The sequence below is a fragment of the Dasypus novemcinctus genome, chromosome 21 (genome assembly GCF_030445035.2).
Source record: "Dasypus novemcinctus isolate mDasNov1 chromosome 21, mDasNov1.1.hap2, whole genome shotgun sequence".
Classification (NCBI taxonomy): domain Eukaryota; kingdom Metazoa; phylum Chordata; class Mammalia; order Cingulata; family Dasypodidae; genus Dasypus; species Dasypus novemcinctus.
In genome coordinates this window covers 48,632,153-48,776,331 of record NC_080693.1, presented here as the reverse complement: position 1 = coordinate 48,776,331, position 144,179 = coordinate 48,632,153, and the positions used below count along the sequence as shown (strand labels likewise).

Sequence of the window (144,179 nt, the reverse complement as noted above, 5' to 3'; positions counted from 1 at the left end):
AAAGCTGGAATTATGCAGTGAACAGCACCACAACTGTTAAAAATTGGAGGAAAAGTAAAATTCAATCAATGAAAACAAAACAGTTGTCAAGAAATGGTGCTGCTGGCTGAAGGCTCTGTCTAGCCCCAGGGACTTGCTCACTCTTTGTTAGAAGGGGATATTAGTAAGAGTTAAAAATACCCCGAGATTTTCTCCTTTCCATAAACAGAAGGACTGAAACTATCACTCTATGATTTAATATTATTTAATGTCATAACTGTTTACTACCTAAAATCACCTCACACACCCCCAGTGGAGCACATCACAGGCTTTGGGAAAGACAGGATCCAAGAGATTGCATTTTAAAGATTCAAGAGCAAGGGCCAGGTTACACATTCAAACTCTCAGATCTTGGAGAGGCACCCCTTCAAAGCCAAAGCCCTCACTGCTAGTTAATACCAATCAGAGAGGCCAAGAGCTGAGAGAGGATCACCCGCTTTCTTTTTTTCCCAAATCCCCACCTTGCCCCATAGGCTGCCTAGAGAGTACCACAAAGAACAAAAGACAGAGAGATCCACCCAAGACAAGACAAGAGCAAGTGGAGAGAATTCCAGCATGGCCAAGAAAAACAGCACAAAGGTCCCATGACCTCTGGCCCCAGCAAGGTTTAGCCAGCTCCCCAAAACAGGCTACAGGCTACAGTGTGTGACTGAGTCTTCAAGGACCCACATCACTATTACTTCCTCCAAAGCTATAAAAGTGCAAAAATTGGTTTGCCACCCAAGATTGGTTACCCAGGCAAATGCCAAATCGTCCTGCAAGAGAGCCCAATCCCATTGCCTGTAGCCTTCCCTTACCCAAACCCTCCAATTCCATGAATGCCATTCCATTTCTCCATTCCAAGACTGTTCCCTCAGTTGGGCCACCACATGTATTCCAGGGCTTTAAATACCATATATGAGCCAATGACCCCAATCTATAATCCAGCTCAGCTGTCGGCTGTGTTCCAGACCTTACCCCATACCCCCACTTGGGCATCTTCAAGGACCTCATACTCAACGTGTCCAAAATTGAACATATGATCTACCCTGCCCCCAAACACCTTCTTCTTCCACCATCCACTGAAGCCCTCCAAACCTAGGAATCCTCTATGATTCCTCCTTCTCCTTTATCACCCGCATCCAATCCTATCAATATTATCACCTAAATGCTTGTAGAATTGATCCACATTCTTTGCCCCCACCATACCCACCCTACTCCAGGCCACCCTCACCTCTACCCTGAACTTTGAAAGGATCCTAAGTGGTCTCCCACAGCCACCCTTCCTTCTCTCTAATCATCTCTGATCTACTTCTCAGCTACAAGCAATTTTTTTTAATGTAAATATCCTTTCCTCGCTTTTCACTTAAAATCCTTTAAGTGTATTCTATTGCCCTTATAATAAATCCTCAAATCCTTAACATGGCTAGGAAGGCTCTGTGTAATACACCCCTTCCTACTTCTGCAGGTTCACCTCAACTCACTCTCCCCACGCTGCTGTTCTCTCCACCTAGCCTTACACGGCTTCCTCTGCTTCTCAACCCTCCCGGTTCCCCACAGTTTCAGGGTCTTGCACAAGCTTGGAACAGGCCAGCTCTTCTCTTTGCTTAGCTATTTCCTGCTCATTCTTCACAGCTCAATGTAAACAACACTCCTCTGAGAAATCTTCCCTGATCTCTCAGGCCAAGTTAGGGACCCCTTCCCCGCATATAAACTAGCATGACTATGACTATCCTTCATGACTATCAGTATACTAGTAATTCCTGTCCAATAGCTGTCCCCATTTGGCTGCCAACTCCACAGGGACAGAGACCCACCAACACACCGGACACCGAGCCCAGTGCCAGGAAATAGAAAGTGCTCCGTAACTATCTGTAGACTGAGAGATTCCTGTGAAGATTCCTCTCAAGCAGCCTGGATCCCCCACCCATGCAGAGCCACCTGTGCCTCCTCTCTGTCTGCCTTTTGAAGAAAACTCAATCGACCATTCTGGTCTTTGAGTCCGCAGTATCTGGTGACACCACTGGGAACACTGACAAAAATGTGGCTGTAGTGGGTTCACCCAGCTCTCAGGAAGGAATAAGTCTCGGGTCATACCGGAGCGTGCACAGGAAGAGCAGGAGCTGGAGCAGACAGTGCGGGGTGTCCCAAGCCTTGGGTCTTGGGTTTCTCTTCCTAGAGTATTTATATCCATCCGGAGAAGCTGGCTGGCCTCATGATGTGTGAGCCTATGTCCACCCAGAGCGGCCATACACTGAATGTATTGAATACCAGGCCTTATATGGGCATCTCTTGCTGATTTGTATGTTGTTAATAAGTGACATGAAGTGGATGGCTAAGGCAGAATGCTGAATATGTGCCTTCCCTTGTCCTCTCAAAGGCACAAGGTTGTTGGTTTGGTGCATGTGTTTGTTTTCAATGGAATGATTATTTTTAAAATGAAAAAGGGTAGTTATGGGGCCCAAGGACATTTGATAAACTGTATAGGGACAAATACACAGTTCAGAAGTAGAGCAAAGAATCCAGATTCTGTGTCCAGTCTCTCAACATACGAATCACTACCATTTGGTAGGTGTTCATGCCAAGCACACGCTAAAGCAAGGCCATTTACTCATTTAATCCCCACAACAGCCCTGTTGGGTGGATACTGTCATTATCCCCATTTTACGAATGAGGAAATTGAGGCCCAAGGAGATTATGTGGCTGGCCCAAGGCCACCTATTTATTAAGTGGCATGGCTGAAATTTGAACCAAGGTAGCATGGATCAAGAATCCAGAAAAAGAGTTGGGCCCCCTGGTGATGTATTCAGTCCAAACCAAAACCATACCCAAAGGACTCACGACATCCTCATTTGGTAAGGGCTGCAGCCTTGTGCTCAAAGTGCTTACACTTTAGCAGGGAGATCAAACGAGATCCCAGTGATCTACAATAATGCAAGTTAGAGGTGTGAAATGCCAGGCGAGGGGCACAGGGGCTGGGGAGAGGGCTGTACAAGGAGGGAGAGACCCTACCGCATGGGACCTCATGTCTGCCTCCCGCTTTGCCATTGCCCAGCTCTGTGACTGTGGACATTGAGTTAATCCATCCAACTCTGTAAAGTGGGAATGAAGATGATGATGATGCTAGCTCCTATCTCACAGGGATGAGTAGGGATTAAAATGAGAGAAGACATGCAAAGCATTCAGGACAGAGCATGAGATTAATAAATATTGGCCATTTTTATTTCTAACAGAGGAGTTGATGTTTTTACTAACTTGATGTATTTACAAATATACATCAAGCACCTACTAATAATGTACCAGGTACTGTGCCAGGTTCTAGAAATACAAAGAAGAAAGAGAGAGCAGCCAGGCCTTCCAAGAGTTCATTGATCAGAGAAAGACTTAAATATAGTCTACGTGGGGCAGAGGGGGCAAGGCGGGTGGGAGTCTTGTGTCCTTGCAAAAGGAATCAAAGGAGGTAAACTGAGGCAGGAGACCAGGGTGAGGGAAATGGGGTTTGGGTGTTTTCAGCATGTGCAAAAGCGCCAGCCAGGAGCCAACTTGAAGGCATCCAGTCTGCTGAGTGGTGGGTTTGAAGATGGGTGGTGGTGGTGGGTGCTGTGGTGAAGTCTGCCTCCCAATCGAGAAGTCTTCTTTATCTCAAGACTCAGTTTTCAAAACGAACTTTGAGGCAAAGGAAGAAATAAACATTTAAGCAGGCATCTAAGTGGGTTCCTTTTTCTTTTTTTCCTTTTTAGTTATTTGCCTGTTGGCCAGGCAGGAGATAAAACTGAATTTATGCCTCACCAAAGAGGCACCAGAAAAGGAAGGGAGAGAAGAGAGAGAGATTACGCAGGGTCTTTTTTCTTCCAAGAGTCTCCTCAGTAGAATCCTGCGGATCTGTCTCCGGGGGAGCAGTTCGCCCTCCAGAAAATATGACACTTTATTTCCTGCCCTTGTTTGTTAGCACACCCCATTACCATCCATCTCAGTTTCATGTAACTGCCAGGCGGCATTAACGCCCTCCTCCTCTCCCAGGCAGAAAATAGAAAAGGAAGAATTCAGCAGAATTTCCCCCGTGGCACCCTCGGCGGCACCAAGATAACCAGAGTAGAAACCACAATTGGATCCTTATTCCTTCAGCCCAGGAATGCAACGGACGGGACGGTTTAACCACCTTCCGCATTTTCCTGCGAAGAGAGTCGGCTTGTTATTTCGGTTGTCTGGGCTCCCTTCTCTGCAACGGAAAAAAGATACATTAATTAATTAATTTTTTTTTTAACGTTAGGCAGGAGATGTTGCAAACTGTCAGGAACTGTCAGTGGGCGTGTGCCTCAATCAGGTAAGCGGGCGGCGGGCGCCTGCGGCGGGGACACACTGCCCCCTAGTGGCCGCCCGGCCCGCGCAGCCCCGCCCCGCCCCCGAGCCCGTGCTCGGCAAAGTCCTTCCTGCCTCGCTGCAGCCCTGTGTGGGCTGCGTGTGGTGTGGCCGGTGCTACGTCTCCACCGCCCGCCCCAGAACACACACACAGTTCATTTTCTCTTCCAGCCTAGAAAAGCAATTTCATTTCTCCTCTTCTAGTTCCAAGGAGCCCACATTTCCTACGAACCTTCAGCGTTGCGGGCCCTGGGCTTGTCCGAGAAGGCGGTACCGGGATACGGCTGGTGCTTCAGGCCCGCCGAGTTGGCGCGAAAGGCAGGCAGGGTCCCAGCCTGACACGGCTGAGAGGGGGGCCGAGAGCTGGGGTTCGTGGAGAGGCTCCTGGCTGCCAGACGCTGTGCACACATTATCCCCCCGGAGCCTCAAGAGTCGCCATTTATAGAACTGGAAACAGGTTTCGACTATTAAATGACTCGCCCGGATCACAATATTTAATAAATATTTACACAGCATTTATCAGTCAGTTATAGGTACTGTATCTGGTACTTTATGTGTAACAACTTATTGAAGCATCATGGCAACCCTGTGAGGTAAGGGCTATTATGTCCATTTCACAGAGGAGGATACTAAGGTAAGCACTAGTAAGTGGTGAGTCTGGGGTTAAACCCAGAAGTCTGGTTTCAGTGCCCTCAGCCACTGCACTGGACTGAAGCATGTATGCCAGCAAGGAAGAGGCCAGCATTCCACCCCCCAGGTGACCCGCCTAATCCCAAGCTCTTCCCTGGGGTAGCCTGCTCCATCCTCTGAGCAGAAGCAGCAATGATTCTAATTCATCTTCTATCTTCGGCCTCATGCCTGGCACCCAGGGGACACGATATGTGTCCTACTCTGTGACTGAGCTCTTTTGAGCTTCATAGCAGCCCCATGAGGTAAGTATTACCAGTCTCACTTTAAACATGAGAAAACATGACTTTTTTCCAAAGGGGTTAAGAAACTTGTCTCAAGCTTCCTAACTAATGAGTGGAGACCTGGATACCCAGGCTTCCTGACTCTCAAGCTTAGGTCTTCTCGCTCTGTCACTGTCAGCCAGGGGTCCCACACAGAGAAAGCTCAGCCTCCCCCTCGCCCCCCACCCCAAGCAGCCCAGACCCACTCCTGCCTTAAGACCTTAGCTCTAGCAATTTCCTCAGCCTGGAATGCTCTTCCTGTAGATGGTTCTTCATGCAGTTGGCTCCTTCCTGTCATTCCAGTGTCAGCTCCAATGTCACCTCCTCTGAAAAGCCTTCCTTGTCCACCCAACCTAAAATAGCCTTCCAGGCACTCTCCATTGCATCACTGTTTTATATTCTTCCCAGCAGTTACTAATCTCTGACAAGTTCTTATTTAGTTACTATTGTTAGTCTCATCTTGCATCCACTAGGGACTATCAATTGCGTAGCACCTCCCATGTACCAAGCAAAGTTCCAAGTACTTTACACACAGTAGGCGATTTAGTCTCCACAACCACCCTATCCAGAAGGTTCTGTTCATATTCCCATTTTACAAAAGAGGAAACTGAGACAGGAGAGGTTTGGGAACGTGCCCAAGATTCCAGTTAGTAAGCTGTGCTCTTAGCCACCATAAAAGCATCAGCCTTAATGGTCTCGTTCATCTCTGCACCCCCAGGGCCTAGAACAGTGTGAGGCATACAGGAGGCGCTCAGAGAATATTTGCCAGATGAATGAGGAAAGTGGACCCCAACCCAGGCCTCCCAACACCCAGACTTGGCTTCTTTCTCCAGCATCACAGAGCTTCAGGAAGCTCTGAGCCAGTGGTTCTCAAGCCTTAGCTAGCAGCAGAATCTTCGGTGGGGCTTGTTAAAACACAGATTTTGGGCCTCAGCAGCCTGTGTTCTGATTCTGAAGGTCTGGGTAATTTGCATGTCTAACAAGTTCCCTTCTGGTCCCTGGCACCACACTTTGAGAACCACTGCTGTATGCTATCCATTAAACCACAAGAGAGCAAAGAACCTTGTCATGACCAGACAGAGGAAAGGCAGAGCCCGCATTTCATTTTAAATATGTACATTTGAGCCATCTGAAAAGTGCACCACACAAAAATGAGTCATCAGTTTTAATCAGTTAGTTGAGAAATATCCAAAGCAGAGGTTTGTTTTTTATCAGGCAAATTTACAGGCTTCGAGGGAAGGGAAGCTGGGCTCTATGAGACTCACTGACTACCTCTGTGGGGCTAGACCCCTGTTCTAATTTAAAATTATAGGTCCCAGCTGTGGCTTCCTGCCTCCACTCCCATCTATTTCCCTGTGTCTCAGGATAACGTCCAAATTCCTTACCGAGGTCTGCCAGGCACTGTGAGACCTGGCCATTGCCCATTTCCCAGCCTCCCACAGCAGGCACTCTCCTCTTAGGTGAGGCCTCATTGGCCTTCTCGAGCTCTGGAACACCAGCTTCTTCTCTACCTCAGGGCCTCTGTGCCTGCTAGACCCCCTGCCTGCAACACTCATACCATGATCCCCCTTCCTACCTCAACTCCAGTGTGCCCCTTCCCCTTGAAGCTGTCCCCAAACTGTCTCCACAGGAGAATTAGGTACTTCCTGTGCATTACCTGTGTACCTAGTTCACATTTCGGTGCTGGGTTGGGATGGTGCAGGACAAGGAGAGAATTCACCAACTCAACAAATAACATTTATCAACTGCCTCCTGGGTGCAGAGCATGAGCTGGACTCTGAAGGTACAGTACACAGGACAATAATAGTCCTGCCATCCCAGAGCAAGGCTTAGCCAACACTTCCCGTGGGCTAGCCTCTGAGATGGGGACTTTATGTGGACATTAGAGAAGAAGCAGGGCACAGGGTTAACATTGGTCAAGTCCTGCCTCTGTCACTTTCTAACGTTATGACTTCATGACCTGGGAGAAGTCACTGAGGCTCTCAGGGTCACATCTGTTAAATAGGTACAATAATTGTATCTACCTCTCAAGATTATTGTGAAGAATAAATAAATTAATACAGATAAGACATTTAGCACAGTGCCTGGTACATTTTAAATACTCCAAAAATATTAACAATTATCTCATTTAATGCTCTCAGCAATTTAGAAACCAATGATATTATCCAAATTAAAAAAGGGAAACTAACAGAATCAGAGAGGCTAAGTGACTCACCTAGTCACACAGCTCAGAAAGAGGTTAAAACCCAGCTCTACAAACAACTTTATGTCTCTATCTGAGAACTTAACTGAAATGATTGACTTTCTGGAAAAATATAAGTTGCTATAACTGAAGAAGAAATTGAAAGCCTAAATAGGTCTATAACCATTAAAGAGGTTGAATTAGTAAATAAATATTCACTCATCAAAACAAACACACAGCCCACAAAGTTTTTCAGGGGAGTTCTACCGAAACATCGAAGAACAGATAATCCTTATTTATGCAGTTTCAGAAAACAGAAAGAGAGGAATTTCTGTAAGTCATTTACTTTTTTTAAATGTCTTTATTTTGACTCACTCTTCCATCCCCCATCCCAAGATGGCCCCATCATCTGTTTGCTTGTTGTTTTTGCTTGCTGTCTGCTCGATGTCTGCTCATTGTTTGTTTGTCGTCTTTAGGAGCACCAGGAACCAAACCCAGGACCTCCCATGTGGGAGGCGGCACTCAACTGCTTGAGCCACATCCACTCTCTCTAAATAATTTATAAGGTTAGTGTAATAAAACAAGAGAGGAAAGCAGCTGTGGCTCAATCAGCTGGGCTCCCGTCTACCATATGGGAAGCCCTGAGTTCGCGTCGCAGGGCCTCCTTGGGAAGGCAGGCCCACCTGCACGCTGCAGAGCACTGCCTGGTCCGCAGGCGCCGTGGAGTGCCAACACAGCAAAGGCGACGCAACAAAAAAGGGAGACAAGGAAAAACACAGAAGAGTGCACAGCGAATGGACACGGAGAGCAGACAGCAACCAAGCCGCAAGGGGGAGGGGAAATAAAAATAAATACAGACACAGAAGAATACACAATGAATGGACACAGAGAGCAGACGGCAGGCAAAAGTCATGGGGAGGGATTTAAAAAAAAAACAATTTTACTGATACTAATAATAGCTAACATTTATTGAGCATTTCCAATGTGCCAGTAAATGTTCTAAGCACTTTACATATATTAACATATAAAATCCTCACTAATCCCATGATTTAGACTCTATTATTTACAGATGAGGAAACCAAGAAACAAATGTTGAAGCATTTTTCCAGAGGTCACACAGCTAATAAGTAGAAAAGCCTAGATTCAAATCCAAGGAGTCTAACTCCATAATCCATGCTTTAACCACTATACTGTACTGCTTCCCAAGCAAAACTCTCAAATAAAATATGAGTAAACCAAATCAACAGTGTATAAAAATAATAATACAGCATAAATAAATAGAATTTGTCTCAGGAATTTAAGGATGGTTTAACATTAAAAACTCTATCATATACCACATTAATATTATTACAAATACTATAATCATTTCAATAAATGCAAAAAAAAAATCTTTTAAAAATGAAGTATCCCTTTATAATTTTTTCAAACTAAGAATGGAAAGGAACTTCTCTAACCTTATAATAGCTATCTACGAAAATGCTACAGCAATCATTATATTTTTTCTCTTTAAAGACAGGGATGAGGCAAATATAGAAAGAAACTATTATGACATCTATTCAATACTGTTTGAGAAGTCCTAGCTACAGCAGTAAAATAAAAACTAATAAGAGGTAGAAGGATTATAAAGAAAGTAACATTATTGTCATGAACAATATGATTTTCTTAATAGAACAATCAATAAAATCTACAATTTTGGAAGGACATTTATCTCACATTTCTTTGGAAGATAACTTATCAGAGTAACATTCCTGGCCTCTCTGCTCCTTCACCCATTCCAAAAGAGTAGTTTATGGAGTTTGAAGAAGGAACTGGGCCTGCACAGCTCAATCCCTTCCTCTCCACTCTCTTGGGGAACCAGCCTACCCACAGAAGGCTCCCCTTCTCTGCTCCTCCATTCCATGATTTTTACAAGAAGAAGAGAGGCCTACAGTTTCCCAGATCTGTCTATGACTGGACACATTTCATAATGGGATGGAATATTAGAGACTTTTGTAGCCACAGATCTAATCCACATTTCCAAACAACCTTATTAGTAATAGGTGCTTACCTCTGTCTCTCCAACTCCTGAATCTACTTCTCAAGCTGTTCCAAACTTAGGAGAGGAACAAGGGTAGCATATAGTAAGCCTCTCAAAACCCAAACTATTCAAATTTATAAGAGAGGTCAGAGAGGTTCCTGGATAAGATCAACATACAAAAATCAGGGAAGCGGATGTGGCTCAACTGATAGAGCATCTATCCACCATATCGGAGGTCCAGGGTTCGAACCCAGGGCCTTCTGGCCCATGTGGTGAGCTGGCCATGTGCAGTACTGCTGTGCACAAGGAGTGCTATGCCACACAGGGGTGTCCCCCGGGTAGGGGAGTCCCATGCACAAGGACTGTGCCCTATAAGGAGAGCTGCCCAGCGCAAAAAAAATGCAACCTTCCCAGGAATGGCGTTGCACACATGGAGAGCTGGTACAGCAAGATGATGCAACAAAAAGAGACACAGATTCCCGGTGCAACCGAGAGTGCACGTGACACAGAAGAACATACAGCGAATGAACACAAGAGGGCAGACAATGGGGCAGAGGGGGAAAGGGAGAGAAATAAAATAAATCTTAAAAAAAAAAAACATTATTACTATATATACCAAAATAACCAACTAGAAAATGTGTTTTTAAGAAAATCCCATTTACAATTATTAAAGTCCTACAAAGTATCTAGAAATAATGCTAATGAAAGATACGCAGGACCTTTACAAATAAACTTATAAAACTTTAATGATGGATATAAAAGATGGCCTAAATAAATGGGAAATAGACAATGTTCATATACAGGAAGATTCAATATTGTAAAGATGGCAACTCTTTCTTAAGTAGGGAAGCACCCCCTCACTTACTCTTGGCCCCCCAAACACTCTTCACCTATTCCCTAAACAAAAAGTTAAAAAAAAAAAAGAGACCCTATCTTGATTATTAAAATAATGCCCAATAATCCTTTTTTAAAATAGTAATAGCTAGTTTTATGGAGTACTTACTCAATAAAGTAATCATCTCAATAGCATTTTTTATAGTCTTTCTTCGTGCACAACTCCTTTTTTTTTAATTTTTTTTTTAAAAGATGCTTAGATTACATAAATGTTACACAGAAAATATAGGGATTCCAATATGCCCCACTCCCCACACCTCCCACACCCTCCCACATAAACAACATCCTTTATTAGTGTGACACATTCATTGCAATTGATAAACGCATTCTGGGGCATTGCCATTGAGCACGGACCGTAGTTCACATTGTAGTTTTTACTCTCTCCCACACAATTCTGCATGTTATGGGAAGATAAAAAATGGCCTATAATCTGTTGTTGCAGTGTCATTCAGGACAATTCCCAAGTCCCAAAAGAGCCCCTGTATTACACCTGTTTTTCCCTTCCCTTGCCCCCAGAGCCTCCAGTGGCCATTGCCTCCACATCAATGTTGTAATTTCTTCCATTGCTAGAATCACAATAAGTCTTTAGTAGAGTACCTGTAAGTCCCCTCTAGTCCATAATTCATTCCCCGATACTGAAGATTCTGGGATGGTGATGTCTACTCTACCTCTAATTGAGAGGGAGCTTTGATCCCATAAAGGCAATGGATGGAACTCTCTTACTTGCAGTTGTAGGCTCTCTCATTTCCTTGATATGGTGGTTATAAATCCTCACCTCCTTGTTAGTTGTCCTGGGTGAGTACAATGAACTGGAGAGTAGGTATTGCAACTCCACTGAGGCTCAGGGCCTGGCTAGCACATGGACCACCCTAAGATTTAAGTCTCTTGGATGTACACCTACCAACTCCAGCACCAATTATAGGTTCAAATAGAAGGGACAGATGAGCCATGTGTAGGGAAGACATAACTGAGTCCAACTCTGTTGCTCTCAGGAGCACAAACTCCAAAGTAGGTCCCACTAGCAAAGCACCAAACTCCATAGCTATCTGCCCTGACCATAGGACCTGGGTGTCTCCAGAGCCCTCAGGAGCCCCACTATTTGTGGTAGTGCTCACTTTGGCAATCTATGAGATTCTGCTGAGATGTGCATAAGCATTACCTCTGGGATGACCTCCCAACTCACTTTGAAGTCTCTTAGCCATATAAACTCATTTGTCTTTACCTTTTTCCCCTCTTATTTGAGGTCTTTTTCCAGTTGCATTGCTAGTTTGGTGCTTGGTAGTAATCCCTTGGTGCCAGGGAGGCTCATCCCCAGGAGTCGCATCCCACACTGGGGGGAAGGGAGTGCATTTATATGCTGAGTTTGGCTTAGAGAGAGGCCACATTTGAGCAACAAGGAGGCTCTAAGAAGGCAACTCTTAGGCACCCCACAACACTAGGCTAAGTTTCTATTTCAACAGCAAAGGCTCACAGGCATAGTAGTCAATATCAAGAGCCCTTCAATGGACCATCCTCCCTCACCAGTCATTGCCCCTGAACTTGAAGAACTGTTACTTCTCCATTAGAGAATGTGGCAGAGCTCTCCAGGATGGGAATTTAGTATTCTCTCGGTTATCGTGTGAGTTTCCACCAACTGTGACAATGCCACAAGAACATTTGAACACATTTATGTACCTTATATATATGCCCAGGTGAACTTCCTCCCATGTATCCCCCATCACTGACACCCCACATCAGTGATCCTCCCCTGCCCCAGCTGTAACCCTTCTGTGGTCCAAAGCTTCTTCAAAGATGAAGCCAATAAAATAGCCAAATACAATTAATAGGAAAATAAAATAATGATGATAGGTTTAAATATAAGAAACAAAATACATTTCAAATTTTTTAAATAAAATTAAAAGATTGGGATATTAAAAAATAATGATAAATATTTTTTAAAAATTTTTTTGACATTTTGCCTTTCATCCCTGTAATATCTGTTGCTCTGTATGTAGAGTGACATTTTCTTCCATTTATTCCTCAGTGTCTTTCTTATTTTCATTTTGTTTTCAAAATAGTTTTATGTCACAGTAAAGTCACATACAGAATACAGGGGACTCCCATATACCCAACATCCTCTCCTTTTTCCCCCTTCCTATATTAATACCTTTTTATATGTGGATGGTACCTTTGTTACAACTGATACACAAATAGAGAAACATAGCTTCTAACCATGGTCAATGGTTTACATTGTGATTTACATTTTAGACCATACACTTTTATAAATTTTGTTGATATTTAACATGGCCTGTGTCCATCACTGCAAGGTCGTGTAGAACACTTCCACTGCCCACTAAATACCCACTGTTCCATCTATTCTATTCCTCCCTCCCCCTCCCCTTGAGGCCCATGTGACCCCCTGGCTTCACTCCTTGGATGCAACCCTTCAGTTTCACTCCTTGGATGACAAGATTACTTGCAACAACACTGAGGTCTTGACATGCTGGTTTGTTCTCCCCTATTAGGAACCGTCCATGTTCTCAAGAGACTCCTGCCCATTTGTGAACATATCGGGCCTCCCCAGGATGGGAGTCCAACTCCTTCCCATTCACTATGGGTCTCCACCCACTAATACAACACATAACAAAATGATCACTCGCATACTCCCTAAACGCCTGCTCCAGGTGCACCCTGTCCCGAATGCCCTCCTATCCAACACCCAAACCAGTAACCTTACCTTGTCATATTACCATAAGAGTGTTCCCATCTTTGTACTTTCAACCACATACCTGCCAATCCCCAGTGTTCACCTGGTCCTTCTCCCAACCCTCCCCCCAGTTCCATGGATCTTTCAACCCACCCTTCCCAATCTACCCACCTGTCAAACCTGTACTGCCCAACCAATAGTATCGCTACCATCCTGTCATATCCCTTCAGTGCCGAACTACACACTTTCACCTTATCATAGATTACATTCAAATGGACCTTGGCTCACAACCTTCTTCTCCCTTTCTATTTCATGTAAACCTATCTTTGAGACAATATCCCTCTGAGTCTGCTTGATTTCCTTAATTCACAGCAGTAAGGTCATGTACTATTTGTCATTTAATGCCTGGCTTGCTTCACTCAATGTAAGGAAGTACTGTTATTATCCCCATTTTACAGAGAAGGAAACTGAGGCCCAGAGAGGTGAATCAACTTGCCCAAGGGCACACAGCTAGTCAGCAGTAGAGCCTGGATTTGAACACAGGCAGTCTGGCTCCAAGGAGCCCCTCTCTTGTCTTTCTGGACCTGGGCCCTGGTTCCTGTGGGCCTGCTTTATCTTTAATTCTGCCTCTCTCCTTCTCTCGGTCTCATCCCCTTGTGTTCTGTCCGACACACATATTCAGCTCCTACTTCTTATAAACACTGCGAGAGGCAGATGGTATGGCTAACTGAGCAGGAGTCCTCTGTTCACCACTCCACATGCTGCCATGGCCCTGGACCATCTTATAGTATTAAATGGCAGAGCCCATGGAATGTGCCTGGCACTCGTTCCAGCTATCCTTCACCCTCCCTTCTGTCCCACCCTCTGGATAAGGGAAGTAGCAGTGTCACAATAAAGACACATCCTCATTAACAAAATGTGGTATATCCACACAATTAGAACGTTAGCTATCAAAAAGGAATGAAGGGAAGCGTACTTGGCCCAATGGATAGGGCGTCCGCCTACCACATGGGAGGTCCAAGGTTCAAACCCCGGGCCTCCTTGACCTGTGTGGAGCTGGCCCATGCACAGTGCTGATGCACATAAAGAGTGCCCTGCCATGCAGGGGTGCCCCCATGTAGGGGAACCCCACGCGCAAGGAGTGTACCCTGTAGGAAGAGTCGTCCAGTGTGAAAGAAAGTGCAGCCTGCCCAGGAATGGCGCCACACACACAGAGAGCTGACACAGCAAGATGACGCAACAAAAAGAAACACAGATTCCTGGTGCCGCTGATAAGGATAGAAGCGGTCAGAGAGAGCAGACAACCTGGCGGGGGGGGGGGGCGGGGGGGGGAAGAAAGAAATAAAAAATGAATCTTTTTTTTAAAAAAAAGGAATGAAGGAAGTGGATTTGGCTCACCTGATAGAGCATCTGCCTACCATATGGGAGGTCCAGGGTTCAAACTCAGGGCCTCCTGACCCATGTGGTGAACTGGCCTATGAGCAGTGCTGATGCGCGCAAGGAGTGCCATGCCATACAGGTGAGTCCCCCATGTAAGGAGTCCCACTAGCAAGGAGTGAGCCCTGCAAAGAGAGCCGCCCTGTGCGGAAAAAAAAGTGCAGCCTGCCTAGGAGTGGCGCCGCACACATGGAGAGCTGCTGCAGCAAGATGACGCGACAAAAGGAAACACAGATTCCCGGTGCTGCTGACAAGAATGCAAGCCAATACGGAAGAACACACAGCGAATGGACACAGAGAGCAGACAATGGGGGAGGGGGGCAGAGAAATAAATAAAAAATAAATATTTTATTAAAAAAAAGGAATGAAGAGCTGATACATACTACGACACGGGTGAACCTTGAAGACATTATGTTGTGTAAAATAAGCCAGAAACAGAAGTACAAATATTGAACTTCACATATGTGAAATATCTAAAATAAGCAAATTTAAAAAAACAAAATAGAGATTATCAGGGGTTGGGTAGGGGAAGTTATTGCTTAATGGGAACAGAGTTTGGGATGATGAAAAAGTTTCAGTAATGGAAGGAGGTGATGGTGACACACCATTGTAAATGTAACTCATATCACTGAATATAAGTGGTTAACATGGAACATTTTGAGTTGTATATATGTTACCATGATAAAAAAAATTTTAAAAGATACCACCTCAGCCCTCAAGAAGCTCATTTGAGAAAACCAGTTAACCCAAGGGAAAAGGATATCAGCTTTAAGGCACAAGTGCAAAGTGTTGCAAGGGGGAGAGGACAGAGTAAGGAGGAACCGCCTAGGTTCAAATCCCAGCTCCTCCACCCCCTGCCATGTGAACTTGAATGAACTACCTGTGGTTGGCAGAATACTGGCCCCTAAAGATGTCCCTCTCCTAATCCCTCAAACCTGTGAATGCATTACCCTACATAGCAACGGCAAATTAAGGTTGCTAACCAGGTGACTTCAAGATAAGGAGATGATCCTGGATTACCCAGATGGAACCAATGTAAACACAAAGGTCCTTAAAAGTGAAGAGGGAGGCGGAATAGGAAGTCAGTGATAAACGAGAAAGACTCCAACCGCAACTGCTAACTTTCAAAATGGAAGAAGGGGCCAAGGAATGCGGCAGCCTCTAGAAGTGGGAAAAGGCAAGGAAACAGATTCTCCCCTAGAGCCTCCAGAAAGGAATGCAGCCCTGCATTCTTGTGGTTTTAGTCTAGGGAAGACCTGCGTTGTACTTCTGACCTACAGAACTGCAAGATATTAAAGTTGTATTGTTTTAAGTCACCAGATTTGTGGTGATTTGTCATGTCTGTGATAGAAAATTAACACATTACCTAAGTTCTAAACCTCATCTGTATACTGGGGACAATAACCATATCTACCACAGAGAGAAGGTGCAACGATTAAATGAGGTAGTGAGTGTAAAAGGCCTAGCGCGTCCTCTAAGCTGTTGTGTAGAGGAGGCCAAGGTGCCACTTTCTGTGGTCATTCCACATCTGGGTTCATCCAACACCAGCCACCTCCACCATGCCATCCAAGTTCAACTCCAATGAAATAGAAGTCATGCACCTATGGTGGACCAGTGGAAGTCAGTGCTACTTCTGCCCTGGCTCCCAAGACTGGCTCCTGAGTCACCAACTGGTGACCGAAGGGTCCAAGGCTTATTGTGAAACTGACCTCTCAGAACAGAGAGACCCAGACTGCAGTGACACCTTCTGCCACTACTGACCATCAAAGCCCTTAAGGAACTATGCAGAGACAGAAAGAAGCAGAAAAACATCAAGCCTGGTGGAAATATCACTTTTGGTGAGACTGTCAACATGCCTAACAGATGCAGCACTGATTTTAGCTAAAGGACTCTCCAAAATCATTAAAGAGATTTTGCGGTTCCCCACTCTATGGGCTGTGATGTTGATAGCTGCCACCCTCATGACATCATAGATGACATCAACAGTGGTGCAGTGGAATGCCCAGCAAGTTAAGAACTACAAAGGAAAATATTTCAGTTAAGGGTCATTTGACAACCAGGGGGAAGGGGAGCCTAGTGCACAGTTTGGCCTACAGTGAGCATAAAATAAAGGTTGGTATCATTATTACCTGTAGGGTCAGGAACTCTCTTCCTAGACTAGCCCACCCTGGTCTCCCTGGGAATGTGTCTACCTCTCAAGTCCAGGGTGATACGGGCATCCCTCCTCACCTCCTTTCCCTGGAGCCGTGCAACCCCCTCCCTTGTCCTCTGAATTTCTGCTATTGCTGGTCTCTGATCGTCCAGTCTCTGATTTTGGGGTTGTGGGGTAGGGAGATGTGCTGGGATAAGGAGCCACCCAATTTCCATAGGGTATACTCCGGGTATTAAGTCATGGCTCCATTTCCAGAGCAAATAATGTCTTTCTGAGAAGAAAGGTTCTTGTGCAGAAGTGCTGGATGCTCACATTTTCATTCATTCATTTAATGAACAGTAAGTTTTCTGATTCTGAATTCATGAAGATAAACAAGGGAGGAAAATCTCTGCTCATCTTGTAGAGAAAGAAAATAAGGCACCACAGACAGAGATTTAACACTAATATTTATTCAGGCAGAAAAGGAGAAGGAAAAAAATAGGAGACAACAAAAAACACTCAGCAGTCCTAAGAATTGCACTCGGGTCCTCTGAACAAGGCTTCCCCCAAAGTCTTTAGGGCACCCAGTCCTGCCCCAGTTCCTGGGCTAGCATTCCTAGACCCACTGACTCCACATAAGATTCTGGTTCTGCCCACTCTTACAAACTGGGTAGCCAGGCCATTTGGGGTTCTACACTTTAAGCTATTTAAGTATTCTTTGCAGGTTGGTAAAATGAAGCAGCATATATATTTGCTATCAATCCCCCAAGCAACCTTTTGTATGCCCACACTTCATAGAGTCTGAAGAATCCATTTCCGGAGTTTGGAAGCAAATTAAAGGAGCCTCATCCTGTTTTGACAGTATCCAGGTCGTTGCCTATAAAAATGCTCGCTGGAAAAGAACAAAAAAATAATGTCAGGAAGAAGAGGAGGATACTAATAATGAAGAAGGAGGAGAGGAGAGAGGAAAAACAGGAGAAGCAGCAGAAGGCTCAGAAGTAGAAGCAGAAGAAGCAGTAGCAGAAGCCAGAGAAGAAGACATGGGCCCAAACTACCATTTCCCACACATTCGCTATGCACGGGTCAGGGCAGGTCTATTTTCCATTCATGACTGGGGCATGGAGAGGCCAACCCAGTTCTGCCTGACTCGAGTCTGGGTTCCTAAGTGTTTTCAGGCAGAAGCCAAGGCAGGGCTTTCAGAGAGGGCAGGCGAAGGTCCTCGATTCAGGGGACAGACAGCACGGAAGCCCAGGACTCAGGCGCCGTTCCAGGCACACTGGGCCGATGGCCTAGAGCTGGGCTCTACTGGAAGGACCAGAAGATGGCTGTCGGCCCAGCGCAGCCCCTGCCTCTTGAAAGCAGAACGTCCATTCCCTTCCTAGCTGGTGCTCCTCATTGTTTGTGACCATCCCTCAAAGGGGGTTCCGTGGCCTGCCCAGTAAGACTAGGCAGTGTGGTCCACGTGAAGTGCACAGGGCTTGGAGCTGTCGACAGACACACAGCGCCACCGCCACTGAGCACGGGTTAGCAGCTGCACCAGGCTGAGGGGTGTTAGGAAGTCCATGAGGAGTGTATGTGACAGCACCTGAGAATTATGAGCAACCATGTCTAAAAGGAGCTTTCCTGCTTCAGTTCACAGTAGCACAAACTAAACAACAGCAACAATACAAGATTTCTCTTAACCACAGGTGGTAAAGTGCCGGCTTTTATCAGGCCCTGCTTGGTCCATGAAATTCACAGAGGGGGAGTGAAATTCACAGGGTTTAACTTCTGAAGGAGGTTCTACTTCACCTGCCAGGATTTGGAAAGAGGGAGGGAGGAAGTGGAGACAGGCAGGCAATCAGGGAGGAGCAAAGAGAGGTAACAAAGGGCAGACCCAGGAAATGCTGCGTGCTGGGAACGCAGAGCCCAAAAGTCCAGGTGGACCAGAAAGTAAAGCCAGAGGAAGCGGGAAGGCAGAAGGGGTGGAGTGCGGCAGATGCCCGGCCTTGAGGAAGGTGCTGGGGCAGCGGCGAAGGAGTGTGAGACCCAGTAAGAAGGTGCTGGTCCTGGCCTCAACGGTGATGCCTGCAACGGGCACCACTGGCCACCCCCGCGGATGCTGACCCCACCTGGAGCAAGTCGGCCTGCACAAGCCACCCTTCCGCAGATGTGCGTTCCAGAGAGATCTTTCTCGATGGCAAATCTGGTCATGCCCCTCCCTATTTTGGATCGCTCAGGGCCTCAATGGGAATCAAGCTCCCACCCAGGGCTTCTCTCCACCCTGCTTGTCTCCCTCTCCTGCCTCCCTCCTGCCGTTCTCCAACCCATACCAGCTGGCCAGCAGGTTCCCCTAACACCATGCTCCTAGGAGGAGGGACTTACCAGAGGCAGGCCCTGAACCCCTTACACGGGGTGGACGACATTCCTGTCGCAGTGGGGCTTGCAGTGAGGATTCAGCCAGTGCTCCAGGAACTGCTCCTCGGCGCGGTGCTCCAGGCGGAGCAGGTGGTGCATGTACTCCTGCCGAGACAGACCCACGCTGAAGAGAGACGCTTACCCCCCGGACAGCCCGGCTGCAAACGTTCGTGGTGTGGCTGTGCCTCCTGAGCCACGGCGCAGCTGGGCTGAGAGGGAGGGTGGGAGACCACCCGGGAGGAGGAACCTCGCACCCACGCCTCTCTGGAGGGAAGACGAACCAGGCAGACCCCAGGATGGGCAAAATGAAGACGTCTGACAAAACCAAGTGCTAAAGGGTATGTATCCATGGGAACGCAGGTGCCCGGCTGAGGGGGTGTGACGTGGAGCAACCACTCTGGACACTGACTGGTATTAATTTGTAAAGCTGACCTCAGGTGCCTGAGAGCCACAAATTTCCCGCTTAGTTTACATCCTGGAGCATGCACCAGAATCACCTGGAGAGCTTGTTAAAACACAGATTCCTGGGCTCCACTGCCATTTCTGACTCAGTGGGCCTGGGGTGGGGCTGAGGAATCTGCATTTCTAACAAGTTCCCAGATGCTGCTGCTGTTCACTTTGAGAACAAAGGAAACTCTTGTCGCAGGAGACACATATGAGAATGTTCACAGCAGCAGTATTTGTAATAGCAAAACTGGAAGCAAGCCAAACATCTGTTACTAGGACAATGAAGCAATAAATTATGGCACAGCCACATGGTGGAATACTGTGCAGCGATGAACATAAATTAATTATAGCTACACACACCAACATAGATGAGTCTTCCAAATAGCATGCTGAGTGAAAAGAGCAAATCCAAGAAATCCACATTTATAGTGTGATGCCATTTTTATAAAGCTCAAACTTAAAAAACTAAGCAATGTGTTGTTTATGACTGCATGCATTTGTGATAAAAACCATTTTTTTAAGACAAGGGATAACCATAAGAAAGCTGGAGTGGCTATACTAAGATCAGGCAAAATGGACATTAAAACAAAAAAGGTTAGCAGAGATAAAGAAGGATATTTTGTAAAAACAGTTTGGTGGCTCCTCAAAATGTTAAACATGGAGTTATCATATGATCCAGAAATTGGGTATATACCCAAGAAGAATTAAAGCATATGTTCACACAAAAATGAGTACACAGATGTCCACAGCAGCATTATTCATCATAGCCAAAAAGTGGAAACAACACAATTGTCCATCAATGGATAATGGATAACCAAAATGTGTCATGACCATAAAATGCAATAGTATTTGGCCACAAAAAGGAATAAAGTACAGAAATATGCTACGACCTTGAAAACATCATGCTGAGTTAAAGAAGCCAATTGCAAAAGGATACATACTGTGTGACTCCCTTTACATGAAATGCATCCGACACTGCACATTGATGTCTCCACAACAGAAAACAATTCCTTGTCCTCTCCCGCCCATCTTTGTGACTGGCTCTCCATCCACTCAGGAACCCAAGCCAGAACACCAACTGTCATTGCCTCTCTCAGCCTCAAACCCATCCTGAGACTGAGCAGCAAGGTTTTGAGTCTATCTTCCAAATAGCTCTCAAATCTACTCCCTCCACCCCTGCCACCGCCCTCAGGCCTTCACCATTGTCCAAAGGCTGTCACAGCCTCCTCACCCATCCCATCTGACGTTCTGCCTCCCTGGCCCCACCTTCTCCACCACCTATGTTCCACCCCAACAGAGGGATCAGTCCAAAACACAGACCCAAACTGTAACTGCTCTCCTCAGAGCCTTCACTTGTACTGCCGGCCTAGAAGAATGAGGCCTGAAAGGGGAGGAGTGACCACTACCTCTGCCCCTTAGGTGTTGCCTAGGGCTCTGGAAAACCTCCTTGTAAGCCAGCAGTGAGGGTAGCTCCTTATAGGATCACCACGCTCCCCTGCTGGTCCATGGGCTGTCACTGTCCTTGACAAACTTAATCTTTAAGTTTTTCTAGAACCATCAGTTCTTCCTCAGAAGGTTCATATGAAAGGACCTGAATGAAGGGACTACTCACAGCAGGATTAAGCGGACAAACAAAGAATATCTAAGCACCCAGGAAGCCATGACCACACCAAGCGTGCAGGGCCAAGGGTAGGCAATGTGTTGGAGGAGCTCCTGAGAACTGGAGCCTTGAGGGAGGCACCCTGGAGAGCGGGGAGAACACGGAGGAAGCAGGAAGCAAAGACCCCACCCTCTCTCTCCAACTGCCCTCTGATCCCCTGCTGAACCCAACCAGAAGCCAGCCAGCCAGCCAGGGAAATGGTGAGGCAGTCCCTAGGGGTCAGACTCCTGGAGCACAGAGGGGAGCAAAGCAGGGTAGAGAATGACTTGGGGAAGGGTAGATGGAGAACAACCTGCAGCCATGGGAGTGAGGGGTGTGCAGTTGCCAAAAGAGCGGAGCAGGAAAGCAAGAATAACAGCTGTCCACGCATGACCACTTGGGTTCCTCTGCAAGCCATGGCTCAGAGGAGCCACTGAACACACTGATTCTGCCCGGGGAGGTTCTTTCTTGCTAAGCTCCTCTCACAGTTGAGCTCCATCCTGGCACTTTAACAACATGACGGTCACTGCCAGCCTATAGGGGAGTCCTTCTCTTGCCAACATGCCTTGGTCTTCAGCAAAGTCAGGTTAGGCTGAATTTTCTTTATATTATTTCTCATTGCATTTTATTTTACAAATAATACAAGAAACAGGAAAATGATAAATCAACAGGATGCTTTTTCATTAAAAGAATGAAGTGTTTTCTTCTCTTATCTTAATCAGTTACCAAAGTCTCCCCACCTTGTCTTTCACCTCCCAGTGCAATCTCTGGCCCAGGGGCACTGCGCAGACTACCAGAGATGGCTCCGCAGATCTCTGTTCACAAAACAACTTGGCTAGTTAAGACCCAGTGCCCAAGTTTCGGCATTCTCCTCCCTCCTTCCTCTTCCTCACTTCCACCCCCACCGTCCAAAGAGCCACTCAGTGTCATGGATGCTCCTGAACACTCTTGGTCATGCCTTTCTCCCCACCCCCACTGCCTCTGCCCTGGCTCAGCCACCAGCCTTCCCACTGGCTCCCCACCACCGCCTCCCTACCTCTCCTCTTACCTCCACCCTCTCCCTTCCACACCACAGACAGAAGTGGGTTTTTAAAATATGAAAAATGAAAATGCTGTGTTGGTTTTATATTTATTTCAACAGTGATACATACTTTTTTGAAGTTGTAAAAAAATAGAAAGCTATAAACAAGAGAGTAAAAAATCTCTCTCTTGGATTTTGTCTACCTCTTTCTTCTTTATCCAGTCTCAAAGTGATGCTTACAAACACACACACACAAAAAAAAAAAACTTACCCACACTGTTTTTTGTCTTGAAATACTTGTATGACTCCCATTGGGCTCACAAGAAAGTTCCAATTCTCTAAGGTGCCCATGATCTGGCCTCACCCACTTCCTGAGTCTCTTCTCTCACCATCAACCTACTTGAGTTTTGCTTTCCTTCTTTCTGTAAATGGGCGATGCTTGCTCTTTTCTCTGAGCCTTAACACATGCTATTCCCTCTGCCTGGGACCCCACTTCTCCCTGCCTCACTCCTACCTGACTTTTCAGGCCTCAGCTTAGATGTTACTTCTCCAGGAAGCTTTCTCAGATTCCCTCTGTTTCTGCCTCTGTGGTGCCCAGTACCCCAGACTTCCCCCAGCATCCTGCTGGTCTCTCTGTTTGGCAGTGACCTCACCCTGAGATGAGGGGTTTTATTGCCTATTTCGTAGATTTAGTGGAAGTGTCTGGTCGATCAGCTCACATATTGGCATGTAAACTTGATGTGCCCTCCAAGAGAGAGTTGGTAGAGATAGGAATGATTTTTAATTTGGAGGATAGATGTTGTTGATTCTGCTCTGAATGCACCCGGGCACTGTTTAATTGTATGATGCATGCTGTTGCAAAGTATGCAAGAAACAGATCCATATAAACATATATAAACCAAAAACAGCAGCTCATTAATCGGAGAAGTGGCATTTCACCTTGGGAAAAAGATACATTTGGTTATATCTGGGACACAAATAATTTTGGCATGTATAGATATAAAAATCCTGAATCATGGAGACCCTCCTATGGCATTTATAAAGCTTTAACAAAGAATCTGGTCTAGAATTTTAAGTTTCTAGAAAGTCTGTGTCCTATATTAAATATGGTTATTTAAAAAGAAAAAAAAAAGTATGCAAAGGAATGAAGTATGAAGTATCAAATTTTCCTGATTTTTTTGCTTTCCCGCAGGACCCATGCAGTTTGAATTTGTTTTGGTTATCATTGTTTTCATTCAACTCATCAAAATGTACCCGATGTCCTAGTCTCTAGGCCGCTGGTGGGCTGGGAGTTTTTGGGCCAGCCAGGCAGATGAGAGAGCTCCTTGTGGGACCCAATAATCATCCCCCAGCAGCTCCCTGGACATGCTGTGAGTTTTGGACTGAATTTCTGCCCTGTCTGGAGAGACTTTGGCCAGAAGAATAGTAATTGGGAGGAACAGGAAGGCAGTGTGGAGTCTTGTAAATAAGGAGCAAAGACTTCCCAGTGCATCGCATTTCTTTTCAACTATTTCATGAAAGCAGCACACTGAAGGAAACCCACGTTGCTTTCCTCTTGCCAGTTTGTTTGCCAAGAGCTATGGTATGGAGACCAAGAGGTCTTGAGTCTGGGTCTGGTTTAAATCCAAACCATGCCAATATTGCTTTACTCCTCCAGCCTCGGTTTATCCATCTGCAAGATGGAGATTGTACTAGCATTTACTTCATGGGTTGCCAGTATTAAGTGATACAAATGAAGTCCTGTGCCCAAAAAATAGTCTCCATTTGTCCTTCCAGATCTATTCTTTACTCTCCTTCATGCAGCCCTGTGCCCCAGGTGGCTGACCCAGATGAACAGTAATCATAGACCCTCTTGTCCTGTGGCCTCCCTGGGGTTTGGCCAGGGAGAGGCACCAGCCGGGGACTGGAGGGTAGGAGGGAGAGAGGCCGTGGTATTTTCTCCCCTGGAGGACTTGAGCAGAGTTGCTGCCTCCCTCTTCTGAAGGCCACGGCTCCTAGAGTGCTGCCTGCTCCTGCTCCCATTCCAGCAACCACTCCCTCCCCTTTCCCCGTCCTGTCTAGGGGTTGTAGCCCCAAGTGCTTTATCATTTCTTGTTGCTTTCCATTAATTCTGCCCACACCTTTGTAAAAAGTCTCTTCATCAGACTCTCCTGAGTTACCCAAATTCCTGCTGGGGCCCTGATGTTACAGATGCTCAGCACACCATTCCTGGCACATATTAAGAATCCAACATATATTAGCTGTTCATTTTTGAAGGTATTAGATAAGAAAGATCTGAGCAAGTCTTGAGGTTGTGGAGTCAAGCATCTATCCCAGGACCTGGTACACAGGAACCTAGCAATCAACGTTTATTGAACGAAAGACTAGAGTGACTGGCCTCCGAGTGTGGCCTACACACCCTCAGGGATCTGCAAGGTCAAAGCCATTTTCAGAATGCTAAAATGTTATTTGTTGTTGCACTGTCTTGATGTTACATAGATGGTGCCTTAGCAGGAATCAGGCCGTGCTAACTAATGGTGTTACATGGTCACTGCTCCTTCACCACCTCTTGGACTCAGCTAAAAAATAATAATAAATAAAATAAATAAATAATAAAAATTTCTAAATGCAAGTTTCACTGAAGAGCCTTCCTGATGAAGCCAAAAGAAATGCCACAATGGGAAGCCTGCAGGCAGCATAACAAAGTGCATTGGTTTCCCGGAGGAAGAGCACCTATGCCATTGTTTGTGTCAAGGATTGAACTAGCTGTTTTTTGGGTTTTTTTAAATGTGGGTATTTGGCAGGCATCTTTCTGAAAATGAACAAAGTGAACCTTTCACTTCAAGGAAAACAACTGGCAGTATTTGTTGCTAAATGATAAAATTCAAGCTGCCAAGGGGAAAGTAGAATTTTGGAAAACTTGTATCTGCTACCTTGAGTGTGAGAGCTTCCCAATACTTAAAGATTTTCCTGATGAGAATGGTGATGATATTAACAAATGTCACCACTGGGTTACAGCATTTATATCCTTTTATAGCATATACTCATTCACGTCCTCACTCATCTAATGCCTTTCCCATTCAGCCAGAAAATCCAAATGCCTTCTTGATGACAGTGACCAAGGTACTCCTCGGACATGGGTCAGGGCTTGGCACATGTATGACCTCCAGAAAAACTCACCAGAGAAATGTAAAAAACAAGTGCATGGATTCAAGAAATGACTGTTCTTCCTCAGCAATCTGACTAAATTCTCTTTGGAAGATTCCACGACATCTGTGTCAGTCTGCTCATTGTGATGGCCTACGCCAAATGTACAAAAAAAGCATCAAAGAGCAATATATATTTCACACTTCTGAACAGCAACTGAAATCACTGTTGAAGAAAAACAACCAAAACAGACGCACAGAGAGAACCCAGCACTGGTTTCCATGACATTTCACTATTTATTTAAAATGTTAGGAAAATGAATATGCCACAAAGGCCTAAAAGTGATCATTAGTCAAAGATGAAAAGCCAAACTGCAAATCTGCTGGAAACCACAAATTCAACAATTGCATTGGCTGAGTTAGAAACTACCCAGCATTAATGATAATCTCAAATGTTCCTGGACCAAGAAAGAAGGGGTAGATGGAAAATAAGTCTTAATTTCTTTAGATTACTTTCTTCAAGGGGAAAAAAATTAAAGCAAAATAAAAACCAGTATCTGTGTTCCATGTCAAATGCCAAAAGTAGTGATTTAAATAACTAATTTCCCAATAACTAGAGCAAAAATTGGAAGAAGTCCTTTATTTTGGCACTGGAGGGTGTGATAATGAAATTAAATACCCACCAGAACCTGAACTAAGCTGAGAATCATGAAGTGGACAGTTAATCTATCAAAGCAGGAACTATTTTTCCAAGAAGGCAAAATCCTTCCTGTGACATGTGCACGGAATTAAATATGCATCAACATTTGGAAGATTTATTTTGCTCATTAGTAAAAGCAAGCTGATCACATGGGTAAAGAGTGGCTCAGAACTTAACTGCTCCGGGACACTGAAGGCTCAGCCCTGAAGGAAGGCGGGTGAATGCTGTGTGCTACTTACATCTCAAGCCACTCCCACCTGGGCTTTGAGGTCACAGGGAACAAAAGGGTAATGGAGCTAACACATACGTTTGTCAAGAGGCTAAACATGAAAGCACATTTTACAAAGACTACTTATAATAAAGCAAATATGATTTATACTTGCCCAATAAGAACATTCCTTAAGGAAGCACAAGCCAAAATGGAAAGCTTCCTGGGAAGGCGTATTCCCAGGGTACACAGTGCTTACAGATGCAATCACAGAAGATGTAATTTAAGCTTAGAGGTCATCTTTTTAAAAGAATTTCCATGGTTCACCCCAGCAATTGGCAAACAATTTCTTCCTTAAAATTTGGGGACGTTAAGAGAAATTTAATGAATTTAAGTGACGCAATAGAAAAGATATCTTCAAAGTAAACTTCAGGTTTTATAGCAGAGTTATGTCCTATAGAATCTCTCCCCTGGAAAGAAGCAAAAGAAGGAATGGAAATAAGTATAATGAGCATTTGGTAAATGCCAAAGACTGTGTTTGGTGCTGAGGACCCAGACATGAAATAGTCCATCTTCTCGAGCTGTTTAGAGCAGTCTAGAGGGAGAAACAGATAAGAAAGCCAAAAATAGCACACGAGCTGCTTCTCCTCATAAATTTCTAATGTCCGTGAATGGCACCATGTTGTCCATCCAAAAACCTACAAAACATTTTTGATTCCTTCTCCTCCCTCACTGCACGTACTTCTCCAATCCAAGCCCTAGCTGACTGGTCTCCAATTAAGGTACCATAATCATGTCTGCATCTTATTTACCTTACACTCTCTACTGGAACATGTTCTAGGAGGACAGGAACATAAATTGTTAAAAAAAATTTTTTTAAACTTTTGGGGAAAAAAATCAGCTTGAATTTAAAAAAATAAACAAACTATAATTGTGCAAGAATAGCCAGAAATAGCAGCTCTGTACAAGAGGGGAAACAGAGAGAGATTGAGAAGTGAAGAATTTTCTTGTTTGTCTATTTTTTGTTTATTATTATTAATGAAATAATGAAAATGCTCTAATAATGACTAAAATGGTGAATGTTAACTATGTGATTATACAAAATACCATTAATTATATACTTTGGATGAATTGTATGCTTTATTAATAAGTATCAATAAAAGATATTTGTTAAAATAAAAAATTTTAAAAGCCAGACACAAGAGAATAAAAAAAAAAAAACCTTTTGGAAAGCAAATTGATGATATATACTAAAGTATTCATATCCTTAGATCCAGGGATTTATTTTCTTGGATCTATATCCTTAAGAAAGAATTCAAAGCATTAAAAGAATTTTATGCACAAAAATGTTCATTGCATTGTTTATAATAGGAAAAGAGTGAAAATGATCCAACTCTCTAAACAAGTTGGCTAATTCAGTAATTTATGTTTAAAAAGAGTTTATAACAATATGAAAAAAATATGTACAATGTTACAATATTAAGAGAAAACAAAAACACAAAACTGTAGCTAGAATATGACCATACTTTAAATATATATATATATAAATATATATATATAGGGAAGTAGGTGTGGCTCAAACAATTGGGCTCCCGTCTACCATATGGGAGATCCAGGGTTCGATTCCCAGGGCCTTCTGGTAAAGGTAAGCTGGCCCACACCGTGAACTGACCAAAGCAGAGAGCTGGCCCAAGTGGAGTGCTGGCCTGCGCAGCAAGCTGGCCCCAGCAGAGAGCTGGCGCAGCAAGGTGACACAACAAAAAGAGACACAGAGGAGAGACAGTAAGAGATGCAGCAGACCAGGGAGCTGAGGTGGTGTAAGAGATTAAGCACCTCTCTCCCACTCCAGAAGGTCCCAGGATCACTTCCCAGTGCTGCCTAAAGAGAAGACAAGCAGACACAGAAGAACACACAGTGAATGGACACAGAGAGCAGACAACGAGGAGAGAGGGAGAAATAAATAAATAAATCTTTATATATATATATATATATATATATATATATATACACACAAAAAAAAAACTGGAAAATACATCACAAAATGACAATGTTGTCCTTGGGGAAGGGATGTAGGAATACAATTGATTTTCTTTTCTTCTTTTGACTTTCTGGGTTTCCAGTTTTTCTATAATAAAAATTAATTATTTAAATTTCCATTTTAATCACACAATAGGTCAACACATTTTTGTTTAAAATTAAAACTTAAAATTCCCTAGATCATCACCTGCAATCCTAGTCTCAACAAGATGACTTAGCAGTCAACTGTTTATCTTTTCAGATCTCTCTCTAAAAATTTACATGCATGCCAATGTAACTATATAAATATATAGTATCGTTTTATGCATGAGTACTAGGAGGGCAGACCCAACTTGGAGGAGATAGAGAAGGTGGCATTGAGAAGAAAAGGAGAGGACCAGGCAGAGATGAGGACCAGGCAGAGATAAGGGAGAAGAAGGGCATTGCAGGCCAAGGGACTCATTTGTGAGAAGGTGCTAAGACAGGAGTAAAGATGGCCTATTTGAAAAGCAAAAAGAATTTCTGGATGAGTAGAGCATGTACTGCCTTGGAGCAGATGCAGGAGATGGGGCCACAGTAGTGTGGGGCTGACTTGCGAATGGCCTTATCCCCCAGGCCTTTATCCTATAAGCAATAAAGAGTTACAGAGGCTTTTATACTGTTATATTTCAGGAAGTGTTGATTAAGCAGCTACTTTTTTTAAATAAAAAAAAAAGGAGAAGAATGAAAAAAAACATTACTAAGTGTCAGGCACCGTGTTAGGCTGGGTATTAGTAACTTTGGTGGGCTAGGTGTCAGACCCCACAGTCTGCTGGCACATTCTCTAACTACTCTTTTATGTTGTTTTTGTGAAAATAATACTTTTTTTTAACTGAATAATGGCAAAAAATTATAAAGATGGAAGTGAAAATTCACCAAATCTTATCGACCAGAAAATATTATCATTATTGTTTGGTAGCACGCCTCCATAAACATATTCTGATAGAATACTGGAGAAATCCATTTTCTTTTAAAACTTTATTTCATTCCATTTTAAAAGTTGTACATGCAGAATGATAATATCAGGCACTGGCTAGAGTAGAGGGAACTGAGTATCCTCATAAATCCTGATGGTGAGAGTTGGTAGAGTCATGTTTTAGGACAATTTGGCAGGACCTATTACAATGGAAAATGCATAGCCCCTATGACTCAGCAATTTCATTTCCGATCACCAAACCCATAGAGATACGTATGTGTATAAGGGTCTTCATCACACATTAGAAATACCTGAGATGTCCATTGTTTGGGAAAAGGCTAAATAAATAAGTTGTGATGGATTTATACTTTGTAGCTGTTAAAAATATGCTAGAACAAGACATTGTTGAGTGAAAAAAATAATGTGCAGAATAAACATAAACCCCACCCTGCTTTCCACACTGCCCAAACCACATCAATGAAGGGTCAGCTAAGCCATGGAAAGAAGTTTCTTGGTCTTGACACATTCAAGGTACAGCAAGGAGGCCAGTGTGCCTGAAGCAGGGTGAGGAGGGATGATAGGCAAATGGAGGCTGAGGTGGGGCAGAGAAACAGAACTCTAGGGATTCTAGGTTACTATAGGACTATGGTTTTTATTTGAGCCAGGGAGGGATGGATCTAAGGTAAACATTTTTTAAAACAGATGGAGAAGGAGCAAGAATGGAAGCAGGGAGACAGTTAAGAGATTACTGCAGAGTCCACTGAAGGGACTGTGACTGTGATAGTGGCAATGTGGGATTAGAAGGGGTCAGATTCTGGATTTAGGGCCCAAACAATTAGGTGAAGGGTGGTACCCCTTAGGTGGATGTGGAAGGCAAGGCTGGAACTGGTATGAGGGTAAATTCAGGAATTCCATTTTCAGGCCAGTTAGGTCTGAGATGCCTGTTTGTTTATTCAAGTACAAACAGTTGAATGGGCAGTGGTGCAAATGAGGCTGGAGCTCACTGGGAGAGGTCAGGCTGGAGATAGAAATGTGAGGTCATCTGCAGACAGGTGATTATTTGTAAAGCCACAGGACTAGAGAAGGAAACAGGGCAGGACCCTGAGGCGCTCCAACATCTAGAGGATGGCCAGAGGCTAAGCATTCAGGAAGGACACAAAGCAGAAGAAATGAGAAGGGAGGCAGGGCAGGTGAGCAGTGTAGAGAAGGAAGAGAGATCAGTTGTGTGGAAACAAACATGGACTACTTGCTAGACTGGGGCTGGGGAGAGAGCTAAGAGCCGCCTCTGGAGTCCCGCAGGGCCGCACTTCTTAGACCTCAGTGTGCCTGTTGAGCACCTGGGCGCCTGACTGCAGGGATCTGTGGAGGAGCCTTAATCCTGCAGATGCCCCTAGCTCCCAGCTGGAGCCTGTGCTGCTGGGCTGGGGACATTCTGAGGAGCAAGAATTTAAGCCAAAACCCTGAAAATGTACATAAACACTGACACTTGAGAGAACATTCCAGGGAAAGCTCAGAACATTTTTTGACCTTCTTCCCTTTACACAAACCCTACCACCCTTTTTTCTACACAGCCCTATTTTGGTCAATTTCTCCCACAAGAAGAGGTTTTTTTCCTACCTTAGACTCTTGAGGCTACAACCCAGGCGCTCCCTTGATGTAGGCTATGGGTGGGAGGCTCTTTGTCTCTTCAGAGATAACCTAAGCTCTCTGACTTGTGGCTGTGATGGTAAGAAGCTGCAGTCCTGCCCTTGGTAACAATGACAAGGACTCCAGTCCCAGGAAACAGTTTAACAATGCATGGTCTATCAACTTTAAGTATTTAGGGGAAATGCAAACTAAATATGCTAAAAGCTTACCTAGAATGTCTGAAGTCCATGCTAAAAGCTTACCTAAGATGTGGAAGATATATATGCTAATTGAAGCCTATTGAGAACTGAAACAAAGGGACCATTTGGTCTTTCCTCTGTATAAAAGGGATTCAGAAATCTTTTTCCGGGCTCGGGATTCAAACAGAAAGCTCCCGAGTCCGGCCGGCCGTCTAATAAATCATTTTTCCTTCTCAAAATCATTCCTGAGTCCTGGCCTCTCTATACGCAAATAATTGAACCTCTCTCAAATTCTACAACACCCTCACACAATGTTTTCACGAACAAATGTTTGGGCCGCTTTGTCTGAAGTAGAAGTCAGTTCCACTGCAACTTGGTGTCTCCAGAGGGGATATCCCCAAGCAGATTCCAGCCTCCCAGGGGTGCCCTTCATATACCGAGTCCTCATACACTCCCCGGGAAGTCTAGGACTCCCCCTTCCAAACCCTCTGAGGATGTGGAGGCGATGCTTCCACTGAATCCATCTCCTAATACGGTTCTCAACCACCGCTGCTTCCAGAGTCTACGGATTCTCTTCCTCTCTTGTCAGCCTCCCTTCACCCCACATAATACACCACCACTATCCCTCATTCCCCCAAAGAACCACCAACATAAAGGTGTATAGCAGACATTTCCTAATGTTTGGGGATACCTGAGGGTAAGAGAACAGAAAACAACTTGAAACTCAATGTCAAACGTTACTATAAAATAAATGCACCTGCCATTTCCTCCTGCAGGGAGCTTCTCTTTAGGCCCTATCTTCACCTGCCTCTTTCTCGCTCCCTTCACACCCCTGCTACTGGGCCTTTCTTGCTCCGTGGCGGCCTTCACAGGTTCAAAATTCCTCCTGCCCTCTTACCCAGAGCATCGGCTCCCTCTTGGTCTCCCCATCTCCTGTGGGGCCATGCCTTCCTCAATCAAGGGTTCCAGCGAGGGGGCACGGTCCTCAGGTGAACGCTGGCCCTCTGGCAAGGCAGGGGCACACCAGTCTTTTTAACAGCATTTTTTCTTCCCACCCCACAGCCAAAAAAGAACAGTTGTTGCAGTGAATTGGCAGGATACATGCTGTCAAAACAGTCAAGCCTCTTGTGTGGGGGGCCAAACTTGTGTGAACCTGTTTCCAAAAAGTCTGTAAGGCCACAGAAGTCAGCATCTGCCAATATTTAAGCCAAGTGTTAAGATTATAAACATTGCTTAATAGCTATTCATGGGGAGAGACAACTGCAAATCTTCACACGTGTTTTCATTTTGAACTCTTAATACCTCCCCAAAGCACCATTCGTTTATCCTCATCAATGGTCTTTCCACTCTCTGAGTTTCCTTCTGACAGTCCCTCAGAGGGGAGAAGCAAATAAAATAGCCCAGCCAGTCATCTCTTGGTAATTTAGAGTTAATCATGGGCATATGAGTCTCAGGGCTCAGCTCCCAAGGGCACACATGCTCCCCAAAGATCACTAACTCTACTCATTTCACCAGCTCCACCTGCTTGTCTCTTGGGTAACATGGCAAAGAGGTGAAACAACTTTTCCAAAAACGTCATTTCCCATTTCCTGTGTATACCATTATCTGAAAGCCAGCATTCACGAAGCTCTGTGTCTGAACCCCTAAATGGATTCTGTAAGACAGATCTAATCACATCATTCCTCTGCTTAAAATCCACTGATGGCTCCCCACTGCACGCTGGACAAAATCCAACCCCACTATGACATCCAAGGGCCTCCCGGCCTCGCCCCTAAAGAAACTTCAGTTGCCATCTCCCATCAGTCCCTATTGTCCAGATACTCTAGGCAATGCCAGAAGTGGAAGAGACAGGACTAGAGTCCAGAACCTTTATAAAAAGCATTCTGCAAGGCCTTTTCCAAAACACACACCCACACCCATACACCTTCACACACCCTCACACACCTTCACACACCCTCACACATACCATCTCACACACCCTCATACACACCACCATACTCTCACATACCCTCACACATACCATCTCATACTCACACACTTGTACACCCTCACAACACACCCTCTCACATACTCTCATGCATACCTTAAACACATCCTCATGCACATGGTATCTGCAATTCTTAATGTGCCTTTTCCCATCAAGGGGCACATCAATAAAATGATGGCTCTCAGCTTACACAAAGAAAGAAGGTGGTCTTGGCAAAAAGCAAAGAGCAGGAAGATGTGGTCCCCAAGAATTGAGGTCTTTAGACTCTTCACTCCTTCGTTCCCTGCTGTGAGACGTGAACCTGTAGGGTAGTTCTACAGCCAATCCCTGGCCTTCCCCCACCGCTCCACCTCCTCACGACCCGCTAACAAGCATAGGGCCACACATCCTATATTCAAGATTCAGCTGTGAGTGCGTGGCAAGGATCATTTTGACAGTCGGTCACTCAGTTAAGAGGAGCAAATTGCCTCTTTTGCTTTTAGTAAATCCATAAAAAATAAAAAGCCAACAAGGCCTGGAAGAGGGAACAAGTCAAATAGTAAGTCTAGGATGTCTAATGCAGCTGGCAGCTGGGCCAGCATTGGCTAAGCTGCCCTCTACAGCAGGGGCTCTTAACCTTTTTTGTTCCATGGACCCCTTTGCCAGTCAGGTGAAATGAATGCTACTGTAATTTATTTATTGCATTCATTCATAAGTGAAGGAAATGCTAGATTTCATCCAGAGGTCAGAGAAAATAAATATTTTTTTTTCAATTCAAGCTCACGGACCCCCTGAAATTTTTCCATAGGCCCCCAAGGGCCCACAAGGGGTCCATGGACCCCTGGTCAAGACCCCTGCTCTAGAGAGAGAGAAAGAGCCTTCCAGGGGCTTCTAAATAAGCTATGCTGGCTCCGGCCCATGACTCTTCCCTCCATGTCACAGACTGGCACCAGGAAATGAGTGTTTTCCCTGATACTCTCTCCAAACCCCTAGAATACGAGCTCTGGAATGAACCTTTTAGGCCAATTTTAGACCAAACTCTGTATTTTACAGATGAGAAAACTGGGCTTCAGGAAGAGGACATTTCTTGCCCAAAGTCCACAATTAGTTGGTAGCAGAATATGGACAGGAACCATACTGGGTGGGATATCCTGCCTACCTCTCCTGTATCCCCTATACTGCCTAAAAACTCCTTCTCATCCTTCCAGCCTCAGAAGGATGGACACCTCCTCTGGGAAGCCTTCCCAGCCCTCCTCCTGTCAATAAGAGCTAAAGGTTCTGTCCTCCCCAATCCCACAGTCCCTGGTACCATATAACCTTGTCAAAGGACTTCAGTCGGGCTGGAATGCTCTGGCTCTAAGTCTGTCTTTGCGCAATAGACACAGAGCACCTCAAACAAAGGGAAGATGTCTACTTTGCCTTACTTTCTCCATGCCTGGCGCTCAGCAGGACACTCTCAATGTAAGACCTAACTAGAGCGCACACCTCGGTTGCCAAGGCAGTGCTCTCTGCAAACACAGCTCCACCCTCTCAAGCTTTCCTACAGACCAACTCTCCATACCTCTCAGCTGAACGTCTAACTGTTCTTTTAACTCTTTCATGCCATTAGTTTCTGTGTTCCCAACTAGAATACAGGAGTGGGCATTACACACAGTTGCACTTTCCCAGAAGGTCTAGCCCAGTGGTTCTCAGCCTTGGCCGCTCTGGGTACCCCTGGGGAACTTGAAACCACCCTCCGGCCCCCACGTCCAGGCCACACCCTGGGCTGCATCTCTGGCAGAGGGACCTGGACACCAGCTTTTAAGCTTCCCACATGGTCCCAATGTGTGGCCAAGGTTAAGAAACATGTGCCTAGAAAAATACACCAGACATTTCTCGTGGATTCAGCCAACTCTGTCTGCGCAAGTGAGGGTAATTGAGAATGAGAATGTAAGAGACACACAGAGTGACACAGAGTAAAAGAGAAAGAGGCTGTTTAGCCTTGCGTGGGCAGGGGTCCTCATCCTCAGCACTATTAACAGTTTGGGCCAAATAATTCTTTACTGCGGGGATGTCCCGTACGTAGTAGGATGTAGAAGCATTCCTGGCCTCCATTACTAGATGTTGAAAGCCATTCCCCACCCCAGTTATGACCACCAAAAATATTTCCATACTTTGTTAAATAACTCCTGGGGGTGAGAGGCAAAATTGCTCCTGGTTAAGGACTACTGGTGTAGACTAGCCACTGAAGAATTTATTGGATATTTATTTCATATTTCAACCAAAGATTACATGACACCTTTTCCAAACTTGACTGAGTGGCTGAGCATTCTGGACATTGGGTGAAGTGACTTGGGGAGGGACATGGAAGAACGGACTGTATACAGGATGGGCTGGAAAATAGTTGGTGGGGTCAGCTGTAGGTTCTGAGGCAGGAAAGAGTCTCCAAGAACTAGATCCATTAGGTTCAAGGCAGTTGAGGGGAGTTACGTCTATGAAAGACCACAAGAAAGCCAGATATTCAGTAAAATGACAACGCCAGAGGCAAGCAAGGGGTTGTCCAAGATTACAGCTAGGAAAAGGCAAATGGTCAGAGACAGAATCCTCAGGTGTTTTGGGGCAGGGGATAGACTTACAGAGCAGTGTTTTAGGGTCACAAGCACTGTATGTAGATGGCACTGTGGGGGAAGGGGCAAAGGAGGGACAGGGACACTGGAGGCAGGAAGCTGAGCTGTAACCATCCAAACCTACCTGCTGACTGATGTCTAAACTGCCTCCTGTCAGAGCAAAGCCTATTGCCCGTTATTCCCCAGTCTGAGATCAGAGCACTCAGGAGCAGGTGCTGTTTGGCAGATGCTGGAGTTTAGATACACTCAGACCCACCTCTGGAATGGCTGCTCCCACCATCAGGCTGCCAGCATTTGGCGCAAGGACCCCACACTTGCATCCTCCGCTGGCCCCCTCCCTGTCAGCTCTGATGCCCACACACCCCTCGCCCTCTTTCCACCTTCCCCCCTGCTCTGCAGTCCCATACTCTCTTGGTTTCCCTGCCACACATTCCTTCTCAGCCCCTTTGGGGTTCCTCTGCCCACCTCTGAGTGTTGGCCCCAGGCTTCAGTGTTGGGCATCTCCTTCTCCTCTAGTTGCCTCTTTAAAAAAAAAAAAAAGATTTTATTTACTTATTTCCCCCTTCATTGTTTGAGCTTGCTGGCTCCTTGCTGTGTCTGTTTGTTGTGTGCACTGTGTCTGCTCATCTTCTTTTTAGAGGGCACCAGAAACCAAACCTGAGACCTCCCTTGTGAGAGAGAGGGGCACAATCACTTGAGCCACCTCCACTCCCTGTTTTTTGTGTCTTTCATTGTGTTTCCTCGTGTCTCCTCGTTGCATCACCTTGTTGCATCATCTTGTTGCATCAGCTCACAGTGCCAGTCCTTCATGTCAGTTCACTGTTTTGCTCATCTTCTTTAGGAACCAAACCCAGGACCTCCCATGTGGTTAGCTGGTGCCCACCTGCTTGAGCCACATCCACTTCCCTCCAACTGCTTCTCTCTTTTCCTCAAACAATCTGTCTAAAACCCTTATCTGTACTCCACCATTTCAAAAACCTTTCAGTTGATCTCTACTGAACACAAGATAGAGTCCAAGTACCCAACCCCGCTTGGTCTTGCCTCTGCAGAGCTCTCCAGGCCCTACCTACCCTGTTCCTAGATATTCTGAGCCACCTGTTATTTCTTCTTACAAAAAACAAAAAGGCCACTTCCACTCTTAACAGCCTGTCTAGTTTCTGATTCATTTTTATGCCACTCTAAGCGCCACTTGCTTCTCTCACTCCACCACCAACTCTGGGCAGAAACCTAGGCAGATCAGCCCACACCTGGGACTAGTACTACAAGGAGTCCCTGGAGCCACCTTTCACTGAGCACTGTTCTAAGTGCTTTACACAGTTACATTATTTCACCCTCAGAAAGCAGTTCTTTCATATTATTATTTGTGATAACAATATAAACAATATTTTAATATTATTATCTCCCTTTTATAGATGAGGATACTGAGGGACAGAAATTGAGGTAACTTCCTCAAGGTCACAGTCAGAAAACTGGAAGATTCAAACCCAGGCAGCCTGACACCTGAGCAAGGGCTTCATCACTGTGCAAAATTGCTTCTTAATAGGAGCCTTTAAAATGAAATAATCAAATTAGTCACATGATTCTTCAACATGTAGGCACAGGGTGGGGAATGAGTCCCGACCACAGAAACATTCTAACTTTGCCTGGAACCACCGCTATTGACCTTCACCTGAGAGGGGCAGAAATACCAGGAAGGTTAGCACTGCTCCAGCCTCGGGAGGAATGAGAGGAGCCGGGCCTGAACCAGACCCGGGCCAGCGTGGCAGAGGCTAGTAGCATCCGCCACAAGTCACAAAATGGAGGTCGGGAATGTGTCCAGGTTCAGAAAGACTAGGCAGGTGGACACCAGGAAAACAGAGTGCAGAGCTGAGGCCTAAGACCAAAAGCAGAGGGATGAGGTCAGGGCAGCTCTGCACAGCACTGAAGCAGAGGTTCCGCCTGCCTGCGTAGACGGCCAGTCCTGAGGATGCTGGTCCAGCGCCCCGGGGCCCACGGGAGGACTGAACAGCTCCTGGTACCCAGCTCAGCGGTGGTCACCCTCGGCGGCCCCCCAGCAGCAGACTCCCACTGCCTGCCCCTCTATTTCTATTATATATATATATTTTATTAGAGAAGTTGTGAGCTTACGAAACAATCATGCATACTATGCAGAGCCATTATTTCTATTTTAACTGCTGGGTTCACAATCGCACCCCCAGAAGAGAAAGCACATGGGTGGAAGGCTATGAGCTGGCGTGGACCTTACTCCCGACGCTCTAGCAGCCTATGCTGGGACCAGCACCTGGCCGAGTTTCAGAATGAAGGAGCATTCAGACGAGCGCGTTTTCTTTAAAATCGCCAAGCCAAGCACTCACCCGCATGGGCTCGTCTGGGAATCCGGGTTTGCTTGGTCTGTCCTGTCTCCGGGATCTCAGGAGCTGTTTGGCCTGCTTTTCCTTCAGAATCGGGGAGGCTTCTGAAAGAGGGGGTGAGGCGCCTTGAGGATTCTCAGGTACACGGAGTTCAGGCTCCATCTCTACTGTCCAAGGCAGAGGATTTGCAAGTTCAATTTTGGTTAGAGCACAAAAGTACTTACACAGGGACCTGTCCCAAAGGAGCTGGAAGTGCAGAGGGCTCAAAGAGGAATTTTAAATTGTTTCTAACATTGTTAACTCAAAGCAAAAGCTGCACAAGTTAAACATATTGTCTACTGCAATGGTCCATTCCTTTAAAAATGGGTATTAATGGTTTTTTTTTAATTTTTATTGTGGTAACATATATACAACACAAAGTTTCCTATTTTATCCACTTTCGGATATACAATTCAGTGGTATTCATGACATTCACAATATTGAGCCACTATCACCACCATCCATTACCAAAACTTTTCCATCACCCCAAACAGAAGCTCTGTGCCCATTAAGCATTAACTTCCCAGCACCCACCCCACAGCCCTTCATAACCTATAATCTACTATGCCTCTCTGAATTTGCTTATTCTAGGTATTTTATATGTGCAATCCTACAATATTTTCCTTTTGTGGCTGGCTTATTTCACTCAACATGCTGTCTTCAAGGTTCATCCATGCTATACCATTTACTGAATATTTTTAAATGCATATTTTCTTCACTTCTCTGTTCAGTGTGTTTCTCATCCCTAAGGTTGGCTTTGATAACTTTGATAAATCAAGTTTAAAATTGTTATTGGAAGATGACAATGAGAATGAAATTATGTTAAGCTTGATAATCACACATAAACCCTATAAAAAAGATATTATGATAATAAAATATATTAAATTTTGACCATCACATACAAACTCTAAAAGAAGATATTGTTGAAGACATATGACAGTTTTTGAAAATTTGTGCTCAAATACATTTAAAGATTTAAAAAATAATAATTATCTCTGATGACAGCAATTCTAGAAGCCTATCCTTTAAAAAACAGCATTGAAATAGCTATACATTCTAAAGATTACTTGTAAAAATATCAGATTATCACTCTAGTTGATCATGCCTTCATAGAAATAGGCTGGGTTTTGGAGTCAGTACCCACCTGAGAAGAAAGCCAGTAAGATGAGCGCGAGCACAAGCAAAACCAATCTCTTCATCCTGCCGTGTGACTCCTCTCTCTGCCTGCTGCTGACTGAATACCCGGGACGGAGCCAGCCTACTTGAAGGAGGCCACGTCAAGCCCAGTGACTACCAGGACTCATGGTATGATGCAAATGCACCTGGCTCTGGGTTTTTAGAATTACCATCAACATATTTTCCTCAGAATTCCAGTAGGTTTTCATCCTGAGGAAGGAAACATTCATCTGCAATATGATTTTCAGAGCTTGAATTTGAGTAAGGAACATGTGACATTCATTTTATTTAAAGAGTATTTTAGCTTCAGTTCATGTTCCTACTGTTCCAGTAAGAATTCATAATCTCTTACATTTGTATTTTTATGACATTTTTCCAAAGCCCACTCACCCATCTCATTTAACCCTCCCAATAATTTAAGTAGGCAGGAAATTAGTAAGGGACATGATGGGGGAGTTGGAGTGGGAATTAGCTGACTACTTTGGAGTCAGAAAGACCAGGGTTCAAATCCTGCCTTCATCCCTTTCCAGCAATGTAACCTGAGGTAAATCACTTTTTCTTTCTGAACTTCAGTTTCTCCATCTGTAAAGGAAATAACAGCATTTATCTTAGGGGGATAAGGGATGAGGGATGAATTGCAAAGCAGTTAGTACTGTTCACCATTAGCCATCTCCATTTTACGAAAAGGAAAGTGAGAATCAGCAATGTGAAATCGTGTCCAAGCCCACCCACTAATGGATGCTAAGATAGTATAAGCCTTTTGTCTTCAAACTCATAATTTGTGCTCTTCCCATTATGCCCCATTATCTCAGAGGTACCCGTCATCTTTCACGGGACCTTATGCAATATGATGTAAGACCTAAGGTTATTTTTATAAAGACAATAAAATCTCAATAAGCTGAAGTACTTTGAAATTCAAATCCCTATAAACATCACAGGAAGAAAGTATTACATTAATAAAAAGGTCTGCAAAGTATGTGGCATTTATTTGTATAAAATTCTCAATTCAGAGAAATGATCTTAGGTTTCTGTGGTCACTTTGCCAGCCTAACAGAAAACAATACCCTCTCTGTAGTTGTCCAAGTTTATGCTAATATTGTGTAACTGATATTAAACCTAAATATTCTACCCACTCTGTTGTTTAAAGGTATTTGGTCAAATTGTAAACAAGAAAAAATAAGAAAACATGCACTGTTAGCAAAGTTGCCTAGTATGCAGATTTGCTCAAAAGTTGATGTTTAATTTTATGCACTCTGTCACTGGTAACATCCTTATATTTCTGTAAAGTTTTTCACAATTGCGTAAGTTTAGAGGCATTACTTTAGGAATACATAGTTGTAACATTAAACATCTTAACATTGTCAAATTTTCATTCCTTTCGTTCTTTGTAGTTGCATCTAACACTAACTCTATTGTTTTGTTATATCAAATAAACATCTTCTGTGGTCCAGAATACATAGCTGTATCTAGCTACGTATTTCTATTATGTTATATGGAAATTTGCTATAAAATTTTTTTAAATGAGTAACTTCTATCAATATCAGTACTGTCCAATAGAAACATAATATGAGTTACAGAAAAAAATCACAAATGTAATTTTAAATTTTCTAGTAGTTAAATTTAAAAAAACTAAGAAACCAGTGAAATTTTTAATATTATATTTCCTTTACCAAAATATACAAAATATTATTATTTCAACATTAATCAATGTGATCAATCATTAATGAGCTATTTCATATTCTTTCTTGGATCGAGTCTTTGAAATCCAGTATGTGCTTTACACTTGCACATTTCAAGTGCTCAGTAGCCGCCTGTGGCTTGTGGCTACTCTCTTGGACAGCACGCATCTAGGTCCTTCCATCTTTTTTGCTACCACCTGAATTTAAGCCACTCTTACCCCTTACCTGGCTTCCTGCACCAGACTCTCAACTGCTATCCCAGTTTCTCTCTGCTCCCCTCAATCCTTTCTCCAACACCAGCAAAGTAGATCTTCTTAAAATAAAAATGTGAAAGATAAATTGGATCTCACCAATTCCCTGCTTAATAATCCCCAGTACCATCCACTGAACTCAGAACAAAATCAGACTCCTTACCGTGTGCTATAGGACTGTGTTATCTTCCTCTGCTGCCCTCTCTAGCCCTACTTCAGCCACTCCTCCAGCTCACTCTGATCTAGACAGTTACTTTCATCTTAAGTTCTTACCCACCCCAGGACTTTTGCATGTGCTCTTCCTCCTTCTTTTAATGCCTGGATTGTTCTTATCCTCCAGGTTTCACTTTGAAATTTCTCTTGTTTGGGCAAGTCTGTCCTTACCAGTCTACTTAATGAAGGTTCCCTGCTCCCATCACTATTATTACTCTCCATCTCACAGCACTCACCACACTGTATAAATACTGCATTTGTTTACTTTCTTTACACGTCTCCTCCATTGGACAATACGTCTAAGTAAGCTTGTATTGCTTTTACATTTTTTAAAAAAGCAAAATTCAACCTCTGGTAGACTTCAGGGCAGAGGTGACAGAGGAGAGAGTCAGAGGCATGTATTCCACCCTGGGATGCTGGTTCACCATCTCAGGTGGATACTGACGGGGCCTTTCAAATGCCCTTCAACGGGGCAGATGTAGCTCAGTGGTTGAGCGCCTGACTTCCATGTACGAGGTCCCAGGTTCGATCCCCGGTAACTCCTTTAAAAAAAAGAAAAAGAAAAAAAATGCCGTCCCGCTTGGCCTTTGAAGATCTTGTCCCAAAAGAGAGGGTTTTAAAGGAAACTGAAAGAGCAAGGTTACCTGGTTGTGGGTGTTACTCTGATGGAGCCAATTCTCCCCCACCTTCCCACCCTCTTACAAGAAACAGCCAGAGTTAGGTGAGTCAACAGGGTTCCACGTGGAAGACGCAATTCCCAATAAATCCACAAGGTGGCAGAGTAGAGAGCAGAACCAGGTCGGGGAAGAAACTCCAGGCCACCAAGGTTAATTATTTGAGGAGTTGCCAGGGATCCCAGTGAAGCCAGTGGCCACAGGGAGAGGGTGGCACTGCAGTGGCAAAGACTATTTCCCTATTATTTTAACGGATGTGCTATTTGAAGATCTTCATCAGATGGCCTAAAAAAGCTGCATCACCAATTCAGCAACATTTAGGAACATGGAAAAGAAGAATGCTTCAGAGCACCCTAACATAACTAATATTTTTATTTGTGTGGGTTTCCCATCTCTTTTTTTTTAGAAGTAATTTGCGAATTATACAGAGAGTTTAAGGATCAGTGAGAGAAGAATGGGCTAGATCCAGATACCTGTTCAAAGCAGACACCAGAGAGCTCTTAACGTCACCGCGCTGTTCTAACGAGCTGAGGAGAGAAGGCTGGGAGGGGACAGCCTATACTCAGGTTTGTCGGCCAAAGAAATGTAAGGGGCAAGAGCAAGAGCACCTGTAAAAAAAAATAACCACAGAAAGGTACTGGGTCTGTCTAACCAAGAGAATTACAATGTGTCCACATTCTTTAGGCCCAGGGTGAATTAAGTGCTAATACTCTTTTTTATAGTTGTTTTTACCTTTTTTATTGGCTGCCTCCCCCAACATATTCTTACAATGTGCATTTTAATTTGCTCATAATTTTTTAAAGTAATGACACTAACTTCATAAGCTACAAGTGTGCACATACACACACACCTCATTAATTTACAGGCACTCTGTACAGGCAAAAATTAGGTTTGGGAGGCATGGCAGATGAAATTGTTAGCATCAATTCTTCACTGCTAACTTCCCCTATCCATGCCCTTTGCTGTATGACTTTGCCATCCTGCCTTTTGACTCTGGACTCAGCCAAGTGACTTGCTTTGAACAATGGGATGTTAGAATACCTGACACAAACAGGGGTGTGAAATGTACTTGTGTAGTTGGGTATGCCCTCTGGTATTTCTGACATCATCACAAAAAGAGCTTCCCCCAGATAGCTGCTATCCCTTCAGCCTGAGCCTCAGAATTAATACACATGGAAAGCACCTGAGCAAAAAGCCAAGCCCACCCACACCTGAAGCTGAAAATAGAGCCACTTAGCAAAAGTCCAGCATGGCTGAGCTGAACTCCAGCTACCACAGCCTAAAGCAGAGCCACCTGCAGATCCTTGAGAATAAATGATCACTGTTTTAAGCCATGGTGGCTAGTGTGCTATCTTATACTGCATTATTGGGTAAATAGCTGACTGACAAGGAGGTTCTAATGGTATGCTTGTTATGTCCAATTCTGGATGCAACTGGGTTTAAGTTAATAATAGGATCCAGCCAGAATATTCATTCAAAAGTGAATGAAGGGAAGTGGATGTGGCTCAAGTGATTGGGCTCCTGTTTTCCATATGGGAGGTCCAGGGTTTGATTCCCAGGGCCTCCTCGTGAAGGTAAGCTGACCCGAGTGGAGAGCTGACCCACACAGAGTGCTGGCCCACTCAAGAGTGCTGGCGTGCACGGCACAGCAAGATGACACAACAAAAAGACACAGAGAAGAGGCAACGAGACATAGCACACCAGGGAGCTGAGGTGGTGCAAGAGATTGAGCAACTGTCTCCCACTCCAGAAGGTCCCAGGATTGGTTCCCAGTGCTGCCTAAAAAGAAGACAAGGAGCACAGAAGAACGCACAGCATATGGACACAGAGAGCAGACAATGGGGAGGGGGGGTAAATAAATAAATAAATCTTTTCTTTTAAGTGAGTGAAGGGGATTATGGGCTTCTGGTTGACCAAGATGGTGGTATAAATCACTCCAGGGTGCCGATTCCCCATAGAATCTTTGGACAACTAGCAAAAACTAGGAGCGGCATCTTTCTCAAAACTCTGGAAAACAGTTAAAGAGTTGCAGTAACTGGGCAAGGGCCAAATCAAGAAAACACAGCTTTAAAAATGGTAGGGGAAGCTCATGGCACACTTGCTGGCCCCTCCCCTACCCCCTTCAAGGCACAGTTTGGAGCCGACATGCGTGACCATTGTGAGGGCCTAGCTCTGTTCTGGAGGGAACAGGGTAACCGCTGTGCACATCCTGGGCTGGCTGTTAGTCGGTGCCGATCTGTCAGGTGGCAGCCTGAAAGAATGAACCAGGACACTTGTCTCTGGCTCACCCTCCCAGAATTTGTCCTGCAGGCAGAAGCTGCTTGCAGAAAGCTAAAGCAGTGTCAATAAAAACAACTAAGTCAAAGCAGTCTGAGGCCAAGGATGACCTGTTTTAAGTCACACAATAGCGCATCTTGGGTGGGAAGAAAGTCAGTCTCATCATTTCTTCGGGAATAGAGGTGCTGTTCAAATTCCTGTGAACGGGAATGCCTAAGGCCATGGGCAGGCACAAGAGCAGGAGAAGACCCAGGCTGAGAGAACACAGAGGACACTGCCTTCACTTTTGCCGGAAACTGATCTTCTTGATAGGAGGGTTAAACTCTGAAGGAAAGCACCAGCCAAAGTAGAGCCAATTTGCAGATTGTGAATGGTGTTTTTTGCATTGGTTTGTTTGTTTTTTCAGTTCCTCACACTCAAGGGAATTTCTGTCGTATCATTGGCTGAATGAAAACTTAAGGAACAGATGGACAGTTCAGGTACTAAATCCCAAAGTTAACACTTTAAAATATTTAAAATATTAAAATTCACTATGCACAACAAAAAATTACAAGACAAAAAAGAAGGAAAGGATGGCCTATTCAGAGAAACAAGATAAAAATCCAGAAACCATCAATGAAGACCAGACTTCAGACATACCAGACTTTGGACATAAGTTAAAGACTTTTAAAAAAAAAAAAAAGATTCCCTTTATGCTCAAGGATATAAGCACAGAGAAAGAACTAAAAGATACCAGGAAAATATTTAATGAACATAAGAGAATCTCACTAAAGAGACAGAAATTTTGTTAAAGTGTTAACTAAGATAAGGAAACTATTCTGGCAGGAACTCTGCAAACCCCCTGCTGTCTACATGACAATGTAGCTGTGGGCTAGTGGGGGTTAATAGAGTTAAGCCACTGGAAAAAGAGAAAAACGTGGTAACATTGGTGTTCTGTTTTGTTTCCATGGTAATTCTGATTGGGCCTATTTAACCAAGATAATAAAATTAGTACAAAATTTTTATCAAGGTTTAAAAAGGAATTTTCAGTTTTAAATCAGTAGTTTACTCCTGAATTTCAAGTCTCAGTATAGTCTTAAAAGTAATAATCCAAAAATGTGTGTTAACAGTCTGTCTACACTGCTAAATAAGAATTTAACTACATTTATGCTGCTCAAATTATCTTAACTGATTGCTGATAACTAATAAAAATGTTTCCAAGCACAAGCTTGCATGTTACAGGCAACATGGATTCCAGAAGAAATCTTAAAAAGTAAAATCTAAGATGAGATATAACAGAGAATTTAAAAGCAGCTATACCAAGAGAATAAGAATTATGGGTTAATTGTAAACTGTATGTTTCTGTTACTGTGTTGTGATTGTTCTGTGTTTGTCTGTTCGTTCAATGTCAGTGTATATTTTGATATCTCCAGATGGTAATATAAATTAATAAAAATTTATAAAAGAGCTCTATTCAAATGGCCAAAAATTAAATAAGTGCTTATATTAATACATAAGTTTAAATGTTAATAAGATCTCTACAATGATAAAAATCATAAGTCTTGATTAACAAAATTACTATTGAAGTCCTTTTATAAAAAGTTGTTCTTGCCTAGATTAAAATGAATAGCTTATTTTTCTTCACAGGATAATATGAAGGATGTAAAACTTAAATGAATATTAAAAAGGTTAAAAGTTTGTGAGAATGCTAACTGAAATTTAGTAAGTTTTTGCAAAAAGGTGTGTTTTGTCCTAAAGTAGAATGGCTAATTTTCATAAACTCTTGGAATTTAAATGCATGTAGCAAGTTATAGAAAGTATTGTGGGGGAAACGGACTTTGGCCCAGTGGTTAGGGCGTCCGTCTACCACATGGGAGGTCCGCGGTTCAAACCCCGGGCCTCCTTGACCCGTGTGGAGCTGGTCATGCGCACTGCTGATGCGCGCAAGGAGTGCCGTGCCACGCAAGGGTGTCCCCCGCGTGGGGGAGCCCCACGCGCAAGGAGTGCGCCTGTGAGGAAAGCCGCCCAGCGTGAAAAGAAAGAGCAGCCTGCCCAGGAATGGCGCCGCCCACACTTCCCGTGCCACTGACGACAACAGAAGCGGACAAAGAAACAAGACGCAGCAAATAGACACCAAGAACAGACAACCAGGGGAGGGGGGGAATTAAATAAATAAATAAATCTTTAAAAAAAAAAAAAAAAAAGAAAGTATTGTGGTAACTTTAAGTAAAGAAATGTGTTCTGTAAAGGTAAAATTTGTCTTAAAATAATATAATTATAGTCTATATGGTTATAAATAATTTTAAAAAGTCTTATGAAGCATTGTTTAAATCAAAGTGTTTAAGTGGCTAATTCCAAAAGGTCATTATTAAAAAACCCGAATTAATAATAATAATAATAATAATAAAAGGTAATTTTATAACAGGAAAGCTTGGTGGCAGCCAGCCTCCCCTGCCAATTTGCTTCTAGAGAACTGTTTCTGATATTGCATGCTACTAAGTATTTAAAGTAAAGAAAAGTTCATTATTTTAACAAGCATGTTTAGTGTTGGCAGTATTATGTTATAAAAAGTTTACTTGATAACTTCGTATGTGGGCTATATGGAATGTGTTTTTATTATTAAGGAAACAGGAGATGATTTTGTCCTAAGATAAAATGACTGGTTATTAAGAAAGAGTAAAATATGGAAACCTTAGTGAATACTAAAAGTGCAGAAGGTTCATGGAAAAGGAATTTTTATGGTTAAAGTTGAATAAGATTTGATGGATCTATCTATAAAATTTTAAAGGCTTTAGTATCAAGTAGTATACTAAAGCAAATTTAAAATTTTGTTCTTCTCAAAGCCTCTCAAATCATTAATCTATTTTGGTAAAAGTTTTTATCCTCAATAATCAGAATACAAAGAAAGTCTGTTTTATCAAAATAGCTTCTTGTGCTTTAACCTCATCATTTCCTCGGTGTTCCAAGAAAGAAAAGTTTTATCTTTTTTAAAGGAACATAATGTTCAAAACTGCTTTCTCAAAATCAAATCCTGAAAAGTAGCCTTTTATTCCAAACTAATTATAAAAGATTGGTTCTTTTACCTTGAAAAAAAAATTAAAGTAATAATTGAGTTCATTTAATATGTTATAAGTCGAATAGAAGGTGTTTAAAAGTGTTATAAAATTAACAGGTTTTTTTTCTTCTTCTTTAACCCTCTGTTAATTAAAGTTGTATGAGTAAAAAGTTTCTATAAATGCTTAAAAGTGTATAAAGTTACCAATATTTCAACATAATATTAAAAAGAAGTACAATGTGGTTATTTATGGTTTTAATTATTATAAAAGAGTATGTGTCACAGAAACAACCTCTTATCATAAATTAAAGTAACAACACTGTAGTATGCAGCAATCCCAAACACTGCTAGTTTGTTGCAAAAAGTTAATGTCCAGCTGTATTGCTATCACTCTGTTTTAAAACTTGCTAAGACTTTCTTTAGTGTCTTCTTAGACAAATCAAGCCAGCTGCATTCCTCTATCTGTAAAAAAAACCAACAATAAACTTTTGCAGTGCTTTTCAGGGCTATGTGCATAGCCCAACCATCTTGTACAGTATTTACTGATAGTAATAACAATAAAAAAGCAGCATACGTTACTTTTCAAAAAGAACAGGTTTGGCAAACTGCTTATTCATCTGCTCAACGCACAGAGCTTTCAGCCATCATTAAAATTTTACAAATGTTTTGAGAGCCCTTGAACATTGTCTCTGACTCTGAATATGTATGTCTTACTGTCAAGCATATTGAAACAGCTCATATCTTTGCTACTGATGAGTTATCTCAACTTTTCGCTGACTTACAACATCTCATTAGGTTAAGACAGCATCCTATTTACATTACTCATATATGCTCTCATACCTCTTTGCCTGGTCCTATGACAGCAAATAATGCTTGAGCTGATTTATTAGTAAGGTGTTTACAAAGTGCTTGTGATTACCATGCTTTAACTCACATTAATGCTAAAGGCCTGCAAAATAAATATCAAAAGTTAACAAGACTACAGGCGCAAGAAATTATTTGCACTTGTCCTACTTGTGGACCACTAACAGCGGTGCCTTTTCAGGCTGGAACTAATCCCAGAGGCCTGACTCCTAATCAATTATGGCAGATTGATGTTACTCACATACCATCCTTTAGTAAACTACAATATGTTCATGTTTATATTGACACTTATTCTCATTTTATGTAGGCTACTGCTCAAAGTGGGGAATGGTTTCATCATGTTTGCTCACACCTCTGATCTGCTTTTGCTGTAATGGGATGCCCTCTGAAAATTAAAACTGATAATAAACCTTACATTAGTAAATCCATTGAATCTTTCTGTTTAAAATATGGTATTGAACATGTTACCAGCATTCCTTATAATCTTACAGGTCAAGCCATAGTTGAACGCAGCCATCATACCCTAAAAACTACGCTTTTAAAACAAAAAGGGGGAGATGATGGTATTATAACACCAAAAGATCAATTGGCAAAAGCTTTATTTACTTTAAATTTTCTTAATGTTTATAATTCATTAACACCTGTGGAATGTCACTTTGGAAAATGTCAAACAACTACAGTGGACGCAGGAAATGAAGATCAACCAATATTCCAGAAAGATATTTTAAGCAATGAATGGGAAAAAAAAAAAAAGGTAGGATTAAAGTAAAGTATGGGGGCAAGGCTATGCTCTTATCATTTCAGAAAATGGAGAACAAATTTGGTTACCTGCAAAGAGGATTAAACCCCAGAATGAAGAGATAGGGTCTTCTACAACTTCTGATGATGGTGATCATAAGTAATGAGGAAGCTGCCGGTAATTACACTTATTGGGCCTATATACCTAACCCCCCATTACTTAGAGTGTTAACCTGGAAAGATCCATTCTTTCATATATATCTGAATAAGACCCATATATTCCCTGGACCAATTGATGATCGACTGCCAATTAAGCCCTATGAGGAAGGACAAAGAATCTATAATCTCGTATTACCATTTGATTATCAACCCTTATGCATTGGTAACCATCCTTCCTGTATGTACATTAAAAATCAGGCCATAATTATCTTCAAAAATAATAGTGAGAATGGTCAATATCTGCATTTGGATCAAATTCATCATCTTTAGGTGTGTGTAAGATATTCTTATGTGTTTGTGGTTGGAAAATTAATGATAACCAAGAATGCTCTATTTTATAAAAGTGGGGCCTTGCATACTTGTTTGTCTGAGAATATTTTACAGAATGAGATTTCATTACAATGGCTCAAAGGCGGTGGGGAGTGTGGATCCCAGTGCGACTGAACCGAATATGGCAATCGTCACCTGAGAGTCAATTGCTGTTCCATATGGCTCAAGAAATCCTGAAGCGCTTGAAGTGATTTGTGGGACTGATAATATCTGGCAACTTAGGACTAATTGGTGTCATTGCAGCTGCCGCTATAGCTACCGTGGCCTTACATGAGACGGTGCAGACTCAACAATACGTGCATGAATGGCATAAGAATGCTAGAGTGACTTATGGCACAGTCAAGAATATATTGATGGAGAATTAAACAGTAGAGTTAATGATTTAGAATCAGCTGTTTTGCATATTGGAGATCAACTGTATAATTTAAACTTAAGGGGATTGAAATGTGATTGGAATGAAAGTAACTTTTGTATTACTCCACTTGCTTATAATAATTCTATGTTTGATTAGGAAAAGATTAAAAATCATTTGATAGATCACAAAGGTACTATGTCATTAGAAATAGAAGAATTACAGAAAAAGATATTAGAAATGTCTCATAATCAGATTTATGTAGCTGAAGATAAGGATATCTTTAATGATTTAATTTCTCATTTTAATAAATTTAATCCAGTAGATTGGTGGAAGTCTCAACATTTTTTATCAGCATTAGGAACAGGATTTTGTGTATTAATCTTGTTGCTCATTGTTGTCACTTGCCTGGGACAAGAAGTACACCGAAGACTGCACCATGTTGATGCGATGGGACAAGCTAATAATTTGGTACTTGCAAAAAATCTAATATAGTTCCCCATAGTCAGAGCGCTTGGCTGGTAGTCAATGACGGGCCAGACTCTCAGAGGAGGGCAACCTAAGACAGGCACAGCCACACTGACTAAAACAAAAAGGGGGGAATGTGGGAAACAAAGGCATGTTGTTTCCATGGAAGCAAGTTACTTTCTGACCACTGGATCATGCTGTCCCTAGAGATATATGTGCAGGTGGCTAATCTCTCTGGGAAACATAACATTCCGGCAGAACCCAGACTTGATATCTCAAGTAACCTGGGCAACAAGATTAATGAATTTATTTGTTTCAATAATATAATAGAACATTATGAGTTTTGGTAACTATCTTATCCACTGTGCACTGTGTTATTTAGAATGAGGTAATGGGAATAGTTAGCTAGAATAGTTGCTGGTTCTCACAACTGCTTGGGGTATATAAAGAAGCCCCTGAGATTAATAAACTTGTCTGATGAGCTTGAGGCTTCAATGCTCGCAGATCCCCTGAACCCAATCTTTCTTTGTCTTTCATTCCCGATACCCTCAGGTCCATCGACTCCGACAAAAGGGTGATGCTGACCTCATAGAATGAGTTATGGAGTGTTCCCTCCTCTTTAAATTTTTTGGAAGAGTTTGAGCAGGATCGGTGTTACAAGCAACAAAAGAAAAAAATAGATAAATGGGACCTTATCAAAATTAAAAACTTTTGTGCATCAATGGACTTTATCATGGAAGTAAAAAGACAGCTTATAGAATAGTAGAAAATATGTGGAAACCTCAAATCTGATAAGGGTTTGATAACCAGAATATATAAAGAAATCCTACAACAACAAAAAGACAAATAATCTGAGAAGCAGACTTGGCCCAAAGGATAGGGTGTCCACCCACCACATGGGAGGTCCGCAGTTCAAACCCGGGCCTCCTTGACCCGTGTGGAGCTGGCCCATGCGCAGTACTGATGCACGCAAGGAGGGCTCTGCCACGCAGGGATGTCCCCCACATAGGGGAGCCCCACGTGCAAGAAGTGCGCCCCATAAATAGAGCCACCCAGCACAAAAGAAAGTGCAGCCTGCCCAAGAATGGTGCTGCACACGTGGAGAGCTGAGACAGCAAGATGACGCAACAAGAAGAGACATAGATTCCTGGTACTGCTGATAAGGATAGAAGTGGTCACAGAAGAAGACACAGCGAATGGACACAGAGAGCAGAGAATGGGGGGGGGGGGGGGGAGAAGAGGGGAAAGAAGTAAATTAAAAATTAAAATAAAAAAAATTAATCTTTTTTAAAAATAATAATAATCCAATTTAAGAATGTGCAAAAGACTTGAATAGACATTTCTCCAAAGAAGATCTACAAATGGCCAAAAAGCACATGAAAAGATGTTCAACATCATTAGCCATTAGAGAAATGCAAACCAAAACCATACTGAGACACCATTTCATACCCAATAGAACGGCTACTCTTAAAATAAAATAAAAAAAAGGAAAATAAGTTTTGGAGAGGATGTTTAAAGAAATGGGAATACTCTTTCATTGTTTTTTTTTTTAAAGATTTATTTATTTCTCTCACCTTCCCACCCCTCCCCCCCAATTGTCTATTCTCTGTGTCCATTCACTGTGTGCTCTTGTGTCCGCCTATATTCTTGTCAGCAGCACTGGGAATCTGTGTCTCTCTTTGTTGTGTCATCTTGCTGCATCAGCTCTCTGTTTGTGTCGTGCCACTCCTGGGTCGGTTGAACTTTCTTTCTGTCTGGGAGGCTCTCCTTAGGGGGCGCACTCCTTGCATGTGGGGTTCTCCTACATGGGGGACACCCCTGTGTGGCACACAGCACATGGGCCAGCTCCACACAGGTCAAGGAGGCCCTGGGTTTGAACCGTGGACCTCCCATGTGGTAGGCAGATGTTCTAACCATTGAGCCAAGTCTGCTTCCCTCTTCCATTGTTAATGGCAATGTAATATGGTGCAGCTGCTGTGGAAAACAATCTGGTTATTCCTCAGAAAGTTACGTATTGAATTACCACCCTATAACCCAACAATCCCACTTGTCAGTATATACCCAAAAGAACTGAAAGCAGGAACTTGAACAAATATTTACACACCAATGTTCATAGTGGCAACATTCACAACTGCCCAAAGATGGGAGCAACTCAAGTGTCCATTAACAGATGAATGGATATACAATATGTAGCATATACATATAATGGAATATTATATTATCCAAGAAAATGAATGAAGTTCTGATACATGCAACAACATGGATGAACCCTGAAGACATCATGTTAAATGAAATAAGCCAAACACAAAAGGACACATATTTTATGATCTCATCAATATGAAAATTACTGGAATAAACAAATGCATCAGAAACTAGAATTCATGTAACCAGGGACAAAGGTAGGGGCTGTAGAGCCTTCAGTGGACCAATGCTTGAATCCTAGCTCTGGAACTTATTACCTGTGCTACAATGAAGCTCTATGACATTGGACAATTTCTCAATCTGTCCACATCTATGTTTTCACATCTGGAAAAACAAAGCGACAACAGAAGTTACCTCATAAGGTTGTTTTGAGCCTTAAAAGAGATATAAAAAGTACTTAACAGATAGTATTAGGCTAATACTTAGAAACCATTATTTTATTATCATTATTTTTACTACTGTATGTGAAATCACCCTTATTATATTCGTGTACCCATCCCATACTCTGACACACAATAGAAAGTTTGTAAAAAATTTTTAAATGGCCAAATGATATAGAGATTTATCAAAAACTTTAAAATATAAAACCTCATATATTATATTTTCTTTTTTTGTTTTTGTTTAACCTCATATATTACTGAAATAAAAATTTCATAGAAAATAAAATATGCCCCTTTTTAAATATGAGTTGACTTCCCTCCCTCTACCTCCACACCCCATACCCTTGGCTTCCTTTTACACAGCCTCAGCTCTTCTACACACACACACTCACACTCACATACACACCCCTTTCCTGTTTGGCGCAGCAATACAGTGGTCTCTGTAAGATGGGTTGGCCTTGGACAGGAGCCTTTTCAGACTGCTGCAGGGTATACAAGGAGACAATAATTTCTGCTCTGGGTCCAGGGTGTTGGCCTCTACCTACATCTGCCCAGCAGATAAGAAGAACCAAGGACAGGATCAGGTTCCTGATGGCCAATACCAGGCTTCTCTCCAACTTAAACAGGAACGACAGACGCATTGGCAATAGATGTGGGAATGTAAGATGGTTATAAATAAACATAATAGGGGAATGGAACATGTATTGAATTATTTGTGAAACACCTTCAAGGCTGCTGTCATATTATATTTCATTCAAGAAAAATGCTAAGCTTTCAACTGAGAGAGAAAGTTCTTTTTCTCTGAGGGATCTTGGCTGGGATGGTAAAGCTTCAAAAAGATTAGAAGAAATCTATCAGTGATTCTCAAACCATAAAGTACATAACAATCACATGAAGGATCACTAGACAGTCAAGAAAGCCTCTGATGTAGAAGATAAAGACCAAGCAAACCAAAGGGAAAAGCAACCTGAGGCAATCAGAGACCAAGCAAGGAGAGAAAAACTAAAAAATATAATAAACAAATTAACATTGATATCATGTGAGATATGGAGAAGATTTTTGTTTCCATGAAACCCGAATAGGATGCTATAAAAAATGACTATTCAGAAAACAAATGAACAAAAAAATAAGCTCTTAGAAATTAAAAACATAATAGCAAAGGTTTTGTAATGCATGATGTGATGATAGTACAACAGTGTGACTATATTTAACACCACTTAATTGCATACTTGAAAGTTGTTATAATGGGGAATTTTAGGTTGTATATGTTATCAGAATAAAAATGTAAATAAAAAAGAAAAGAAAAACTAGAGAACAGACCAGGAAGTCCAAAATCCAAATAATAGAAGTTTCAAGGAAAGAAAAAAGCAAAAATAGAGAAGAAATCAATGAAATAGTTCTAGAGCTACATGTGCTGCTAGACTGAACAGGCCACCAGGCCCAGCAAAAAGGACGAAAACAGATCCACACCAAGGCATATCTGTAGCAGTTTGATATTATTGATGAATTCCAAAAAGAAATATTGGATTATGTTTGTAAACTGTTTTTTTTTTCCTCTGGGCATATTAGATTATATCTAATCAAGTAAACCTTTTGTTCCTTTGGGCATTGAGTCCCCGCCCTTTGGTGGGTAGAGACTCACAGATAAAAGACGTGGCAAAGGACAGAGTTGGAGGGTTTTTGATATTAGAGTTTTGATGTTGGAGTTTGATGCTGAAGCCTTAAGCTGGAGCCCCAGGAAGTAAGCTCACAGAGGAAACAGATGCAAACCCCAAGAAGAGAGGAACCCTGAACCCAGGAAGAAGCAAGCCCTGGGAAGAGTGGAACCCTGAACCCAGAGAGAAACAAGACCCTGGAAGAGAGGAACCCAGGAAGCCTGAACCCTCACATACGTCAGCAGCCATCTTGCTCCAACATGTGAAAATAAACTTTGGTGAGGGAAGTAATTTATGCTTATGGCCTGGTATCTGTAAGTTCCTACCCCAAATAAATACCCTTTATAAAAAACAAGCAATTTCTGGTTTTTTGCATCAGCACCCTTTTGGCTGACTAATACAATATCTTTGTGAAATTTCAGAACACTGGAGAAAAAGATTCTACAAACCTCTAGAAAGCAAAACAAGTCACATTCAACCTTTGACATCTTTACAGAAACATTAAAAGCAAGAAGAAGTGGAACAATGCCTTCAATGTTTCAAAGGGAAATCACCTCCAACTTAGAATGCTATACCCAGGTAAACAATCAGGTATGGAAGGTAGAATAAAGACATTTATAGATATACAAGGACACAAAAATTTACCACCCATTTTTCCTTACTCTAGATATTGAAGGTTGTGCTACACAAAAACAAGAGAATTTACCAAGAGGAAGTCATGAGACCCAGGAAACAGGAGATCTAAATAGGAGGGTGGTAACAGGAAATCCCAGGATAACCACTGTGTTCCAGACACAGAGGACATCTAGTCCAGATTGCAGAGTGACTTAAGATACAGACACACTGAAGATAGACAGACTGGTAAGATTCTTATCTGTATTTGGCTTATTTTGATGACCATGAGTTGACGAGATTCTGAAACTGCCACCTACTAACCCACTTTCCAAAGTAGCCCCTCCCTTACTTGCTTGCAGAAGTTTCCATTTTCCTTTTCATAGAGCTCCCATCTCCTTATGTTTATGCATAAGAAGCTTGCTTCACCACAGGATAAGTTCCTGTTTACCTCTTCTCTTGCAGAACCTGCTAAAGCTGGCTGTGACCAGTTCTATCCAGGTGGGCATGCAAAGAGAGAAGCCCTGGCCCGAAGTTGCCTATACCTAATTATAATCATAAAAATCACACCCACTCATCATACTAAACTACTATTTTTGAACATGTAAAGCATGAACTAGTATGGTTTGTAACAGTGCATGCTCCACTTTTAACCCTGCCCCTTGACACATGTCATCTCACCCCTTCCTGTGTCACTCCCCCAAACCAACCCTCTCTGAATCATATAAAAATCCCAAACCTCTTCAGCTTGAGAAGACAGATCTGAAGCTAACTTCCTGTCTCTTGCTGGGCTTGCCTTGCAATAAACTCTTTTCTAGAAATCCTGGTGTCACAGTATTGACTTCTGTGCACCTTGGGCAGTGAGCCCATTTGGGTTGTAACAATTCCTGCACTCTCCCCTGATCCCCTGTCTCTGCGTCCAATTGCTTGGACCAGCACACTCATCTCTCCCTGAGAAGTGTTCCCTGTTAACCTTCTCCTGAAACTTGATGGAGGCCCTAATGAGCTGAGAAGCAGAGATAGAGAGCAGCCTTTCCCCCCATCTATACTTTTGCCAGATATTGAAACTGCCCTGCCAGATACACCCACTGTGATACACAATTGTCCCAAGACTATTCGTGACTGTGCCCATTGATTTCCCCAAATGGAATCTTCTCAGTGAAGTTGAATCCAGAATCTGTTCCAGAGACCCTCCTCAGCTTACCTCCTCCTAGGAACTTTCACATATTAGCAGCCACACTTCTTTCTGACAGAGCCAATTTAGAGTTTATTATTCAGTTTTTCTAAACAAAATTATCATGTTTAGGCATACTTGCAAGGATGGTCAAACTATAAAAGAAAAGCAAGGGAATGAAGAACACAAAAAATAGAATAGTGTTGCCCTCTGATGAGAGATGGTGCATATTCTATCTAGCAGGCATGTGAGAGGCTCCTAATGTTCAATTTGTTAACACAGGTGTTTATTTTATTATTGTTATTTAAACTGTACATGAAACTCTTTTGTATGCATGATGCATTTCACAATTTAAACCAAAAGGTTTCAATAAATAAAAGAATCAGGGAAACGGACTTTGGCCCAGTGGTTAGGGCGTCCGTCTACCATATGGGAGGTCCGCGGTTCAAACCCCGGGCCTCCTTGACCCGTGTGGAGCTGGCCCACGTGCAGTGCTGATGCGCTCAAGGAGTGCCGTGCCACGCAAGGGTGTCCCCCGCGTGGGGGAGCCCCACGCGCAAGGAGTGCGCCCGTGAGGAAAGCCGCCCAGCGTGAAAAGAAAGAGCAGCCTGCCCAGGAATGGCGCCGCCCACACTTCCCGTGCCACTGACAACAACAGAAGCGGACAAAGAAAGAAGACGCAGCAAATAGACACCAAGAACAGACAACCAGGGGAGGGGGGGGAATTAAATAAATAAATCTTTTTTAAAAAATAAATAAATAAATAAATAAATAAAAGAATCACCCAAGGAACTTGTCAAGAAGGCAGACTCTTGAAAAAAAAATAACCAGATAGAGAATATATCTACCATTTCATCATAATCATACATATTGAAAAGCAAGCTACTGTTTGCATAGAAAAGAATGAAAGGGGACGTGGACTTGGCCCAGTGGATAGGGCACCCGTCTACCACATGGGAGGTCTGCAGTTCAAACCCTGGGCCTCCTTGACCCGTGTGGAGCTGGCCCATGTACAGTGCTGATGCGCGCAAGGAGTGCAGTGCCATGCAGGGGTGTCCCCCACGTAGGGGAGTCCCATGTGCAAGGAGTGCACCCCGTAAGGAGAGCCGCCCAGCGCGAAAGAAAGTGCAGCCTGCCCAGGAATGGCGCCGCACACATGGAGAGTTGACACAATAAGATGACGCAACAAAAAGAAACACAGATTCCTGTGCCGCTGACAACAACAGAAGTGGACAAAGAAGAAGACACAGCAGATAGACACAGAGAACAGACAACCAGGGCAGGGGGGTAGTGGGGGAGAGAAATAAATATATCTTTAAAAAAAAAAAAAGAAAGAAAGAAAAGAATGAAAGAAAATATCCCAAAATATTAAAACACAAGCTGTGTTTGGGGTAAAATAAAGGTAATTTTTTTTCTTCCTTTTTACTTTTCTGTAGTTTCAACTGCTCTATAATGGGAATGGGGGGGGACACCTAACTTTTTAAATGTATTATTCTTTTGCTACCTTTTCAAATCTAAACTAATTTAAAGGTTCTGCCTCAGCTCGTATTCATAAAAGACAAAGACATTTCCACACTCAGGCGGGCTACCTGAGCAGAAGGAGAGCTTGTCCTACCCTCTGGTGTTACAGATGAGGAAGGTGAGGCCCTGAGAGGTGAAGGGAGGCGCACAACAGGACAGGGCTAGAGGTGCGAGCGCGGCTCTGATCCCAGGCCTCGCCATCCCACACTAAAGTGCCCACTTCACTGCCCTACCCGCTGTCTTTATAAGCCAGGCTGTTAAATGCGTTAGCCTTGCTTCTCAGATTGTGGTCAGGAACCAGCAGCAGCAGCACCACCTGGGGACTTCCTAGAAAATCACATCCCGGGCCCCTTCCACGATCTATTGAGTCAGAATCAGCATTTTTACAAGATCCACACGGCAAGATTCTCAGAAAAGCACCAAAATTAGATAAACTCTCTCCCTGATGGTTTCATTTTAGATCGAAGCTGATTCGGATGACCAAATTAAAACAAAGTGATCTTAATACCAACATTGGGTGTGTGACATCAAGTCCGTTTCTCAACCTCTCTGTGCCTGGGTTTTCGTCAACCATAAAATGGGCATGCTGAACTTAGCACTGTGACTAACAGATACCGAGCTGGAAGTTGGGGTACAGTAAGTCAGTATAAACAGGGCTAAGAAACATTTGGAGTTCGGCATATTTAAACCCACCAGGCCCTCTGTGCCAGTTGAGTTTCCCAATGTCCCGCACAATGCTTGACACATAGGAAGTATATAAGAGAACAGGTGACATTTATCCATTTTTCACCCGGACTGTCCCATTCCTCAGTTCGTAACGTTCTCAAAAGTGCCCGTTTTCTCCATCCCAACATTCAAAACCATCGAACAGCGAGGGGGAGGCTGAAGGTCAAAGACAAGCTGAACCGATTCACTAAATCATTCATGCTAGAACTTTCTGCCGTTCCAAACCACCCATCCTGTCCCCCCACGCACCCTCACTGTTACTCGGTCCACCAAATCTCTAAGCCACATGGCGTCCGGCCGGCGCGGCCACCCCTCCCCACCCCCTTAGGCCCGCCCCCTCGGGCCGCGCTCTCTCTTCGCACCTCCTGCCCTCGCCCCGCACTTCGACTCTCGGCATTGGGCAACCACAGCGCCCGCCCCGGCTGGCCCCGCCCCAGCCGCGGCCTGCGCGGGCCCCGCTCGGCGTGCGTGCGTGCTCGCTCGCGCCGCACGCCGCCGCTCAGCCGAGGCCGCGTGCCCGGCGTCCGCCCCGCCGCTGCGCTTCCGCTGGCCGCTACGGGGGCCCGGGGGCCGCCCGGGGCCTGGGCAGGAGCGGTCCCTAGAGCCGCGCCTCGGTCCGCGCAAGGTAGGGCCCGAGGGACGGGCGAGGCTGGGCCGAGGTCCCGAGAAGCCTCGCGAGAGGGGCGAGGGCGCCGCGCCGAGCGCTGGGTGTCGGCGGCGACCAGGAGGCAGCCCCGGGTCCCGGGCGTGGGGACCCCTTTGTGTCTGGGCGCTGCGGTGAGGAGTGCGGCGCCTGGTTAACGGTTACCGGCGGCCCGTGGCCACGGACGCCATCACGCCCTAGCCCGCCGATTTCTATTGCGCGCATCTTGTGCCCGCAGCCGACTGGCGCGGAGGTGCCGAGTAGGCGGCGGCCTTGGGCATCCGAACGCTTTCCCGAAAATGGGTCTGGATGCGGAGGGAGGGGGCGGGGGCGTGACAGCTGGGCGCCGTCCCCTCGACGCGAAGGGATCAGGCCACCGGGACTGCTGGCCCTTGGGGACAGCGGAGCCACCTGGACTGAGGGCGCCTTGGTCCCCTCGCGAAGCGCGGGAGGGAGGGCGGGGAGGGCAGAGCGAGCCGGAGGTGGACCCCGCCTGTCTCTTTCCCTGTTAGACTTCGCCTTCGGAGAAGATGGAAGGGGAGAAGCGGCTGGCGCCGGGCCCGCGCTACGCGGGCCTGTTTGCGGACGGGCACCTGATCCTGTGGACGCTGTGCTCGGTGCTGCTGCCCGTCTTCATCACCTTCTGGTGTAGCCTCCAGCGGTCGCGCCGGCAGCTGCACCGCAGGGACATCTTCCGCAAGAGCAAGCACGGGTGGCGCGACACGGACCTGTTCAGCCAGCCCACCTACTGCTGCGTGTGCGCGCAGCACATTCTGCAGGGCGCCTTCTGCGACTGCTGCGGGCTCCGCGTGGACGAGGGCTGCCTCAAGAAGGCCGACAAGCGCTTCCAGTGCAAGGAGATCATGACCAAGAACGACGGCAGGGCCCTGGATGCCATGCCGCATCACTGGATCCGGGGCAACGTCCCCCTGTGCAGTTACTGTGTGGTTTGCAAGCAGCAGTGCGGCAGCCAACCCAAGCTCTGCGATTACAGGTATTGCCCGCTCGGGTGCTGTTGGTCCCAGAATGCGCAGTGGGAGTCAAGGTCTTACAGGGTGTTGGAGGCCGGCTTTGAGCCCTGCAAGTGGCTGAAACTGCCCAGCTGAGGACGCGAGCTCGTAAACATCCCGAGTATTGTCCAGTGGGGCAGCTTTTGCCCATAGTCATTTGCTGAAATTAATGCTTCAAGGCTCCACTCCTCAGCCCATCTGCTCTTAGTTTTTGCTACCATCATCTCCATTTTACCTAGGGGAAAATGAGGTATGGAAACATTAGTTTTTCCCTAGAACTTCAAAACTGATCATCCACAGTTTTGTACTGTGAGTATATACATTGTAAACAAGGATCATTCCAAAACAGCATTTTAAATATCTTTCCCTACTACAGGTATTGGTGCCAAATGAACTATATTCAGAAAGGATTCTAATAGTGATATTCCCTTTGCCAAATGGTCTTTCAACATTTTAGATAAATGACATGGTTTTGGTAATTAGTGACCTTGATTGAACCAAGAATATTTTAACGGCTTATGCGTACACACTGGGCAATACTTTTAGTGTTCTTAAATACTGTCGGAAAATAGGCATAGATGTCCTTTGTTAATGTCAGAGATTGGTAGAAAGGGGTGCTGCTCTGCTCTTCATTTATTTAACTCGTTTTACAATTGATAACATTAAAGTCCCTTAGGTCTACATGGTGGTAAGATAGAACTGGCTTCCAGGATTTCTAACTCCAGCACAGAGCTAGGAATACTGTAACACCCAGCCTTGTCGCAGCCTCAAGTCTGAACATCCTCATTGTGATGGATTTTTTTCTGTGTTTTCTAAGAAGAAATACATTAAGGCCTCTAACATGTTTAAGAACTGAAATAGAAAGCTGATACTCCATAACAAGTATCTTTTTTTGTTTATTTTTGGCAGAAAAAACTTCTTTAAAAATAACATTTAGCATGGACACTGTTTAGGGCAAAACTTAATGGATCCCATCTGCCTTTCCAGTCTGGTCTACCACCACCTGCGTTAAACGTCATGCACCAGCTACACCAAGCTGACTGAAGTCCCTAAACACTGTCAGGGTTTTGTTTGTTTGTTCTTTAATTGCCTTTCTTTTTCTCAAGGTTTTCCTCTCCGTCTAAATTACCTTTCTTCTGGCTAGCTTCTAGTCCTACTAAAGACTCAGCTCATTTCCTTTCCTCCAGCAACCCTTGCCTAATCTCCCCACCCCCAGCCCCAATTTTCCTTCCTTTTGATAATGCCATATTATCCTATATCTCAGTGGTTCTCAAAATAAGATCTCCACGGCGGCAGCAGCATCACCTGGGAACTTGTCAGAAATGCAAATCCTAGGGTTGTCTAGCAATTAAAAATAGAGTATGCCCAGGTAAAACTACGAATTTCAGGTAAAGAATAGTTTTTTAGAATAAGCATGTCCCTTGCAATATTTTGGACAAGGATTCCAAAGAATTACTCTTAAAATTAAAATTCAGTTAGTCATCCTCAGTTTTATCTGGTAATCCAGCCCACCCCATATCCAGTGAAGCAGAAACTTGGACTGCGGACCAGCAATCTGTGCTTAAACAGGCCCTGAGGGGAATTCTAAAGTTGAACCACTGTATCTGTTATGCATCTTTCTTGCCCTCTAAAAACATGAGTCCCTTTCCTTAATTTTGTGTCCTTCTCTTTGAGTGCAATGAATGTTTCTGATGATAGATCTTTTCCTTATTAGTTTGTTCTTACAGGTGACTGAGGAGTCTATTCCCAGAATTCTGTACCACAGCCCATCTCCCCATGGAAGAAATTGTCTCTGTAATTTAGGAAGTGTTAAGTATGCCCAGGAGAAGAGAGCACAGTGTCCTGAAGTTGTACATATTCTGTAGTGTTCTGCACTAATTTATGTTAGTCGATAATATTATGCAGGATTACAGTCTGCTTGACTTTCTGTAGGAATGAGATGTGTTAGAAGAAGAAACCAAATAGCTATTTAAAATCCATGAAACACATACCAGACTGTCCCTCTCTGGCTCCTTCCATGGCTATATCACATTCTCAGGCATGTCAGTTTTTAAGTGAACTGTGAAGTGTTTGGTCAATAAGTCAGCATTTCATGGCAAGCAATGACTGTTTAAAGCCTACAGTGCACTTAACACCTGCAGAAAAAGTGACAAAGGCCTTTTAATTCGTGCTCATTCTTTCAGTATTCAGTTGTGCCAAGCACTGTACTAGAGTCTACTTTTCCTGTAGTTTTTTCTGGTTTTCTGCCTGTTCCTGCCTCTTCTGCCCCCAACCACTATGACGTGTTTCTGCACCTAGTATTGTATCACTCCTTCCTTATCCTTTTTTCTTCTCACCTCTCTTCTGACTAAAATACAGAATTAGGCTATGTTTTTAAAAGTTCATTGTATTTATTAAATAAACCTTCCTTCCTTGTGGCTTCTGTCTCATTAAGAAGACTTAAGGTGCTTTTTTAATTTACAAGGCCTTTTTTCCTTAGATCCACCACCACTACCCCTCCCCTCCGCGCACACTCAGACCCACACGCACTGTGATTAATAAAAGAAACCTGTCTCTTAGAAGAGAATTACATTGGCCACTTTAGTCTTGGCTTTGATCTTCATTTTATGTTTCTGTGCTCTGGTTGGTATGTGTTGTTTCATTAAATATCTGAAACAGTAAAAGATATCAAATCATCTTCTAGAGCAGAGGTGATGAAATTTTTTCCATAAAGGACCAAAAAGTAAATATTTCAGGTTGTGTGGACCATATGTTCTATACTTAATTAGGTAATTCTCCCATTGCACAAAACCAGCCATAGGCAATATATAAAATAATGGGTTTAACTGTCTGTAATCTTTATTTACAAAATCAGGGGCAGAACTATTTGTAATTTGCCGACCTCATTCTAGTGTAAATTTTATAAATGATCATCTCAACTTCACATATAATTCAGCTGCTTCCTCCAGCATACTAAAAAAGAAAAAGCTTTTGTGAAGAGCTTTCTGTTTTTAGAGAAAAGAATAAGCAGTGTTGCTAGCATATTTTTTTTTACCTTATTAAATATTTGTTTTTTAAGTAAAGCAGTCCTGCTCCTAAGCAAGAAGGACGTGTAAATCCATGAAGCTTTCCATATTTTCGTATGAGGGACCTTTCTAGAGTTGTGGTAATGTTCTATGTCTTGATAAGTGGTTGAGTTACACAAATATGTGGATTTGTCAAAACTCCGCTAATGTGTACTCAATATTTGTACATTTCATTGTATGTAAATTTTCCATCAAAAGAAAAAAAAACTATAAACAATACTGAACTGCAGGTCAGGCTTTGTCTGCTTGCTAAAGCATTTAGGAAGCAATTCTGATGTCTACAGTTTACCTGGAAATGGAAGGAAAATAAGATGGATTAGTGGATGGATAGAAATGTAATAATGGAATTACAGTAAGCTGTTAATGCTAGAATGTAGGTGGTGGGTATATCGATGTTCACTGTAAGAAATTTAAAAAGCAAGGCATTTTTAAAAACAGACTGTCCATGTTTTTAGGAGATATTTGCTGAAGTGAAGGGTAGAATGTCATAGTATCTGCAGTTCACTTTCAAATAATTCAGCAAAGTACAAGTTTATATCAGGAGAAAGAGAAAACGTGGGAGAAAATTTTAAATAAGAATTAAAGTGAAGGAATGATTTAAGGGTGGATTGTTTTACTTTTCTTGAGTTCTCTGTAGGTTTGGAATTTTTCGAGATGAAAAGTTGGAAAAACAGAAAGGGAAAAATAAAGATAAGCAATTACTCAATGACAAGATTGCTAACACTAAAATATTGACTTTATTAACGATTTCTTATTTTCTTGTCAGGTTTTAAATTTAGTTTGAGTTAAATATGAATTACAAAATGTGTAAAGAGAGCAAGGTCTCAAATTTACATATGGTTTCTGAATAAGTAGTATTTTGGCTTTACCTTTACAGAATACAGGCTAATAGCTATCATCTTGATTAAATGAATCTTATTCTGAAATTTAGGAGAATTTCGTAAATGATAAAGATGGTGTCACATATCAGAGGGGATAGAAAAGATAATTTTATAAGTCATGCTAGGACAAGGGCTCTTTGAGGGAACAAAAGGTTAGTTTTGTTTGTTTGAAGAGGTGTGGGTTTATAGAAAAATCATGCATAAAATGCAGGGTTCCCATATGCCACCCTACTATTAACAAATCACCTTGCATTGGTATGGTACATTTGTTACATTGATAAAAGCACATTTTTATAATTGTACTATTAACTATAATCCATGATTTAACTTAAGGTTCACTGTTTGTATGGTGCAGATCCTTGGATTTTTAAAAAAATGTTTATTCTAGTAACATATGACATAAATTTCCCCCTTTTTTTTTTTTTTAAAGATTTATTTATTTATTTAATTTCCCCCCCTCCCCTGGTTGTCTGTTCTTGGTGTCTATTTGTTGCGTCTTGTTTCTTTGTCTGCTTTTGTTTCTTTGTCCGCTTCTGTTGTCGTCAGCGGCACAGGAAGTGTGGGCGGCGCCATTCCTGGGCAGGCTGCACTTTCTTTTCACGCCGGGCGGCTTTCCTCACGGGCGCACTCCTTGCGCATGGGGGCTCCCCCACGCGGGGGACACCCTTGCGTGTCACGGCACTCCTTGCGCGCATCAGCACTGCGCATGGCCAGCTCCACACGGGTCAAGGAGGCCCAGGGTTTGAACCGCGGACCTCCCATATGGTAGACGGACGCCCTAACCGCTGGGCCAAAGTCCGTTTCCAAATTTCCCCTTTTAACCACATTCAAATATATAATTCAGTGCTGTTAATTACATTCACAATGTTATGCTCTCATCACCACCATGCATTAACAAAACTCCTATTGTCCCAAATAGAAACTCTTTGTACATGATAAGTGTTAACTCCCTATACCCTACGTCTCCCCATCCTCTCCATTTTTTTAATAGTAGCCATACTGGTGGGTATGGAATGGTATCCCATTGTGGTTTTGATTTGCGTTTCCCTAATAGCTAATGATGTTGAACATCTTTTCATGTACCTTTTAGCCATTTATTGATCTTCTTTGGAGAAATACCTATTCAAGTCTTTTGCCCAATTATTTTTTTTTTTTTTTTTAAAGATTTACTTTTTTATTTATTTAATTCCCCTCCCCTCCCCCGGTTGTCTGTTTTCTGTGTCTTTTTGCTGCGTCTTGTTTCTTTGTCCGCTTCTGTTGTTGACAGCGGCACGGGAAGTATGGGTGGCACCATTCCTCAGCAGGCTGTTCCCTCCTTCGCGCTGGGCGGCTCTCCTTATGGGTGCACTCCTTGCGCGTGGGGCTCCCCTACGCGGGGGACACCCCTGTGTGGCACGGCACTCCTTGCGCGCATCAGCACTGCGCATGGGCCAGCTCCACACGGGTCAAGGAGGCCCGGGGTTTGAACCGCGGGCCTCCCATGTGGTAGACGGACGCCCTAACCACTGGGCCAAAGTCCGTTTCCCATTGCCCAATTATTAAATGTGGTTGTATGTATCTTTGTTCTTGAGTTGTAAGGTTTCTTTATATATTCTAATAGTAAACCCGTATCAGATACGTGGTTTCTAAATATTGTCTCCCACTCTGTAGGTTGTCTTTTCATTTTCATGATAATGCCCTTTGATGCATAAAAGTTTTTAATTTTGATAAGGTCCCATTTATATATTTTTGTTGTTGTTGCATGTGCTTTGGGCGTAAAGTATAAGAAACCATTGCTTAACACAATGTCCTGAAGATGCTTGGCTATGTTTTCCTCTACATGGTTTATAGTTTGGGTCCTTAAATTTAGTTCTTTGTGGATGTAAAGTTGATTTTTGCATATGGCATGAGGTAGGGGTTCACCTTCATTCTTTTAAATATGCAGATCCCATTTTCCCCACACCAACTGTTGAAGAGACTGTTCTTTCCCCATTGAGTAGGCTTGGCATCATTGTCAATAATCAGTTGGCCATAAATGTAAGAGTTGATTTTTGAACTCTCAGTGTAATTTCTTTGGTCTATATCTCTGTCCTTGTGCTATTACCATACTGTTTTGATTACTGTGGCTCTGTTATAAGTTTTAAGACCAGGAAATGTGAGTCCTCTAACGTTGTTCTTTTTCAAGATAGCTTTAGCTATTTGGGGCCCCTTATCCTTAAATGTAAATTTGATGATGGGCTTTTCCATTTCTGCAGGTAATGCTGTTAGAATTTTGATTGGGATTGCATTGAACCTATAAATTGCTCTGGTAGAATGTACTTCTTAATATTTCATCTTCCAATCCATGAACACAGAATGTTCCTTCTATATATTTAAATCTCTCTGATTTATTTTTAGCAGTTTTTGTAGTTTCTGTGTACAAAAGTTTAGATCTTCATTCTCAATTATACATCAAAATAAATTCCAAATGGATTGAAACAGGGATTCTTATCCTAATGGTTCTTAGATAGATAAGCACCTAAGAAAGCCTCACAGTTTATTGAGATGCTATAATCTGTAACCCCGAAGGTTAAGAAGTACCAAAGTTAAGGATACCAAATATTAAAAATAAATTGTGGACCACTGGCCATGGGGTGCAGCGATGCCCAGAAATGTACTCACCAGATGCAGTGGATTGTCGTGATGATGGGGGAGAGTGTTACTGTGGTGGGAGTGGTGGGGTGGGGGTGGTGGGGGTGAATGGGGACCTCATATTTTTTGAATGTAATATTTTTTAAACAATGAATAAAATTAAATTAAAAAAATAAATTGTGGGAGCAGGGGATACTATGTGTGAATATTTATCTAATTTGGAAATAGTAAATTACTTCAAAGCTTAAAAGCATTTGAATAAATCACAAAGGGAAATCTAGATCTATTGAATAAATTTAAATATTTAAAAAGTAAACTTAAAACTGGAAAATGTTCCCAACAAAACATGACAGAAAAAGAGGTTGATATTCTAGGTAAATAAGAAGTATATGCATCTGTTAAAATCTCATGAAAAATGGATATAGGACATGAATACATTAATAAAAGAAGGCAAAAAAAAAAAATCCATCCTTGTTTAATGACCAAAGATGGGGGGAAATAAATAAATAAGTAAATCTTAAAAAAAAAAAAAAGTCTTTAAAAATATAAATACCTTTTGTGCCTATTCAGATTATCAAGGAAAAATTTTAAGTACTAGTGAGCATTATTTGTATGTGTTAAATCTAATAGATACCTTCTGTTAGAGGCTTGTAATAATTAACAAGCCATACCTCAGTTTCTCATGATATGCACTGGGAAAAAGGTAAACCCCCGCCCCCTTGTGGCACTTTCCCACAGGTTAAACAAAGGAACCCCGTAGAGACAGGAGTAAAGGGAGGTAGAGATCTTCACCATCTGCGTATCAGAGGAAGATGGAGAGCTTTACTACCTCTACCTGCATATCAGAGGGAGACAGAGACAGAAGCCTTCACTATTTACAAACCCTTTAAAACCTTACAGATCAAAAGAAACATTTGCTCCTGCAGCATTCCAAGAAGACCCCTCCCACTACCTCACTCAGACCCTCAACCCCCTCCCACTATCATTTCCCCACCTAGGAAAGTTCTGTATAAATTCAAGTCCCGCCCTTCCAGGAGTAGACTGAAGTCTCTCTTTAGAACCCCCACCATGCTGGTGGGGGGGCTGAAGTCTGTTCTTCAGACCCCCTCCATTGGGAGAGCTTCTCAATAAATAAATTCTTTGCTTATGGTTAATCAATCTCTCTGTTCCAGTAAGAGCCGTATTTTCTCCAACACCTTCATTCGGTGCTAACAGGCAAATTGGGCAGGCATATCAAGAATGTTAGGAAAATGTATGCCCTTCGACTCAGTTACTTCTAAGATTCCGAGAAAGTAATCTCATATAAGTTTAAGGTGGTTCATCATGTTTTTCCTTACAAAACAATCTAATGCTTTTAAAAATGGTAAAATAAACTGGTATATCTACATGGTATGATATATTTTACATCTTTTACAAACATGTTCTTAAAAATTATTTAATGGCGTGGGTGAATGTTCATGATACATTGCGGAAAGAAAAGCAGTGTTCTGCTGTGTGTGTGTGTATCATATTCCTAACTTTGAAAAACAATAAATTTGTGCACTAATACTGAGAAATAGTATATCGAAAAGTTAAGCGTAATTATCACTGGATGATTTTTATTTTATATCTTTCTATGTTTTCTAAATTTACAAGCATAAGCTGGTAATTTCTCATTTAAAGTACAACTTAAAATTTATGCAAGAAGTTCATGAATATATTCTGATTTTTAGGAACTCAAGCAATACAAAAGAATATTAGAGTAATTATGTCAGTAATAATATCAGTCCCACATTTCTTCCCAGAGGAAACTATCACGAATCAATTCAGTGGTAATTTTTCAGATTATTTTTAATAATAATACTACACCATTTTGAAGTTAATGCTAGAGCAGTATGTGTTGGTATTATACTTCAGCTGTAGTTTCCCAAGCTTAGTTTGAAAACAAGTACCAACAAAGGTCACTATGCAAGTTATTTCCGTTTCCTCTCTAACAGTTTATGCAGACAACTCTTTGTTCAGCAATTAATAGAACTCTTGCGTTGATAGCAGTAATTACTTGACAAATCTGAAATCCAACTGGGAAAAAAACTCCTTAAAATAGAAGGCTAAGAGAATTGACCTTGGGATGGAGAACTGTTTATCCTCTTTTTTTTTTTCATAATTCATTTAATTATAACCATTATTTTCTGACAGCCTGCTTTTGTTAGATCTACCTTATCTGTGAGTGAATTACATACTTAGAAGGTTAAAAAAAGAAATCGGGGGTCTTCACCTACAATATTCCCTGCTGGTTCATGCTTGGATCCAAATATAGAGACAAATCTGAATGCAGATGCTTCTTTTTCTGTATTTCAAATGCAGAAATACATAAATTATTGTTGCATAACTGCCCATGTTGTTGACTAAAGTGTTGTTCATATATGATTATAAATTTAAGATTTTTTCAAACTGGTCCCTGAGAAACTCTTCAGGGACTCATTCCAGGAAGGCATTTGAGCAAGTAGGACTTTAGAACTCATAGGCCTGTTTCAACCAGCGCAGATACATTATACATAAAACCATTGTTTTAGACCAGTTTTTGTTTATGTGGATTATATCTATTTAATATTTACTCTGTTATAAGTTAAAGTTGAGGGAAGCAGATTTGGCCCAATGGATAGGGCTTCCACCTACCACATGGGAGGTCCAAGGTTCAAACCCAGGGCCTTCTGACCCATGTGGTGAGCTGGCCCATGCGCTGTGCTGATGCACAAAAGGAGTGCCCTGCCACGCAGGGGTGTCCCCCGTGTAGGGGAGCCCCACATGCAAGGTGTGCACCCTGTAAGGAGAGCTGCCCAGCTCGAAAAAAAAGGTGCAGCCTGCCCAGGAATGGTGCCACACACACACACAGCTGACGCAGCAAGATGACACAACAAAAAGAGACACAGATTCTGGGTGCCGCTGACAAGAATACAAACGGACACAGAACAACACACAGCGAATGGACACAGAGAGCAGACAACTGGGGGGTGGGGAAGGGGAGAAAAATAAAAAATAAAGTTGAAATTTTAAATTGTTTATTTGAAAATATTAATGAACCCATTACGTGTTAACAGAAATTATGTACTTTCATGAAAATAAAAGAAATGCAGATTTACTGAGAACAACAACATTGGTTTACAGTTTTGTACATTTCTTCAGTTTGGCTTAATAGAAGTCAGCTAGAATCTCATATCTGCTTGTGCATTCATTTGGCACAATAGTTCATGTAATACCTTTTCTGAGAACTCCACTGTACACTATTGAAAGTATAAGGGTGAGATAACATCTTAGTAGTTACTTTAACCTCAAAGACCCCCCTGAAGAGATTTTGGAGACTCTAACAATTGAAGAACCACTGTCATATTCAACTGCCATTTATGTTAAAACCTTATTATTCGGGAAATGGATGTGGCTCAAGTGACTGGGCTTACACCTACCATATGGGAGGACCCAGGTTTGATCCCTGGGGCCTCCTCGTAAAAAAAAAAAAAAAAAGGCAGCCCCATGTGGCGAGCCAAGTGCCCCCATGAGTGCCCACACAGCAAGCCAGTGCCTGTTCAAGGGAATCACACAGCAAGGTGATGATACAACAAAAAGAGAGACGAAGGAAAAAATCAAGGCAAGGCGCATCAGAAACCAGAAACTGGGAAACGGATGTGGCTCAACCAATTGGGCTCCCGTCTACCATATAGGAAGTCCAGGGTTCAATACCCAGGGCCTCATGGTGAGGGCAAGTGGGCCACATGGCAAGTTAGCCCACGCGGAGTGCCGGGCCATGCAGGGAATGTCACCCTGCACAGGACTGCCACCCTGCGTGGGAATGCCATCCTGCAAAGAAGGCCGCCACACACAGGACTGCCGGCCGACACAGGCAGATAGTGCAGCAAGATGATGCAACAGGAGACACAGAGAAGAGAAAATAAGAAAATGTAGCAGAACGTGGAGCAGAGGTGGCACAAGAGAGTAATCGCCTCTCCCACTCTGCAAGGTCCCAGAATCATTTCCCAGAGACCCCATCTGAGAATAGAAGCAGACACAGAAGAATACACAACAAATGGACACAGAGAGCAGACAACTGGGGAGGGGGGGAGTAGAAATAAAAATCTTTTTAAAAAAACAGGTACTGAGGTGACACAAGTGACAGGAAACCTCTCCCCACATCAAAGGTCCCCAGAATCAAATCCTGGTGAATCCTCCAGGAGAAAAGAGGGGAAAAATGAGAAGAGAAGGCAAAAAGAGAAATAGATACAGAGCACACAGTGAATGGATATAGAAAGCAAAAAAACAGCAGGGTGCAGGATGGAAGGGGAGGGAAGAAAATAAAAGCCTTATCACCTATTTCCAGATACAAATACAGTTATGTTTCTTTTCTTTGCCAGATCTTATGCTCAAAGGTGATGAAATTACTGTTTTGGTTTGTTTTTTAACAAAAATGATTGGTTAGCAGACCAGTAAGATTTTGGTTTAAAATTTAATTTTTGTCTATTTTTCTTCCTTCCCTCAGGTGTATTTGGTGTCAGAAAACAGTACATGATGAGTGCATGAAAAGCAACCTGAAGAGTGAAAAGTGTGACTTTGGAGAATTCAGAAACCTCATCATTCCACCAAGTTATTTAACCTCCATTAATCAAATGCGTAAAGACAAGAAAACAAATTATGAAATGGTAATTAGAGTTTATTTTTCTTCTATAATTTATTTCTAGATCTTTATAATGCTAAATGCATGAAAAGATTAAGAGTGTGTGTGTATGTGTGAGTGAGAAGAATCAGGGCCTGGAATAAAATAAACTGAGATAAAAGGTCAGGAGGAAGAGGAAAATAAAAGGCCATTATTTTTTTTTCTCTCTCTCCCCTTCCCCACCTCACCCCAGTTGTCTGCTCTGCGTCCATTCGCTATGTGTTCTTCTGTGACCACTTCTATCCTTATCAGTGGCACCAGTGTTTCTTTTTGTTGCGTCATCTTGCTGTGTCAGCTTTCTGTGTGTGCGGCATCATTCTGGGGCAGGCTGCACTTTCTTTCGCACTGGTCAGCTCTCCTTACGGGGCGCACTCCTTGCGCGTGGGGCTCCTCTACGCAGGGGACACCCCTGCATGGCAGGCACTCCTTGTGTGCATCAGCACTGCGCATGGGCCAGCTCCACACGGGTCAAGGAGACCCAGGGTTTGAACCGCAGCCCTCCCATGTGGTAGGCGGACGCCCTATCCACTGGGCCAAGTCCGCTTCCCAAAAGGCCATTATTGAAGCTGTAAAACTCTACCCACTTCCTAGAGTTGTGTCACAAGTTTTGACTCTTGAGTTCTTTTTTGTCTAAAATGAAAGTGGAAATGTTATGTTAGTGGTTTCTGAATCACTGCCTGCATTGGAATCAGTTGTGGAGTTTTTTAATAATGCAGATTCCTGAGCCCATCTCAATCCCCATGTTTGATTTAGTAGATCTAGGGTAGGTCCCAGGAATCCGTATTTTGGGGGGAACATCTGATCCTGATTTTTGTCAGTGAAAAAGAAACATAGATTTTCCTCACACATTTTTCTGAAAGAATTTTCCCATTTGTAACTTTACATAGGACACCCAGAGATAAGTTAACATTTACATTGCACGTTAGATGCTCCCACAAATAATGTTCAACATTAAAACTGTTGGCAACAGTTTCAATTTGTAAGTATGTGTATGATACCATGCCAGTGTTTTTCTGCTTTTATATATCTCTTACTGGAATGATTTTAATGATTTACAGATTTATTTCCTACTGGAATATGCCAAAATTGTTTAGCTTTTTATTTTAGAATTCAATTGTACCTTTTCCAAGTTAAGATTTTTGCATCATAAATATGATCTTTGCAGAATTTCTGCAGAGAAAGAAGGCATTTTTTTTATTTTAATTTAGCACTTCATTTAATGTTATTGTAATAAGTATTTTTTAAACTTGCAACTCCTAAATCTGAGGTCCAAAAGGGGTGAGAATCACTGAGTAGAACAATTTAATAGCTTCATTAATGGTTACACCCACAAAGAGAGGGGAAGAGGAAAAAAAACTGTTGGATTATGATAAACATTAACTTATTTGACTATGGGCTCTTGAATCTCATTGTGTTTACTCCATTAAAAAAAATATATCTACAAACTCAAGTATACTAGAATAAACCCAGGAAAGGACAACCAAGGTAAGAGATAGAGAAGAATCAATGTTCATCCTATGAATGGTTGAAAGAACTTATAACCTATAGCCCAGGAGACAAGACTCATAAAAGGTATAGTGCTTTAGATGTTTGAGTACAACAGTTCTAGGAAAACAAAGGGAATTACTTGCTTTAGGAAGCAAAAGTAGAACAGTGAATAAAAGTTACTGAAAGGCAGGTTTTCAGTTTAGTTTAAAGAAAAACTCTGATGATTTGATTTAGCACTGGCATGGACTACGTAATAAGTGAGTTCCTTCTTTCGTGAATATTCCAGCATATACTGGTAGTCTTAACTAGAATAATGGCAAGGGAAATTATGCATTAAGTGGAGATTGAATTATTCAATTTCTAAGTTCCTTTTCTATTCTTAGCATTCTTTGATTTTTATATTGTATTGAGGTACTAGTATAGTTATTTTTCTATCAGTATATTACAGCACTGCTGTTATCATGAACAAAAAATTAAGTGCTTCCTATCCCTGAGATAGTAACTCATTTCATTCATGTTCCTTTTTTTTAGCTATCCTCTAAGCTTGGAAAGCATTGGACGCCATTAATAATCCTGGCCAACTCTCGTAGTGGAACTAACATGGGAGAAGGACTTTTGGGAGAATTTAGGATCCTGTTAAACCCAGTCCAGGTAACTAAAGTGAAAAGCTTCCTTACTTTACTTATTTTTCATTTGTTGCTTTTCATTTTTCCTAAAATGCAACAAATGCTAATGCTTTAAACCACTAGTCACTAATTAAAGGAAAGAAAAATAATTACAAAAGATCAAGTCATTCAATTCAAGGATGTGGAGAAACAGAAATCCTCATACATTGCTGTTAGAAATGTAAAATAGTACAGTCACTTTGGACAATAGTTTGGTAATTTCTTAAAAAGTTAAACATAAATTTATCATAGCACCCAGCAATCCCACTTCTAGAAATCTACCAAAGGAAAATGAAAAAATATGTCCCTCAAAGACTTACATGTAAATATTCATATCACTGTTATTCATAATAGCCAAAAAGTGGAAACAACCCAATAGTCTGTCGTCTGGTGAGTGGACTAACAAAATCTGGTATAACCACACAATGGAATACTAATCAGCAAAAAAAAAAAAAAAAAAGAACAAACTACTAAGTGCTCATGTGGATGAATCTGGCTAAGTGAAAGAAACCAGATGCAAGGGACTGCATATTGTATGATTCCATTTATATGAAATGTCCAGTAATGGTAGCTCTATAGAGACAGAAAGACAATATTTTTTGGCTTAAGGAAATTATAAAAATAATTTTTAAAAAGGATAAAGAATATACCTGCAGTTTCCACACACAATTACATCAGTTTTCATTTGCTTTCCATTAACTGTGTATTTGCATATTAACATTGCCATAACAATAATCTAGATATGAAATTACACTCCATTTTCTTATGGTATAAACAATTTTTTATGTTGTAACATAGTTTATTTATAATTACATATTTTTTAATTCCTATTTTGAAATAATTTCAAACTTTTGTAGGACTGTTGCAAAAATAATACAAACGCCATACAGAGAACTCCAACATAGGCCCACACCTTTAGATAAACCTATTTTAACATGTTGCCACCTTTGCCATATCATTCTATTTATTGCGGTTCAAACCCTGGGCCTCCTTGACCTGTGTGGAGCTGGCCCGTGGGCAGTGCTGATATGCGCAAGGAGTGCCGTGCCACGCGGGGGTGTCCCCCACGTAGGGGAGCCCCACGCACAAGGAGTGTGCCCTGTAAGGAGAGCCGCCCAGTGCAAAAGAAAAATGCAGCCTGCCCAAGAATGGCGCAGCACATACAGAGAGCTGACACAGCAAGATGACGCAACGAAAAGAAACACAGATTCCCGGTGCCACTGATAAGGTTAGAAGTGGTCACAGAAGAACACACAGCGAATGGACACAGAGAGCAGACAACTGGGGGGGAGGGAAGGGGAGAGAAATAATTAAAAAATAAATCTTTAAAAAAAAAAATTTCCTGAACATTTGAGAGCCCACATCATAATTCTTGAGCACAATAATACTTCCACGTAGAGTTCCTATGAAGGATATTCACTTACATAATCACCTTAAGCGCAATTATCAAGTTCAAGAAATTTAGGTGATATAAAACTTATATTCTATATACCAGTTTTTTCTTATGTCCCAGTAATGTACTTTTGAGCCTTTTCTCCTCCATTCTTAGATTCCATCAGTATTGTGTATTACATTTAATTATTATTGTCTGTTTAGTTTATCTTTTTTTTTTAATTGTGGAAAAATATATACAAGATAAATCTTCCCACCTCCTCCCAAGCATGCTCTTCAGTGGGATTAATCACAGTCACTATTGTTTCAGTACCTTCACCATCATGCAATACTAGACCTTTCCCTTCATCCCAAACAGAAACTCTATACTCATTTTGCATCAGTTCCCCATTTCCCCTGCTCCCCACCCCAGCCACCCCTAGTAACCTATACTCTACTTTCTGTCTCTAGGAGTTTTTATAGTCTCAGATATTTTCTTTGCGGTTACCATGGGGCTGAAATTTAGCATCCTAAATCTCTAAATCATTTGCTTTGATACTGATTTAACTTCAGTTATATACACAAACTGTATTCCTATTCCCCCACCTTTTTGTAGTTCTTGTCACAAATTACGTATTTATACATTATTGAGTCTGGAACCATTGATTTATCATTACATTTTATGCATTTGCCTTTTAGACCCTGTAAGAAGTAAAAAAGAAAAATTACCAATGAACAATACAGTAATACTGGTACTTCTATTTACCCATGTCATTATCTTTACCAGAGATCTTCATTTCTTCATATGGCTTCAATCATTTGTCTACTGTCCTTTCCTTTCAACATGTAGAACTCATTTTAGCATTTCTGGTGGGGCCACTGTAGTGGTGATGAAGTCCCTTAGTTTTTGTTTATCTGGAAATGTCTTCCTCTGTCCCTTATTTTTGAAAGACAGTTTTGCCAGATATAAATTCATGGTTGACAAGTTTTTGCTTCCCGGACTTTATTTTATTCCTTCTTCCCTCCTTGGTTTCCAATGAGAAATCAGCACTTAATCTTTTTGTTTTTTTCAGGAGGTACCAGGCATCAAACCCAGAACCTCTTACATGGGAAGCAGGTTCTCAACCACTGAGCTACACCTGCTCCCCAATGAGAGTTGGTTTTTTTGTTTGTTTTGTTTTGTTTTCAGGTGTACCAGGGATTGAACCCAGGACCTCGTATATGGGAAGCAGGCACTCAACCACTTGAGCTACATCCACTCCTGTGCACTTAATCTTATTGAGGCTCCCTTGTATGTGGCACATTGCTTCTCACTTGTAGCTCTAAAAATTTTATCTTTATCTTTGGCTTTTGACAGTTTGATTATAACATGGTACAGTGTGGGTCTATTTGGGTTTATCCTATAGGAGTTTGTTGAACATCTTGGATGTGTATACTCCTGTCCTTCATTAAATTTAGAAAGTTTTAATAAATTTGGGGATATTTCTTTGAATATTCTCTCTCTCTTCTGGGCTCCCACAGTGTGTATATTGGCACACTTGATGGTTTCCCACAGGTTCCTCGGGCTTTATTCAGTTTTCTTTATTCTTTCCTCCTCCTGCTTCTCAGACTAAATGATTTCAATTGTCTTATCTTCAAGTTCACTGATTCTTTTTTCTGCCAGCTCCAGTGTGCTGTTGAACCCCTCCAGGGAATTTTTTTATTTCTGTTATTGTTATCTTTGGCTCTCTTTGGTTCTTTTTCATTATTTCCCTCTCTCTATTGATATTCTCTTTAAGTTCATCTCTCATTTCCCTGATATCTTTTAGTTGTTTGTCCATATTTTCTTTTAGTTCTTTGAGCTTGTTTATTTTTTAAAGTCTTTGTCTGGTATGTCCCAGGTCTGGTCTTCCTCATTGATGGTTTCCAATGCTTTACTCTTCTCCTTTGCCTGGGCCAACACTTCCTGTTTCTTTGTGTGTTTTGTAACCTTTTGTTGTAACCTGGACATTTTGATATTTTAATGTTTTAACACTGGAATTTAGACTCTGAGGTATCTCTTCTTTATGCTTATATCCAGCTATATTATGACAGAGCTTTCCTTGAATGCAAGGCACTAACAAAAAAAGAGGGGGGAAGGAAAAAACACCATTCTCAGTCCTTGCAGATCGTCTTGTGCAAGTGCTCTCATTCAGAGCTTGTCCACATTGTGAGTTTGAAGAATAGCTCCAGGTCAAGGCACAGGGGCCTCCCTGACCCTCCCTGCATGTGCTTCTTATCTGAGGCATGTACACATGGCCCCAGGAATCCCGTTTACACAGATGTGAATGTCCCCTCTTCCATAGCAAATAGTTTCCTCGTGATCCTGAGCACTGTGCTGTACGTCCTACAGCCATTGAGCCCTTGCCCCAGACAGCCAACTAACTGCTCTTCCACACCTTGCTCTAAGAGAGCTCTTCAAGCCACCTTCTACACACAGGGCAAGTGTGTAGAGACCATTAGGGGGACAGATTGAGCCAGACATATTTGCTCATAGTTTATGCATAAGGGTTACTCTCCTTCTGGAACTGGGGCTAAGAGACAACCTCGAGATCCTGCCACTTTTAAGTAGCCTTTTTCTTCGTTTGGCAAGCCCCCTATTACCTTTAACTGTTTTCTGGAACTTTGAAGATGCTTCTGCCAGTTCTTGCCAGTTGTGCAAAGCTTCCGTGGGGGAGTGGAGCCCAGAGCATCTCACTCTGCCATCTGAATTGAAGTGGGCCCCACAGGACATTTTTTGCTTTTGAAAGGTTTTTTCAATATCATTTACAGAATTATGGATATCAGGGGTCCTTGCATTTTACGTCACTTTATGCATATTGCGAAATTGTTTTCCAGAAAGTTGTACTAACTGGCACTAATGATGCTTAAAGAAAAGTATAAAATTGAAGCAAAGTGTTATCTAGGTTTGGTTTCCTGTGAATAAGGCAGTATGATATGATGGACAGACTGTAGGTTTGAATTTGTTATTTCAGCACTGAGTTTTCTGGGGAATAAAAGGCAAGTTATTTAACTTCTGCATGCCTCAGTATCCTAGTGAACAGCATAACAGGTGGGTGTGGGCTGTACCACTGTGCCTGGAAGTAGTCTGGCTCAGTGCCTGGTGCACTGTTGAAGATAAATGCTTAGTCGCTGGTGGTGTTACTCAGCCATTGGACTCATCTAGAGGAGAATCATCTGCACAACTGAAGAATAATGGATAAAAATAAATTTTTCTTTGTCTTTCTTTTCTAGGTTTTCGATGTAACAAAAACTCCCCCTATTAAAGCTCTGCAACTTTGTACTCTTCTTCCCTATTATTCAGCTCGAATCCTTGTTTGTGGAGGTGATGGGACTGTGGGCTGGGTCCTGGATGCAATTGATGAAATGAAGATTAAGGTATCAGTCTTTAAGAACTAATTGCCCAATGACAGATACAGTCCATTATACATTTTGTCATACCCTATAAAATTGTACCAGACAGAGTATAAACTATAATGTAAACTACAGTCAACAATTAGTAGCAATGTTTCAATATGCATTCATCAATTGTAACAAATGTACCACACTAATGAAAGATGTTGTTAATGTGGGAAAATGTAGGAGGGGGAAAGGATAGTGCATATGGAAATCCCCTATATTTTTTATGTGGCATTTATGTAATCTAAAGCATCTTTTAAAATTAAAAAATAGTAATAATTTTTTAAAACAACTAATTGCCTTGGAAGAAGCACTTCCAAGATAGATAAAAAGTTTTTTTATCTTTTTAATTATGCATATGAGTATTAGAAGATCTTGCCAATTATTTACAATTAAGTAGTTAGCTTAACCTATAGCAAAATAACAAGAGTTGTCCTGTTTGAATCTTCATTGCTTTGGTCTTTAAAAATCTCATGAAATATTATTGCCCTATGTATAGTCTGAAGAGAAAAATCTAAAATATATCTTTGATATTCCAGGGACAAGAGAAATACATTCCACAAGTCGCAGTCTTGCCTCTGGGAACAGGCAATGATCTTTCCAATACATTGGGTTGGGGTACTGGTTATGCTGGAGAAATCCCAGTCACACAGGTCTTAAGAAATGTTATGGATGCAGATGGAATTAAACTAGATAGGTAAGTTACACTTCCCCAAAAAGTAGATCCTTGGCTTTGGGAATATTGTTAGATTCATAAATGAAGACTTGTGTAGTTATAAAACAAAACATAATTTAAATGTAAAAGACTATGAATCATCATGCTTTGTTTTGTTAAATAAGGCCCAAAGACATAAGTAACACTGGGTGCTTTATCCCAACTTACATGTTCACATAGATGTATTTATTTTTTCAAATGGTATTTTTTTTCCAAATGCTATTTCAGTAGAAGAACATCATCAATAAGGCATCCAGAGTACAAATTTATTTTAAAAAGTAATGCTTTTTTTCTTTAACCTCTTTTTTTTAGATGGAAAGTTCAGGTAACAAATAAAGGATACTACAATTTAAGAAAACCCAAGGTATGTTTTAGCACTTCCGTTGTGAATAGTTGAACAAGCATTCAAGGAGTGCCTCCGTTGTACAAGATGTGGAAATCTGATGGGATGCAGAGGCATGATGTTTGTTGATAAGCTTCTTAAGTAAACTCCTATGTTGAACTGTAAAAAGAACTGTGGGAAAGAACACAGTGCAAGCATGCTTAGTTCAGAGAAAGTAGACATGTGAGTTGGTCCTTAAAAGGTAAATCAGAGAAAGGAATAAAGGACTTTACAGGCAGACCAAATAGATAAGAGAGTACAAAGCATGGTTAATAAATAATGTGGAGATAGTAGGTCTTAACATAATAGGTTTTGAAAAGATACTTTGGAGATGATGTGAAAACAGCTAAGAAGTCTGTGCTACGGCAGACAGAAGGGGAATCTTAGGAGAGAACAATCCAAAGATATCTTAGAGGTCAAGTTGATCAAGACTTGCCAACTGATTGGTATAAGGGAAAGAGAAAACATTACTACCAGATTTCTAGTTGTTATGCCTGCTTTGATAGAAATGGCATTTAGCAGGGTAAGAAAAATAGAGTTTCTGGTTTGGGGAAGAATAAAATGAGTTAGATTTGGGGCATATCTTGAGGATGTGGAGCATTCTACAAGTTGGAAATTTAGGCTTATCACTCAGGAACAAGGACAGAAGTGGAGATGTAGATTGAGAAATTGTTAGCTATGGGTGACTGTTAAAATTCTTAGGATGCCTGAGAGAAAGCGGAAAAGAGGTCCAAGAACTACACCTTGAAAATAGATAACATTTTGATGGCACAGCAAAGAAGAAGGGCCAGTAAAGGAGACTAAGAATGTAGTGAGAGGAATCAACTGTGGCTCAAGCACTTGAGCACCCATTTACTATATGGAGGACCCAGGTTTGATTCCCAGGACCTCCTGGTAAAAAAGGGAAAATGTGTCCCAGACCTGTGTGGCACAGAGAGGCAAACTTCTCCACACAGCAAAGCGACGCATGGAAAAAAAAAAGACGACTCAACCAAAACAGGACAAAAAAGGAGTGTAGTGAGAGAGTAGGGAGAAATTGGTTTCAGAGAAGACAGAGTTATAGAAGGTGGGTGATAAGCAGCAAAAATAATGCTGACTTGGAAAAAAAGCATCAGGGAACACAGAACATATGCATTTACCTCCACCCTCCATCTCATCTCCCTGAAGTGATGATAAATTCTTAAAAGGCCTAAGCCCTTAAGGACAAAGAAAATAGGAAATGACATGATAGCAGTCTAGAGAAGCCCAGAACAGTTTGGAAGGCAGAGAGAGAGCACATAGTAGTAACGGATATTGAAGAAAGCTGAAATTCTGAGTATCCTCAGTGCAGAAAACTAAGAAAGAAACCAAATGTAACAGAATCCAGCAAAGGCTTAGCACAGGAAGTCACCAAATCACTTGGAAGGCAGGAGTGTCTGAAACTGAAAATAGAACTAGCCAAAGAAGCCTTTTTCCCCCCCTCCGCCACCCTTGTGTAGTCTTACACACCTTCCTCCTTCTCCCTCTCCCAGCCCTTTCCCCCACCCCAGGCTGAAGATTGGACGTTTACTCTGCAGAGTTTAAACTAGAGGGATTCTGGACTCTGGAATACTAAACCAGCTGAAAATAGGGATCAAATGAAAGGTGAGAATGCCAGCCCTTTTCATCCATTAGCCTCAAGAATACTGGCAGAGAGGATCTCTGCAGGGAAACTAACATGCCCAAGGACAAGTTCACAGATACACACTTGGAGGTCCCCCAACAAAATAATCAGATTCCTGCCCTTTAACAATTCAGTGACTCATCCCTTCGCAAAATCTGCCTTTGGATACAAAGTTCACAGTTTGCCTTTTATTGCCTTACACTTAAAGGCAAACAGACAAGTACAATTTGAGGAAAGAACAAACATTTATGGGACGCTTTTACCATGAAAGAGCCCAAAAGAAGCAAACAGGAAGAAAGGAACTTGAAGGAAACAAGGATAGCCCAACCAGCCAAAGAATACCTAGAAGGGAAAAAGAAACATGAAACTAATATCCCAGAGAGATATGAGAGTCACTGCATCCATGAAATAAGAATAGGATGCCAGAAAAAGAACATTCAGAAATACAGGGAAGCAGATTTGGCTCAACTGATAGAGCATCCGCCTACCACATGGGAGGTCCAGGGTTCAAGCCCAGGGCCTCCTGACTCGTGTGGTGAGCTGGCCCACTCACAGTGCTGATGCATGCAAGGAGTGCCGTGCCACCCAGGGGTGTCCCCCATGTACGGGAGCCCCATGTGCAAGGAGTGCACCCTGTAAGGAAAGCCACCCAGCGTGAAAAAACTGCAGCCTGCCCAGGAATGGCCCCACACACACAGAGAGCTGACACAGCAAGATGATGCAACGAAAACAGACACAGATTCCTGGTGCCACCTGACAAGATGCAAGCAGACAAAGAAGAATACACAGCAAATGGACACACAGAGCAGACAACACGGGAGGAAGGGGAGAGAAATAAATTAAAAATAATCTTAAAAAAAAAATACGTATGCACACACACCCCAAAAAAGCTCTTAAAAACAAAAATTCATTGTAGCCAGATAAGAAGGTAAAGTTGAAGATAACTCCCAGTAAACAGATCAAAGGGATGGAAAATGGTGAAAAAATAATAAGAAAGTCAGAAGATCCATTCTATAAAGTATAACAACTGAAAAATGGGAGTTTAAGAAGAGGAAAAAATGGAGGGTAGAAAATTATCACATTACGTAATAATGACACTTCCTCGGTGTTTTCAGATTGAGAGAGCCCTAGGATAGGGATAAAAAATGTCCCACAGAGGCATGCAATTTCAGAACTCTGAGGCTAAAGAGAGAAGTCCTAAACTTAACAGAACAGGGGAAAGAGTCAAAGCATCTCTCTCAGCAGCAGCACTGAAAACCAGGGGAAAGTGGAGCCTGCCTTCAAGTGTCTGAGGGAAAACTGCATCGGGAGGACCAGTAATGGTAGGAGGGAAGTCCCGAGTAGAAGACAACAATATTTAAAATTGAAAAATCAAGAAATAGCTTCTGATCATATTCTTTAGAAATACAGAGATAAATACTAGTAGAGACAGCTGTAGGATTAGGAATCCCAGGTGAGGAGGAGTGAACAGAAGACTGCTTCTTTGAAGGCTTATAGAACTATAGGACTTACTAAAATAGGTTGTTTTTATAAAAAGAAAACTTGGATTTAAAAAATAAAGGCAAATTAATATATGTTCATGTATTTTAGTGAAAATAAGATATTTAAGATTTTTTAGGATTTGGAATTTTTTTTTAAATTCCCGCTGTGAGGAAACAGGCCTATTTAGTGAAGCCCTGTTCCATAAAAGACAAAGAAAAGGGGATGAAGAGAATAATTGGATTAGACTTTGCCCTCAGAAGGATTATAAGCACTTTGATTGGGAAGAATGGTATATTAGAATAAAGACAAGATTTTTGGATAGAGGGGGGAAAGGTCAAGGAGATGTTGGAACTAAGGATGCTATTGAGTAGAGTAGTTAAAATGAATGACCTCAAAATCCAAACGGGTTAAGAAGTGTGCTAAGTGGGGACCAGTACCCTGGCTTGGGATTCATGGAAACTGAGAACCTGAGGGTTGTAATGAAGGTGAAAAGCATATATTGTGGCAAGACAGGTGTAGAAAGGCTGGATGCATAACATTGAAGATCTTAAAGAAAAGCCTTTCTAGATGATAAGGTCTGAGGTGTTGCGGTAATGGGAAGTGAAATTCCCATCTACAGATAGTGGTCTTTGGACGGAAGTTTATTTCTGGTAATTTTACTGGACAGTATAAAAAAATTTTATGTGGAAAATAAATACAGAAAGCACTCAGTTTTCATAAAGAATGTAGACTACAATTTATATATTTAATATGTATGTGATCTGAGACTGAAGCCTGGTCAGTTACTAATTCTTACTCTTTCACAGGAGTTCACAATGAACAACTATTTTTCTGTTGGACCCGATGCTCTCATGGCTCTCAACTTTCATGCTCATCGTGAGAAGGCACCATCTCTGTTTTCTAGCAGAATTCTTAATAAGGTGTGTTGGATAAAATAACATTTCCTGCTTATCACCGAAGGTACAGTAAAAATCAATAGTTCAATTTTATTTAGTATTATTTCAAGTAAATTCAGATTGAATTAAGTTAGGGAGGCATTTACCTGCTCTCAGGCATTTACCTGACAGTATGACTGTCAAATTAAGTACTTTCAAAAATTGAAAGTTTTTTATAACTGACAGATTTTTTTAAATTGCAAGTTGGAATGTTTTACAGCTTATTTTACTTAGATGGCAACTATATGGGATATATTATAGTTTATCTTAAGTGGCAACTAAAATTGGAAAGAAATTTTAGGATAAATTTTTGGTACAGTCATTAATGGAAATATAGATTCTTTTGACTTAGAAAGACTCCAAAAGACAGATAAAGTTAGAAAAGAGGAAGCTAATTTAACATAGCCTCTAAAGTGGTCACTCTCTCTGGCTTCTATAGTATAATTGATAACTTTGATGGAAGTTTTGTTTTGCAATTTTTAAAAATGACTTGGGGATTGAGCAACAGGATGTGAAAAACAAATGCAAAACAATTTTATTCCTGGGTCTGTGTTGTAAATATTTCAAATTTGCAAATAGTTCCCTTTAATAATATTGTTACTAAGGCAATGAGTATTGGTATTTATAAGGTTGATAAATCATCTCAATGCTTTCATCAGCTTTTCTGTATTCATAATTGATTATAAAATATTTATTAGATTTGTCTATATTACTTTATGAAATAACCTGAAATGTTAGAAAAAGATGGAATTTTCTAATTTTAGTATATTTCTTTTATAAAATGCATCTTTTTTGATAAATTGGGTGAAAATACCATCCTAGCACAGACCACCCTTGTCCCACCTTTCCCCTGAAAAAAACATTCTAGTTAAGCTAAAAAATAAAGGGCTTTATTGACACCTTCTAAAAGAGAAGGATGATTAACAACATTTCATCTCTTATACCAGAGTTTACCTAGAACCTTTAAACCATTAATAACATAATAGAACAAACTATGGAATGAAAAATGAACACCGAAGTGCCCCTAACATGTTAGACATACGTAAGGTAATGTGTCTGTGTTAGGAACACTTTTGGCATTTTTAAATTATTTCTTTCCATTGCTGATCTTAGTCCATTCCAGTTTTATCCTTTAAAATTACTAGAATAGAGGTGTTGGATGGAGCCAGAGGTTGCATTTTTTTAACATGTTTCCCCTTCTGGTGCCCCTTTTTCCATCAGTATCTAGTCCATTCTGAGGAAGCAGTATTCCACAGTCAAGTCAGGGAACTTTGGTACAGTGTATTTTTCTTAGTATTTAGAGGGCTTGTTAGATTGTTTTAATGTCATTCTTTTTGTCCATTTTTCATAGGCTGTTTACTTATTCTATGGAACCAAAGATTGTTTAGTGCAAGAGTGTAAAGATTTAAATAAAAAAGTTGAGGTAAGCTATTAATACCTTTCCTAAACTTTTAGGTGGTCCCTGATTTAGGAAGTTTTCTGAAACAACAATGCTAAATAAATTCTCAATTAACATATTTGGTAACACATATGGCATATTTACTGTGCGAGGCACTTGCTATGTGCTTTATGAACATGGTCCCCCTAAATTCTTACCACAGCTCTTGAAGGCGGGAGTTGTCATATTCCCATAGCACAGAAGAGAAAACTAGAGTTTGAAATTAAGTAATTTGTCCAAATTCACAGAGTAATACTCAGGTTTATGCAACTCCAGAGAGTGTTGTTTTAATTCTTATGCAGAACAGCCTCCATTCATATATGATGACAAATTTGAAGTTATTTGTCACAGTGCTTGACTCATCATTGATGCTTGGAGGAAGTTTAAATGTAAAGTTTAATTTAGATTATGTTTGTGATGTACCTCTCTTATATACTAAAGTTAAATTTTTAAAATGTATAAATAATAAGGATTGTAAGGATCGCTTATAGCTACAGTTTTGCTGACATCATGATATAGGAAAGTATTTTATTTATTCCCTGCTTACCTCCAAAAAGAATCTGTAATGGCTAACAGCCACAACAAAGACAGTAGTACAGAGACTCCTATAACTAGTAAAATATGTAAAAGGGAAGAGCCAAATGATAAACAGCATGGGGAGAGAGTGAAAAAATGAGCAGGGAGAAAAAAGCCTGATTATACATGAGCCAAAGAAGGCTACTACTGCAACTTAGGCAAGACACCTAGCCCAAGGCCTCTGGGCAGCCTTGGCACAGAAAGAATAGCAAGCTATTCCATACAAAGCATTTTGTTCTACTTTTTTGTATCTCCTTTTTCCTAGGCTTTCTTTGCTATGGTAGGGTGAAGCATGCAAGGTAGCACTTTTTTTTGTTGATATTTATATAAAAATTATTTGTGAAGCCACCTACAAAATGCAGGCACTGTCCTAGGTAATAAAGATAGAGTGATAATTCCCTTGCTTTCACTAACTTTACGGTCTAGGGAGGAGAAAGACATTTAAACCACATTGCAATAAAGTCTGAGAAGTGATAGGATAAGAAATGTGCACAGGAAGAAATAAGAGTATTTCATAACCAGGAGACTGGCAAAGTTTTTAGGGAAAGCGATAGTAACAAATCTTTATTGAAGAAGTGACAGCTAGAATCTGAAAATTAAGTGTTAACTAAGTGAGGAAGGGGAAGATTGTTCTAGGCTAAGAACAACATTTGCAGAGGCCGGGAGGCAAGACTGAACATGGCATACCAGAGTGAATTCAAGCTGGAACAGAGCTCACAAGAGGGAAAGTGGTGAGAGCTGAGGCTAGAGAGGTAGGCAGAGGCCAAATTAGAGGGCCAGATTAGCCTGGTAAGGAACTTGTATCGGATCTTGAATACATAGTCAAGCCCCTGAAGGGTTATAATTAGGGGGTGACATATTTGCATTTTGTAAGCATCAGTCCAACTGCTCTCTGAGGGATGATCAGAGAAGAGTAAGGCTAGAGAAACAGACCAGTTAGGAATGTTTTAGGGAAGAGATGATGGTGTTCTAGACTAGGGTACTATCAGAAGTGATAGAGAGAGAGAGATTTAGAAAGTGGTGTCAACTTTTTAATGGTTAATTGGATGTGGTGGGTAAAGGCAAAGAAGTCAAAGATAACTCCCAGGTTTCTGGCTTGGGAAACTCAGGATGTGCTGTTCTTTCCTGGGAAGTGGGTAGGAGGTGTGCAGAGAAGATGCTTGACTCAATTTTGTTCATAGGTATTGGTCAGTGAAATTGTCTTATAGGCAGTGGATGATCTGATCCAGTTCACTTGTCTGGGCCAACGAAATAGATGAAAGAACTTTCAGATTAGAAATGCCAGTTAAAGATGTAGAAATGGCCCCAGACTCTGTAATGTGAGTAATGAAAGAGGCCTAGCACATAGCTATAAGAATACTGTACTCATCAATGAGGACAGAGAGGAAGTAGATTGGGGCGAACTAGTCAAGGAAGTGTGGAGTCTGTGTTTCCCAAAAAGCAAAGGAAGAGAATATTTCAGAAAGGAGGGAGGGGTCAGTAATACCAGATGCTACTGAAATAGCAAGTTAGATAAGACCACTGGAAAAAAATAATTAGATTTAACAAAAAGACCCCCATCGATGACCTTGATGAGAACCATTCCATTGGAGAAGTGGGAAAGTCCAGATTACCTTGGGTGAGAGTTAGGAAGTTGGCTTCTCTTGCCGTTTGTTACTTGTGCATCTGTCACATCATTCATAAGTGTGCATGTATGAAAATGGATGTGAATTCTAACTGGGTATGTCTGGGAATAGTGTGCCCTGTAGTAACTCACTACTTGTATTTCTTTAAAGCTAGAGTTGGATGGTGAGCAAGTAGAACTGCCTAATTTGGAAGGTATTATAGTTCTGAACATTGGCTACTGGGGCGGTGGCTGCAGACTTTGGGAAGGGATGGGAGATGAAACTTACCCTCTAGCCAGGTATGTGCAGTTTTATATGCCTCTCTTTTCTTTAAAGTAGTCCATTGTTCTTTACAGACATTAAAATTTTCCCTCAAATTTTTATATGCCTCATTAATATAAATATTTAATAAGTTCATGGTCCATGTATATTAAAAAGTACTTGCCTTAACATGCTGATTTTTTTCAGCATATAATCTGTATTTCCTTTTTCCAATTTTAGACATGATGATGGTTTATTGGAAGTCGTTGGAGTTTATGGGTCTTTCCACTGTGCTCAGATACAAGTGAAACTGGCAAATCCTTTTCGAATAGGACAAGCACATACAGTGCGAGTAGGTGAAATACTGCTATAACATTCCAATTTATACCAGTTCATTTCTAAGTCATTAATGTGGAATAGAAAATAGACATCCTATATCTTTCCTTCAGCAGTGGTTTTTACAGCACATACATCAGGGACTTTAGTGGAATGGAGAAGAAAGAGGAAATAATGGCCTCAAATCAGATGAAGAAATAAAGTGTTCACTGGCGGGGGGAACAAAACACAAAAACCCTTAAAGCAGTTGACGAAAAAATAGATTAATTTTCCAAAACTGAAACGCAAGAGGGTTAGGAGACTATGAGTGGGATTACCTCTCTGAACTTTGATGTATTAACCTGTTTCTAACAATTTGTTCCCTCATACCAGCTGATTTTGAAGTGCTCGATGATGCCAATGCAGGTGGATGGAGAGCCATGGGCACAAGGGCCTTGCACGGTCACCATAACTCACAAGACACATGCACTGATGCTCTATTTCTCAGGAGAACAAACAGATGATGACATCTCTAGTGCTTCAGATCAAGAGGACATAAAGGAAATGGAATAAATGGAAAGGAAATAAAAACTTGGTTTAGAATCCATACAGACAAGTAGATGGATATGCGTACAAAATTAGGAATCCACTATTAGCTGCTCTGTTTTAATTCCATCAGTAGTATAATGGGTATACATTTATATAAATTGCATCCCAAAAACAGCCTGACTCTCAGTTATGTACAAACACTTGTTCTTATCTCAACGAAACGCTTTGATTGTATAGTACTAACTTTTAAAGAGTCACAGAAAGTTAGATTTTCATAGCTTATGTTTTGAGGGTGCTCTGAAGTATGCAGTCTCATTCCTTATTCTTGAACATTTGATAGGCACATTCTACATCCAGCAAGATAGGTGGGAAAATCATCTTCCTTTGGTGACACCATAGTGTTTTAAAAATAACTTACTTTTTGGAAAGGAAATGATTCTTGCTGGGTTTCCACCTGTAGCAGTCTCATCACAGCCAAACACCAAGTGGATCCATTTCCAGAAAACCCTAAAAGGAAAAATTTAAAAGACCATACTTAAGTTTTTTACTGTAGTTTTTATTTGAGGATCACTTTCAGAACCCCAAATGTTGTTTGGCTAACCCTATTCATGACCATGTTGAGCTGAAATTCAGCCTCTTTTAAAAACCCAGTACAGCCTAAAGAGCACCAGATAGATGAATTGGTAAAAGTTAAGTTTCAGTGTATTTTGGATCAAAAGTTATAGATTCCAAGCTGGACAGTTCACCAGCTTTTCTTTTAATGAAAAGACAGTGTCAACAATTCAAAAAAAATGAGCTGAAGAAATTTACTAGTGAAATTAATTGCTCAAAAAAATTGTTAGGACTGATAAGTTTTTAAAATCCAGTGGTCTTGTAGTATTCAAAATAGAGTAGTGTTTTCTATTTAAAGCACTTGATAGAGTTTCCCCAGGGCCAGGGTTGGAGAGGGAGGTGGTTACTCCTGTACTAAAATGTGTGTATCGTATTTATTTTAAAAGGAAAAATCTATTTTTTATTTATTTATTTACCTGTGGTATGATAACCTGTGTTTAAATAATTTTTTTGTAATTTATGTCTTTATTTAATAAGTTAATCAGATGAATTCTACCAGTCATAGTTAGGTAGAAATTTCAGCCTATTGACTAAGTAATTAAAATCTATCATTTGATTCTCCTGAAAGATATTACCCAAAAAAGAGTTTAAAAAAGGGAAGAAAGGATGAAATGCTCAGGCTCACTGCTTGTGGATAATTTTTATTTACCCTGCAGTTGCTAGTTCCATCATCGCCCATTAGAGGGTGCTCCTGTGCTGCTGCTCACAGCTGACCTCTAGATGCCCTGCAGTGGGGCACACCCACTGGTGGCCAGCCCAGCTGTGTTCTGATAAATGGCCCGTTTGTGGGCTGGGAGATCCTTCGTGACTTTAATCTCTGAAAGATTAGAATGTATCCCCCAGAACACCATCAGTTCCCCTTAGCCTATTTTGGATTAATCATCCATGCATTGTCATAGACTTAAACTTGAGTCACCTTCAGACCTGGGCCATCTTTTGAAGAAACAACTTATATACAGTAATCAGTACATTATATAAAATACTTTTATTTAACCACTTCCAGATCTCAGTGATGCTAAATTCTAGAATCAAAAGAGGTTGATTTGCCATGTCTCATGGCAGGTAACTTTCTATTGTGATGGTAGGAGAGTTTTGATTTTCTCTTTTATGGACTGATCATGTTTTGAGTATAATGAGATTTATACTTTTATTCATAGTCAGAATTGTTGCAGATGTCATGTTTTATGAATGTACTATTAAATTCACTTTGTTTTAGATTATATTTTACCTGTAATTCATAGGTAATTGTAGAAGCAAAGTTGTTCTGTGGAAACAAAGGACATAGTTAATTGGGAATATCAGAACTCAAATAATTAAAATAACTATATATTTTTTAATGTTGTTAAAACTGTACTCTAAGCATAATATTACATTGGATTTAAAATAGGTTTATATGCAACTCCCTCATTTATTTAAACAAAATGATTTTTTGGTTATAAACCAGTGAGGTTCTTTCCCTACCAACCCTTCATGAAGTTTTTCTGCTGCCTTATTCGCTCATTCAGACTTCTATTTAGGAAAGTAATTCATAATACATATCATACAACATATCCTTACCTTGTTTTAGCAAACTTCATTTATTTTTTTTAGGCACATTCACCCAGCATTTCAAATAAATGGGTAGGTATGTGCCTTGTTTTAAAAAAAATACAATTTACAAGGTTTCATATTTGCAACTTAAATGTTAGGATAGCAACTGTTTACATTACCAGGGATTCTACACTTTACAAAATAACTTACCAGAAGATTTTCCTGTTCCATTTTAAATAGTCTTGATTTTTTTTTTAACTAACTTCTACATTCTCAGGAATAAATATGTAAGTAGGGCATATCTCGTATCTGTTTTCAAATTTCATTCATCTTTCACTGTCCTAATACATTCCAAACTTCATAAATTTAGTGGCTTAAATACTGAATACCTGGCAGCTCTTATAGATCCCAAAAGTAAATGATGATCATTTTCAATGCTTTGTTAGGTTTAATGTAAATCAAACTGTGTTTTTAAGTAGTTTGTCTAATAAGATTATATGATCTTAAATGCATTTTGGTTTTCTGCAACAATTAGCTGTGAACCCCTGATGTTGCTAACTAATGCATATAAAAATTTTATAGTCAAGATTATTTATTTTTATTTTTTTAGGGTGTGTCATAAAATGTGTAGTGTTTGTTTTTTAAGCTGCATTTGCTTACTTAATGTTATCAAGTACACTGTCACCCAGAAGTTACAAAGTTCTTTTTTGCACTGTAAAAACAAATAGTGCCAGCATGTCAAAAGAAAAGTAATTTGCATTTGTAGTATAAAGTAAAATTGTGCTTAACATATTATGTGGGATTTTACATTTTTGCTATCTAGAAACTTTAAAACTTATATTAATTTACAGATTAATATGGATCCGAATACATAATTTATACTTACTCCACCAAAACCGGTGATCATTTTGTATGTTTTCCCTCTAAATGATATTGACGCAAGAACCAGCACTTTATATACAGAAATGTTTTTTTTAAGTTCTCCCTAGTTAGAGGTCATGGATTGGAGGTAAATTTATGAGAAAATATCTAGAAGTTTGAGAAAAAAATAATTTTGTTACTCTTACCAATCTGAATGAAGGTGCATTCTCAGCAACAAGACAGAAATTGTTTTGGGTTTTGCTTTTAAAATGCATTCTCCTCCTGCCTTCCTCCAATTTTCCCCCGTCAGGCCTATCGCCTATTTCTCGAAGTGTGATCTGCAGGCATCAGAATCACCTGGGAGCTTCATGAAGGTATGGCTTCTTAGGCCCAACCCCAGACTTAATGAATCAGAGATTGGACATAGAAATCTGTTTTCATTAACAAGCACCTCAGGCAATTGTGTATATACTGAGGTTTGAAAGCATCTGCTCTGTGTGTCATGTCACCCAAGCCCAGTCCCAGATGGATACCATTCAAAAGAGTTGAATTAATTGAATGTTAGAGTGTATCTTCACTCTACTATCTGCCCTCTTCCTCTGACTATGCTTCTAAAAGAACTCTGTGAATCTAGTTCACATTCTATCCAAATTGATGTATTTTTCTTAAACTCTATTGCATAAAAATTGTTAGCCTCAGATTATGTGAAATTGTAGTTATTGGTTTTTGGTCCCTGGAGTCTTGGAGGTACAAGGAGAAGTTTTCTTAGAGCTTGAAAGCCACTATTTTTATTACTCTGTCACCTGTTTACTTATCTACTGATTTTCACATACCCAGAAACACTTTTTTTTTCCCCAGTAAAAAGATTATTTTGGGGGCCTCAGTTGCTGCTTGGAGTATGGCCACTTGGCTATTGCACAACTTTTAAAGGCATTTTGTTTAGTTGTAAAGCACTGCCTTAGGCTCTGTTCCTTGTGTTTGTAATTTTAGCAAAATATGGAAATGACCTGTATATTTAATTTTAGGTGTGTAACACACACATATTTTTAAATGCATTGTATGAGGTTTGCAGATCCCAGAAAGTTTAGCTCCCAGGTTCTGGAGAAAGAATTTTTAAAAATCACACTCTAATAGAGAAGTACACAAAATTCAAATGGAATGATTGGGATTAGTCATCTGTGGAAATGTTTGCAGAGAATAAATTACCTAGAAATGATAAAATGTGTTGCTGGTATTAGAACTAGGACACTTCGTCTCTGCAAGGATTACCTGAGCCACCTCACCATTCAAGGAAATTGTTGGGAAAGAATGCATTTAACAGAAAATAAACTATAATCTAGGAAATTCCCATATGCAGTATTTTTAATGACAGGTATGGAATGTTCAAAGGGAAACATGGAAAGTTAGATTGTTCCTTGTTCCTCCAGGGAAGAGGACATTCTGACCAATGACTAGATTTGATTGTGGAAAATAATCCTAGAGAAAAGAAGGGCATGTCACTCCAGTTCTGAGCTTTGCCAGCACTTTCCAATGAGGTCTGATGGCGCAAACCCCACAAATAAACTGGCACTCTTGGTTTGTAATTTTGTTGGATACAAGTTTAGAGTAGCTGGGTCAAGTCCCTCCAGCCCTGGTCACTCTTCCAGATGAACTACTGAATGGGGTCCCTGAGCCCACAGTGTTGAGGCCACTCAGGATGACTGCTTGAGCAGCCCACTGGCCTCTTGCACATCCTCCTAACTCCCCATACCTATGTACCTACCCAGTGTGGGTTGCACTAGCTATGTTGGTCTGTGTTGTGATCTATGCCTGCAGACAGAGAAATGTGAATTAAAGCATTTAATATGTTGAAGATGTTTGCTTGTTTTTAATAAAATTAAAAGTACACCACCTGAGGAGTATCCCATTTTATTTTGATTTTTGACAATGAGATAAAATAAGGTTTCAGTTCATTTCACAGAAAATGGTCCTTGGTCTACAACAGGATTGGCATATATTTCTGGCAAGTTGTGGATCAGATATTTGGGATAAAAAGGAAATTTTAAAAATTATATTGCATGGCTTTGTAGCCTGTGGGAAATGGTGCACATACTTGAATACACTCAGGAGAAACAAGCATCCCCATGATTATAGATGGGCTCTGTGCAGATTACAGAAGTGCCAGGAGGTAATGGAATGAAGTAAATGAGTGCATTTGTCCCATCTTTAGCCTAGTAGGGTGGAAAGAATATAGTTTATTTTGAAACCTCTAGGTTGAAAACCCAGCTTTTGCCACTTATTGGCTGTTTAACATTGGGCAAAGTACTTTTTCTGCCTGAGCCTCAATTTTCCCTATAAAAGTATAAATCAGTGCCCGCCTAAGTTTGCAAATACAAATGCTTATAGGAGTTGAGAAGGTGATAAAGGTAGGCATGGTGGAGAATGGTAAACAAGAAGGCACTTGATAGCCGCCTTGCAAGAAAGGAGCTCAACCTAATTTTCTAGGGTCCACAAAAACTTGGAACTACCACACCCTGATACTCCCCCATTATTGACACTTAGCACATTGGTGTGGTACCTTTGTTAAAACTGATGACAGAATATTACAATCTTACTATGATCCATAGTTTGTGTTAGTTTTTTTTCCCCCATATACCATCCTATTATTAATCCCTTGTAAAAATGGCATACGTTTGTTCTAGTTCATGGAAGAATATTCTTATCTTTGTATTATTAACCAGTCATCCTTCAGAACAGGTTTCATTTACTATGTTATACAGTCCTATGTTTTATCCCCTAGCTTTCCTTCCAGTGGCACACGTGACCCTAAATTTCCCTTTTCAACTACAATCACAACCATAATTCAGGGGTTAATTATACTTATAACAATGAATGAACCTTTTCTTGATCAATAATATTAAATACAGGAAGCGGATTTGGCCCAATGGATAGGTCGTCCACCTACCACATGGAGGTCCAAGGTTCAAACCCAGGACCCCCTGACCCGTGTAGAGCTGGCCCACACACAGTGCTGATGTGCACAAGGAGTGCCGTGCCATGTAGGGGTGTACCCCGCATACGGGAGCCCCACATGCAAGGAGTGCGCCCCGTAAGGAGAGCCTCCTAGCAAAAAAAGTGCAACCTGCCCAGGAGTGGTGCCACACACACAGCTGACACAGTAAGATGACGCAACAAAACAAGACACAGATTCTGGGTGCCACTGACAAGAATACAAGCAGACACAGAAGAACACACAGTGAATGGACACAGAAAGCAGACAACTGGGGGGGGGGGAGTGTGGAGAAGGGAGAGAAATAAATAAAAAATCTTTTAAAAAGAAAAAAAATTATGTGTTATACTTGACTGTGATACCCAGTGAGGTTCACAAAGAAGTTCTCATTAACTAAACAACCTCCAAACAAGTCCATGTTTTGACTTCCTAAGCAGCTTCAGCTTGCATTTATTGATCAGTTGGGTACTATGCTAGCTGCTTGGCATCTATTATACTCTGCCATCTGAGACATAAGTATTACTAACTCTATTTTACAGGTTGGTAAACTCAGCTAGACGTGATCCCAGGACATCATTCCTGCTGCCTTTTCATTGTCAACACAACTACCACCATCAACAGTATAAAATGTTATTGGCAAATATTGACTTATCCATGTCATCATGCTGGGCACTAGGAATGCTAGGGTGTGATACAGCCCTTAAAGGGACTCCCCATACAAGGAAACATCTACATACTCAAAAGCATATGTAGAGGGAAGCAGACTTGGCCCAGTGGTTAGGGCATCCGTCTACCACATGGGAGGTCCGTGGTTTAAACCCCGAGCCTCCTTGACCCATGTGGAGCTGGCCCATGAGCAGTGCTGATGCGTGCAATGAGTGCCATGCCACTGAGAGGTGTCCCCTGCATAGGGGAGCCCCACATGCAAGATTGCACCCCATAAGGAGAGCCACCCAGTGCAAAAGAAAGTTCAGCCTGCCCAGGAATGGCGCTGCACACACAGAGAGCTGACACAACAAGATGACACAACAAAAAGAAACAGATTCCTGTGCCACAGACAACAGAAGCGGACAAAGAAGAACACGCAGCAAATAGACACAGAGAATTGACAACTGGGGCGGGCGGGGGGGGAGCGGGGATAGAAATAAATAAATCTTTTTTTTAAAAAAAAAGTATATGTAGATTACTCAAAAGGGGTTCAGAGGTTTTGATGAGCCGAAGGTTTCACACATTACTTGTAAAGAATTTACATTTTTTTAGAGTTTGGGGACTAGGAAAGAGAAACAGACTTTTTTCAGGTGTGAATAGATAGAAAAATATAAATCCATCTGTGAGAAAGCTTTGTACACTGTGAACTTCTTAAGGACAGAAAGCTTTCCTTGATTATCTTGGCATTCACATAAATGAATATTTGCATAATTTGTGAAGATTCTGTTTTATGTGGGAAAAACCTCCAATTACCAGCATATAAGGAGCTAAAGATTGAACCTGTCCAAGTCAGAAAGAGGCCAGTAGCCACCATTTTGGCTCTGCTCCTGGCATAAGGGGAAGCCAGGCTGACTGAAAACCACAGTGATGATAAGGACCGACTTCTTCACCAAGATTAGACTGCAGCACTAGCCTAGGCGTCAGCCCTAACTCAAGCAGGGCCTGCACCGGCCTCTCCTGGTAACTGTAGGTACATTCAGCTGGCACAGACTGAATAGTCAAAAGTCTACTGGGGAAACTGGTCATTTAGGACCTGCATGGCATACATTGCTGCCCTAACTGGCAGCTCCATCCCCACCCCAAGCAAGGGAGAAAGGGGTCTGAAGCTTCATCAGTCTCTCTAGGCAACTAGAGTCTAGGCCTGCACAACTTGGATTATTACTTACAGCTGTGGCTCTGTCCCTACCCCTGGCAAAGGAGAAAGTTGGGAAAAGCTTCATTGGTTCCTTGGGCAATGCAGGCAGCTTACAGCACTAACTATATCCTTGGCTCCTACTACACAACCATCAAGGGAGAAAGGGCAAGAAAGCCCTAAGCTACAGAGAAAAACTGCACCCAGAATAAATACATCTAATAAGCCAGATGCCAAGACACTAACAAAAAATTATAATCCACACCAAGAAACAGGAAGACATGGCCCAGTTAAAGAAACAAGATAAGCCTCCCGATGACATAAATGAGTTGAGACAACTAATCATAGATGTTCAAACAAATCTCCTTAATAAATTCAATGAGATGGCTAAGGAGATTAAGGATATTAAGACGACATTGGATGAGCACAAAGAAAAATTTGAAAGCATACATTGAAAAATAGTAGATCATATGGGAATTAAAGGCATAATAAATGAAATTAAAAATACACTGGAATCATACAATAGCAGATTTAAGGAAGCAGAAGAAAGGATTGGTGAGTTTGAAGAAATGGCCTCCAAAAGTGAACATACAAAAGAACAGATGAGGTAAAGAATGGACAAAATTGAACAAGGTCTCAGGGAACTAAGCAACAGCAAGAGAAGTGCAATTATAAATGTCATGGGTGTCCCAGAAGTAGAAGAGAAGGAAAAAGAAGCAGACGGAATATATGAAGAAATAATGATAGAAAATTTCCCAACCCTATTGAAGGACATGTATAGCCATGTCCATGAAACACAACATACTCCCATCTGAATAAATCCAAATAGACCAACTCTGAGACACATACTAATCAGAATGTCAAATGCAAAAAAAAAAAAAAAAAGAATTCTGAGAGCAGCAAGAGAAAAGCAATGCATAACATATAAGGGATACCCAATAAGATTAAGTGCCAATTTCTCATCAGAAACCATGGAGGCAAGAAGACAGTGGTATGATATATTTAAGATACTACAAGGGAAAAACTCCCAGCCAAGAAACATATCCGGGAAGGCTGTCTTTCAAAAATGAGGGTGAGTTTAAAATATTCACAGATAAATAGAAACTGAGTTTGTAACCAAGAGATCAGTCTTGAAGGAAATATTAAAAGGTGTGGTATAGTCTGAAAAGAAAAGAAAGGAAAGAAAGGGATGGAAGAGAGTCTAGAAATGAAGATGATATCAGTAAAAGTAAATGAAAGTCTCAAAAGACTGGTGAAAATAAAATATGGCAGATAAAACCCAAAGGTCAAAATGGGTGAAATAAGAACTGCCTTTACAGTACTAACATTGAACGTTAATGGATTAAATTCCCCAATAAAAAGATGCAGACTGGCAGAATGGATATGAAAATATGAGCCACATATATTCTGTCTGCAAAAAACTCACCTTGGACCCAAGGATACCAATAGATTGAAAGTGAAAGGCTGGAAAAAGATATTCCACACATGCAGTAACAAAAAAACAAAAACAAAAAAAAAAAAACAAAAAAGCCAGAGTGGCCATATTTATATTAGATGAAATAGACTTTAAAAGATACTAGTAATACACAATCTGAGGAGGAAGTCAGGAAAAAAATTTCTATTTACAATAGTGACTAAAAGAATCAAATATTTAGGAATAAACTTAACCAATGATGTAAAGCACTTGTATTCAGAAAACTATAACTCATTGTTAAAAGAATTTTTTTAAAAAGACAAATCTTAATTGGAAGAACATTCTATGCTCACAGACTGGAAGACTAAATATTAAGATGTCAATTCTACCCAAATTGATACACAGATTCAAAGTAATTCCAATAAAAATTCCACCAGCATTTTTTAAATAAATGGAAAACATGATTATCAAATTTATTTGGAAGGATAAGAGATCCCCAATATCCAGAAACATCTTAAAAAGGAAAAGCAAATTTGGAGGACTCTCCCTTCAAGACTTTAAATCTTATTACCTAACTATAGTAGTAAAAACAGCATGGTACAGGTATAAAGACAGACACATAGATCAATAGAACCAAACTGACAGTTCAGTAACAGACCCTCACATCTATGGTCAAGTGATTTTTGACCAGCCTGTCAAACCACCCAGCTCAAGTAGAAGAGTCCACACAATAAATGGTGCTGAAAGAACTAGATATCCATAGCCAAAAGAAGGAGAGAGGACCCCTGATTCACACCTTATACAAAAATTAAATCAAAATGGATCGAAAATCTAAATATAAAAGCAAGAACCATAAAGCTTTTAGAAGAAAATTTAGGAAAATATCTTCAAGACCTGGTGGTAGGTGGTGGATACTTAAAGGAGATAAGAGGAGAACTGAGATGGACTACTGATGTTTGTAGAAGTTTTAACTAACTTTATTGTAAAAATGTGGAAATGTATAGATTTGATGGTAACATAGTGAGTAACAGCTGGTTTATACATCGGAATGTCGCTGAAAAGGGTAATCTAGGGATATAAATGCCAATTGAAAGAAAGCTAAAGTTGATGGTAACACATTATAGTGAGGAACAGCTGCTTTATAAATGGGAATGTGACTGAAAAAGGTAGTCTAAGGATGTATATGCCAAATAGAAAGAAAGCTAGTCTAGGGACTGACTAGCACAGTAAACCCAGAGGTGGATGAGAATTGTGGTTGATGGTACAGATGCAACAGTGTCCTTTGTGAGCTAGAGCAGATGTACATCACTATTGCAGGGTGGTGGGAATGTGGAGAAGCATGGGAAAAATACAACTGGAGTGACCTATGGGCTGTGGTAAACAGTAATAATGTAATATGCATGCATCTATGCCAAATGTACTGTGTTGATAATGGAGTAGTATTGTGGGAAAAGTATGCCAAATGTATACTACAAACCTGATAGTAGTGTGATGATATTATCTTACGATCTGTAACAAATGTTCCACCAGTGTGATGTGTTGATAGAGGGGTGTTGTACGGGAATTCTGTACATGTTCATGATTGTTTTATAAGTTTCCAATTTCTGTAATAAAAATATATTTTAAAAATAATAATAGGGTGGGTTGGGGGAAAAATACACCAAATGTAGGATGGGCACTGTGGTTGGTGGTAAGATTTTAATGATGTTCTTTCATCATTTGTAACTGATGTTTCACAGCAACATAGGGTGCTGGTGGTGGGTTGATGTGTGGGATGCATGATGTTATGGATGTTTGCTTTATAAGTTCACAACTTTTACTACACACTTACTGCTTATGTATGTTTATATATAAATGATTTAAAAAATAATAATAGGGTGGGTTGGGGGAAAAACACACCCAATGTAAGACAGTTTGGTTGGTAATTATATTTTGAGGATGCTCTTTAATCATTTGTAAAAAAAATGTTTCACAACAATGCAAGGTATTGTTGGTAGGGTGAGGTATGAGAGCCCTTTATGATGTTACATATGTTTGTTTTGTAAGTTCAAACTATTACTATATACTTATTGCTTACGTATGTTTATGTATGAGTGATTACTTCCATAAATTTTAAAAAACAACAAAAAAACTGTATTACTGAAGGTATGGCTCATACCTGTTTGTTTCCAAGCCACTAGGAAATAAGTACAGAGATTGAGAGAAAGAGAAATAATTTAGAAATTTTTAAAGATATTTTGAAAGATTGTTGATCTAATCATTAAAATTTTCTTGTCAGGACCATAAAACTCCTAGAAGGGAATTTAGGAAAACATCTTCAAGACTTGGGGGAGGAAGTGGGTTCTTAGATCTCACACCTGAAGCACGAACAATGAAAGAAAAAAATAGATAGGTGGGACCTCCTCAAAATAATACACTTTTGTACCTCAAAGAACTTTGTCAAGATGGTGAAAAAGCAGTATACACATTGAGAGAAACTATTTGGAAATCACTTATGATATGGGTTAAATATCCATGACAAATAAAGAGAATCTACAACTCAATAATAAAAAGTCAAATGACCTGATTAAAAAATGGGTCAAAGACTTGAACAGTTTTCCACAGAGGAGTTACAAATGGCAAAAAAACAAACAAATATATGAAAAGATGCTCAACATTGCCAGCTATTAGGGAAATGCAAATCAAAGCTACAATGAGATATCATTTCATACCTATTAAAAAGACAGAAAACTACAAATGTTGGAGAAGGTGTAGAGAAAAAGGAATGCTTATTCACTGTTGGTGGGAATGTAGACTGGTACAAGCACTGTGGAAAACTGGCGGTTCCTAAGGAAGTTAAATATAGATCTGCCATGTGACCTAACAATACCACTATGGGGTATATAAACAGAAGAACTGAAAGCAGTGACACAGACATATTGCACACCAATATTCATAGTGGCATTATTCACAATTGCCCAAAGTTGGAAACAACCCAGGTGTCCATCAACTGATGAATGGATAAACAAATTGAGCATATATAATACATACGATGGAATATTATTCCGTTGCAGGAAGAAATGAAGTCATAAAGCATATCACAACATGGATGAGCCTGGAGGAATTATGTTGAGGGAAGCACACTATATACAAAAGCGTGCTTCACACTTTTGTATATTGTATGACTTTTCTATTATGAACTGAATATAGTGACCAAACTCATGGAGTTAATAGCTAGAATACAGGTCACCAGAAGATAGAGTGAGGATAAAGAATGGAAAGCTAACACTGATTTTGTATATAATTGGTAAAAAGGTTGTTTGGAAATCAGTGTTTATAATTAGCAGCACTAATATTTGGGTACAATAGTGGTTGAAAGGGAAAGCCTAAGGTCACGTATATCACTAGAAGAAAAGCTAAAAAATGAAAACATGAGACAGTATAGCACACCGAACACTCGTGGCAAATAAGTATGGCTAATAGTGCATATATAAGAATGTTTATCCCTGAATCAGAACAAATGTATGTTAATGTTACAAGATGTTAATAATAGAGTGATATTTGGGTAAAAATATAGCCAAAGAGAACTATGGACCATAGGGTATATTAATATATTACTATCCTTCCATTAATGGTTAAAAAAAAGAAGTATGCTGAGTGAGATAAACTAGACAAGAAATACTGCATAGTGTTTGACCTCAACTATACAAAATGTAAACACAAATAAATTTATAGAGATGGAAATAGATTAGCAATTATGTAGTCAGGAGAAGATAGAGGGATTGAGAGATGATTACTAAGGGGTAGGGGCTTTTCTTTTTTGGAGTAATGAAAATACTCTAATATTGATTACAGTGAAGAATATTCAACTCTGTGACTATACCAAATGCCATTGATTGCACACTTCAGATGGATTATAGGGTTTATGAATATGTTTCAATAAAAAAAAAGAAAAAACTGGCTTGTATTTTGTATGTCTTTTTCATTTCATTTTTCTCTATTTTTATTGTATTTTACAAAAATATTGATACATTATAAATTGGAAATTTAAAAAAGAAAATTTTAAAAATGTTAGTGAGGATATGGCAAATTTCATGTTACATATATCTTATGGCAATGGGAAAAAAAGAAAATGGACTGAAAAAATAAAAAGAAATAATATTTTGGGTTTTAAGATTTAATATCATTTAAAAAAGGATTTAATAGTGATTTAAGATGGTTCAGAAGGGACAGAGTTAAATATTATAAAATTGAAAATTTTTTTGAAAGGTTGCTATTGAAAAAGAATATGGACTTCTATTTAGAAGACATTGGTCAGTGTTCAGTCTCAGTTTCATCATTCACAATAGATAATGATGGTTTCTATCTCGCAAGAATGCCGTGAAGAACCAAAGGGACAATGTATGCATAAAAATATTGTGTAGACAGGAAAAACATATAAAATGTGAGTTGTTAAAGTATGATAATTCAACTCTCTTGGATGTACTGGAACTGTTATCCTTAGAAGAGTTCTACTCTGTTTTGGTAATTCTGAGATTCACTTATTTTGCAGAAGTGTATTTTTTTCTAAACACTTTGGTGTGGCACACATGGATATAAAACATTGCATTAGTATTATCTGCACACTTAAATGGGAATATTCTCACTGTGATGAATGTGATGGTGAGACATTAGCTCAAAATATTTATAGCATATATATGGCTGATTAATATTTTGATCTTGCAAAACCTGTTCAAAACTAAAGCAGAACTTACATTATTGAGCTATGGCTATAAAGATCCTAGAATCAAATTTCCTCGTATTTCCATATTTGTATATGAATATGCACAATATATGGCATTTTGCTGACTGAGCTGCAGATGAAAAAAAAGAACCCAAAATACAAAAAAACCCACCTGGTCCTTCACCACCGAGAGTTTGAGAAGTACTGCTTTAAATAACACACTCACTTCCTTCTTTGGGAAAGGTTGGGGTCCAGCTTCAGTGAGCTTCTGTTCCTTATAAACAAATGAGCACCGACAAAAATGTTCCCGGAGCCTTGCTTTAACTTGAGAAGTGCAGTGACCTTCAGTGTGACTTTGGACCAATGGAACACCCAGGTAAGATAAGAATAATAACCTATTATTTCAAGATAAATAAGACATGCTATTAACGAACATATAAACCTGAGAACCACAGGATCTGGAGTTAAATGGCATAATAACTTATATTTGTCTCCTGACAGCCTCCCAGAGGAGATAAGAGGCAGAGACGAGGTGAGCCAGGAGATTGTCTCCCAGCAACTCCTCACAGGCCTGTCCCCTCCTGTTCCCAGAAGATCACAAGGCGTTCTGCCAAGGCTCAAATAGGTGTTTACACTTGAAGGTCACCACAGCACTGTTCCCCTAACAAGGAGCTGCCTCTGAGGGAAAGAAGCTTGGTTTTGGATACACAGAACATAAAGTTACATTGGAGCATTCAGGAGCAGAGAACTAGCACCTGGCCTGGCAATTCCACTTCTAGGTATATAACCAAAAGAACTGAAAACAGCAACTTGAAAAGTTAGTTGGGGAAACGGACTTGGCCCAGTGGTTAGGGCGTCCGTCTACCACATGGGAGGTCCGCGGTTCAAACCCGGGCCTCCGTGACCTGTGTGGAGCTGGCCCATGCGCAGTGCTGATGCGCGCAAGGAGTGCCCTGCCACGCAGGGGTGTCCCCGCTTAGGGGAGCCCCATGTGCAAGGAGTGCACCCGTAAGGAGAGCCGCCCAGCACCAAAGAAAGTGCAGCCTGCCCAGGAATGGTGCCGCCCACACTTCCCCATGCCGCTGACAACAACAGAAGCGGACAAAAAAACAAGACACAGCAAATAGACACAGAGAACAGACAACCAGGGGAGGGGGGAATTAAATAAATAAATAAATCTTTAAAAAAAAAAAAAAGTTAGTTGTACAGCAATGTGAATTATAGCATTAATAGTTGTAGCAGTTTAATATAATTGATGAATTCCAAAAAGAAATATTGGATTATGCTTGTAATCTGATGTGTACCTGGGCATGATTGAGTTACAATTAGGGCGTTGAGTCCCTCCCAGTCCCCACCCCTTGGTGGGTGGAGACTCACAGATAAAAGGCATGGGGGATCGAGGACTTGGCCCAGTGGTTAGGGCGTCCTTCTACCACATGGGAGGTCCACAGTTCAAACCCTGGACCTCCTTGACCTGTGTGGAGCTGGCCCATGGGCAGTGCTGATGCATGCAAGGCAGGGGTGCCCCCGTAGGGGAGCCCCACGCGCAAGGAGTGCGCCCTGTAAGGAGAGCTGCCCAGCGCGAAAGAATGTGCAGCCTGCCCAGGAATGGCACCGCACACACAGAGAGCTGACACAAGATGATGCAACAAAAAGAAACACAGATTCCTGTGCCGCCAACAACAATAGAAGCGGACAAAAAGAAGAACATGCAGCAAATGAACACAGAGGACAGACAACTGGGGCGGGGGAGAGGGGGAAGGAAAGAGAAATAAATTTTTTTAAAAAGGCATGGGTAAGAACAGAGTTGAGGGCTTTTAATGTTGGAGTTTTGATTTTAGACTTTAATGCTGAAGACTTAAACTGGAGCCCTGGCAAGTCAGCACACAGAGGAAAGAGAAGACAGCCCCAGGAAGAAAGGAACCTGGAACCCAGAAAAAAAAAAAGCAAGCGCCAGGAACGTAGGAAGCCTGAACCCTCGCAGACATCGACAGCCATCTTGCTCCAAATAGACTTTGGTAAGGGAAGTAGTGTATGCTTTATGGCCTGGCATCTGTAAGCTCCTACCCCAAATAAATACCCGTTATAAAAACCAAAGAGTTTCTGGTATTTTGCATCAGCACCCCTTTGGCTGACTAATACAAGAGTCAAAAAATGGAAGCAACCCAAGTGTCCAAAAACAGATGAATGGATAAACAAAATGAGATATATTTGTGTGTGTGTGTGTGTATATCACATTTTATATATTTACATATATACAACAGAATATTATTCACCGTTAAAAGGAATGAAGTTCTGAAACATGCTACAACATTGATGAACCTGGACAACATCATGTCTGGCGAAATAAGCCAGAGGTAAAAGAACAAATCTTCCATGATTTCACCTATATGGAATACCTAGCATAAGCAAATAGACACAGAAATCTGTCAATTATGGTAGTTACTATTTCTGTGAAAAACTTAATAAAGGAATTCATAAACTTAAAAAAAGAAAAAAAAGACATAGAAATAAAGTAAAATGGCTCCAAGATCTAGGGCATGAGAGTTGAACAGAGCAGGGTTCCTTCCACCTCCCTCCCTTCCTACGTAGCTGTGGCCTGAGTGTTTCTTCACTTCTCTGAGCCTCTGTGTCTCCATCTGTAAAATGGGGAAAGCAAATGGTTTTGTCACAGGGTGTGGTGAGAATGCCATGAAGGGGCATAGCGTCTGGCACACAGGAAGAGCTCGATGAATGCCATCACTATTACCTCTCTACACTGACCTCTCCTGCCTCGTGAAACATCACCCTTTGGAACTCTTTGAATGGAAAACATTGTTTTCCTTCAATGCAATACATAGTCCTTACCTGACGTAAAAAAAAAAAAAAATCGCTGACCTTTTTCTTCACGGCCCAAGGCCATCGTGGCCCAGCACCGATTACTAGACACCAGTCACTGTAGCAGGGCTGTGGGAATGGCAGCTCTGTCCCCAGCTCAGAACCTGGGCTGCTCTACTTCTGTTCTCGTTTACCTCTTGGTTTTCTCCTTAGAAAAAAGTGAGGCGTATTGGATTTAGGATCATGCTAAAGGGGTGCTGATGCAAAGTACCAGAAATCTGTTGGATTTTATAAAGTGTATTTATTTGGGGTGGAAGCTTCCAGTTACTAGGTCATAAAGCTTAAGTTACTTCCCTCACCAAAGTCTGTTGCCACATGTTGGAGCAAAATGGCTGCGAATGTCCGCCAGGGTTCAGGCTTCTTGGGTTCCTCTCTTCCCAGGGACTCCATTTCTCTCCAGGCTCAGCTCCTCTGCTCTCTCCACAAGGTCAGCTGTAGACTTATCAAGCAAACAGCTTGGCTCTCTTCCCTAGGCCTTTGCCATTTCTGCTTTTGTCTGTTCACTTCCCCATTCCATCTCAAAAACTCTAACCTCCCTTCTCTGCAGTGCGGTTTTTCGGTGAGACCCTGCCCCCTTGGTGGGCTACTGAAATGTCCCAATGAAAGCCTTAATCATTATTTAATCAAATAAACCTCTGAGTCCAATGTAGTCTAATATGCCCAGAGGAAAAGACCAGTTCACAAACATAATCCAATATCTATTTTTGGAATTCATAAATAATGTCAAACTGCTACACTAACTTATACACTATTACATGTGTTTGGCAAGACAACTTCTCAAGCATCATTTGTAAATTAGGATTAACAGAATTGCCTGTGTCTACAGCGAAGGTTCAATGAGTCAGCCATGAAAGTTCTCAGGGAAAAAGGCACTGTAACTGTTGATTTTGTTAAAGTTACTGTCAAAAATAAAAATAGAATAATAACTAGCATTTACTTCTGAGAAAGCTCTGTGCTAACTGCTCTAGTACATTTCATGGGTATTATTTATTTCCTGGTTATTATAGCAATCCCATGAGGTAAGCCTGACTCTCCCCTTCGACCACAGAGAAAACGGGCTCAGAGAGGTGGAGTTATTGCTCAGGATCCCTCACAGCCAGTAAGGGCAGAAAAATGACTTAAATCCAGTCTGTCTGATTAAAAAACAATTCTCTTCACCTTTACGCCCAGCATCTCCCTCATGGCAGCCTTCTCTGCCCAGTAATTTGTCTCTTCTAGTTTGTGGACAGAAAGCCAGTTTCAGATTGAGTTTGAGAGAGCACTATCTTTTTTTTTTTTTTTAAGATTTATTTATTTCTCTCCCCTTCCGCCCCCCACCCCGGTTGTCTGCTCTGTGTCTATTTGCTGCATGTTCTTCTTTGTCCGCTTCTGTTGTCGTCAGCGGCACGGGAATCTGTGTTCCTTTTTGTTGCGTCATCTTGCTGTGTCAGCTCTCCGTGTGTGCGGCACCATTGCTGGGCAGGCTGCAATTTCTTTCGCGCTGGGCGGCTCTCCTTACGGGGTGCACTCCTTACGCATGGGACTCCCCTGTGCAGGGGACACCCCTGCGTGGCACAGCACTCCTTGCGTGCATCAGCACTGCACGTGGGCCAGCTCCATATGGGTCAAGGAGGCCCGGGGTTTGAACTGCGGACCTCCCATGTGGTAGACGGACGCCCTAACCACTGGGCCAAGTCCACCGCCCACTATCTTTATTTTGTAACTTTTTACTTCAAAATCATTTCAAACTTACAGAAGAGTTGCAAAAATATACAAAAACATTACAGAGATCTCCAATATACCACTACATTTTGCCACATTTACTTTATTCTATATCTATTTTCTAAACATTTGAGACCGCATATATCATTCTCCCTTAACACAATATTTCCATATATATTTATTTCCTAAGAATAAGAATATTCACTAATGTAACCACATTAAGTATATTTATAAATTCTAGGAAATTTAACATTGATGTAAACTGTAAAGCATATAGTCTATATTCCAATTTTTCCAATTGTCCTAATGTCCTATCTTGGCATTTCCTCCTTCATAATTAGAAAGGAGCACTAGCTTATTAATTAAATCTAAGAGTTTAGTGCCTAGTCTTAGAGCTCCTTCTTTTTTCTTCATGTCCAAGTTTTTTTGTTTTTAGAAGGTACCGGGGAATTAACTCAGGGCCTTGTATATGGGAAGCAAGCGCTCACCCACTGAGCTACAACCACTTCCTTGTCTAAGTTTTAAATAGAAGTGACTAATCTGATAGCATTCTGTTCATATTAGGTAATAGGCAGCTTTTGTTTTTGTTTTTCTTCATGTCTACATTCCAGGCAGCGGGAAGAAGAGGGAGGAAAAAAGAGGTCAAATTACCTTTAAAAGAGGTTGCCTTGAAGTTGCCCCAGGACACCTTCACTTACATCATATTGGAATAACTTGGTCACACACTGTACAAGGTAGCCTGAGAGCTGTACTCTTTATTCTGGGAAGCCATACTGGGGTGGCTCATGGCCTTAATAATACCCAAAGACCAAAATTTCCACATGGGAGAAGTTGAGAAAAGTGAAGAGACCATTTTGTTTGATCTGTGATTGGCTTCCAGGATTTTTTTATACAATTAGAATTAAAACTTCAATCAACAAATTTATTCATATGAAATTGTTTTTGGAGAGAAGGCAGGAAGAGGTGGTAAAGCCGAACCAATTCAAATCTAATTTGTTCTGTATTTGACTGGTTCCACGGAGCTTTATCTCCAGGCTACAGGAAGAGTGAGGACTCTCTCTTGCCATGGAGACCCCTCTGAGAAGCTGAGTTGGAATGGGATCCTTCAAGCCCTAGGGATTCTTCTGGAAAAGACAGGTGAGATGAGAATAAAGGAGGGACTGTTTCAAGGATGGTTTAATGAGCTGAACTGATGAACTGATGTTACCATGGAAACCCAAAAGCATCATCCGTCACCAATTGGGGTAGTTTGGAAACAGTGTCGGGCCACTTGTGGAGAGCTAATTCACAGCGAAAACAGGCCCTCAAATTCTATACTTGTCTTCTGTCTACAGATGGGTTTTAGGGCATAAACCTTCAGGAAAATTCTTACCCAGCAAGGTAATCAACAGAGAGGGACCTGGAGGAATACTACATCCATGTCTGCCCACCAGGTCAGGCACAGGAATCCCATGGAAATCTGGGATGGAGCCTGGACATCTGGGCTCTGGGACTCTTCAGAAACCAGTAAGCCTGAGGGCAGCCCAGGACTACTGAGACATGGTCAACCTGTAAAATAGACACAGCAGCTGGACATTTGACACACCACTGCTTGCCATGCACCAGCACTGCAGACTCTCCTCTGCAACCCTCTGAGGAAAGGAGGGAGGAACTCCCAGCAGGAGATCGTAGGGACGGTCCATGCCTCCACTGGACACTTTTCAAATTCCAACCAGGAGATCTGCCCTGCCTACATGTTCTTGATGGAGAAAATACAAGAGCACAAGGGGAGGTGAAAAATTCAAGTGTCTGAACTTCTGAGGACAAACTGCTTTTCAGCACAGAAAATCTTGTCATAAAAGACAGGCAAGAGAAATCATCAGTCATGGGGCATTTTCTCACCAATTACCCCATTTCAGCTATGCTTTCTTATTCTGTCACTATCTCTTCCCTTCCCTTCCACTTTTGGAGACTCTTTTCCAGAGGATTCCTCTATCTTATGTAATTGGGATTGTTCCACAGTAAAGGCAAGGAGACTTTCACTCCAAGGTCTTGGAATCCACTCATCCTTCACAGAGCAATGGCATTTCAAGACTGCCTGGGGACTAGTGAGAAAACAGATGTAGGACCCACGAGAGAACTCACGATTAATGAGTGGGCCACTCTGACCACAAATGAGTTAACTTTAAAAAATAACTACCCACCCTCCATACACACATGCACTCACATTTTACTTTACTGAGGAGTCACAAATTACTGTCCTGACCTTCACACTGGAACAGAAGAGTGGTCCATGACAGTCTATGGGGCTCTTCTGAATGGGAGGACAAGTCTGTCACTGACATAGTGAGTTCGCTCAGGATTGCAGTGACAGTAAGGAAGAAAGACTGCAGGGAAGGGCTGAGTAAGGACGAGAGAGAACAAAACCCAGGAGGTTAAACCCTAATGAGTTCACCCAGGAAAGAAATTTGGGAAGCTCCTTGTAAGAACCATATGTTATATTCTGACAGGTCAGTCAAGAGGGGCTTATTCAAAGTTTCAGACTCCCACCACCTCCAACCCACACCTCCCACACACCTACCCCTACTCAAACAAGGATAAAATCCAGTGACCAGACTTGGCAGACTTGGGCATTTTTTGTTTAACTCTTTATTAAGGAAATTTTCGAACATACAATAACAGTGGAAAGAATAATATAGTGAACCCCCACCTTCCCACCACTGTTTCATCGGTTCCACCATTATCCATGTGTGGTTTATTGTTTCATCCATACCCCTATACCTTCTACCCGCCCCCCCCAGATCATCCAAAATCCCATCAGTCTAAGACTTCTTTAACAAAAGGCTCCATTGGGTGCTGCTCCCAGGGTGGGCCTCAAATGGGCAATGGATTTGCTAAAATCTCATTCCTGGGGGCAGCTGGGTGGGGCCTGACAGCCAGAAGCCCTGACCAGTGGACTCCTATGGTAGGGGGTCTTGTTCATTGACTCCAGCACCATGGACAAGTAATATTTTTTACTTGTGCTCTGATGCAAACAAGAACGTCAAACACCGTTTTATTGAATTCAAAGCTTCTAAGGTATGTCAACCAGCCTTGGCCCTAGTATTTCTCATGTGTTTCAAAAAGACCAATGACTAGTGGAGCACGTGCACTTCAGTGGCTGAGCATGTGCTTCACCTGTACAAGGTCCCAGGCTCAATCCCTAGCATCTCCTTAAAAAAAAAAAAAAAAAAAGGTAAGAAAAAAAAAAGATCCACGTCTATAGCCTTGATTATCTCCTTAGAAAATCAACTCTTAAAAAAACAATAAGATCAGGAAATAACAGCTCCAACACTTATTCCTCATTAATGAGAATCAACAGTGAAAGGAAAATAAGGTAAAAAAGATAATGTTCCAGCATCAGGGATGGGTCACAGATCCATCTCTGTGTAATTAAAATGGAAAACGGCCAACCAGTCTTGAAAAATACAAAATCTTGATCCTGACCCTGTGATTTCTTTCACCAGAGTGACTGAGACAGTCCGATACCTGGGTCTGGGATAGTGGTTTTATGTTTCTGTTTTGAGGAATTTCTGACACCTCCCCATAGTACTAGGGTTTTTTCCCTCACGCTCACTAGGAGGCATCTCCTCCATGAAGGAATAACAAGTCTGGCAAACTGAGTCTGTCTTCCCATCTGACTTATTCTGCAAAATGAGAAGCTGAGAAGTCACATGAATACAAAGTTTCCTCCAACTCTAAGACTCTAATGTCCTTCAAGACAGAGTACAAGGCTTATCCTTGCAATCAGAATGGGTCCTAGTCAGCAAGAGCGTGCGCCTCCACTTACATCTCTGGAGCTCCTTGCACAGAGCTGGGCTTTGGTTACCTACTTGCCTCTCCTATAAACGGAGGGGCTCAGGCTTTTCTATCCTCAGCTGCTACATGTTTGCCAGGAAAGAGCCCTCGGTTGCCCTCATTTCTGCAGAAGCAGCCTCAACAGGAGCCTCAGATTAATCCTTAGCATTCTTGTCCCCTAAGCCCAGTTGCTTTCCCAGAACGAACTGATTTCAGACAAGGCTTTGTTTCAGAAGACCAATGAAGAAACCATCTTCCAAAGTAGAGAACAACAAAGAACTTTCCTTCCAAGTAGCAAAGGAAGAAAACTTCAACAAAACAACAACTACATATCAGCTATTGCAGGGACATCTTCCCTACAAAGATGATCTCTTCCCCAAGGGCTTGAACGTTCTCGTTGAGAGAAGTCACATACACACGTCAGGAATTTCAAGTGCTCTGAGCCTGAGTAGAAGGGCCTGCAATTCCAGCACAAGGCCTGACAGGCTTAAATTCTATCCATATGAAAAAAAGGTCTTGGGGTTCCTCCTTCCCCAAAGGTTACCTCTTTACTCATACCACAAGGAGCCTGACTTGAGCTCCCCTCTTGGAAACGCCCAGAGCTGGACTCATTTCACCAGAAGAGGTTAAATTTCTCTCACTTTTGAAATGGGAACGTGTATCCTGACAACTTTAGACTTGGGAAAATTCTAGCAATCCATTCGTTCCTACCCCCTAATGAATGGAGCTTATTTTCACTGCACAGAATCACTGCAGGAAAACAGTCATTCATCTGACCTCTTTTGCTTGCTTCCCCCAGCTTGGCCATTTGGCACATCTGGAATAGGCTTAAATGAGGAAGACAGCAGAAGAGGACAGGGCCAGCCCTGGGCCCCAGACCATGCTGGGCCCAGCAAGAATAGTGCTGTTTCCTTGGGGTCTGCTGTAAAGCCCTTCTGGTCATGGGAAGTCACCCCAGCAGGTGACCACACATGGTCTGACTACATGACAGCAGACTTCAGCTATCGGCTCACATGTCCACGTGCCTGTAGCATCTACACCTCCACCCGGTAGGTGTTGAGGAGAGTTATTGGTGAGGACAGACATGAACAAGACTGAAACCACCCTGCTTTTGTTAGTATTAGAACAAAAGAAGAGAAAAATTAAAAAAAGAAAATCTACGGTGTTAAATAGCCTTATCAGGGTAATTAGGCTACACTGGGACCAGCACCTCCAGAGAACAAAGAGGCTTTCAAGCAAGTGGTTCCAGAAATAACCTGCAGTGGCCACAGATTTTCTCCAAGGAGCAAGGGCCCTGGTAACTTTATTCCCCAGAGCCCTGCTCAGCTGCTCAGAGATTTAACCGGAACATGTGGGAAGAGGTCATCCTGCCCGGAGGCCAGGGGCCCCAGCAAGCAGAAATGCTTCCCCGCCCACAGAACAAGTACCCACCCCCAGCCCTCTCCCACGCCAAATCCCTCTGCTTACCTCACCTCCCCACCCTTCCTCCTTCACCAACTCCCCTCTCCTCCTCCCAACCCTTGAGGCTCCCAGAGAAGTTGTCCAAGGAGAGGTCCACCTCCAAGCACAGCATTCTCACTGGCATCTTGCCCTCCCCAGGCAGTCAGCCAGAGCACCCCGGAGCCTGCCTACTTGGGGTAGAGGAGAGAGAGCGTGGCACCGGCGGAGAACACCCAGAAGGCAGGGTACAGGGCTTCAGTAAAGTCCACCTTGTACTTATACATGAGGTGGACCTTTTCACTGACGGCAAAGAAGATGACGAAGCCGTGGTCACAGTTGAGAAGCACGCCGATGCGCGTGGCCTTGGTGGAGGGCAGCGTTTTCTCCTCGTTGTTGTGCCAGGCCGAGATCTTGGTGTTGAACCACTCCACGCACCAGGAGGCGCTGTTGCGGCCGAGCCGGCTCTCGGGGCCCTGGCGTTCCATGCTGCCGTAGCAGACGCCCACTCCGCAGAAGTTGTTCTTCTGCAGCTCCACTTCCCAGTAGTGGACCCCTCTCTTGTAGCAGTGCAGGCCCAGCACCTGAGAGCAGTACGTGAACCTCTGGGGATGTGGCCGGTAGTTCAGGGGCGTCTCGGCCACCGAAGCCATGGTGTAGTTCTCCGACAGGGCCACCTTGTTGTGTGCAGTGTTGTAGTCCAGGATGACTTTAGTAGCGTCTGAGAAAGCATCACCCCAAGGAGTCAATTACGAGGAGCCCAAAGAGCTCTCACTCTGAAACATCCCCCCAACTGGTATTATTTATTCATTTGTTCCATCCTTCCAGCCAGCCACCTATCCAATCACCCTTCTATCCATCCGTCCATCCATCCTGTCCAGCCAGCCTACCCACCAATCCACCCACCTGTCCATCTATCTGTTACCCATATGTCTGTCCATTCATCCATCCAAATCCATATACTCAACACCCAATTCATGTCAGCTTCTGTGCAAGACATAACCAGGAACCAGAGAGACATGGTGCCTGGCTTTGTGGTGTTCACAGACCAACAAGTGAGGCAAGTCCATCAGTTAAAAAAACAAAACACAACTCTGTGGGACGTGCTCCACTCAAAGGGTTCGCACACTGCTACAGGGACAGAGATGGGGCAACTGATTCTACCTGAAGGGCAGAGGGCATGTAGGGAAACATTTCACAGGCAGGAGGATGAGAATTGAGAGAGAGGAGAGCAGAGGAAAGGCTATTCAGGGCAGTGGGGATGGCAAGAGCAAAGTCATGGAGTCAAAAGAACTCAGCACGTCCTGGAACCAAGGAGGGCGGGGCAGCTGGGAGCACAGAGCAAACAGCGGGAAGTAGGCTGTCCCTGTGGGGCCCGATGGGGCTTGGACTTTCATTAGTGGCAGCAGAGAGCCAGTCAAGGTTTTAAAGCACGGAGATGAGCTGGTTCTGTCCTTGGCTGGGATGCAAGCATGCACCCCTCCTCTCCTCCTGCCACTTCCAGGGGATCGGCCAAGTGCTCTGCCCACCCTCAGCCTCCTCCCTGGGGCACACTCAACTCTGCCGGTCCCCTCAAGGTGGACCCAGAACCCGTGAGGACAGGTTACGGGCAGCGTGGCACAGAAGGCAATCCCTAGCCTGGAGACAGAGACCTGGGTCTTCACCCTCCCTGCCACTCCCTTGCTACATGGCTTAGGACATACAATTCCTCACTGGGGACTGAGTTTCCCTCTGGGTACAACGAATGGGCTAGGAAAAACGCTCTCTCAGCTCCTAAGGCTCTAGACCTTTACTTTCCCTGCCTATGTGGCTGTGCTTTTTCACCATGTCACACTGATTCTGTATGTTGATTCAGTCCCTGCATCCACTGTTCCTGGAAGAGTCAGCAGGTCCTTGGTTTACACCCAATCTGGTATTTGTTTTACTGCTCCTGATATTTGGATGAGCCCACTGGGTGCGCTGGCTGCCAAGGACACAGGATGACCAGGCCTTACCCAGCGCTGCCCCTGACACAGCTGGCATCCCAGTGGTAGCAAAGTTATCACCAAGTCATTACACAATGGGGAGTCACAGTTCTGCTCTGTGTTACCAAAGAAGTGTCAAGGCTGCAGAAAACTGCCTGACCCAGTCTAGGGTGGAGGCAAGGCCCTGCTGAAGAGGCCACCTAAGTGGAGACCTGAAGGCTAAGGAGGAGTCGCCTGGGGAGGTGGGGGGGGGATGCAGGATGAAGGGAAGAACATGCCACAAGGCCCACTGTGCTTCAGAAGGGCTGCAAACAGCAGCGTGCCCAGCTGCAGAGCCAAGGAAAAGGAAAAGCTGTACATGATACAGAGGGGCTGGGGAGGTAGGGGGTGGGGCAGATCCCAAAGGGCCTCCCTTCTAGGCCATGGGACAGATCTGGATTTGATCCGAACAGCCATGGGAACCTGCTGGAGGGTTCTGAACAGGAGAGGTATGCCGTCAGGTATGCAACCTTTTAAAAAGCAAAACCCTTCCCCAGGGCCTGGACAGCTGGTGGAGCAGGGGACAGTGCCACCGCATAGCGCCTGGGGGCCCCTGACGCACAGGGCCCAGCACCACGAGCAGCTGGGGTGATGGGGCTCTGGTCAGCATCGGGTCTGTGGGGGCTGGAGACAGCAAGGGGTTCCCGAGAAGGCCAGCCCAGAGAAAACAAGGTCTCCAGCTGCAGCTGTGGGGAAAGAAGGGCCGGGTCGGACTCTCCAGAGACGTTTTGGCTGCTGCTTGGCAGCAGGTACACGTGGAGGCTGTTGCTCGTGAAGCTATGTCAAAGGAACAAGAACAGAGAGAGGGGAGCGTTCCAGCCGAGGCCTTCAGGAAGGAACTGAAACCACGCACAGGTCAGGCAGGGAAGGACGACCGTGCAGAGGAGCCTGAAAAGGAGTGACTGGAGGCCTGGGCTGAAAACCAGGGTAGTGTGGTGACTCAGGGGCCACGGGAGGGTTTGAGGAAAGAGGAATGCTGCCAAGAGGTCAGGCTAAATGAAAACTGAAACGTGTCCTTTGGACTGAGCAGCAGAGGGGCTACTGCTGACCTCAGGGAGAGCTGTTGCAGTAGGGGGGACAGAGGCTAGACTCAGTGGGCGGACAGTACACACCTGTGCTTCTCAGCTTTAGCAGCACACTGCAGCCACCTGGAGAGGTTACAATACCACTGAGATCCCAATTTAAAGTATCTGGGATGCAGCCTGAACATCGGGGATTTTAAAAAGCTCCCCCAGGGGATTCTAACTGAACCACAGTGGCGAGCCACCAGTGTAGAAAATCTTGAGTTGTGTTTTTCCCAAGCTTCCCTAAAAAGGATCACCAAGGAATCCGTTAAACATACATCTTCCCAGTCTCATCCCCTAGAAAGTCTGATCTTGTATGACTAAAATGGGGCCCATGAATTTGTATGTACAGCAAGTATTCAAGGGAAGGGGAACGGAGAAATAGAGCTGTAGACAGGGAAGTCCTGCTGGTTTTGCTGTTTGTTGTTTTTTATGATGAGACATTTAAACACTGATGGATGCAAAGGATCCAGGAGACAAGGAGGATGAAGAGATTAGAGTAAGATGGCCCATACGGGAAAGTGTACGTTTCCAGAAAGAGCAAGAGGGGATGTGTTGCCGAGCACAGGTGAGGGGCTGGCTTCAGGGATGACAGGTGGGCACTGAGGATGAAGGCCTCGCCCTCAGGGGGTAGCTGTCTGTGATGAGGGTGAGTGGGAAAGGCAGAAGCAGAAGTTGAGGCAAGCAGAAAGTTGAAATGGTGGCTGTGGAGAGTGGCAGAGAGTCAAAAGGAGGGAAAAAAAGCAGGGAGGTCAGGCAATGGGATCACCCAGTGGAGGCCGTGACACGGGTCAGCCCACCTGCTCCACAGTTTCCAGTTAGCTGCAGGTGCAGGCCCAGGGAAAGGTGAGCTGGGGTCTACCAGGGCTGGGATTTAGCCACACCAGGCAGCAAGATGGGGTGATATGGATGGACTCATGTCCCTCCAAAGATACGTCAGAGTCCTGTCAGTCCTGTTAGTCCAGTCCTGTGGGTGGGAGCCCATTTGTAAGCAGGATCTTTGAAGATGTAATTAGGAAAGGTGAGGCCAACCCGAATCAGGAAGGACCTTACTCCAATATGAGAAGTTTGGAGCAGATCACCGTGTGACAAAGGCAGAGATGGAGTGATGGCTTGCTGGTAAGCCACCACCAGAAAGCGACAGACTTTAGGAAAAAACACGATCCTGCCAACACCTTGCTTTTGAACTTGTAGCCTCCCAAACGGTGAGACACTAAATTCCTGTTGTTTAAGCCAACCAGTCCGTGGTCTTTGTTACAGCAGCACTGGCTAGCTAAGACGGGGGGATTCAGAGGACTGACTGCAGAATCTATGTTGACTAGGAAGGGAGGCAAAGAAAGGCAGGTGGCAGTGGAAGGGGAAAAGTAAGGGCGACGAAGCAGGGGACAAGTGAAAAGGAGGAGCCGGCCAAGCAAGCTGGCTGGACCCCACAGCAGAGCCCAGCACGAGGAGCTGCGTGGAGCCACACAGGAGAGAGCCATGCCAGCGGGACAGCCACCCATCCCAAGCTACTCACACTCCAGGAGCTCAGCTCTGGACTTGGCTAGGAAGGCCCCCAGCACCTTGGCTTTGGCAAACGACAAGCTCTGCTGAGACGCAGCGGCTGTGGCGTAGTCGGGAGGAAAACAAAGATGTTTTAAAAACAAACTCAGACTGAAAACCCCATTTCCTCTTGCCCAGCAGAACTTACCCTCCAGGCCGACTGCTTTGAGATCAGTTGGGGGCTCCGACGATTCAAAGATGAGACCCTTGATCACAGAGTCAGGGGCAGGTGCTGGGGCTGAGGGAGGGGGAAAAATGAGTTCACAGCACGACACAGAGTACCTCGCCACCCTCGCCTCCCTTCAAAGCCAGTTTACACACACGTGAACAGCCAGGGCCACAGAGGTGAGTCCAGACAGGTGACAGCCATCTTATTCAGCTTACTCATTTATACTTGTCCTCACCTCCAACCTCAGGCCTGCCTGTCCTTACGGAATATAACCATAGAACTCAGGCCCCGTCAGAACGCAGGTAAGAATGGCTGGCCTCGCTGTCAGCATTTGAGTCTGAGTTTGGGCAGTCTCAAAAAAGAAAAAGATGCAGACTTGTATAACTTACCAGGTTTCTTGGGTTTCTTTTCTTCTTCTGAAAAACAAAGTTTTCAGAATTAAGATATTTTTAAGCACAACAGAATGATACTTTCAAGAAACCATAAATGAGTCATTTGCATGAATTTCACCTATCCAAATAAAGCTGGGTTTTTTAACCTGAAAAATATAAGGGGTCAACAGGAAAATGAATGCATGATAACACAAACCATCCTGTGGAAGGAGGGACTGACAAATAAGGAGCATAAGAGAATTTTCTGGGGTGATGGAAATTCTCCATCTTGACTGGGTAATACATGTATGCACTTGCCAAAATTTATCTGGTTGTACACTTATGATCTGCACGTTTTATAGAAATTAAAAAATGCAAACCAAAAACTTAGGCCATCAGCAAAAATGTGCTTGCTAAATATCACAATAATTTATTCTTTGGGAGTGTGGCAGTTTAAGATTATTTATAAACCCCAAAAAAGATAAGGATTATTTTTGTAAACTGGTCCTCTGGGCATGATACCCTTTGACTGTATTAAATGCAAAGGTTTTATGTTTACTTGCTTAAATCAAGATTAGGGTTCTGATTGACCATGTCAGTATGGTGTACCTCAGGGCTAAGTCCCCGCCCCCATGGAGGGCTGATATAAATGGACACTCACTCAAGAAGACACACAGTGAAGACAACAGGAAGAGAGAGAGCTCCATAGATGCCACTGGAGAGAACTTTGTCAGTTTTGATCCTGGAGCTCCAGGGAGAAATGAGCCATTCGCCTCATAATTTGCAGCTGATGAGAACAGCTGAGCAACTGATAAGACCTGGATGGAAACGAGCCCTATGCCAGCCTACAGCTGAGATTGGAAGAAGCCGGCCCGTGGAGCTTTAAAAGGAAGGAAGGAGGAGAGACCAAGCAGAGATCGCCTGCCATCTTGCTTCAACACATGGCAACTGACTTTGGTGAGAAAACAGACTTGAGCTGAACTTTTTAGGGCCTTGTAACTGTAAACTTTTACCCCAAATAAATATCCTTTATAAAAGCCAACAGATTTCTGGTACTTTGTGTCAGCACCTCTTTGGCTAATACAAGGAGATACCAGGTATTGATCCCAGGACCTCACACACGGGAAGCAAGTGCTCAGCCACTGAGTTTTATCTGCTCCCACAACACTCTTTTAAAACAGCTGGAGTGTGTTATATGAGAATTGAGTTTGTTTTTCTTTTTAAGATTTATTTTCATTTATCCCCACCACCTCATTGTTTGCGCTCGCTGTCTGCTTTCTGTATCCATTCGCTCTGTGCTCTGTGTCTGCTCGTCTCCTCTTCAGGAGGCAGCAGAAACTGAACCTGGAACCTGCCATGTGGGAGAGAGGCACTCAATCTCTTGAACCATCTCAGCTCTCTGCTTTGTGTCTCTGTCTTTCCTCTTTTTGTATCTCCTTGTTGGGTGAACTTGCCATGCCTGCCCATCATGCCAACTTGCTATCTTGCTCTTCTTCTCCAGAAGGTACTGGGAACCAAACCCAGAACCTCCTGTGTGACAGGCAGGAGCTCAATCACTTGAGCCACATCTGCTTCCTGAGAACTGAGTAATGCTTCTCAAAGTGTGGTCCCCAAATCACCAGCACCAACATCCCCTGGGAACCAGTAAGAAATGCAAATTCTCGGGCCCTACCCCAGACCCAATGAATCAGAAAGTCTTGGGACAGGGCCCAGCAATCTGTTTTATAAGCCCTCTGGGTGATTCTGATGCACACTTAAGTTTAAGTGGGTTAGAAGATTTCAAGTTCCCTCTTTGCCACCTTCACCACCACTGGAAGGAAAAAGGATGTTTTAGATCTCATCCCTGCCCACCTGCTCCAAAACCTTACTAAGATCCTCAACCTCCCCCCAGAATCTTCCTTGACCCCACGTGGCCCCTCAGCTACTCCCTTCCTCCTAATTCCATGTCAAATTTCTCTCCTCAGTTGTCTTTATTCTCTGTCCCATTTCCTTGCCTTCCACTCAGTCTCCTTCCACACCCATAGGCCCAGCATCTTGGGAGGATCCCAGATATAGTCCCAAGCTAAGCTGTGACCTGGAGCACTGGGTTGCTCTCCGAGCATCACTACACTTGAGTGTTTCATCTACATTGTGACTAGTCTGCCCCCTCCTTACATATTTTCCCATCTCAGTCTATTTTTATGTTTTTTTTAAATTGTAATAAAATATATATAACATGAAATTTGCCACTTAAACCATTCTTAAGTGTTCAATTCAGTGGCATTAATGACATACACAATGTTGTGCTACCATCACCACTATCTAGTTCCAAAACTTTAATCCAAATGGAAATTCTATATCCATTAAGCAATAACTCTCCACTCCCTTTTGTCCTAGCCCCTGATAACTTCTAATCGACTTTCTGTCTCTAAGTGAAAATGTACAGTATTTGTCCGTGTCTGGTTTATTTCATTCAGGATAATGTTCTTGTTTTTTCCTAGTCGTTTAAGGTTTTTACTTCATAATATAAATTTAACCCTGCAATCCAACTACACTTAGAAGGGGAGGATGATATGGAACCCAAAAAACTGCAGTAGAACCCAAAGAACAGCAGCAACAGCACAAAGATTACAGGATCCTGAAAGCAGACCAGGGGTGGTGGGGTGCTCCTGAGCTGCAGAAGGAATGGTCTGCTGGTGAAGACAAAAGACAAGTCAAATTTACTAGACTTGTCCATAGCTGGCAATGGTGAACTTCTTGCTGATCTTGCCGCTCCTGAACCCAAAGTGCTCTGTGGCTTCCACAACATGCATGCCTTCTTTCACCTTGCCAAAGACACATGCTTGCCATCCTACCATTCAGTCTTAGCAGTGCAGATGAAACACTGGGGACCATTTGTGTTGGGTCCAGCATTGGCCATGAACAAGATGCCAGGACCCGTGTGTTTAAGGGTGAAGTTCTCATCATCAAACTTCTCCCTGTTTATGGATTGCCACCGGTGCCACTATGGCATGTGAAGTCACACCCTGGCATGTAAACCCAGGAATAATTCTGTGAAAGTAGGAACACTTATAATCAAATCCTTTCTCCCCACTGCTCAGGGCATGAAAATTTTCTGCTGTCTTTGGAACTTTGTCTGCAAATGGCTGGAATGAGATGCGGCCCAAGGGCTTGCCATCGACCACAATGTCAAAGAATGCAGTGGGGTTGACCACGGCTGTGTGCAGGGGACTGCAACAGTAGATGACAGCATCTGCAAGTCAGCATAATGTTTTCAAGATTCATCCATGTTGTAGCATGTAACAGAGCTTTATTCCCTCTCATGGCTAAATAATATTTCACTGTATGGATATACCACATTTTGTTTATCCACTCATCTATTCATAGACGGTTAGGCTGTTTCCACTTTCAGCTATTGTGAATAATGCTACTATGAACATGGGTACGTAAGTACCTGCTGAGTCCCTCTTTTCAACTCATGGGGTACATACCTAGAAGTGGGATTGCATGGTCATATGGCAATTCTAGGTTTAACTTTTTGAGGAAGTACGAGACTGTTCTCCACAGTGGCTAACCCATTTTACATTCCCACCAACAATATGCACGGGCTCCAATTCACTGATCCATTTTTAGTTAATTTTTGTATATGGTAGAAGAGTCAAACTTCTTTCTTTTGCATGTGGATATCTACTTTTCCCGACATCATCTGTTGAAGAGCCTGTCCCCCATTGAATGGTCTTGGCACTCTTGTCAATAATCAATTGACATAGATGTAAGGGTTTATTTCTGGGCTCTCAATTTAACTCCATTGGTCTATATGTCTATCCTTATGCCAGTATCCCTCTGTTTTGATTACAATAGCTATGTAATAAATTTTGAGTTCAGGAAATATGAGTCCTCCAATTTGGTTCTTTTTTAAGATTTTTGGCTATTTGGGTCCTTTGAAATTCTATGTGAATTTCTGGATGGGTTTTCCAATTCTGCAAATAACATCATTGGAATTTTAATAGGGACTGCATCAAATCTGAAGCTGGTTTTGAATATTATCATCACTTTAACATGCCGTCTTCCAGTCCATGAATACAGAGGTCTTTCTATTTATTTCAGTCTTCTTTAATTTCTTTTTGCAATGTTTTGAGGTTTTCAGTGTACAAGTCTTGCACCTTCTTGGTTAACTTTATTCCTAAGTATTTTATTCTTTCTGATGCTGTTGTAAATGTAACTTTTTTCTTAATTTTATTTTCAAATTGGGAAGCAGTTGTAGCTCAGTGGTTGAGTGCCTGCATATTTGAGGTCCCGGGTTCAATCTCCGGTACCTCCTAAAAAAAAATTAAAATTAAATTTAATTTAAAAATTAACTGCTTTAAATTTTTTTTTTGAATTATTTGTTACTAGTGTACAGAAATATGACTGATTTTTGTAAGTTGATTTTTTATGATGCTACTTTGCTGAATTTATTAGTGCTAACAGTTTATTTGTAGATTTTTTAGAATTTTCTACATAAAAGAACATTTGGGGAGAGGATGTAGCTCAAGTGGTTGAGCACCTACTTCCCATGTACAAAGTCCTGGGTTCAATCTCTGGTACCTATTAAAAACAAAAACAAACAAGCAAACAAACTAAGAAGCCAACTCAGGGAGCCAGTGTAGCACAGTGGTTGAGTGCCAGCTGCCCAAATACGAGGTCCCGGGTTCAATCCCTAGACCTGTTAGCTCAAAAAAAAAAAATTATGTCATCTATAAATTGAGATACTTTAATTTCTTTCTTTCTAATTTGAATGCTTTTCTTTTTCTTGTCTAATTGCTCTAGCTAGGATTTCTAGTACTATATGACTAGAAGTGGTGACAGTGGGCATCCCTGTCATATTCATGATCTTAGGAGAAAAGTTTTCAGACTTTCATCATTGAGTATTAATGTCAGCTGTGGGTATTTCATACATGCTTTTTATTATGTTGAGGAAGTCCCCTTCTATACTTCATTTATTAAGTTTTTATCATGAAAGTATATTGGATTGTGTCTATAACACAACTTACAGTTTACTCAACATATAGGAGCCTCAATTCACTCATGAATTTAACTTTCATGGTCCTAATTATTTTCAAGATCCTTGACGTGGAGCAATTTGTCATTCTGCTGAGGCAGGAGGGCAACATCTTCCCAAGGAACAGGTCTGCCTGGATGGCCCAGCAGACTCAGCTCATTAACGGGAAGAACATGTGAAGAGTGATGTTTGTGATTTGGGGCAGGGGTGAAAAGACTTCCAGGGGAATATCACTTAAGCATACAGGTTTATGGTACATTCCACTTACTCATTCACTTTCCTTTTCATACAAAAGTCCTTCAAAATTTCCCAACTAAGCTGAAAGCTCCCTCCTTTATCTAAATCCTGGCACCCTAGTCCGGGACTATATTCCCATTTGGTGACTGATATCACACATTTGTCTGATAACGACAACCTAAACTTAAAAAACAAACAAAAACTTGAAGTTTTCTTATCCGCAACCAACCAACAGTATGTGAGTATCACTCCTTTGATTTATAATTACTTTTCAGGTAAACAATAACAGTCAATTGACATTTACAATGACATTTCTATGATTTATAAAGAGCATTTGCAATTAGCGTTCCACTCAGAACCTCACAATAACCCTGTGGTGTATCATCATGGTCCAAATTTGATGGAGGAGGAATCTGAGGACCATTATTCTCCCCACCCCACCCCCATTCCAATAGACCATGTATTCTCAATGACAGTGATATTGCCCCCAAGGGGACCAATATCGGTTGTGAGGGAGTGAAAAAAAAACTTACTTTTTAATGTACGAAGCACAGCATAAAAAGAGATATACAGTACATCTGGTACTAAATTCCATGGGTGGTAGGAAGAGTGATCATGAAGAAAAGATTGAGAAACACTGGGAGAGTAGCAGAACAACATCCAAAGGGCTCTGAGCTACCAGGAACACCACCAAGCTCCTCCACAATCTTTTCCCAAGTTCCAGAACATTGTTGTAATAAAGATTTTTTGAAACAAGCCAGCTTTGGTGGTCTTGCTCATTGAGACAGGCCAAATATCCAGTGGTGATGGGTAAGTTCTCCTAAGTGCCCCACTGGGGCTTCTGCAACAGACCCTTCCACTTCTATCCACTGTTGTCTACAGCCAAACTTTTCTCTAGAGCAGGCGCAATCCCTCATGGTGACATGCAATGGGCTGTGCCCCTCTGGAAGGAGCAGTGAAACCTGTTGTGTCCCACCCAGAGCACCTACCAGCCACAGCTATGACATCACCTAGGGGCAGTGGTAGGTTACTTACTTGCAACCTTCTTCACAGGGCGTGATTTGTTTGTGGGTGATGGGACATTTTCTCCAGGGTCACCTGTGCCAAGGAAGAAGGGGTTATTTTATGTGGCTCTTACCCAGCAAACCTAGAAGCCAGCTTTGCCATGGGCGGGCAGGTAGAGGGTTTACATCAACAGCCATTTCCACTGACCATCTGTACCCTACCATTGATGTGAGTTAGAAACAACATAACAGATGGGCCAACTAGGTGTGTTCTGTCTTTTCTCTGGTATAAAATGTAACTGAGATCAAGTCTTTTCTCCACCATTACTCCATGACCTCTCTGAGCATCAGATTCTTCAGTATATAAAGGGGATGAGTCTACCTTCCTCACTGTTGATGTGACCACTGAATGAGATCACGGTGCCTGTGGACATGTAGTCATTCCTTCCCCACTTCTGTTCGATCATCCCTGTTCCCCTAGACCACTTATCACAAACATAGCAACAGGCCCCCAAAAACTTTTTAGGAAGGATGACTGTAAAGTCAGGATGAAGGAAAGACTACCCTCAGGACCCCTGATGCCCAAACCCCAGTGGGGTGGATCAGGCCCCACCCCCACCCCACTCCACCCTCCAAGACACTGAAGGGACCCATCTGGTTTCATGGCTCCCAAGCAGGGAGACATGGGGGGTGCTAATGATTACCTGGGTTGGTGGGCTCCTTGGGCTTCTTCTCCTGAGATTTCCTGATGTGCCCCTTCAGCTCATTTTTGAGGTTTAAGGTGTCCTGATAGACACCTTTTATCAGCTCATGGTTCATCTCAACCTTGGGGATGTAGACTGCCCTTGTTGAGACTCCTTGCAGTTTTGATGCTTTCTGGAACAAGACAGGAGGTCAGTGCAGGCAGCTCCAGGGAAGTGAGGGTCTGCCTTGGCTCAGTCCTCATGAGCCCAAGGAGGAGAGTCCCTGTGCCCATGGGCACTAAGTCCAACAGACCTTCTCAAATTACAGGTCAGAAATTGCCACAGGTTCATGTGCCACTTTAAAACACAGTGATCTGGGAGGTGGACTTGGCCCAGTGGTTAGGGCGTCCACCTACCACATGGGAGGTCCGCGGTTCAAACCCCGGGCCTCCTTGACCCATGTGGTGCTGGCCCATGTGCACTGCTGATGTGTGCAAGGAGTGCTCTGCCACGCAGGAGTGTTCCCCACATAGGGGAGCCCCACGTGCAAGGAGTGAGCCCCTTAAGGAGAGCTGCCCAGCGCAAAAGAAAGCACAGCCTGCCCAAGAATGGCACCACACACACACAGAGCTGACACAACAAGATGATGCAACAAAAAGAAACACAGATTCCCGGTGCCACTGATAAGGATAGAAGTGGTCACAGAAGAGCATACAGCGAATGGACACAGAGAGCAGACAACTGGGGGGGGGAGGAGAGAGAGATAAATAAAAAATAAATCTTAAAAAAAAACACAGTGATCTGCAGTTGGAAGGGACTATGGCGCTCTCTTATTTTACAGACAGGGAAACTGAGGTCTAGAAGTGATAGGTGGCCAGGCAGGAGCTCTGCCTAGTAATGGCAGAGACAAGGCCCAGTCACCAAGGTCCTTGTGGGCCATGCTAAGGAGCAGAGAGTCAGAAAAGGCAGGGGGGCCCCAGGGAAAAGGGGCAGGAGGAAGAACATGGGGGCAACACTCTAAGACAGTCACTAAGATTCCTGCCCCCCTGCTGCGCATGTCCCATATACCTGTGGGTGTGTATCGCTCCCATGATTAGATTATGCCGTATGACAAAGGTGAAGAAATTCCGCAGCTGTCATTAAGGTCCCAGATCAGTTGGTTTTGAGTAACTCAAGGTGGGCCTGACTTAACCAGGAAAAAGCCCTGAAAGAGGCCCTGGGCCCTCCTGGAGGGAGAAATTCTCCTGCTGGCTCTGAAGAAGTAAGCTGCTGGGTTGACAGAGGGCCATGGGGCAAGGAACTATGGGGCCTCTAGGAGCTGAGAGCAGCCCCCAGCTAAGAGCTAGCAAGAAAGGAGGGACCTCAATCCTCCAACTGCAAGGAACTCAATTCTGTCAACAAGTATGTGAGCCTGGAAGGGGACCCTGAGCTCCAGAGAGGAACATAGCCTGGCCTTCACCTTGACGGTAACCTTGGGGAACACTAAGCAAAATACCCATCCAAGTCATGCCCAGGTAATGTTACGTTTGTGGTAAGTGGTTCTGAAGCAGCGAAAACCAACACAGTGTGGGCCTGAGGGATGCTTCCAACAACACTTTCACCCCAATCTAGAAGCAACTCCTTGAGGGTCATCCTGCAACTGGATCAACTTCATGACATTAGGCAGAGGGAGCACTGAGCAGCACTGAGAGCCCTCCACAAGACCCACCTCCAGAAACTCAAACTCGTCCTGCTTAGCCAGGGCAAGTTCAATCTCCTCCTTCAGGGACTGGATCTCACTCTTCTTCTTGAGGACAATCTGGTAAATGCTGTCGAACTTGTTGCTGACCCTCTTCTCCTCCTCCTTTATCTCACGCGTAGAGTTGGCCTCTGAGGCACTGATGAGAGCCTTCATCTCCATGTATTCTTGTCTAAGCTGCTCCATCTTCCTGTTTGCAGCCTCCTACGAGGGCCAAGAGAAGAGGGCCCCCATCAGACTGGCAAAAAGGCTAAGTGCTGGTGAGAAGTGCAGCAGGCGGAACACTTACCTTATACTCGTGGGAGTACAGACTGGTGACAACCACTTTGGGGAGTAATTTGGCACTACGTAGCAGACTTGAAGGTGCTTATACTTTAGGACCCAGCAACCACAGTCCTAGGAATATACCCCAGAAAAACTCGCAATTCCTGCCCCAGAGACATGCACAAGAATGTTCATAAGCAGCACTGTTTGAAATAGCAAATCCTTGTAAACAGCCTGAATGCCCATCAGTACAAGACTGAATACACAGATAATGGGCTATTCGGAGAACAGAATAGTAAACAGTAATGAAAATTAATGTTTTAGAGCTATGCATGGATAAATCTTCATGAGGAAAAAACCACTTGTGGAAGAATACATATAGTATGATGCTCTTTATATAAAACTTAGAAAGAAACAGAATGGTAATATTTATTGCCAAAGAATGCATACACATATAATAAAATGTATAAAGAATACATAGAAACTAATGAAAAAATTAAAGATAGTGGTTAATTCTGGAAGAGAGGAATGGGGAGAGAGAGAGAAACAGACATGGGCTTCATCTGCATAGGTGGTATTTTATTTCTTAAGCTGGGAGGCATCTGTTTTTTTTTAAGAAAGGGCATAAAAAGATTTTGAAAAATTCTAGAGAATATCATTCTCTAGAACTCCACCATCCAGTACCATAGTCACATGCCACATGTGGCTACTGAGCACCTGAAATGTGGCTGGTCCAAAATGAGATACGCTGTAAGTGTAAAACATACACTGCTTGGCTTTCAAAGAATGTAAAATATCTCAGTAACATTTTAAAAAATTGACCCCATATTGAAATGATAATATCTTGGAAATACTGAGTTAAATAGCATGTTTCATTAAAATTAATTGAAAAGTAAATCTATTCAAATTGGTTTAAAATTACATGAGATTCTTATTTCTATTGGACAGTACTGCTCTAGAAGTTGCAGTTTCACTGTACATCTGGAGTAACCTCAGTAGCTCAGAATCAAAAATGACAAACAGAAATACACATGATAAAGAGTACACACAGAGAACGGAATTCAACTACTTCATTATCTAACTCTTTACTTGGCCACCTCCAACGTGACTGCCAATGTCCTCTAACATCCCCTTCCTCCTTTTAGGAGAATTCACCGGGTGGTTCAGCTGATCACATGGCTGCCCAGACACATACTACGTTTCCCAGCCACCCCTGCGGCTAGGCTTGGCCTTCCAGCCAATGGAATGGGGGCAGAAGAAGTCTGCAATGCTTTATCTCTCGCAAGTAAACTGCTTAATTCAGAGTCTGAAACTAAACTACAGGTTACCAGGGGCCAGGGTATGCAGTAGGGATCGGGGAATTAATGCTTAATTGGCATAGAGTTTCTGTTTGGGGTGATGGAAAAGTTTTGGCAATGGATGGTGGGGATGGCAGCACCACTGAATTATATTTGAATGTGGTTAAAAAGGGAAGTTTGAGGTTGTATGTATGTTACTAGAATAAAAATAAAATTAAAAAAATCTTAGGACGGTACAACACAATGAACCCTAGTGTAAACTACAGATGATAGTTAATAGTATAATTATAATAATATTGTTTCATCAATTGTACCACATCAATGCAAAGTGTTAATAAGGGGGAAAACTGTGGGGAGTGGTATATGAGAACTCTGTATTTTCATCATGATTTTTCTGTAAACCTACAACTTCTCTAATTTTAAAAAAATGGATGGTGATGTCCACTCCACCTCTAAATCGAGAGGGGGCTTAGATCCCACAAGGGTGATGGCTGGGATTCTCCTGCTTGCAGTTGTAGACTCTCTCAGTTCCCTGGTGTGGTGGTTGACCATCTTTACCTCCCTGTTAGCTGACCTGGGTAAGTCCACAAACTGGAGAGTAAGTGTTACAACTCTGCTTAGGCTCAGGGCCCAGCTGGCACATGGATAGTCTAGAGATTCAAGTCTCCTGAGCATACACCAACCCTTGTGCCAACCACAGGTTCAGTAAAAGTGTCAGAAGAGGCATGTGTAGAGAGGTCACATTTGAATCTAGCTCCATCACACTCAGGAGCATAAATTCCAAAGCAGGGCCCCCTGTCAAGGCACTGAACTCCAGAGCCATCTGTCATGACTGTAGGACCTGGGTGTCTCCGTAGCCCCCAGAAGCACCAGTACCTGGAGTTGTATCTACTTTGGTTATCTCTGATATCCTGCTGAGGCGTGGGTAAGTGCAACCCCTCTGATGACCTCCTGACTCATTCTGAAGTCTCTTAGCCATATAAACTCATTCGTCTTTACCATTTCCCCCTTTTATTCAAGGTCTTTTTCTAGTTGCATCACCAGCTGGTGCTTGGTAGTAATCCCTTGGCGCCACAGAGGCTCATCTCTGGGAATCATGTCCCACGCTGGGGGGAATTAATGCATTTACATGCTGAATTTGGCTTAGGAAGTGGCCACATTTGAGCAACATGGAGGCTCTCAGTAGGTAACTCTTAGGCACCCTGCAGCTCTAGGCCTAGTTGAAAGTTCGAGCACACAGGCTCATAAGCATAGTCCTCAGTATCAAGGGCCCCTCCTCAGGATGGAGGAATAAAATATTAGAGTGGACTTACTGATATTCTAGTATAGAATTATTGTGACTCTGGCAATGGAAGAAACCATATCACTGAAATGGAGACAGTGGTCATGGGAGTTGCTGAGGGCAGGGAGAGGGAAAAAGAGGTGTGATATGGGGGCATTTTCAGGACTTGGAGTTGTCCTGAATGATACTGCAGGGATAGATGCAGGACATTATATATCCTGCAATTAACCACTGAATGGACTGGGGTAGAGGGTATAAACTATAATGTAAACTATAATCCATTCTGTGTAGCAGTGCTCCAAAACGTATTCATCAAATGCAATGAATGCGCCACAATGATGAAAGAGGTTGTTGATGTGGGAGGAGTGGGGGGGGGGCATGGAGAATGAGGGTATATGGGAACCTCTTACATTTTTTAATGTAACATTTTGTGTGATCTATGTATCTTTAACCAAAAAAAAGATAATAATTTTTTTTTAAAATGGAAACTGCTTGCCCTCCACTTCTTTCCCACCCCTCTTCTCACAGGCTATAACACAAATGTAATGGTTACCCAACTTCAGCCAGAGATGAAGACAACTCTCTATGGAGTATTGGAGAAATAAGCTGGAAGGACCCTGAATCCGTGAACAATCACATGTATAGAACCATCATAATAGTCTGGGCTGCTCATATCTGCACTTGAACAGTCATGCTGAGCAAAATAAACTATCTTACTTAAGCCTCTGAATTTTAGGGGTGCCTTTGTTACAGCAGCTTAGCCTGTTCCCAAACCAATACAGGCTCTTTCACAAGCATCCTTTCGTTTATGCCTCATAATCAGCTTCAGAAAGAAAAGTTGTGACTCGATTGTGCATAGGGGGAAACTGAGGCTCAGAGATCTCCCAACATGACCAAAGTTGCACAGGCTAGTATATGACAGAGCTGGTATTCCAGCCCAGAGATTGTCTAATTAAGGCACAGCTGGCACAATAAAAACTGGGTGCTGCAGCTGCAGGGCAAGATAGTTTAAAAATAAGTCTTTTCTTTCAGGGAGTAGATGTAGCTCAGTGTTTGAGCACCTGCTTCCCACGCATGAGCCCCTAGGTTCAATCCCCGGTATCTCCAAATAAATAAATAAATAAATAAATAAATCTTTCAATATGAAAGCAATGCCACTTTATTGTATAAAATTTTGGAAACTGGAGAGGGGAAACTCCCTAATTCTACCACTACCACTCCATCACTTCTACCGCTCTCCTTTTACTATACTTCCTTCTTATACTTCCTATACTGGGGTGAAAGGTGGCCCCCCCCAAAAGACATGTCCACATCCTGGAGCCTGTGAGTGTGACCTTATTTGGAAAAAGGGTCTTTCAGATGTAATTAAGTTAAAAATATTTCGAGGTGGCCACCCTGGATTACAGAAGTCGGCCCTAAGCCCAGTGATATAAGCATTTTAAGAGAGGAGGACAGGCTGTGTGAAGACAGAGGCAGCGTTTGGAGCGGTGATGTCCCCAGAAGCTGGAAGAAGTAAGGACAACTCTTCCCCTAGAGCCTTCGGAGGGCACCCAGCCCCAACAACACCTTGCTTTTGGATTTTGGTCTCCAGAACTGTGAGATAATAACCTGCTGCTGTTTTAAGCCATTGAGCGTGTGGAAATTCGCCCTAGGAAATGAATACACTGGGACCAGGGACTGAGGTACCGAAGCCCACGTACCCAGGACCTCATATGTCGGAAGCCGGCATTCAACCACTGAGCCACACTGGCTCCCCTGCGTTATTCTTTTCCTTTGTTTTGCTTGTTGTTTTTGTTTTTTTAAAGAGGTACCAGGAAGCAAACCTGGGACACCCCATGTGAGAAGCAGCAGTTCAACCACTTGAGGCACATCCACTCCCCTATACTTCCCTTTTATAAATAGCTGCAATCATAGTAGGAGTTTTTCCTGCTTTATACATAACCATTTCTCTATATTACCACTTTTTTGGAACCCTAATTTTCAATGATCCCCACCAAGGCTGGGCTTTTAGGTAGTTTTCAATCTGGGGCTGCAAAAGATTTCTCTTGGGCACATGGCTCTTTGTGCATTGGCGTTTAATTCTGACCCTTGTGAGTGAAGCCAATGCCCGCCTTCTGGAGGCCAGAGCTGAGCCTGCCCTACCCAGAGGCGTCAGGGACCCGGGGCAGGGCTGGCCTGAGAGCCGTCACTCACCCGCACGTCCCGCTGCCTGGTTCTCACGTCATCCAGCGCTCGGGAGGCACCGTTGATCTGGCTGCACGTGATGGTCAATTTATTCTTCAGCTTGGTCTGCAGAGGAAACAAACCCGGGTGAGAGAGCAGACCAGCCTCCCCGCCAGCACCCACCCCACCCAGCCCACCAGTGATTCTTCCGCTCCAACCCTCACCTGCTTTCAGCTTTTCAAAGTGCTCTCACATTTACTGCCTCTCTTCATCCTTTCTGAGGGGACAGTGCAGTGAAGGAATTCAGAGCACAGGGCTTGGAGCCAGAGAGACTAGGGTTCAAGTCCCAGTTCCCGGCTGGCAAAATTCTTTCCTCAGTTTCCATGGCCACAAAATAAGATAACTCTTTCCACTTCCAGGGCTGTTTTGGGATGAGTAAACAAAATAAAATCCGTATTCGGCACAATGCCCGGATCTTGGGAAGGACAGACTCAATGTCGGCTTGAATTATTTGGAGTTTCTCCACTATTGCCCATTTTACAGCTGAGGACACTGACGCGAGGAGGACAGCCAGGGATGGAGCTCACACAGCAGGACGAGCTGGGCTAGCTGCTTCAGTAACAGTAAATGAGGTCTTTCAGAACACCCCTCCCACTGCAAACAACCAAAAACAGGCTAAGGTCTCAGGGGGAAAAAATCTCCCTAAGGGCACAGGAGAGCAAAGCAGGGAAAGATCACAGAACCAAGATCCAGGAGAAAGGAAGCAGAGAAATAAGCCCCACACTCAGGGATGTTCTCCCCAGGGGCCTCTGACAGCCTCCAGCAACCAGGGAGACGGCACTTAGAGCCCGAGGCTCACGGGCTAAGCGCCCCAGGCTGGGCCGCCAAGGGCTAACCCCCAGAAAGAAGAATGAACCAGCCGCAAACGCAGACCAGCCGCAAACCTGCTCGGTCCCTAAAATTTCACTAAGGGGATCTGGAACTGTAGAAACAGAGGGAAACTGTGAAGGAAGATAATTTCGTGCTAGGCCTCACACCATTTCAATAATGCTTCATTATTATCAATATCAGAGCCTCCTAGCTCTCTGCTCACATGAAAGGTTGGGGCACAGAAATGGGAAGGAAAATTACCACCACCACAGTACCAGTAGCTCACATTTACTATGTACTTGCTATATGCCAGGCACCATTCTAGAGCTTTCCATGTAATGACATACTTAAAGCTAAAAACAACCTGAAGAAGAACTCATTACCCCCACTTTACAGATGAGGACACTGAGGCACAGAGCAATTACGTGACTTGCCCAAGGTCACTCTGTTTTAACTGGCAGTTTAGGTTTAGATCTATAATGTTACAATTATAGACACATGCCCAGGCTGAGCAGGCTGGAAATTTTTAAGGAAAAAACATTTTACCTCCCCTACATTTTACCTCCCCTAACTAGTTAACGCAACATACTCTAGTCCTGTCTTCCACTTTCTTGCCTCTTCTACTCCACCCAAAATATTCAGGGCTGGACCTGACCTTGAACCTAGATTTGCACAACCCAGTTACAGTCACATGCAAGAGCTGGGAGTAGGGACCAAAGCTCTGCTAACTCAACCTCAAAAGTACAAGTCACTGATGATGTTTCAGATTTGACCTCCGTGACAATGTCCTTTGACCTGGCCTGGAGCCAAGTCCCAGATAAGATGTGGGCCAAAGGCGGAAGGCCAGGCCCTGGCAGATACATCCTCATGGGGTTCTGGGATGGAGGAGACCTCAAACCGTAGGGGCTGTCGACTGTTTCATTCCAAGGGAGCTATTAATACCATACCTGTGGTGCCTGTATTTTGGGAGATTTTATCTGTCATTAACCAAACATGTATGGCAGTCCTCTGATTGTGGCCTGGGCCCCACACGACTCCAGACAAAAGGGTAGGGACCCAATGGCTTTGAGCAGCAGCAAGAGTCCCCTAATCAAAAGCAGAGAACTGCTCCTGGAGCTGGTCGTTCCAGGTTCTTGGTTATGTAGTAAGAAAGAATTCAGGGACGCACCACAATTATAAGAAATTCAGAAAAAGAGTTAATAAAGAGAAAGTACACACTCAGATGTGCTCAAGGAAGAAACATGCTCGCACTATTCTGGGCCTCTGCATTAGTCAGCCAAAGGGGTGCGATGCAAAATACCAGAAATTGGTTGGTTTTTATAAAGGGTATTTATCTGGGGTAGGAGCTTACAGATACCACGTCATAAGGTATAAGTTACTTCCCTCACCAAAGTCTATTTTCACGTGTTGGAGCAAGATGACTGCCGACGTCTATGAGGGTTCAGGCCTCCTGGGTTCCTCCGGGCTCAGCTGCTCTGTTTTCTCCACAAGGTCAGCTGTAGACTATCAGGCGAATGGCTCTGTCTCTCTCCCTGGGGCCCCAGTTTCAGCATCAAAATCCAACATTAAAAGCCCTAACATTAAGAACCCCTCCAACTCTATCTTTTGCCATCTCTTTTATCTGCGAGTCCTCACCCACCAAAGGATGGGGAATCATCGCCCTACTGACACTGAATCCAATATAATCTCATACACCCAGAGGAAAAGATCAGTTTACAAACATATCCAATATTTCTTTTTGGAATTCATCAATATTATCAAACTGCTACAGGCTCCCTGTTTTATGGGCTATCAGAGGGTTAGGGTATGCACTGATTGGTGTGTTTGAGACAAAGTGAGGGAGAGTTATTGGGTGGTTTGATTCCTTTAGGGGTTTTAGAGGTTCCTGTCCAGTGGTGATCAGCTTCTGGCTGCTGACCGTGAGCTCTGCTGGCATTTGCTGCAGGAGATGATACAAAAGCGGGTGGTTGGTGGTGGTGGTGCCCCCGTCCCTTCCTTCTTTCCCGCTGTGCGATGATGCTGCAAGCTGCCTTCCGATAGCACAGCTGCTGGGTGAGTGCTGCAAGTTGCCCCAGATAACCGGCTTGTGCAAGTCAGCAGGTTGCTGCCTTAGCATCTTTTACCAGGTGGTGTTCATGTAACTCATTGGGTTTTCTACGCCTTCGCCTTAGGTCCCTATTCTATCCTGCCTTAGAAGTCTTTCAAGATCTGAGATCCCCTCACAGACCGACCCATGGGGACTTAGAGCCTTCACATGCAGCCACCAGAGTCCTGAGTCTACCTCGCACCAGTGCTGAGACAAGCCAGGCACTCAAGGCCAGGGCGCTTCCCAGCTGGGGTCAGCTCTATGTCTGCAGTGAGTGGCAACAAGGCTCGAAACGCAGACGAGTAGCAAGACTTTTGAAACGAGGAGTGGAGGAAGAGGGGACCAGGGAAGACCTGTTTAAAGGATAAAAACATGCACAGGACACAATAAACTAGGAGCAGACTCCAGCTCTGGGCTGCAGAGGTCAAACGAGAGCTATGGCGCCCAGCCAGACTAAAGAGGCACCTCCTGCCTCTACTCGTCTTCTGCCTCCAAGGGTAGGAACTTCTGGAAGGACCTCTCTGCACGACCTGCTGCCCTAATCCTCACCCGCAAGCCCAGGCACCACCAAGCAAAGATCCAGGCAGCCTGACCCTCGGGGGCTGCCCACGAGCTCCCTGGGCCTAGCAAGCTCTTCTCTACCCAGGCCTGAGCAACAGAAATGACAGCGCTTTCACTGTAAAATGCATGGTAGGCAATGCCTTACTTAACCTCGTGTTATAATTTCCCAGCTAGGAAGTGGAGCTAGGATTCAAACCCAGGTCTCTCTCAACCGCTAGCTCTGGCCGGACCCATGTAAACCAGCCACATTGCCTGACACAGGGCCTTGCAGACAAAGCACTTTCCACACAGCTCACCTCTCCTGAGTCCCCCAACCTTGGAGGTAGAGAGGGAATTCTATTAGTCCCATCTGACAGATGAGGAAGCTGAGACTCAGAAAACTGCAGTGACTTGTCCAAAACCACACAACTAATACACGCCAGCCAACAGTTATGCAGGTTCTTCCCTGTAACAGGCTGTTCCTCATAGGTCAACTCACAGGGAGTGCCCTGAGGTCCGGCTTCTGAGGCCCAGGAAGAGGTCCAGAGGAGCCTCGCTCAGACAAGGCCGGGGATGGGCTGTGGCCCGAAGCATGGAGGCCTGGACACTGGTCCTGCCGCCACCACAAACCTCCCCTGACATTGCCAGGCCTCACATCTCCCTGACTAAGCGCGATCAGTGCTTGTTCTACATGACAATACCGTGAGAACAAAATGCAGGAAGCCCATGCTTCGAGCTTAGTGAGGTGCAAGGCAAGGTGGCATGATGACATCTTTTCAGCATCTGACTCGAGTGCACTCGCCCCACCAACCACTAAAAAGACCACAGACTTGGCCCCTTAGGAAGCCACAGTCTTGTCTCCTCGTTTAACTGGTAAGGATCCAGGCCCAGAGGTCAAACCCTGTGTCCCAAGTCCTCCAGCCAGGACGGAGGATGCCACGGTGCAAGAGCTTTGGCTGTCCCTGCGGGTCATGTCCAGGGATTCCTGAGACTGCCTGCCTTTCCTCTCCATCCTAATAAAAACAACCCTCCCTGGTTCAAAGGCTTTTGCTTACATGACCTCAAGCCTCCAGAAACGTCTCATGCTCTAGACTCTGCAGACCTAGACAGGAGGCTGGTCCATGGAGAGAAACTGCAAACCGTGCAGTCAAACCAACCTGGGTCCCACTGCCTGCTCGGCCACTCACTGTATTATCTCGGACTAAATTAACTTCTTGGACTTCCGTTTCCTCCGCTGTAAAACGGAAATAATAACACCCACCCTCCTGGATGCTGGAAGAACCCCCAAGGGCTCATATTTGATGTTCAAAACCCTCTACTAAATGCCCTATGAGGCAAGCAAACTCACCCGTATCTTCAGGGGTCCCCTCTGTAAAATGGGGGTGAGGGCTGGACGATATCCAACCTCTTTCTACTCTGACAATGTGGTTGCTCCTGTCTCAAGCCCAGCAAGACCCATTCCCCCAGGGGATGGTGGGGATGACAGAGACGCCCACGTGCCTGGCCCTACGCACAACCCAGTTTACTCCAAGCTGCCCCCCTGCCCCTCACCAACGCCCCCTACCTCCAGGTCGGCCCTGGCCTGGCTCAGGGGCATCGGGGAGCAGGCTTTGTGATCCACCAGGCAGATGTGGCATATGCACTCGCCGTGTTCAGGACAAAAGAAGTCCCGCAGCCGGTTGTGCTGGGGACACTTGCGGCGCAGCAGGTCCCGGATGGGGGGCTGCAGCGGGTGGTCCTGAAAGACCGGGTTGTCGAGGTGCGGCCGCAGGTGCTCCTGGCAGAAAGAAGCCATGCACACGAGGCACGTCTTGACGGCAGCGGCCTTCAGGCAGTGGTCGCAGACCACCTGCCGGGGCTGGCTGGGCTCCGCGGTGCGCGCGGGCGGCGTCCACTCTTCGGGGACCGCCTCCCGGCCCAGCTCGACCTGCAGGAACTGCTCCACCACGGCGCACAGCACCGTGTTCTTCTGCAGCTGCGGCCGCGCCGGGTAGACCTCGCGGCACTGCGGACACCTGAACGGCGGGCCCTGGACGGTCCACGACTCGTCCAGACACGAGGCGCAGAAGTTGTGGCCGCACGGGGTGGTGACCGGCACGTTGAAGGGCTCCAGGCAGATGGAGCACGACAGCTCCTCGGCCAGGGGGACCAGCTCCGCCATGGCGCTGGCAGACGGGGCGCGACGCGCTGCCCCCGCGGCCGCGGCTCCCGCACTGCTGCCCCGACGCCGCCGAGGAAACGAAACCGAGCGGCGGGCGGGGCGGTCCCGCGGGCTTTCGGGAAGTCACGTGGCGCGGGCGGCCGGGCCGGGGCGGGGCGGGGCGGGGCCTCCCGGGCGCCCGGCGCGGCCGCGGGGTAGGCGCAGCCCCCGAGGCTCCCGCGGGGTGGGCGCGCGGCGCTCGGCTCGGCGCTCGGCCCTCGGGGTTTGAGATCATCCTCACGGCGGCTGGGAGGGTTCTTTTGGCCGCGGTGCGGATGCGGAAACTGACACGTGCAGCGGAGTTCTCCACACTCCTGAGGAAGGGCCGCCGAGATCCGCGCAAACTTCCTCCTGAACCAAGTCCCCTTTCTGGGAGAACTCATCCGAGGCCAGAGATGCCCCCACAGGCCCTGCCAGGAGGGCTAATCTACTTATCAGGAAAAATAACAATTGTAGGAACAGTTAAGGACACAGGACACGCCTGTTTTTTTTTTTTTTTTAATTTAATGTTTTAAATCCTTTGTCTTCCCTGTTCCTGGGCTCTGGTCCTTAGTCTGTCACAGATCCAGACCTATACTTGGAGATTTCCTTCCATTCCACTCATCTAACATTTTTTAAAATTCTCATTTCTACTTTCCTGGGATTCAGACACGCCCAGCATAACAAAGGTTTTCACATACACCCACCCAAATATACTATTGGAGTTTGGAAACTTTTTCCAAAATCGTTTATCTGGATTTATTTCCTTTAATGTTTTTAGCTTTTTTCTCCTCTCTGCCCTCGGTGCAAGAAAAGCGGGTGGACAGGTTCACATCCATGGCTAATTGATTATTGACAAGGGGACCAAGTCCACTCAATTGGACAAAAATATTCTCTTCAATAAATGGTGTGGGAAAACTGGATATCTGTATGCAAAGGAATGAAGATGGACCCCTATCTCACACAATATACAAAGACCTAAATATAAAAGCCAGAACCATAAAACTCCTAGAAGAAATTGTAGGGAAATATCTTCAAGACCTAGTAGTAAGTTTCTTAAACCTTACACCAAAAGCACAAATAACTAAAGAAAAAAATGGATAAATGGTACTTCCTCAACCTTAAACACTTTGTGCTTCTAAGGAATTTGTCAAGTTGAAAAGGCATCCCATTCAAGTATTTGGAAAAACCACATGTCCGATGAGGGTTTGATTCCCATGCCATGTAATAAGATCATACAACTCAACAATAAAAGAGCAGGCAACCCAATTATAAATGGGCGAAAGACATGAATAGGTATTTCTACAAAGATCTACCAATGGCCACAAAGCACATGAGAACATGCTGAACACCATCAGCCATTAGGCAGAAGTAAATCAAAACCACAATGAGATACCATCTCACACCCACTAGAATGGCTACTATTAAAAAAAAAAAAACAGAAAATTGGTTTTGTTGGGAAGAGTGTGGAGAAATAGGAAGACTTGTTCATTGCTGATGAAAGTAAAACAGTGCAGCTGCTGTGAAGACAGTTTGACAGTTCCTCAGAAAACTAAGTACAGAATTATCCTATGACCCGGCAATTCCACTTCTAGGTATGTACCTCCAAAGAACTGAAAGCAAGGACTCAGATATTTGCACACCAATGTTCAGAGTGGTATTAGTTTCATTTGCCAAAAGATAGAAGCAACCCTAGTGTCCATCAACTGATGAATGGATAAACAAAATGTGGTGCATACTTACAATGGAATATTATTCAGCCATTAAAAGGAATGGTGTTCTCATACATGTGACAACATGGATGAACCTTGAAGACATTATGAGTGAAATAAACCAGATACAAGAGGAGAAATATTGTATCTCACTGATATGAAATAATTAGAATAAGCAAATTCATAGAGTCAGAAAGTAGAATACAGCTTACCAGTGGCCAGGGTGAGGGTAAGGAGTGAGGAGTTAATGCTTAATTAGTATAGAATCTCCATTTGGAATGGTAATGTTTTGGTAATGGATGATGGAGATGATAGCACAATATTATGAATTAACACTGCTGAATTACATACTGGTGATTAAAAGGAAAATTTTAGGTCGTATATATGTTACTAAAATAGAAATTTAAAAAACCACATAGGAATGTACAACAGTGAAACCTAATATGAACTACAGGCTATAGTTAATAGCATAATTATAATAATATTGTTTCATCAATTGTAACAAAGGTACCATATTAATGCAGTGTTACTCTTAAGGTGGGTGTATGGGAACAATGTATTTTCTGCCTGACTTTTCTGAAAACCAGCAACTGCTCTGATTTTTTTTTAAAGATTTTTTTTTTTTTCTCTCCCCTTCCCCTCCTCCCCAGTTGTCTGCTCTCTGTGTCCATTGCTGTGTGTTCTTCTGTGACTGCTTCTATCCTTATCAGCGGCACTGGGAATCTGTGTTTCTTTGTGTTGTGTCATCTTGTTGCGCCTGCTCTATGTGTGTGTGGCGCCATTCCTGGGCAGGCTGCACTTTCTTTCGCACTAGGCGACTCTCCTTACGGGGCTTACTCCTTGTGCATGAGGCTCCCCTACGTGGGGGACACCCCTGCGTGGCACAGCACTCCTTGCGTGCATCAGCACTGCGCATGGGCCAGCTCCACACGGGTTAAGGAAGCCCGGGGTTTGAACCACAAACTTCCCATGTGGTAGATGGACACCCTATCCACTGGGCCAAGTCCACTTCCCAGCTTTAATTTTTTTTTTTTTTAATTATAAAAAGAAGAGAAAAAGGACATATCAGCAACAAATAATAAAAGTGGGTGGACACGGGAAGTGGCTGTGGCTCAATCAGTGGCCCTGGGTTTGCGTCCTGGGGCCTCCTTGTGAAGGCAGTCTTGCCCACACACTGCGAAGAGCTGCCTTGCCTGCAAGCACCACGGATAGCTGACTCAGCAAGGTGATGCAACGAAAAAGGGAGACAAGCAAAAACACAAAGAGCACGCAGCAAATGCACACAGAGAGCAGAGAGCAAGCTAGCCGCAAGAGGGGAGGGGAAATTTTTTTTAAAAGGGGGGGTGGACAGGAGGCTAAAAGTGTTCAAGAAAGGAGATGGGATAGAGGCAAGGCGAAAGAGTGTCTTGAGAGGAGTTATTGGAATTTGCGTTGGCTACAAGGTGGGTAGAAAAATGAGAAGGTACATACCTTAGACTACTACTAGTAGTAATTGCTACCATTTATGGGGTAGGGACTGTGTGCTAGATAAGTCACATATATTATCTCTTATAATCCTTTTATAAACCCTGAAAGACAGATATCATGTCCATTTTACAGATGAGGGTCACTAACTGATAGAAAGCAGGACTGGGATTCTAACTCAGAGCTGCCTAATCAACATTGTAACTTCTAGTTTCCCTAATTCTTGTCCTGCAGGTTCCTATTCCCCCAGAACACTTTACTTGGTTTGTTCTCTTTCATATTGTTTTTTGCTTTGTTTTGTTTTGTTTGTTTTGCCTGGGTGGGGGAGACAGAAGCAGGATGAGGGAGGCAAGAAATTAAGATATATTCATAATGTCTCAATTAGTTCTCACAACAAATCTCTGAGGTGAAAAGGATATAATTATCTTCTATTAACAGATGAGGAAACTGAGCCTTAGAGAGGCTAAATAGCTTGCCTAAGACAATGGATATTGGCACCCAGATGATCTGATTCCAGAATCCAAGCTTTTTTAGTATAAGGGAGTGGGGGCAGTTCAGGAAATAAATCCTATGAAATCCCCTATGACTCACTCTTGTGGATGAGGTAGCCTGGTGAGTCATGCCAGAATGCTTGCAGATTTCTTTCTAGACTGAGAGGGTGAGAAGGGCTGATGAGACAGTGAGGATGAGGAAGAATATACTTTATCAAATTCTGTACACTGTATGTTTACTTAGACCTACTATGTGACAGGCATTGTACTGAGTAGTGAAGGAATAGTATGTGAGTCGAACATAGGTCTACCTTCTTATATAGGGAGAAGATAAGAGTACAAAGCAGTAATGCGAATATGGTGAGAGGCCAATTCTGCATAAGAACATGGATTCCTCATCTGCAAAATGAGGAGCTCCATGATAATACCTTTCTCCTTTTTGTGAAAACAAAATGAAGCACATGTAAAGCACACTGACACAAATGAGAATGGGGCACCATATATGTCAATCCTTGTAATGGTCTTATGGAGGCCCCAAGAGATTTCCTGGACTGGAGGTTGTGTTTATTATTAGTAACACCGATAGAGCAACTCCTCAAGTCAAACGTGATCCCAGCTGGTCACAAGGGAGCTAGATGTGCCAGCAGATGGCTGGCTAGCTTAACCAGATTACAGTTTGCATCTGTAGGTTGGGAGAACTAGGTGGGGTAATAAACCTTATTTGCCTGCAAATTACTTTGATTAAGCCTATTATTTCTACCAATGTCACCCTCATGGAATTGAAGTTCCATTTGTGAGTGTGATTCCAACACCAACCCTCTAGGAGTCAACTCCTTCTGAAGGACATCGATTGTTGTTCCCATTTGAAAGAAGGCTGGAAAGGTCACACAAGTGTCTAGTAATAGAAATGGTCAATGATCTAGGTTTCCTGACTTTGAGAGTCTCTGTGTACCAAAAAGATTAGGGCACATACCACCCCACCCCATACACAATCATGGTGTGGGGGGGAGAGTAATCTATTCTTAATAAAATAAGTATAAAGTCCAACAAGTTCTTATTTTTTCCATCATAACAACTATCACCATTTTTTATTGAGATACTCTCTTTCATTTAATCACTTTTCTAAACAATGCTGATCATATGGTTTTTTCTTCTTTATTTGGTTAGTATGGTGAATTACACAGATTAATGTTTGAACATGTAATCAACTATACATTCTTGGAAAAAAAACCCTTGGTCATGCTGTAGTATTATTTTGTATATATTGCTACATTTGATTTCCTAACATTTTGTTAAGGATTTTTGCATCTATGTTCATGAGAGATACTGGCCCATAAAATTCTTTTTTTTTTATGTCCTTGTCAGATTTTGCTATTAGTCATCCAGCATTCAGAAAAATGAATTAGGGACTGCTCCTTCCCTCTTAAGTTTCTGAATTAAAATTGTAAAATTGGCATTATTACTTTCTTAAACAGAATTCACTAGTAAAACTATCAGAGCCTAGGATTTCCTTCATGGGAAGATTTTTAATTGCTAAGTCAATTTCCTTAACTGATACAAGACTATGCCAAATTTTTATTTCTTCTTGTGCCGGTTTTTAGGAAGTTGTGTTTTCAGGGCACTTGTCCATCTCCTCTATGTTAATGTATTTATTCTCATAAAGTCGTTTGTAATAACACAGAGAAAGAACTAAGGGGTATCAGGAAAACAATGAATAAGCAATATGAGAGTCTTAGTAAAGAGATAGGAATTTTAAAAAAGGAACCAAATAGAACTACTGGAGTTGAAGATCACAATAACTGAAATGAAAAATTCCTTAGAGGATTTCAATAGCAGAATGGCACTGGCAAAGAAGGAACCCATGATCTGGAAGACAAGACTTCAAAGTGAGTCGGGAGGTCATTCCAGAGGTTACACTTATGCAAGCCTCAGCAGGATCTCATTGACTGCCAAAGTAAATATTGCCTCAAATAGTGGGGCTCCTGAGGGCTCTAAAGACATCCAGACACCGTAGTGGTTTCCCTACACATCGCCTTCTGTCCCTTCTTCTTGAACCCATAGTTAGTACTAGAGTTGATAGGGTATGTCCAAGAGACTTAAAATTTTGGGTTTGCCATGTGCCAGCTGAGTCCTGAATCTCAATAGCATTGCAAAAACTACTCTCCAATTAATTAGACTCATCTAGGACAACTAACAAGGAGATGATAACAGACAAGGACCATCCCAAGGAACAGAGAGACTCTGCATCTGCAAGCAAAATAGTTCCATCTATCTGCGCCCCATAAGGAGAGCCGCCCAGCACAAAAGAAAGTGCCCCCACCCACACAGAGCTGACACAACAAGGTGATGCAACAAAAAGAGACACAGATTCCCATGCCGCTGACAACAACAGAAGCGGACAAAGAATGCACAGCAAATGGACACAGAGAACAAACAACAGGGGAGGGGGAAAGGGGAGAAATAAATAAATTAATAAATCTTTTAAAAAAACAATTTTCTTTCTATATAAATCCATTTTCAAATAGTTAAAAGAAAAGAAAAAAGATATGAATGTGTACATTCAAGAAGCCTAAAGAATCCTAAGCAGGACAAACTGGAAGAGAACCACGCCCAGTCAAATTGTTGAATGTCAAAGACCAGAACACAGTTCTGAAAAGTGGAAGAGAAAAGCATATGTTATGTACAAGGGATCCAAATAACATTAAGTGCTGATTTCTCATCAGAAACCATAGAGGCAAGAAAGCAGTGGGACAAAATATTTAAAGTGCTCAAAGAAAACAAATGTCAATAAAATATTTTATAGCTATGTGAGACTGTCTTTCAAAAATGAGGGAGAGATTAAGACATTCCCAGCTGAGGGAGTTTGTCACCACAGGCTCTGCCCTAAAAACAAAGTTAAAGAGAGTCCTTTAGGCTAAAAGGAAAGGACACTAGACAGTGGATCAAAGTGGCATAAAGAAATAATGACTTCCCAGAATGTAAATGTATTATATATATTTATAATATATAAATGCCAGTACTATTATATTGTATTTTTGTATGTCACTACACTTTTTTTTTTTTTAATTTATTTTATTTAATTCCCCCCCCCCCCCTGGTTGTCTGTTCTTGGTGTCTATTTGCTGCGTCTTGTTTCTTTGTCCGCTTCTGTTGTCGTCAGCGGCACGGGAAGTGTGGGCGGCGCCATTCCTGGGCAGGCTGCTCTTTCTTTTCACGCTGGGCGGCTTTCCTCACGGGCACACTCCTTGCGCGTGGGGCTCTCACGCGGGGGACACCCTTGCGTGGCACGGCACTCCTTGCGCGCATCAGCAGTGCGCATGGCCAGCTCCACACGGGTCAAGGAGGCCTGGGGTTTGAACCGCAGACCTCCCATGTGGTAGACGGACGCCCTAACCACTGGGCCAAAGTCCGTTTCCCCACTACACTTTTTATTTCTTATAGGTTCTAAAATGTAAACATAATAACTCATGATAAATCTATGGCTCTGAGCATACAATGAATGATAAAGATGTAATTTGTAACAAGTACAACAAAAAGGAGGGGGAATTAAAAGTGTATAAGAACAGTGTATGTATGTTCTACTGAAGTTGGTATTAAATCAAACATGATCGTTATAGATTTAGATGTGGAATTTAAACCCCATAGAAACCACACAAAAAAAATGAAAAATACATACAGAAATAAATGAGAAGGGATTCATGGTACAATACAGAAAAAAAAATCAAAGAAATATGAAATGAGGCATTAATAGAAGACTTGAAGGACAAAAGAAGTTTGGGAATCAGACCAAATAGCAAAATGACAGAAGAAAGCCCTGCATTATTGGTGGTTACTTTAAAGGTAAATGGATTAAACTCTCCAGTCAAAAAGCAAAGATTGGCAGAGTGGATAAAAAAGGCATGACCTAATTATATTCTGTTTACAAATGACTCACCTTAAATTCAGACACAAGTAGGTTGAAAGTGAAAAGATGGG

The 144,179-nt window shown here is 42.6% G+C and overlaps 3 protein-coding genes and 1 pseudogene across 5 annotated transcripts; 1 reads left to right on the top strand and 3 right to left on the bottom strand.

The window, feature by feature from the left end:
- Positions 1-17,130: 17,130 nt before the first annotated feature.
- On the bottom strand, positions 17,131-45,755 carry C21H17orf67 (chromosome 21 C17orf67 homolog). 3 transcript variants are annotated; one of them, XM_071210553.1, is made up of 5 exons: positions 41,051-45,755; positions 39,115-39,728; positions 37,935-38,035; positions 19,039-19,176; positions 17,131-17,566 (listed from the first exon to the last, which is right to left on the bottom strand). In XM_071210553.1, the coding sequence occupies exons 2-4, from the start codon at positions 39,167-39,169 to the stop codon at positions 19,060-19,062; spliced, it is 273 nt and encodes a 90-aa protein (XP_071066654.1). In that variant the 5' UTR covers positions 39,170-39,728; positions 41,051-45,755; the 3' UTR covers positions 17,131-17,566; positions 19,039-19,059. The 3 variants fall into 3 exon arrangements, with proteins under 3 accessions (XP_071066654.1, XP_071066653.1, XP_071066651.1); XM_071210552.1 differs by having other exon boundaries at positions 39,115-45,755; XM_071210550.1 differs by lacking the exons at positions 39,115-39,728; positions 41,051-45,755 and having other exon boundaries at positions 37,935-38,910.
- Positions 45,756-59,034: 13,279 nt separating this feature from the next.
- DGKE (diacylglycerol kinase epsilon) lies at positions 59,035-93,138 on the top strand. The gene is made up of 12 exons (XM_004481246.4): positions 59,035-59,140; positions 59,671-60,152; positions 71,232-71,391; positions 73,425-73,544; positions 78,182-78,325; positions 78,886-79,043; positions 79,374-79,425; positions 83,374-83,487; positions 84,854-84,925; positions 87,292-87,419; positions 87,622-87,733; positions 88,090-93,138. Exons 2-12 carry the CDS (start codon positions 59,689-59,691, stop codon positions 88,267-88,269), a joined length of 1,704 nt encoding a protein of 567 aa, XP_004481303.1. The 5' UTR covers positions 59,035-59,140; positions 59,671-59,688; the 3' UTR covers positions 88,270-93,138.
- Positions 93,139-109,375: 16,237 nt separating this feature from the next.
- On the bottom strand, positions 109,376-136,657 carry TRIM25 (tripartite motif containing 25). The gene is made up of 9 exons (XM_004481244.5): positions 135,923-136,657; positions 130,893-130,988; positions 125,826-126,059; positions 124,139-124,310; positions 123,466-123,528; positions 117,192-117,218; positions 116,782-116,871; positions 116,608-116,694; positions 109,376-112,745 (listed from the first exon to the last, which is right to left on the bottom strand). Exons 1-9 carry the CDS (start codon positions 136,517-136,519, stop codon positions 112,216-112,218), a joined length of 1,896 nt encoding a protein of 631 aa, XP_004481301.2. The 5' UTR covers positions 136,520-136,657; the 3' UTR covers positions 109,376-112,215.
- Positions 119,778-120,412, bottom strand: LOC139437220 (peptidyl-prolyl cis-trans isomerase A pseudogene; annotated as a pseudogene).
- Positions 136,658-144,179: the final 7,522 nt, after the last annotated feature.

Excerpts from the sequence above, each read along its gene's own strand:
- TRIM25 (XM_004481244.5), bottom strand. The coding sequence starts at position 136,519 with ATGGCGGAGCTGGTCCCCCTGGCCGAGGAGCTGTCGTGCTCCATCTGC. Across the intron at positions 130,989-135,922 it reads AGGCCAGGGCCGACCTGGAG|ACCAAGCTGAAGAATAAATT; the intron begins GTAGGGGGCGTT and ends TTTCCTCTGCAG. Across the intron at positions 116,695-116,781 it reads CAAAGCAGTCGGCCTGGAGG|CCGCTGCGTCTCAGCAGAGC; the intron begins GTAAGTTCTGCT and ends ACTACGCCACAG.
- C21H17orf67 (XM_071210550.1), bottom strand. The coding sequence starts at position 38,093 with ATGGAGCCTGAACTCCGTGTACCTGAGAATCCTCAAGGCGCCTCACCC. Across the intron at positions 19,177-37,934 it reads TCCCAGACGAGCCCATGCGG|GAGTACATGCACCACCTGCT; the intron begins GTGAGTGCTTGG and ends CTGTCTCGGCAG.
- DGKE (XM_004481246.4), top strand. The coding sequence starts at position 59,689 with ATGGAAGGGGAGAAGCGGCTGGCGCCGGGCCCGCGCTACGCGGGCCTG. Across the intron at positions 84,926-87,291 it reads ATTTAAATAAAAAAGTTGAG|CTAGAGTTGGATGGTGAGCA; the intron begins GTAAGCTATTAA and ends ATTTCTTTAAAG. Across the intron at positions 87,734-88,089 it reads GACAAGCACATACAGTGCGA|CTGATTTTGAAGTGCTCGAT; the intron begins GTAGGTGAAATA and ends CCCTCATACCAG.